The 132,337-nt window shown below is 32.0% G+C and overlaps 1 protein-coding gene across 1 annotated transcript; it reads right to left on the reverse strand.

Moving 5' to 3' along the window:
- Positions 1 to 44,506: 44,506 nt before the first annotated feature.
- On the reverse strand, positions 44,507 to 118,786 carry LOC145277026 (uncharacterized). The gene is made up of 7 exons (XM_080128629.1): positions 118,572 to 118,786; positions 73,945 to 74,018; positions 72,252 to 72,383; positions 67,945 to 68,029; positions 59,302 to 59,407; positions 52,171 to 52,291; positions 44,507 to 46,689 (listed from the first exon to the last, which is right to left on the reverse strand). Exons 1-7 carry the CDS (start codon positions 118,600 to 118,602, stop codon positions 45,574 to 45,576), a joined length of 1,665 nt encoding a protein of 554 aa, XP_079984755.1. The 5' UTR covers positions 118,603 to 118,786; the 3' UTR covers positions 44,507 to 45,573.
- Between the last annotated feature and the right edge of the window lie 13,551 nt (positions 118,787 to 132,337).

Below are 132,337 nucleotides of genomic sequence, written 5' to 3' on the forward strand. Positions count from 1 at the left end.
TTATTTCATATAAAACTATGCACTTTCATTTGCAGGTTGATTATTATTTCATATAAAACTATGCACTTTCATTTGCAGGTTGATTATTATTTCATATAAAACTATGCACTTTCATTTGCAGGTTGATTATTATTTCATATAAAACTATGCACTTTCATTTGCAGGTTAATTATTATTTCATATAAAACTATGCACTTTCATTTGCAGGTTGATTATTATTTCATATAAAACTATGCACTTTCATTTGCAGGTTGATTATTATTTCATATAAAACTATGAACTTTCATTTGCAGGTTGATTATAATTTCATATAAAACTATGCACTTTCATTTGCAGGTTGATTATTATTTCATATAAAACTATGCACTTTCATTTGCAGGTTGATTATTATTTCATATAAAACTATGCACTTTCATTTGCAGGTTAATTATTATTTCATATAAAACTATGCACTTTCATTTGCAGGTTGATTATTATTTCATATAAAACTATGCACTTTCATTTGCAGGTTGATTATTATTTCATATAAAACTATGCACTTTCATTTGCAGGTTGATTATTATTTCATATAAAACTATGCACTTTCATTTGCAGGTTGATTATTATTTCATATAAAACTATGCACTTTCATTTGCAGGTTGATTATTATTTCATATAAAACTATGCACTTTCATTTGCAGGTTGATTATTATTTCATATAGAACTATGCACTTTCATTTGCAGGTTGATTATTATTTCATATAAAACTAGGCACTTTCATTTGCAGGTTGATTATTATTTCATATAAAACTATGCACTTTCATTTGCAGGTTGATTATTATTTCATATTAAACTATGCACTTTCATTTGCAGGTTAATTATTATTTCATATAAAACTAGGCACTTTCATGTGCAGGTTAATTATTTTTTCATATAAAACTATGCACTTTCATTTGCAGGTTGATTATTATTTCATATAAAACTATGCACTTTCATTTGCAGGTTGATTATTATTTCATATAAAACTATGCACTTTCATTTGCAGGTTGATTATTATTTCATATAAAACTATGCACTTTCATTTGCAGGTTGATTATTATTTCATATAAAACTATGCACTTTCATTTGCAGGTTGATTATTATTTCATATAAAACTATGCACTTTCATTTGCAGGTTGATTATTATTTCATATAAAACTATGCACTTTCATTTGCAGGTTAATTATTATTTCATATAAAACGAGGCACTTTCATTTGCAGGTTAATTATTATTTCATATAAAACTATGCACTTTCATTTGCAGGTTAATTATTATTTCATATAAAACTATGCACTTTCATTTGCAGGTTGATTATTATTTCATATAAAACTAGGCACTTTCATTTGCAGGTTGATTATTATTTCATATAAAACTATGCACTTTCATTTGCAGGTTAATTATTATTTCATATAAAACTAGGCACTTTCATTTGCAGGTTAATTATTATTTCATATAAAACTAGGCACTTTCATTTGCAGGTTAATTATTATTTCATATAAAACTATGCACTTTCATTTGCAGGTTGATTATTATTTCATATAAAACTAGGCACTTTCATTTGCAGGTTGATTATTATTTAATATAAAAATAGGCACTTTCATTAGCAGGTTAATTATAATTTCATATAAAACTATGCAGTTTCATTTGCAGGTTGATTATTATTTCATATAAAACTATGCACTTTCATTTGCAGGTTGATTATTATTTCATATAAAACTATGCACTTTCATTTGCAGGTTAATTATTATTTCATATAAAACTATGCACTTTCATTTGAAGGTTAATTATTATTTCATATAAAACTATGCACTTTCATTTGCAGGTTGATTATTATTTCATATAAAACTAGGCACTTTCATTTGCAGGTTGATTATTATTTCATATAAAACTATGCACTTTCATTTGCAGGTTGATTTTTATTTCATATAAAACTAGGCACTTTCAATTGCAGGTTAATTATTATTTCATATAAAACTATGCACTTTCATTTGCAGGTTGATTATTGTTTCATATAAAACTATGCACTTTCATTTGCAGGTTGATTATTATTTCATATAAAACTATGCACTTTCATTTGCAGGTTAATTATTATTTCATATAAAACTAGGCACTTTCATTTGCAGGTTAATTATTATTTCATATAAAACTATGCACTTTCATTTGCAGGTTGATTATTATTTCATATAAAACTAGGCACTTTCATTTGCAGGTTGATTATTATTTCATATAAAACTATGCACGTTCATTTGCAGGTTAATTATTATTTCATATAAAACTATGCACTTTCATTTGCAGGTTGATTATTATTTCATATAAAACTATGCACTTTCATTTGCAGGTTATTATTTCATATAAAACTATGCACTTTCATTTGCAGGTTGATTATTATTTCATATAAAACTATGCACTTTCATTTGCAGGTTAATTATTATTTCATATAAAACTATGCACTTTCATTTGCAGATTGATTATTATTTCATATTAAACTAGGCACTTTCATTTGCAGGTTAATTATTATTTCATATAAAACTATGCACTTTCATTTACAGGTTGATTATTATTTCATATAAAACTATGCACTTTCATTTGCAGGTTGATTATTATTTCATATAAAACTATGCACTTTCATTTGCAGGTTGATTATTATTTCATATAAAACTATGCACTTTCATTTGCAGGTTGATTATTATTTCATAATAAACTAGGCACTTTCATTTGCAGGTTGATTATTATTTGATATAAAACTATGCACTTTCATTTGCAGGTTGATTATTATTTCATATAAAACTATGCACTTTCATTTGCAGGTTAATTATTTTTTCATATAAAACTATGCACTTTCATTTGCAGGTTGATTATTATTTCATATACAACTATGCACTTTCATTTGCAGGTTGATTATTATTTCATATAAAACTATGCACTTTCATTTGCAGGTTGATTATTATTTCATATAAAACTATGCACTTTCATTTGCAGGTTGATTATAATTTCATATAAAACTATGCACTTTCATTTGCAGGTTGATTATTATTTCATATAAAACTAAGCACTTTCATTTGCAGGTTAATTATTATTTCATATAAAACTATGCACTTTCATTTGCAGGTTGATTATTATTTCATATAAAACTATGCACTTTCATTTGCAGGTTGATTGTTATTTCATATAAAACTATGCACTTTCATTTGCAGGTTAATTATTTTTTCATATAAAACTATGCACTTTCATTTGCAGGTTGATTATTATTTCATATAAAACTATGCACTTTCATTTGTAGGTTGATTGTTATTTCATATAAAACTATGCACTTTCATTTGCAGGTTAATTATTTTTTCATATAAAACTATGCACTTTCATTTGCAGGTTGATTATTATTTCATATAAAACTATGCACTTTCATTTGCAGGTTGATTGTTATTTCATATAAAACTATGCACTTTCATTTGCAGGTTAATTATTTTTTCATATAAAACTATGCACTTTCATTTGCAGGTTGATTATTATTTCATATACAACTATGCACTTTCATTTGCAGGTTGATTATTATTTCATATAAAACTAAGCACTTTCATTTGCAGGTTAATTATTATTTCATATAAAACTATGCACTTTCATTTGCAGGTTGATTATTATTTCATATAAAACTAAGCACTTTCATTTGCAGGTTAATTATTATTTCATATAAAACTATGCACTTTCATTTGCAGGTTGATTATTATTTCATATAAAACTAAGCACTTTCATTTGCAGGTTAATTATTATTTCATATAAAACTATGCACTTTCATTTGCAGGTTGATTATTATTTCATATAAAACTATGCACTTTCATTTGCAGGTTGATTGTTATTTCATATAAAACTATGCACTTTCATTTGCAGGTTGATTATTATTTCATATAAAACTATGCACTTTCATTTGCAGGTTGATTATTATTTCATATAAAACTATGCACTTTCATTTGCAGGTTGATTATTATTTCATATAAAACTATTCACTTTCATTTGCAGGTTAATTATTATTTCATATAAAACTAGGCACTTTCATTTGCAGGTTGATTAATATTTCATATAAAACTATGCACTTTCATTTACAGGTTGATTATTATTTCATATAAAACTATGCACTTTCATTTGCAGGTTGATTATTATTTCATATAAAACTATGCACTTTCATTTGCAGGTTGATTATTATTTCATATAAAACTATGCACTTTCATTTGCAGGTTGATTATTATTTCATATAAAACTAGGCACTTTCATTTGCAGGTTAATTCTTATTTCATATAAAACTATGCACTTTCATTTAAAGGTTGATTATTATTTCATATAAAACTATGCACTTTCATTTGCAGGTTGATTATTATTTCATATAAAACTATGCACTGTCATTTGCAGGTTGTTTATTATTTCATATAAAACTATGCACTTTCATTTGCAGGTTGATTATTATTTCATATAAAACTATGCACTTTCATTTGCAGGTTGATTATTATTTCATATAAAACTATGCACTTTCATTTGCAGGTGAATTATTATTTCATATAAAACTAGGCACTTTCATTTGCAGGTTGATTATTATTTCATATAAAACTATGCACTTTCATTTGCAGGTTGATTATTATTTCATATAAAACTAGGCACTTTCATTTGCAGGTTAATTATTATTTCATATAAAACTATGCACTTTCATTTGCAGGTTGATTATTATTTCATAAAAAACTATGCACTTTCATTTGCAGGTTGATTATTATTTCATATAAAACTAGGCACTTTCATTTGCAGGTTAATTATTATTTCATATAAAACTATGCACTTTCATTTGCAGGTTGATTATTATTTCATATAAAACTATGCACTTCCATTTGCAGGTTGATTATTATTTCATATAAAACTATGCACTTTCATTTGCAGGTTAATTATTATTTCATATAAAACTAGGCACTTTCATTTGCAGGTTGATTATTATTTCATATAAAACTATGCACTTTCATCTGCAGGTTTATAATTATTTCATATAAAACTATGCACTTTCATTTGCAGGTTGATTATTATTTCATATAAAACTAGGCACTTTCATTTGCAGGTTAATTATTATTTCATATAAAACTATGCACTTTCATTTGCAGGTTGATTATTGTTTCATATAAAACTATGCACTTTCATTTGCAGGTTGATTATTATTTCATATAAAACTATGCACTTTCATTTGCAGGTTGATTATTATTTCATATAAAACTATGCACTTTCATTTGCAGGTTGATTATTATTTCATATAAAACTATGCACTTTCATTTGCAGGTTGATTATTATTTCATATAAAACTATGCACTTTCATTTGCAGGTTGATTATTATTTCATATAAAACTATGCACTTTCATTTGCAGGTTGATTATTATTTCATATAAAACTAGGCACTTTCATTTGCAGGTTGATTATTATTTCATATAAAACTATGCACTTTCATTTGCAGGTTGATTATTATTTCATATAAAACTATGCACTTTCATTTGCAGGTTGATTATTATTTCATATAAAACTATGCACTTTCATTTGCAGGTTGATTATTATTTCATATAAAACTATGCACTTTCATTTGCAGGTTGATTATTATTTCATATAAAACTATGCACTTTCATTTGCAGGTTGATTATTATTTCATATAAAACTATGCACTTTCATTTGCAGGTTGATTATTATTTCATATAAAACTATGCACTTTCATTTGCAGGTTGATTATTATTTCATATAAAACAATGCACTTTCATTTGCAGGTTGATTATTATTTCATATAAAACTATGCACTTTCATTTGCAGGTTGATTATTATTTCATATAAAACTATGCACTTTCATTTGCAGGTTGATTATTATTTCATATAAAACTATGCACTTTCATTTGCAGGTTGATTATTATTTCATATAAAACTAGGCACTTTCATTTGCAGGTTAATTCTTATTTCATATAAAACTATGCACTTTCATTTGCAGGTTGATTATTATTTCATATAAAACTATGCACTTTCATTTGCAGGTTTATAATTATTTCATATAAAACTATGCACTTTCATTTGCAGGTTGTTTATTATTTCATATAAAACTATGCACTTTCATTTGCAGGTTAATTATTATTTAATATAAAACTATGCACTTTCATTTGCAGGTTGATTATTATTTCATATAAAACTATGCACTTTCATCTGCAGGTTTATAATTATTTCATATAAAACTATGCACTTTCATTTGCAGGTTGATTATTATTTCATATAAAACTAGGCACTTTCATTTGCAGGTTAATTATTATTTCATATAAAACTATGCACTTTCATTTGCAGGTTGATTATTGTTTCATATAAAACTATGCACTTTCATTTGCAGGTTGATTATTATTTCATATAAAACTATGCACTTTCATTTGCAGGTTGATTATTATTTCATATAAAACTATGCACTTTCATTTGCAGGTTGATTATTATTTCATATAAAACTATGCACTTTCATTTGCAGGTTGATTATTATTTCATATAAAACTAGGCACTTTCATTTGCAGGTTAATTCTTATTTTATATAAAACTATGCACTTTCATTTGCAGGTTGATTATTATTTCATATAAAACTATGCACTTTCATTTGCAGGTTGATTATTATTTCATATAAAACTATGCACTTTCATTTGCAGGTTGTTTATTATTTCATATAAAACTATGCACTTTCATTTGCAGGTTGATTATTATTTCATATAAAACTATGCACTTTCATTTGCAGGTTGATTATTATTTCATATAAAACTATGCACTTTCATTTGCAGGTTAATTATTATTTCATATAAAACTAGGCACTTTCATTTGCAGGTTGATTATTATTTCATATAAAACTATGCACTTTCATTTGCAGGTTGATTATTATTTCATATAAAACTATGCACTTTCATTTGCAGGTTGATTATTATTTCATATAAAACTAGGCACTTTCATTTGCAGGTTAATTATTATTTGATATAAAACTATGCACTTTTATTTGCAGGTTGATTATTATTTCATATTAAACTATGCACGTTCATTTGCAGGTTGATTATTATTTCATATAAAACTATGCACTTTCATTTGCAGGTTGATTATTATTTCATATAAAACTATGCACTTTCATTTGCAGGTTGATTATTATTTCATATAAAACTATGCACTTTCATTTGCAGGTTAATTATTATTTCATATAAAACTATGCACTTTCATTTGCAGGTTGATTATTATTTCATATAAAACTATGCACTTTCATTTGCAGGTTGATTATTATTTCATATAAAACTAGGCACTTTCATTTGCAGGTTAATTATTATTTCATATAAAACTATGCACTTTCATTTGCAGGTTGATTATTATTTCATATAAAACTATGCACTTTCATTTGCAGGTTGATTATTATTTCATATAAAACTATGCACTTTCATTTGCAGGTTGATTATTATTTCATATAAAACTATGCACTTTCATTTGCAGGTTGATTATTATTTCATATAAAACTATGCACTTTCATTTGCAGGTTGATTATTATTTCATATAAAACTATGCACTTTCATTTGCAGGTTGATTATTATTTCATATAAAACTATGCACTTTCATTTGCAGGTTGATTATTATTTCATATAAAACTATGCACTTTCATTTGCAGGTTGATTATTATTTCATATAAAACTAGGCACTTTAATTTGCAGGTTGATTATTATTTCATATAAAACTATGCACTTTCATTTGCAGGTTGATTATTATTTCATATAAAACTAGGCACTTTCATTTGCAGGTTGATTATTATTTCATATAAAACTATGCACTTTCATTTGCAGGTTGATTATTATTTCATATAAAACTATGCACTTTCATTTGCAGGTTGATTATTATTTCATATAAAACTATGCACTTTCATTTGCAGGTTGATTATTATTTCATATAAAACTAGGCACTTTCATTTGCAGGTTGATTATTATTTCATATAAAACTATGCACTTTCATTTGCAGGTTGATTATTATTTCATATAAAACTATGCACTTTCATTTGCAGGTTGATTATTATTTCATATAAAACTATGCACTTTCATTTGCAGGTTGATTATTATTTCATATAAAACTATGCACTTTCATTTGCAGGTTGATTATTATTTCATATAAAACTATGCACTTTCATTTGCAGGTTAATTATTATTATTTCATATAAAACTATGCACTTTCATTTGCAGGTTGATTATTATTTCATATAAAACTATGCACTTTAATTTGCAGGTTGATTATTATTTCATATAAAACTATGCACTTTCATTTGCAGGTTGATTATTATTTCATATAAAACTAGGCACTTTCATTTGCAGGTTAATACTTATTTCATATAAAAGTATGCACTTTCATTTGCAGGTTGATTATTATTTCATATAAAACTATGCACTTTCATTTGCAGGTTGATTATTATTTCATATAAAACTATGCACTGTCATTTGCAGGTTGATTATTATTTCATATAAAACTATGCACTTTCATTTGCAGGTTGATTATTATTTCATATAAAACTATGCACTTTCATTTGCAGGTTGATTATTATTTCATATAAAACTATGCACTGTCATTTGCAGGTTGATTATTATTTCATATAAAACTATGCACTGTCATTTGCAGGTTGATTATTATTTCATATAAAACTATGCACTGTCATTTGCAGGTTGATTATTATTTCATATAAAACTATGCACTTTCATTTGCAGGTTGATTATTATTTCATATAAAACTATGCACTGTCATTTGCAGGTTGATTATTATTTCATATAAAACTATGCACTTTCATTTGCAGGTTGATTATTATTTCATATAAAACTATGCACTTTCATTTGCAGGTTGATTATTAGTTCATATAAAACTATACACTTTCATTTGCAGGTTGATTATTATTTCATATAAAACTAGGCACTTTCATTTGCAGGTTGATTATTATTTCATATAAAACTATGCACTTTCATTTGCAGGTTAATTATTATTTCATATAAAACTATGCACTTTCATTTGCAGGTTGATTATTATTTCATATAAAACTATGCACTTTAATTTGCAGGTTTATTATTATTTCATATAAAACTATGCACTTTCATTTGCAGGTTAATTATTATTTCATATAAAACTATGCACTTTCATTTGCAGGTTAATTATTATTTCATATAAAACTATGCACTTTCATTTGCAGGTTGATTATTATTTCATATAAAGCTATGCACTTTCATTTGCAGGTTGATTAATGTTTCATATAAAACTATGCACTTTCATTTGCAGGTTAATTATTATTTCATATAAAACTATGCACTTTCATTTGCAGGTTAATTGTTATTTCATATAAAACTATGCACTTTCATTTGCAGGTTGATTATTATTTCATATAAAACTATGCACTTTCATTTGCAGGTTGATTATTATTTCATATAAAACTATGCACTTTCATTTGCAGGTTGATTATTATTTCGTATAAAACTATGCACTTTCATTTGCAGGTTAATTATTATTTCATATAAAACTATGCACTTTCATTTGCACGTTGATTATTATTTCATATAAAACTATGCACTTTCATTTGCACGTTGATTATTATTTCATATAAAACTAGGCACTTTCATTTGCAGGTTAATTATTATTTCATATAAAACTAGGCACTTTCATTTGCAGGTTAATTATTATTTCATATAAAACTATGCATTTCATTTGCAGGTTGATTATTATTTCATATAAAACTAGGCACTTTCATTTGCAGGTTGAATATTATTTCATATAAAACTAGGCACTGTCATTTGCAGGTTAATTATTATTTCATATAAAACTATGCACTTTCATTTGCAGGTTGATTATTATTTCATATAAAACTATGCACTTTCATTTGCACGTTAATTAATATTTCATATAAAACTATGCACTTTCATTTGCAGGTTGATTATTATTTCATATAAAACTATGCACTTTCATTTGCAGGTTAATTATTATTTCATATAAAACTATGCACTTTCATTTGCAGGTTGATTATTATTTCATATAAAACTATGCACTTTTATTTGCAGGTTAATTATTATTTCATATAAAACTATGCACTTTCATTTGCAGGTTGATTATTATTTCATATAAAACTATGCACTTTCATTTGCAGGTTGATTATTATTTCATATAAAACTATGCACTTTCATTTGCAGGTTTATTATTATTTCATATAAAACTATGCACTTTCATTTGCAGGTTGATTATTATTTCATATAAAACTATGCATTTTCATTTGCAGGTTAATTATTATTTCATATAAAACTATGCACTTTCATTTGCAGGTTGATTTTTATTTCATATAAAACTATGCACTTTCATTTGCAGGTTAATTATTATTTCATATAAAACTATTCACTTTCATTTGCAGGTGCATTATTATTTCATATAAAACTATGCACTTTCATTTGCAGGTTGATTATTATTTCATATAAAACTATGCACTTTCATTTGCAGGTTGATTGTTATTTCATATAAAACTATGCACTTTCATTTGCAGGTTAATTATTATTTCATATAAAACTATGCACTTTCATTTGCAGGTTACATATTATGTCATATAAAACTATGCACTTTCATTTGCAGGTTAATTATTATTTCATATAAAACTATGCACTTTCATTTGCAGGTTAATTATTATTTCATATAAAACTATGCACTTTCATTTGCTGGTTAATTATTATTTCATATAAAACTAGGCACTTTCATTTGCAGGTTGATTATTATTTCATATAAAACTATGCACTTTCATTTGCAGGTTGATTATTATTTCATATAAAACTATGCACTTTCATTTGCAGGTTGATTATTATTTCATATAAAACTATGCACTTTCATTTGCAGGTTGATTATTATTTCATATAAAACTAGGCACTTTCATTTGCAGGTTAATTATTATTTCATATAAAACTATGCACTTTCATTTGCAGGTTGATTATTATTTCATATAAAACTATGCACTTTCATTTGCAGGTTAATTATTATTTCATATAAAACTATGCACTTTCATTTGCAGGTTGATTATTATTTCATATAAAACTATGCACTTTCATTTGCAGGTTGATTATTATTTCATATAAAACTATGCACTTTCATTTGCAGGTTGATTATTATTTCATATAAAACTAGGCACTTTCATTTGCAGGTTAATTATTATTTCATATAAAACTATGCACTTTCATTTGCAGGTTGATTATTATTTCATATAAAACTCGGCACTTTTATTTGCAGGTTGATTATTATTTCATATAAAACTATGCACTTTCATTTGCAGGTTAATTATTATTTCATATAAAACTATGCACTTTCATTTGCAGGTTGATTATTATTTCATATAAAACTATGCACTTTCATTTGCAGGTTGATTATTATTTCATATAAAACTATGCACTTTCATTTGCAGGTTAATTATTATTTCATATAAAACTATGCACTTTCATTTGCAGGTTGATTATTATTTCATATAAAACTATGCACTTTCATTTGCAGGTTGATTATTATTTCATATAAAACTATGCACTTTCATTTGCAGGTTGATTATTATTTCATATAAAACTAGGCACTTTCATTTGCAGGTTGATTATTATTTCATATAAAACTCGGCACTTTTATTTGCAGGTTGATTATTATTTCATATAAAACTATGCACTTTCATTTGCAGGTTAATTATTTTTATTTCATATAAAACTAGGCACTTTCATTTGCAGGTTAATTATTATTATTTCATATAAAACTATGCACTTTCATTTGCAGGTTGATTATTATTTCATATAAAACTATGCACTTTCATTTGCAGGTTGATTATTATTTCATATAAAACTATGCACTTTCATTTGCAGGTTGATTATTATTTCATATAAAACTATGCACTTTCATTTGCAGGTTGATTATTATTTCATATAAAACTAGGCACTTTCATTTGCAGGTTGATTATTATTTCATATAAAACTCGGCACTTTTATTTGCAGGTTGATTATTATTTCATATAAAACTATGCACTTTCATTTGCAGGTTAATTATTTTTATTTCATATAAAACTAGGCACTTTCATTTGCAGGTTAATTATTATTATTTCATATAAAACTATGCACTTTCATTTGCAGGTGCATTATTATTTAATATAAAACTATGCACTTTCATTTGCAGGTGCATTATTATTTCATATAAAACTATGCACTTTCATTTGCAGGTTGATTATTATTTCATATAAAACTATGCACTTTCATTTGCAGGTGCATTATTATTTCATATAAAACTATGCACTTTCATTTGCAGGTAAATTATTATTTCATATAAAAGTATGCACTTTCATTTGCAGGTGCATTATTATTTCATATAAAACTATGCACTTTCATTTGCAGGTTAATTATTATTATTTCATATAAAACTATGCACTTTCATTTGCAGGTTAATTATTATTTCATATAAAACTATGCACTTTCATTTGCAGGTGCATTATTATTTCATATAAATATGCACTTTCATTTGCAGGTGCATTATTATTTCATATAAAATTAAGCACTTTCATTTGCAGGTGCATTATGTTTTCATATAAAACTATGCACTCTCATTTGCAGGTTAATTATTATTTCATATAAAACTATGCACTTTCATTTGCAGGTTAATTATTATTTCATATATAACTATGCACTTTCATTTGCAGGTGCATTATTATTTAATATAAAACTATACACTTTCACTTGCAGGTGCATTATTATTTTATATAAAACTATGCACTTTCATTTGCAGGTTAATTATTATTTCATATAAAACTATGCACTTTCATTTGCAGGTGCATTATTATTTCATATAAAACTATGCACTTTCATTTGCAGGTTGATTATTATTTCATATAAAACTATGCACTTTCATTTGCAGGTTGATTATTATTTCATATAAAACTATGCACTTTCATTTGCAGGTGCATTATTATTTCATATAAAACTATGCACTTTCGTTTGCAGGTGCATTATTATTTCATATAAAACTATGCACTTTCATTTGCAGGTGAATTATTATTTCATATAAAACTATGCACTTTCATTTGCAGGTGTATTATTATTTCATATAAAACTATGCACTTTCATTTGCAGGTTAATTATTATTTCATAGAAAACTATGAACTTTCATTTGCAGGTTAATTATTATTTCATATAAAACTATGCACTTTCATTTGCAGGTTAATTATTATTTCATATAAAACTATGCACTTTCATTTGCAGGTTGATTATTATTTCATATAAAACTATGCACTTTCATTTGCAGGTTAATTATTATTTCATATAAAACTATGCACTTTCATTTGCATGTTGATTATTATTTCATATAAAACTATGCACTTTCATTTGCAGGTTGATTATTATTTCATATAAAACTAGGCACTTTCATTTGCAGGTTAATTATTATTTCATATAAAACTATGCACTTTCATTTGCAGGTTAATTATTATTTCATATAAAACTATGCACTTTCATTTGCAGGTTAATTATTATTTCATATAAAACTATGCACTTTCATTTGCATGTTGATTATTATTTCATATAAAACTATGCACTTTCATTTGCAGGTTGATTATTATTTCATATAAAACTAGGCACTTTCATTTGCAGGTTGATTATTATTTCATATAAAACTATGCACTTTCATTTGCAGGTTGATTATTATTTCATATAAAACTAGGCACTTTCATTTGCAGGTTAATTATTATTTCATATAAAACTATGCACTTTCATTTGCAGGTTAATTATTATTTCATATAAAACTATGCACTTTCATTTGCATGTTGATTATTATTTCATATAAAACTATGCACTTTCATTTGCAGGTTGATTATTATTTCATATAAAACTATGCACTTTCATTTGCAGGTTAATTATTATTTCATATAAAACTATGCACTTTCATTTGCAGGTTGATTATTATTTCATATAAAACTATGCACTTTCATTTGCAGGTTGATTATTATTTCATATAAAACTATGCACTTTCATTTGCAGGTTGATTATTATTTCATATAAAACTAGGCACTTTCATTTGCAGGTTGATTATTATTTCATATAAAACTATGCACTTTCATTTGCAGGTGCATTATTATTTCATATAAAACTATGCACTTTCATTTGCATGTTGATTATTATTTCATATAAAACTATGCACTTTCATTTGCAGGTTGATTATTATTTCATATAAAACTATGCACTTTCATTTGCAGGTTAATTATTATTTCATATAAAACTATGCACTTTCATTTGCATGTTGATTATTATTTCATATAAAACTATGCACTTTCATTTGCAGGTTGATTATTATTTCATATAAAACTATGCACTTTCATTTGCAGGTGCATTATTATTTCATATAAAACTATGCACTTTCATTTGCAGGTTGATTATTATTTCATATAAAACTATGCACTTTCATTTGCAGGTTAATTATTATTTCATATAAAACTATGCACTTTCATTTGCATGTTGATTATTATTTCATATAAAACTATGCACTTTCATTTGCAGGTTGATTATTATTTCATATAAAACTATGCACTTTCATTTGCAGGTGCATTATTATTTCATATAAAACTATGCACTTTCATTTGCATGTTGATTATTATTTCATATAAAACTATGCACTTTCATTTGCAGGTTGATTATTATTTCATATAAAACTATGCACTTTCATTTGCAGGTGCATTATTATTTCATATAAAACTAGGCACTTTCATTTGCAGGTTGATTATTATTTCATATAAAACTATGCACTTTCATTTGCAGGTGCATTATTATTTCATATAAAACTATGCACTTTCATTTGCATGTTGATTATTATTTCATATAAAACTATGCACTTTCATTTGCAGGTTGATTATTATTTCATATAAAACTAGGCACTTTCATTTGCAGGTTGATTATTATTTCATATAAAACTATGCACTTTCATTTGCAGGTTAATTATTATTTCATATAAAACTATGCACTTTCATTTGCAGGTTGATTATTATTTCATATAAAACTAGGCACTTTCATTTGCAGGTTAATTATTATTTCATATAAAACTATGCACTTTCATTTGCAGGTTAATTATTATTTCATATAAAACTATGCACTTTCATTTGCATGTTGATTATTATTTCATATAAAACTATGCACTTTCATTTGCAGGTTGATTATTATTTCATATAAAACTATGCACTTTCATTTGCAGGTTAATTATTATTTCATATAAAACTATGCACTTTCATTGCAGGTTGATTATTATTTCATATAAAACTATGCACTTTCATTTGCAGGTTAATTATTATTTCATATAAAACTATGCACTTTCATTTGCAGGTTAATTATTATTTCATATAAAACTAGGCACTTTCATTTGCAGGTTGATTATTATTTCATATAAAACTAGGCACTTTCATTTGCAGGTTGATTATTATTTCATATAAAACTAGGCACTTTCATTTGCAGGTTAATTATTATTTCATATAAAACTAGGCACTTTCATTTGCAGGTTAATTATTATTTCATATAAAACTATGCACTTTCATTTGCAGGTTGATTATTATTTCATATAAAACTATGCACTTTCATTTGCAGGTTGATTATTATTTCATATAAAACTAGGCACTTTCATTTGCAGGTTAATTATTATTTCATATAAAACTAGGCACTTTCATTTGCAGGTTAATTATTATTTCATATAAAACTAGGCACTTTCATTTGCAGGTTGATTATTATTTCATATAAAACTATGCACTTTCATTTGCAGGTTGATTATTATTTCATATAAAACTATGCACTTTCATTTGCAGGTTAATTATTATTTCATATAAAACTATGCACTTTCATTTGCAGGTTGATTATTATTTCATATAAAACTATGCACTTTCATTTGCAGGTTGATTATTATTTCATATAAAACTAGGCACTTTCATTTGCAGGTTAATTATTATTTCATATAAAACTATGCACTTTCATTTGCAGGTTGATTATTATTTCATATAAAACTATGCATTTCATTTGCAGGTTGATTATTATTTCATATTAAACTATGCACTTTCATTTGCAGGTTGATTATTATTTCATATAAAACTATGCACTTTCATTTGCAGGTTAATTATTATTTCATATAAAACTATGCACTTTCATTTGCAGGTTGATTATTATTTCATATAAAACTATGCACTTTCATTTGCAGGTGGATTATTATTTCATATAAAACTATGCACTTTCATTTGCAGGTTGATTATTATTTCATATAAAACTAGTCACTGTCATTTGCAGGTTAATTATTATTTCATATAAAACTATGCACTTTCATTTGCAGGTTGATTATTATTTCATATACAACTATGCACTTTCATTTGCAGGTTGATTTTTATTTCATATAAAACTATGCACTTTCATTTGCAGGTTGATTATTATTTCATATAAAACTAGGCACTTTCATTTGCAGGTTAATTATTATTTCATATAAAACTATGCACTTTCATTTGCAGATTGATTATTATTTCATATAAAACTATGCACTTTTATTTGCAGGTTAATTATTATTTCATATAAAACTATGCACTTTCATTTGCAGGTTGATTATTATTTCATATTAAACTATGCACTTTCATTTGCAGGTTAATTATTATTTCATATAAAACTATGCACTTTCATTTGCAGGTTAATTATTATTTCATATAAAACTATGCACTTTCATTTGCAGGTTGATTATTATTTCATATAAAACTATGCACTTTCATTTGCAGGTTAATTATTATTTCATATAAAACTATGCACTTTCATTTGCAGGTTGATTATTATTTCATATAAAACTATGCACTTTCATTTGCAGGTTAATTATTATTTCATATAAAACTATTCACTTTCATTTGCAGGTGCATTATTATTTCATATAAAACTATGCACTTTCATTTGCAGGTTGATTATTATTTCATATAAAACTATGCACTTTCATTTGCAGGTTGATTATTATTTCATATAAAACTAGGCACTTTCATTTGCAGGTTGATTATTATTTCATATAAAACTAGGCACTTTCATTTGCAGGTGCATTATTATTTCATATAAAACTATGCACTTTCATTTGCAGGTTGATTATTATTTCATATAAAACTATGCACTTTCATTTGCAGGTTGATTATTATTTCATATAAAACTATGCACTTTCATTTGCAGGTTAATTATTATTTCATATAAAACTATGCACTTTCATTTGCAGGTTAATTATTATGTCATATAAAACTATGCACTTTCATTTGCAGGTTAATTATTATTTCATATAAAACTATGCACTTTCATTTGCAGGTTAATTATTATTTCATATAAAACTATGCACTTTCATTTACTGGTTAATTATTATTTCATATAAAACTAGGCACTTTCATTTGCAGGTTGATTATTATTTCATATAAAACTATGCACTTTCATTTGCAGGTTGATTATTATTTCATATAAAACTATGCACTTTCATTTGCAGGTTAATTATTATTTCATATAAAACTATGCACTTTCATTTGCAGGTTGATTATTATTTCATATAAAACTATGCACTTTCATTTGCAGGTTGATTATTATTTCATATAAAACTAGGCACTTTCATTTGCAGGTTGATTATTATTTCATATAAAACTATGCACTTTCATTTGCAGTTTAATTATTATTTCATATAAAACTATGCACTTTCATTTGCAGGTTGATTATTATTTCATATAAAACTATGCACTTTCATTTGCAGGTTGATTATTATTTCATATAAAACTAGGCACTTTCATTTGCAGGTTAATTATTATTTCATATAAAACTATGCACTTTCATTTGCAGGTTAATTATTATTTCATATAAAACTATGCACTTTCATCTGCAGGTTAATTATTATTTCATATAAAACTATGCACTTTCATTTGCAGGTTAATTGTTATTTCATATAAAACTATGCACTTTCATTTGCAGGTTGATTATTATTTCATATAAAACTATGCACTTTCATTTGCAGGTTGATTATTATTTCATATAAAACTAGGCACTTTCATTTGCAGGTTGATTATTATTTCATATAAAACTAGGCACTTTTATTTGCAGGTTAATTATTATTTCATATAAAACTATGCACTTTCATTTGCAGGTTAATTATTTTTATTTCATATAACACTAGGCACTTTCATTTGCAGGTTAATTATTATTATTTCATATAAAACTATGCACTTTCATTTGCAGGTGCATTATTATTTCATATAACACTATGCACTTTCATTTGCAGGTGCATTATTATTTCATATAAAACTATGCACTTTCATTTGCAGGTTGATTATTATTTCATATAAAACTATGCACTTTCATTTGCAGGTGCATTATTATTTCATATAAAACTAGGCACTTTCATTTGCAGGTAAATTATTATTTCATATAAAACTATGCACTTTCATTTGCAGGTGCATTATTATTTCATATAAAACTATGCACTTTCATTTGCAGGTTAATTATTATTATTTCATATAAAACTATGCACTTTCATTTGCAGGTTAATTATTATTTCATATAAAACTATGCACTTTCATTTGCAGGTGCATTATTATTTCATATAAATATGCACTTTCATTTGCAGGTGCATTATTATTTCATATAAAACTACGCACTTTCATTTGCAGGTGCATTATGTTTTCATATAAAACTATGCACTCTCATTTGCAGGTTAATTATTATTTCATATAAAACTATGCACTTTCATTTGCAGGTTAATTATTATTTCATATATAACTATGCACTTTCATTTGCAGGTGCATTATTATTTCATATAAAACTATACACTTTCACTTGCAGGTGCATTATTATTTTATATAAAACTATGCACTTTCATTTGCAGGTTAATTATTATTTCATATAAAACTATGCACTTTCATTTGCAGGTTAATTATTATTTCATATAAAACTATGCACTTTCATTTGCAGGTGCATTATTATTTCATATAAAACTATGCACTTTCATTTGCAGGTTAATTATTGTTTCATATAAAACTATGCACTTTCATTTGCAGGTGAATTATTATTTCATATAAAACTATGCACTTTCATTTGCAGGTGCATTATTACTTCGTATAAAACTATGCACTTTTATTTGCAGGTGCATTATTATTTCATATAAAACTATGAACTTTCATTTGCAGGTGCATTATTATTTCATATAAAACTATGCACTTTCATTTGCAGGTGAATTATTATTTCATATAAAACTATGCACTTTCATTTGCAGGTTAATTATTATTTCATATAAAACTATGCACTTTCATTTGCAGGTGCATTATTATTTCATATAAAACTATGCACTTTCATTTGCAGGTTGATTATTATTTCATATAAAACTATGCACTTTCATTTGCAGGTTGATTATTATTTCATATAAAACTATGCACTTTCATTTGCAGGTGCATTATTATTTCATATAAAACTATGCACTTTCATTTGCAGGTGCATTATTATTTCATATAAAACTATGCACTTTCATTTGCAGGTGAATTATTATTTCATATAAAACTATGCACTTTCATTTGCAGGTGTATTATTATTTCATATAAAACTATGCACTTTCATTTGCAGGTTAATTATTATTTCATATAAAACTATGCACTTTCATTTGCAGGTTAATTATTATTTCATATAAAACTATGCACTTTCATTTGCAGGTGCATTATTATTTTCATGTTGCATTTGCAAAACGCAATTTCAAAAGTAATCATTGGTCTTTAGCTAAATTAATATTTTCCAAACTTTTAATGAATTCTTCAAAAATGGCTAAAAATGTCGATTTAATTATGTACAGGGTGTACCAAAAGTTTAAAATGTTTCTCGAAGCATAAGAGGTAGACTTCAAAGTTGTGTAAATCAAGAAGGAAAACAGTTTAAGCACTTGCGTTGATAAATAACATGTAATTTTTTATGAATATACTTGTCTTATTACATATAGTTGTACGTATACGTGATCTCTAAATAAATGTTTTTTTTTTTACTTATTTACTTTTGGCTCGTTCTGTATATATATATATATATATATATATATATATATATATATATATATATATATATATATATATATATATGTGTGTGTGTGTGTGTGTGTGTGTGTGTGTGTATGTATATATATATATATATATATATATATATATATATATATATATATATATATATATATATATATATATATATATTGTGATACATTTATTAAAATGTACAATAAATTATTTTATTGAATTTTAGCCGAGAGGAGATATATTTTCAGTATATTTTATTCACTGTATCATTTTTGCGCCAAAAGGATCCAATTCACGTCTGCTCGGTCACATATTGTAAACAAAACAAAAAAAGGGGAGGAGGAGGCCTGCGAGCAGGAGGAGGAGGGAGAGACAGAGATACTGTGAACGAAGAGTGGAAAAGGAAAGAGAAAAGAAAGATAGAGAGAAATAAACCGTATATATAGAGAGAAACTGTGTAGAGAAAGAGAGAGATTGATCGTATAGAGAGAGAGAGAAAGGGGCCTGAAAAAAGTTGTCAACAGGCAGTGGAGCTTCGCGTTTCAAAGCGACAAGACGTAAGTCAGCGAAGGTCGGGTTGGCGAAGCGGGCGAAAGGCGACGACGACGTGGTAGCGGCGTCGCGGAGGTAAATATCAACGACACCAGCCGATGATCAGCGGTCAAAGTTAGAATATTGACTGAACAAAAGAATGAACCCAGCGAAGAAAGGAATCATGGAGCAGGAAACTTTTACTATAAATCAAGGGCTTCGATGAGCTTCAGAAGCAATACTTAAAGCAATTAACACGCACGTGCGTAATGAATATAAATAATCCGAAGGACAAAAATATGAAAATTAACCTGCGCGCGTAATCAAATATAACAAATTTATAGGAAAGAAATATATATAAAAAAGAGACAAAAGAAAGGTCGTATTTCAAAGAATATTAAGTGAGTTTTCCAATCAAAACTTTCATTTCTCCAACATCTCTCTCTTACCCTAGAACCTGTATCTAATTGAGCAGATGATTTCTTGTTTTATGTAAACATTGACTGTTAATATATATTTTCTCTCGGTAGAATTTGAATCATTAAATCATTTCATTTAGTTAGGCATATTTAATTTTCTTGAATTGAATTGAATTTTATTTTATTTTATATAAATAAAAGTTTGTTAATTTTTCGACGATACTTGTCCTCGTTATTTCTTATGTGATTTCGTTGTCCAGTACATTTCATTTTATTGTTGTCTTCGGGACGGTTGTCCCATTCCCATAACAACGCATTATCAAGGAAACTGGGAACTTTATTTTTTTTATATATTTCGTTACGTCACCCATCTCTACCGTCCCCAGTAGGACTGGGATACGTCATAACAATATACATATAGTAGCGTCCAAAACTAAAGGACAAAATTTTAAAACCTAATATTTGTTAGAAATAACAACTGTGAAAAGCTGAAATTTTGACAATTGGTCGTCGTTATCATCCATAATATACTAAAATTTGAATCGTTTGCAAAGGATAAAAAAAAGAATTATAGCAATTAATTATTTATCTTCAAAATAGGAATGTCCAAAAGTAAGGGAACAAAATTGAGAAAAACAATGTAAACAATATGCTATATTCAAATTTTTTGATTTCTTCTAAAGAATAAGTCTTACTTAGTCATTTGTAAACGTTGCATCAGCCGGCACCATGGCGAAACGCCAAAAACTTTAATTGATAAAAAAAATATTGAGAAAGTAAAAACTGAAAAACGTATTACGTTCAAACTTATGTGTATCTATGTTTTCGAACGTGTTATAGAGGAGGAGGGTATCGTAAATGCTAAAATGTGCAATGGATTAAAGCGGTAATAAATTTAAGTGAGGATATAGAGCTATAGACAGTAATCCATATTAAAATAAGGTTGAGGAGAAAATAATCAGGAAAGTAAAGTTAAGGGTTATGGTTCAGGGAATAATGAAATATAAGAGAACAATAAGTATATCTATTTCTTTGTGTGTGTGTGTGTGTGTGTGTGTGTGTGTGTGTGTGTGTGTGTGTGTGTGTGTGTGTGTGTGTGTGTGTGTTAAAATGTATTGAACTAAAAAAGGGCAAAATTACTGGATTCTGTATTATATAATCCGAAAAAGATTGATATGCCGTAAGATAAAACAACCAAACCAAATCGCTCACTCATGCACATTGATTTCCTCACAATTCTATATAATTCTTACTCTCTTCATCATATTTTATATAATCAGCTAATTTTGGGCTCACATATCTTCTTTCCTTCCTTTTTTTCTCGCGTGATTTGCTTTTCTCTTTTTCCTATACTTCCTTTGTCCTCTCGTTTAGCAAATCTTTCACGTCATCGTCGTCCCCAACTCATTTCCTAACCTTAAACAATCATAATTTCTTCTCTTGCTTGTCTTCTTCAAGCAGTACAAAAATTGATTTCACAACCAGAAATACATTTTCCTGCTAAAGTACAAGTGCATCGTATACTTCCGATCGAAATCTTAGTAATACAATTATAATTTCTTTTTCTCTTCTTTCTTTCTTTCTTCTTCTTCTTCTTTCTTTTCTCCTTCTTGTTTCTTTTTTCTTTTTTTTCTTTCTTATTCTTCTTTCTTTTCTCCTTCTTTCTTTTTTCTTCTTTTTCTTCTTTCTTTCTTCTCCTTCTTTCTTTTTTCTTCTCCTTCTTTCTTCTTTCTTCTCCTTCTTCTTTCTTTTTTTTTTCTTCTTCTCCTTCTTTCTTTTTTCTTTTTTTTTTTCTTCTTCTTTTCCTTTCTTCTGTTTCCGTTCGTTCTATGACGTAAATATCATAAAAACATTAAACTACTTTTCGGATTTTTCGGATTAAAGTAATCATGACCAAATTCTTTCTCTCTCTGTTTCTCTCTCTCTCTCTCTCTCTCTCTCTCTCTCTTTTCTTCTTGAAGTTAATGAGTTCTTATTCTTCTGATGTGTCAAGAAGGGAAATATTCAAAAATTGGCATGATAATTATATGATTATTTCTGTGCTACGAAACAGGTGCTGTCCAGAATTGAACATTTCAACAGTCTGAAAGAAATAAACGGTAAGATGAACAATATTTTGGAATTCGGAATATAGACTTTTTGTCATGTATTTGCATATACTCTGTAGTTATAGTTAACATTTATCGAGCTTTATAAATAAAGGGATTGACATAAATAAAAGGGGAAATATAATTAGATAAGCATATTTTCCCCATATATACATAAATATATATGTGTGTGTGTGTGTGTGTGTGTGTGTGTGTGTGTGTGTGTGTGTGTGTGTGTGTGTGTGTGTGTACAAGGCTGTATGTCTTACCTCTCCATAAAATTTAAATCTGTAATAACCTATCATCTATAGCATCTTTAATATAAATCTAACCTGTCTGTTTAAATGTATGTATGTATGTATGTATGTATGTATGTATGCCTAAAATTTTCGACAGAGGCAACGGATTTTCACAAGATTGGTATCGTTTTGAAGCTCGATTCTTCGGACGACAAATATGGAAAAATTGGCTAAAAACATTACTTCCTTCACACCAACTGGGCACTTTTCTTCAAGGAGGAGTCGCTTTTTTCGCCGATATTTTCGAAAGTCTTTTCGATTGACAAGCCTTTAAAAATTTGTCACTTCTGGTTTAGCAATTGGCTCAACAGCAAAGACGTTACGTTTTTTTGTATTTTATCTATTTATTTATTTTTTTCACGTTCTTTTCTTCCTTTGCGGTACGAGATCGAGCTTGCCTGTATACTACCACTTTTTTTTTTTTTTTTTGCTCAACACACACCTCTAAACACCCGGGCAACACCGGGCACCCATGCTAGTTATATATATTCCTCAAAATTACAGATCTTCTTGTTACGTGCTACGTTTAGCTGTTTCACTCCCGATAAGGTCGCCGAAACGGTGGGCAAACGTTGAATTTTTATGTCTTTCATATTTCTATTTTTAATTAATTACTTTATTATAAAAATATAATTTTGTGGGGACTGAGTTTTCGAAAATCTTTTTTATGAATAAGTATTCTGCGCGAAGAAAGATATCAAATAAGAATAGAAATAAAACAACCAGTTCAACTTTGTTTCGATCGAAGCTCATAGACCAGAATCGTTGCCTTTACTCTGGACACCATTACAAATATCCCCCTCCCTACTCCCATAATACTCAGCAATTTCACATTTTATCACCACAAAGTATCAAATTCTGAACCAATCAAACCGTTTACTACATGATTTGATACTCAAGCAATTCTATAACTAATCAATAAAATTGTGGGTTCTTTCAGTGCAGAAAAGTTTTCTATTCGAAAATCGAAAATGTTATTTGGATGAGAGATTTGAAAGAAAGAAATCAGTGGAAGAATAAAAATCGAACTTACCATCAAATACTTTACAAGATTAACAGACGATATATAAGTTGTTCGAATTTGTTTTTTTACTTACTAGTTGACATTTGGTAAAATATTATCAAGAATAATCCGCGCTATATTTTCGTGTGCGTGCTATTTGCAATCTTCACAATCGTAGGTTGAATGTCGAAACATTGATAACATGACCGCCAAAAGGTCAAGCCACTTGGGCAATGCAAAATGCGACTTCTGGATACATGAAATGAAATACGTTTTAATAGTTTTTGACGCAAAAGACGCAATAAAGTCGTTTTCGTATTTCACAATTAGTTATAAACTTGCAGGGTAACCTGACATCGCCCAGGATTGAATGGTTGTCAACCAATGTTTCACGCTCCCATATTTTATTGTCATCAAAATCGATGAAATCGTCCATTTTTCAATCAAATAGATTGATAACCTGCTCTAATTGGGAATGCATCGCGGTGCGCCGGGAGGAAGCTTCACATGCTTCTCGCAGTGACTTAGTTCACAATATATTGTAGTCTACATTGCACTGTAGAGAAGTTACAGTTGATTTTATAAAATTATTTCTTATATAGAACGGCTTTAATTGAAGTTTAAAATGCAATAGTCAAGTATTATGCTTCAATGCTTCAATTTTGCTCTAAACAAACATTCATTTTGAGCACGCCTGGTCATAAAATACGCTTAAATATGATATTTTAATTTGTCCAGATTTCGTATATATTATTATAGAGTCGTGATTTTAAAAGTAAAAAAAAGTAGTTGGGTGCCATCAGCTAGAATCGAAATCAAAAGCAAAACTTTAGCATTCAAAGCTGGTGACGTTACCACTGTACTAACGTGACACACATATGAACTGATTAAAAATAAACTAAGACGAATGTACAAAATGTATAACGATTTTTTTCAATTTTTACTTCTTTTTGACTCCTTAAAAACTATTTTAACTGACTAAAGACCCATAAAAACAGTCCATAAAATATCCAATCATTTGAGGCCCCTACCACCGATCTGCGACTTTTAGTTGCGGAAGAGATAGAGTTTGAAATTATGGAGACAGACCTAGTGAGTTTTATAAATTAGATTTCTTTGAATACTTTACTGATAACTTTGCGTCTTCACATGAGAAGACTACTACGTTCTGCTGATGCTGATCGTGACTGGATTAATTCTTTATCTGGAAAATCTCCCCTAACTCGATTATGCTTTTATTTTTTTTATTTATTTATTTTTTTTATTTTTTTATTTATTTTTTTTTTTTTTTTTGCTTGAAATAACTACATTTTTCTATTACGCAAATGGCTCTACACTCAAGGCTTTATATTTAAAAAAAAATATTAATAACAAAGAAACGGAGGAAACTTAATTTTACTTCTAAATGGAGAAATACAAAAGTCTTCTTTTTTTTCACTTATCGCACTTACATTACGATGAAAACTGAGAGGTGACTGTGGTCAAGTGCTTAGCGACACAGACTGACGACCTGGGTTCCCTAGTTCGAATGCCGTTCGTTCCAGAAAGATCACTTTGATTTAAGACTAGCCTGGGTGCCCGACGTTGCCCGGGTATGTTGAGCACAAAAAAAAGTGGTAGTAGGTAGCTAGGCTCGAACCCGTACCGCGACGGAGGAAAAGAACGTGAAAAAAAACGTGACATCTTTGCTATTGCGCCCATCACCAAACTGGAAGTGACATAGATTGATTAGCCTTAATTTAAACCTGAAAGAGAAGATCACTTTCGAAAATATCGGCGAAAAAAGCGACCCCCTCCCCGTGAAAAAAAAAGTGCCCAGTTGAGAGTGAAGGAATTAATGTTTTAGCCAATTTTTCCATATTTGTCGTTCGAAGGGCCGAGCTTCAAAACGATACCAATCTCGTGAAAATCCGTCGCTTCTGTCGAAAGTTTTAAGCAGACGTATAAACATACATACATACATACCTTTAAACAGACAGGTGGAGTTTGCAATCATCTCGTGATTCCTCCCATAAATACTCGATATCTTTCTAGAAAAATTCTTGGCTAGAAAATTATCGGGGAAACCAATGCCAACAAAAGAATCTTTGAATTCATATGATATGATGATGACTGCCAAAACTGTTTAATTTAATGTTTTTTAAATCAATAATACAACACAGAACTTTGAAATATTCAGTATATGATAAGGATGAACGATCAAAGTATAATCATTGAAATGATTGATTTGCATTTATATTTTCATAGTATTTTTATAGAAAATTAATATTTTATATTATTAATTTCTTAATTTATTGTTCTGTTTAACCTACCTACTAGCAGGCCACCCGGCGTTACCCGGTCGTAAAATACACATAAATATTATATTTTAATTAATGCAGAATTCTTATTTATTATAAACAGAAATAGCGTTCGTATTAAAAGTAACGTTAAATTCCTTTTGAAAAATATGAAATAGAAAACAGAAAGAACTGAGACATGTGCATGCAATTATTAAGTTTTTTTTTCTAACCAGTTCACTTCTTGTAAGTAAAAAAAAAATTAAATACTTGAGCTGAGATGCAAACCAAAACCTAAAGATAGTGAACCAAGTACGATAACCATTACGCCAGCTTGGCACGATTTTAAAAAGTGTTTTCAAACCTACTTATTTTAACATAATGTGAATGATTTGTGCATGCGCAGTCGTCAAACAGTCGACAAACAGATAAAAATCTGATGACCTGTAAGTACCAATTTTCAAATTTTGACTCCTTAGCAGCCATTTTATCTGGATGAGCACTGATTAAAAAGGTTTCCACGTGTCTCAATACCCTATATACCAAACTAAGTCTGTAGATTAAAAATTCGTTGAGTATATAGTAGTGAGAATGTGCGTGTGTCAAAAATATACTCACACGCACATTCTCACTTTCATAGATATATAGATGTGCAATAGTTTTGTCGATATTAGCAGTAATTAATTAAAATGGTTTAATCAAGAAATTGATAATTATAGAAAAACTATTCTTAACATCGCCCGCAAGAATTTTTATTGTCTTATCGACCAGCATAAGCAAGAAAGGGAAAAGGAGGAAGAGAGTAGCTAATTTGCAAGCAAGTTACTGAATAGTTGTTTTTGTTTTTCACTGGCTGGCTATGTGTTTTCCCTCCTCTCTCTCTCTCTCTCTCTCTCTCTCTCTCTCTCTCTCTCTCTCTCTCCCTCTCTCTCTCTCTCTCTCTCTCTGGTTAACAATCTTGTATTATAGTTTCTACTGTCTGATGTTCCTATTTACTTGCCTCCACACGAGGGCAGAGTTAGACACAATGTTGGTTTTTAGTATGGGGAAAATGTAGCTTCCCAAAAAGGAGCACACTGGATAGAAAAAAAAATTAAAATTGTTTCAATCATGAAGAATCTCTCCTCCACTGATCGAAGACAGAAAAGGTGAAATGTATCATCAGAACAGATACTACACTGCGATCTTGGCCCGGTTGCTGGGCTGTAGAGAACAGATACATGCTTTGATCTGATCCAAAAGACCAAGAAACTATTATAAAATATTTTTATAAATAAGCACTTTAAATTAATTTTGTAAAAATGCTTTAATCTATTGCATTATCTTTTAATGGGGGGGTCATTCTGTTGTCATAAGATTTAACTCCCAGGAATTAACTCCTTCTTTTGCTAAGTGGGTAGAAGTAATCCTCCTTGGTATTTAACCCTCTTTCAAAGAGGGATTAATGTAGTATAAGTTCTCTTGTCATAAGACCATCTTCTCGGATACTGCCTGCTCTTTTTTGTGTGTGGAAGTGTAATATTTGTTGTTTCTTCTAATTTTATGGGAAAGATCCTCCCAGGTTTTAGCTCCTCTATTTTGGAGAGGGGTAGGTAATTGTGCATAAAGGGAGAGCCTAACTTTCAAACACACCGGAAGCTGGCACCTGCGTCTCTCAATTGAGGTATTGAGGCACAAAATGGATACAATTTTCAAATATATTTTGTTTATTTTTTTCTTCCCCTTATAATAAAAATATAAAAATATGTAAACTTTTTTTATCAATTAATTTGTTTTATTTTTTAATCTCATACCTGTTCAACTAACAATGTTTATTTAAGTTGATATGTTATATATTTTGTCGACTATTTTGATATTTTTAAAAATATCTTTATCTACAGAAAAATGAGAAAAAAAGCTATGAATGTTACATTTTTTAACAGTTTTAGCAGTTTCAAAAAGGTTAATGTGCAACAGAAAATAGTTTAGCAGTTTCAAAAAGGTTAATGTGCAACAGAAAATAGTTTAACAGTTTCAAAAAGGTTAATGTGCAACAGAAAATAGTTTAGCAGTTTCAAAAAGGTTAATGTGCAACAGAAAATAGTTTAGCAGTTTCAAAAAGGTTAATGTGCAACAGAAAATAGTTTAGCAGTTTCAAAAAGGTTAATGTGCAACAGAAAATAGTTTAGCAGTTTCAAAAAGGTTAATGTGCAACAGAAAATAGTTTAGCAGTTTCAAAAAGGTTAATGTGCAACAGAAAATAGTTTAGCAGTTTCAAAAAGGTTAATGTGCAACAGAAAATAGTTTAGCAGTTTCAAAAAGGTTAATGTGCAACAGAAAATAGTTTAGCAGTTTCAAAAAGGTTAATGTGCAACAGAAAATAGTTTAGCAGTTTCAAAAAGGTTAATGTGCAACAGAAAATAGTTTAGCAGTTTCAAAAAGGTTAATGTGCAACAGAAAATAGTTTAGCAGTTTCAAAAAGGTTAATGTGCAACAGAAAATAGTTTAGCAGTTTCAAAAAGGTTAATGTGCAACAGAAAATAGTTTAGCAGTTTCAAAAAGGTTAATGTGCAACAGAAAATAGTTTAGCAGTTTCAAAAAGGTTAATGTGCAACAGAAAATAGTTTAGCAGTTTCAAAAAGGTTAATGTGCAACAGAAAATAGTTTAGCAGTTTCAAAAAGGTTAATGTGCAACAGAAAATAGTTTAGCAGTTTCAAAAAGGTTAATGTGCAACAGAAAATAGTTTAGCAGTTTCAAAAAGGTTAATGTGCAACAGAAAATAGTTTAGCAGTTTCAAAAAGGTTAATGTGCAACAGAAAATAGTTTAGCAGTTTCAAAAAGGTTAATGTGCAACAGAAAATAGTTTAGCAGTTTCAAAAAGGTTAATGTGCAACAGAAAATAGTTTAGCAGTTTCAAAAAGGTTAATGTGCAACAGAAAATAGTTTAGCAGTTTCAAAAAGGTTAATGTGCAACAGAAAATAGTTTAGCAGTTTCAAAAAGGTTAATGTGCAACAGAAAATAGTTTAGCAGTTTCAAAAAGGTTAATGTGCAACAGAAAATAGTTTAGCAGTTTCAAAAAGGTTAATGTGCAACAGAAAATAGTTTAGCAGTTTCAAAAAGGTTAATGTGCAACAGAAAATAGTTTAGCAGTTTCAAAAAGGTTAATGTGCAACAGAAAATAGTTTAGCAGTTTCAAAAAGGTTAATGTGCAACAGAAAATAGTTTAGCAGTTTCAAAAAGGTTAATGTGCAACAGAAAATAGTTTAGCAGTTTCAAAAAGGTTAATGTGCAACAGAAAATAGTTTAGCAGTTTCAAAAAGGTTAATGTGCAACAGAAAATAGTTTAGCAGTTTCAAAAAGGTTAATGTGCAACAGAAAATAGTTTAGCAGTTTCAAAAAGGTTAATGTGCAACAGAAAATAGTTTAGCAGTTTCAAAAAGGTTAATGTGCAACAGAAAATAGTTTAGCAGTTTCAAAAAGGTTAATGTGCAACAGAAAATAGTTTAGCAGTTTCAAAAAGGTTAATGTGCAACAGAAAATAGTTTAGCAGTTTCAAAAAGGTTAATGTGCAACAGAAAATAGTTTAACAGTTTTAAAATGTGAATATTTCGCATAGGTTAAAAAGACGTTAAATTCAAACAACATAATAAGTACGAATTCAGTAGATGATATAAACAAAGTATATTTAAATAAAGTACATTTAGATAAAGTACATTTTTTTAAAAGATAATTATATTTGAAAAGAAAAAAAAGAAAAAAACGTAAATATGTTTGAAAAAATATATTAACAAAAAGCAAAAGTATGGTATCCGTTAAACATAGTTATTTAAAAAATTGATAAAAAAAAAAGTTTACGCATTACCATATATTTTAATTATAAGGGGGGGAACAAAAATAAGCATAAAATATATTTGAAAATTGTACCTATTTTGTATCCATTTTGTGCTTCCATACCTCAATTGGCAGACGCGGGTGCCAGCTTCCGGTGTGTTAGAAAGTTAGGCTCTCCCTTTATGCACAATTACCGAGGGGTACTATAGTATATGTTCTGTTGTTCTAATAACATCCTACCATGGCATAATATCCTCCTTTGAGGGTCCTTGTATGTAGTTCCTGTATCATGACATCATCCCAGCCAAGCAAAATATGTGATCTGATTGAACATATATTTGCTAGTAAAGATAAAGTCAAGTCGTATTACTTTTACAATACGTACAAGCAACACAAAAATTAAAGCAAGTTACAATCCATATTAAGATGAGCAAAGTCGCATAAAATATAAAACGTTAGCTTTAATACTGAAATATGTTCTTTAAACCTAAATAAAATTATTTAACATTAAAAATATAATGTCTACTTGCCATTGTTTTTAGTATGAATATTTGGATAATATAAATAACTTTTATCTGTTTTATTACCACGATTATTATTTTAATTAACACTATTCTTGTGGGAACATTCTGTTATGCTTGCAGTTTATGATAATCTCGTTTCTTTGATTTATTGATTTATTAAATTACTTATTATTGATTTATTAAATTACTTCGATTCTTAATTATCTCTAATTTTTAACTTTCATTAATAAGTAATCAATAAACTAAATAAACGCCTATACACATACATACGGGTCTGTTTATTCTCTTCATCGTCGCTCTTTCTCTTTGCCGCATTTCATGAGTGGTCGTCATCATATCATCTGTTTAACTAAACTTCTAAAGGGAAACGTTTGCTGAGTTTTCTTCAATGTTTTATTTGGAGAGAATAGACGTAAGGAGAGAAAAACTAATGTTCTGTTAATAAGTGCTTACTTCTTAATTTTAACTAACTTAAAAGTGCGTGATATAAACGGATAGGCCTTAGATTATTCTATATTATGGCCGTATCTCATTTGTATGGCCTCCCAAAGAGAAATGATCTGAAAACCGTTTGTTCTCGCTTGAAAACGTGACGTCTTTCATGATATCTTCATATCGTTTAACTGTTTTGTCTACACCGTTTGACCTTCCATAGTCCTTGCATTACTCCAGCACTGAATGATTCAACACGAGTTACACTCTTTGATTTATCAAACGATGAACATCTTTTTTTATTTTATTAAATAATTTCATGTTAATTGTAAAAGAAAAAATATACTGATGAAATTTTCTTAAATATTTCATCAGATAGACTCAACAAATGACATAGGTTGGAACGATAAAATTGTCGCTCTACAAAATACATGATTTCATTTTTGTTTGACGAAAACCTGTTTTCTTTTTTTGTTGTCACCGATTATTTATTCTACCCTGGAAACAATTGTTGGGGATTTGGCAGAGAAGCCAATAAATGAAAAATGGTCAAAAATTCAAATATGTTACAAGTAAATGTTACTAAGGGTAAAAGAAGTTACTCTTCTACCTACCTGAATAAGTTTTGTGTGTTTTAATGCTTTATTCGATTCAAAAAACAAGTAGTGGCGAGTTGTTTGACAAGTAATCCACCAAATTCGTGTCACGGTGAAAGTTTATGGGTGGATTTTTATCAGTATTTTGTTTACAGAACTAGAGAATCACTTAGTTCGTAATGAACATGTGTCTGCTAGTTTCACAGTTAAATGTGTTTGTATCTACAAATTACTATTTCTTATTATTTAGTATTTTATTATGTTTTCTATTATTTTTATTGTTTTCTAGTGTTTTATGTTTTCTAGTATTTTATGTTTTCTATTATTTTTATTGTTTTCTAGTGTTTTATGTTTTCTATTATTTTTATTGTTTTCTAGTATTTTATGTTTTCTATTATTTTTATTGTTTTCTATTATTTTTATTGTTTTCTAGTATTTTATGTTTTCTATTATTTTTTATTGTTTTCTAGTATTTTATGGTTTCTAGTATTTTTATTGTTTTCTAGTATTTTATGTTTTCTAGTATTTTATATTGTTTTCTATTATTTTTATTGTTTTCTATTATTTTTATTGTTTTCTAGTATTTTATGTTTTCTATTATTTTTATTGTTTTCTAGTATTTTATGTTTTCTATTATTTTTATTGTTTTCTAGTATTTTATGTTTTCTATTATTTTTATTGTTTTCTAGTATTTTATGTTTTCTATTATTTTTATTGTTTTCTAGTATTTTATGTTTTCTATTATTTTTATTGTTTTCTAGTATTTTATGTTTTCTATTATTTTTATTGTTTTCTAGTATTTTATGTTTTCTATTATTTTTATTGTTTTCTAGTATTTTGTTTTCTATTATTTTTATTGTTTTCTAGTGTTTTATGTTTTCTATTATTTTTATTGTTTTCTAGTATTTTATGTTTTCTATTATTTTTATTGTTTTCTAGTATTTTATGTTTTCTATTATTTTTATTGTTTTCTAGTATTTTATGTTTTCTAGTATTTTTATTGTTTTCTAGTATTTTATGTTTTCTATTATTTTTATTGTTTTCTAGTATTTTATGTTTTCTATTATTTTTATTGTTTTCTAGTATTTTATGTTTTCTATTATTTTTATTGTTTTCTAGTATTTTATGTTTTCTATTATTTTTATTGTTTTCTAGTATTTTATGTTTTCTAGTATTTTATATTGTTTTCTATTATTTTTTATTGTTTTCTAGTATTTTATATTGTTTTCTAGTATTTTTATTGTTTTCTAGTATTTTTATTGTTTTCTAGTATTTTATATTGTTTTCTATTATTTTATATTGTTTTCTATTATTTTTATTGTTTTCTATTATTTTTATTGTTTTCTAGTATTTTATATTGTTTTCTATTATTTTTATTCTTTTCTAGTATTTTTATTGTTTTCTAGTATTTTATATTGTTTTTTATTGTTTTCTATTACTTTTATAAATTTTGCATGTAATATATTCATATATATATATATATATATATATATATATATATATATACATACACATACACACACATCTTCGTTTTCAATAACCCAAATTGTTCAATCAATATTTCTGATAAGCACTGAGTGACAAGATAAGTCCTTCTTAATGGGGTTGTAGAGGACAATTTATTTGATTGATATCCGCTATGACACGAGGACTTAATTTACCTCCATTATCTGTGTTGATTTGAGCGTGCATGCCTCAATAAGTATCCTCGTTTTATTTCTACCTTCTCTAAATCTCTGGAGAATCTCCTCTGCTTCATTCCTGTAGTTCGTATCACTTAATCTGGTACAGGCAGACCCAAAATAAAAAAAGTTGCCAATCCATAGTCCTTGCATTACTCCAGCACTGAATGATTCAACACGAGTTACACTCTTTGATTTATCATACAACGATGAACATCTTTTTTTATTTTACTAAATAATTTCATGTTAATTGTAAAAGAAAAAATATACTGATGAAATTTTCTTAAACATTACCTCAGATAGACTCAAAAATGTCCTCGTAAATACATGTTATACGGGGTGAAACGATAATATTGTCACCTTGGAAAATACATGATTTCATTTTTGTTTGATGAAAACCAGTTTTTTGTTTTTGTTACAGACCGTCTAATAACACAGCCACAATATAAAAAATAATCATCTGCACAACTATAGACTCTTCCTCTATCAAGTGTTCATTTAAGGTCGTTTCTATAAAAACTTTTGATATTTAGAACTTTTCTTATTTTTAGAAATCATTTCCTAAAAATAAATCCTTTTTTTTTTATCCAATATATGAGGTTAAAAGCTAGCATATTAAAGTTATGTTAACACAATAAAACTTTCTCAAATTTGGACTTATCTTAAGTAGGATAGCCCCTGAAGGGAATGTGGTATTGTGGTGACATTTTTAGTTAAGAGTAGGATAGACAATTTTAAGTATTTTAGACAAGGATGACCAATGACACAAATTATCACTTAATGGCGTTGTGCCTAATTTCTTCTTTATGTTCATTATGTACTTTTTATATTTTGTACAAATAAACATTTCAAAGTTTTTTGTTTTGTTTTTTTTTTTTTTGTTTTTACATTTTCACCCCCAAACAAGGCACATTGCCACTTTGGTGTAGGGGGCTACTATCAGGGGAAACATCTACTGGGATACTATGTAGGGATTAGGGCAGCGAGATGTTGGTTCACGTTGCACTTGAACTTATGCATGTCAGTACAGTTGGGGAAGCAGTGACCTGGAATGGAATTCCAAAGTCTAGCAGTTCTGGGGAAGAAACTACTGGAGTAGAAAGATCTTTTACATCTAGGGATCTCTACAGTGTGGGGGTGGGATTTTGCAGCTTGTCGGGTCTGTCGAGGGTGTTCACGTCGTGGGGGCACAAGTGCTTGCAGTTCTTCAGAGCATTCACCATTATAATACTTGTAGAACAGGCAGAGGGATGCAACGTTTCGACGATGGGACAGAGGCTGAAGTTTAGATGCCAGTTTAGGGCCTATCAGATTTTCGACTCTCTTTTGAACCCTGTCAAGGAGCGAGAGACTAGTAGCCGATGCACCGGCCCAAATATGACAGCAATACTCCATACATGGGCGAATAGTGGCCTTATAGAGGTACAGGATACTTTCGGGTGTTAGAAGTTTTCTAGCACGGTAAAGAGAGCCCACCTTCCTTGCAGCGGCCCTGGCAATGCCCTCGATGTAATTGTTCCAACTCATGTTTCCTGTGAACGTTAGGCCAAGGAGCTTGAGAGACGTACTCTCAGATAAAGAGTCTTTGGCCATTGCTATAGGTGGTAAAGAAGGTTTCTTGTAATTATTGAATGAAACCAGTTTTGTCTTGGGGCATTGAACGTTACCATCCATTTTTGTCCCCATTCCACTACTGATTGGAGGTCATCCTCTAGTGTTTCTGCCATTACTTTAGATATATGTTCATTTGTTTTCCTGTCGTGCCTGCTATAGAGTGTGGTGTCATCAGCATATATACCCATCTCAGAGGCAATTTTGTCGGGGAGGTCATTTATGAATATCAGGAACAGCAGAGGTCCAAGGATAGATCCCTGGGGCACTCCCGCATTTATATCATATTGTTTAGATGTACGACCGTCGAGGACAACCTGGATTTTTCTCTTATCTAAGAAGGATTTAATTATGTTAAGTATTCTACCAGTGATACCGTAAGATCTAATCTTCCTGAGGAGACCCTCATGCCATACCCTGTCAAAGTCTTAGATATATCTAGAGCTACCTTTCTGCCCACTCCCGCTTTGTCCAGTGAATGGTATATGCGTTCAGAGATTACAGTGAGGATGTCTGCCGTGGAACGGGCTTGTCTAAATCCATATTGATGGTCGGTCAGAAGTTTAGCATCTGTAAGGTGCTGGACTAGAGCATGGTTAATTAAGGTCTCAAATATTTTGGCAAAAAGTGGGAGGAGGCTAATAGGGCGATAATTTAATGGATCAGTTCTTTCGCCAGAATTCTTGAATACTGGTACCACAGAAGCAGTTTTCCAACAGCTCGGAAAGCAAGAAAAAAAAAACGATCAGCTAACAATTTGATTATGTCAGTATTTTGGGTTTTTTTTTAGCATAATCACTGAACAAAATTTGTAAAAAAGAAAGGACAGTAAATTTGTAGACAAATCAATTTCCTTTCACATGTTAAAATTTTATGGATTTATCATGAATTCATATGGATCTTTCCAACAATCTGCCACTGATAAGTATTTACATCCAATAAAATTTGATCTACCCAAATTTTTTTTTTTTTTTTTTTTTTTTTTGGTACTTTTGTTTCAAACTAGATTTCTGTGATGTTGGTTTGGACTGGACTGAGAGCTGATGTAAACTGCCAGAACATGCCAAGCACCAATCAAATTAAAAAAACGCTAGACAACAAAAAAAATAACATTTAACAATATTTTTATAATTAAAATTACAAAATAAATGGAAAAACAATAAAAATAATATAATATAATAACCTGCCATAAGTTTCATGAATAATTTTGTTTTAATTTTTTTTTTTTTTTTTGATAAATAGAAACAGGGTTTTTAGGGTTAGGATTGAACTGATTAAATTTTTTTTCTTTCAATTTATCAAAAATCATCTGCTTTGATTTTTATTGGCTAACCTCCTGTTATTGCCTTTTTATTGGCTGATTAAATTTATAAGCATTCAGCATATTCTGTCGGTTTACATCAGTGTGAAATCCAACGCACAAAGTGCAGGAGTACCTTTTTTTCTTAACCCTAAAGTTTTTTTGTTTTTTTTACCAGATATTTTTGTATGAACTTTTAAGACATTGCTTAAATATCAGACACTGAATAAGTTTATTTATGAACAAATTGTAGATAATTTTTTGGCTATACTGTAGAAAATATTTTTTCAGTATTAGAAAAAAGATAAAATTAATTTACATTTATTTTCATTTTAAAGAAGCAAACATTTCTTCATAAATATTATTAGCTATTTTCAAATGAAGGAGAAGCAAGATTATAATGCCTAAATTTGAATATATAGTTTTGGAAAGAAATATTTTTTTATATATTTAGTTAACTAAACATTAGGAAAATGGGTTTGTTTTATTTAGTTTTGTTGTACAAATTATTTAACAAAAAATTATTGTTCAAATTATTTAACAAAAGATTATTGTACAAATTATTTAACAAAAAAATATCTAAATTACAGAAAAAAATTACAGAAATGTAGAATAAACAACATACTCTTCAGGTTTAATTATAATTAAAATGAGAAAAATAGTCTGTTTTCAATTATATAATCTTTCGTTTCTTTCATTGGGAAGGATTTCATTTCTACACAAAATTTTTAACAAAACCAACATCCATCACATTTTTGAAAATATGTTTATTCACTAAAGAAAGAAAATAAAATAAAATAAAAAAAATATTAAAAAAGGTTAGTATTTGTTCTGATATGACAATTTATCTTCACTGTCCTCTGTCAGTGAAGAAAGAAATCCTCCTAGACTGAGGCAATATTTATTTTATTCCAATTTACTGTTTTCGAAAGCTGGATTCTCCACATCAAAAGCCAATGTATCTAATTCTATCATTGTGGGGAGACAAGTAACTAGAATCACAAGTAATTAATAACTTTAAAAATATCGATAGACTTCTTATAAGAGGATCAGAATTTTGAGCTGGAGTGCACATTCCTGAAAAAGAGTTACAGATTATAAATTTACTGAAATTTATTTCAATTAATATCACGTTATTTACAAGTTCTCCTCTCAATCAATCGATACAAACCTTTGACTCCACATTAAAAACTAAATTGTATAAAAATTTAAAAGATTACATTTTGAAAAAAAAAAAAAAAAAGCAACATAATATGATGTTATGAGGTAAACGCAAAAGTGGCATAGGGTTTCTCATTTAACATCAAACAATTTTCAATCTTCCTGCCAAGGTTAAATCAAATAATATATATTCAGGTCATCAGCATCTCACGAATGTTGGGCGGCACGTGACATGTTTGAAGGTACATCTGGATCATTTCGTGTGGGACAGATACATAGGCATTTGCCAAATCAAGCCATATGACAACAAGATCTTTCTTTTCTACTTTGGCTTTCTGAATTGCATCCCAGATCATAGTGGCATACTCTAAACATCTGGGAGCTCTTAGAATACCTCCTTTTTGCACAGACACATCGAAGCAGTCATTTTTCTGAAGGTAACTGGTCAGCCTAGCAGCCATTATTGAGAAGAATATTTTTTCCTCAACATTGAGCAAGGAGATGGGTCTAAACTGGTTGAGTTGGAGTCTTGTTCTTTTGGAATGTAAACACCATCTGCCTTATTCCAGTGGACGCTGATCTTGTTCTTCCAGGCCGATCTCAGAAGTGAATGGAGCCAGGTTAGAATCTTTGAGCATTTCTTGTGAAGGACGTATGGTATTCAGTTTAGCTCTGGTGATAATTTGGCTCTTGCTTTCTTGACTACCTTTATAACTTCTTTTCTGGTGGAGGGGAGGGGGCTTATCATTGAATGTTTTTTTTTTTTTTGTTTTCCTGGTTTCCTCTGACCAGGAATGTTATTGACGGTTTGGTTTTTGGGTCTGTGTATGTTTCTCCGAGGTTCTGCTCTAGTGCTCCTTTAGCTACAATCAGGGTTCCTGATTTTAGTTGCTCAAATAATGACCTGGCAAACTGGAAAGGCCCTTGAAAGAACTTTTTGCATGTCTTTTTTTCCATTTGTTCCTCTTTTTCCTGTCAGCTTTTGCTTTACTGAGGGCACTGTGTTTGGCTTTCAGGTCTCGCCATAGTGTTTGCATGCCTTATTATTCAGTATCTGGGGCATTTTTCATTTGCTTACGAAGATTCTTCTTTTGGATCCTAGTCTCTTCCATCAAGCATCTGGATTTCTGAGGAGGCTTTTTCTCTTTGGTCTTGAGTATCGCTACGGCGTCTTTGCAGGTTGTATAAACGATGTCTCCATACATTTCTAACTTTTGGTCAAGCAAACAGAAAGTTTAATAATGAAAATAATAAATAAAAAATAAAGGTAAAAATCCTTTTTGCGCAGGGGTGTATTGATAAAAAATTTAAATTAAAATAATTTGCGTTGATTTGAAGAAATTGAAAATCTTCCAAATTTTAAAGTTAATTATTAAAAAAATAACTTGTAATATAAAACAAAGATTGGAAAAAAAGATTTTTAATTTAAAAAACCAAACGAAGACAAAACAAAACCAATAAAGACAAAAAGCAAATGCAAACAAAAAACAAAATAAGACAAAAAAATGGAAACAAAATAAAATAAGATTTAAAAATAAGACAAAACAAATGTAGAAAAAAAAAACAAATGAAAACAAAAAATACAAATGAAAACAAGGTACTCCTGCAGTATTTTACCCACCGATTTCACGATCTTAGCCGAGCGTTGATCGACATCCGTCGGAAAATGCCGGAACATGGTGAGCGGTACGATACTCTATCAGCCAATCAGGGCGCTTCAAACGAACGCGCAGCAGACGAATAATTTTCATTGAAATTACACACATAGCGTTTCATTTCAGTTATTTTATTGTTCAAAGTAAAAATACACAGCCTTTCATTTCAGCTATGTAATTTAGCGATATCAAATCGCGGAAGGCTACCCGGTTTGGAAGGAGCTTCTTTCCACATCCTCTGAAAACCCTTTGCTCCCTACTTTGCCTCTACAGTCAGTAGAAAATCTTCCAGTCGGAACTAAAGATAAACAGTAATTGTTGTCCCCCCCCCCTACAAACATTACTGAAAAAAAAAAACAAAAAAAAACATTGTTGTTACTGTTTAATAACGTTTTGTTAAAAACAAAAAAAAAAAAAACATTGAAGTGTTTATTACTGTTGCTTACCCCCCCCCCAAAAAAAAAAAGCTATCGGAAAACAAAATGAACCAAAAAAAAAAGAAACATTGTTGTTACTGTTTAATAACGTTTTGTTAAAAACAAAAAAAACATTGAAGTGTTTATTACTGTTGCTTACCCCCCCCCCCCAAAAAAAAAGCTATTGGAAAACAAAATGAACCAAAAAAAAAAATATTCAACAAAATAAATTTATTTTACTTTAAAAACACTTACGGTAAGTGTTTGTGATTTATTTTATCCAAATTTTTTGTATTAATTTTATCCATTTTGTTGTGTGTGTGTAATATCTTTTCCTTGTAATGTTGTTGCTATTCACATACTTTTAGCGTTCTTCTTGCACCGTAGCTCCGAATTCTCGGCTTTCGTCGGCGTTAAGATCATGAAATCGGTGGGTAAAATACTGCAGGAGTACCGAAAACAAAAAACAAATGAAAACAAAAACAAAAAACAAAAACAAATGTAGAAAAAAAAACAAAAATGAAAACAAAAAACAAAAATGAAAACAAAAAACACAAATGAAAACAAAAAACACAAATGAAAACAAAAAATACAAATGAAAACAAAAAATACAAATGAAAACAAAAAATACAAATGAAAACAAAAAATACAAATGAAAACAAGAAAAACAAATGAAAACAAAAAAAAACAAATGAAAACAAAAAAACAAATGAAAACAAAAAACACAAATGAAAACAAAAAACACAAATAAAAACAAAAAACAAATGAAAACAAAAAAACACAAATAAAAACAAAAAACAAATGAAAACAAAAAAAACACAAATGAAAACAAAAAACAAATGAAAACAAAAAAAACAAAAATGAAAACAAAAAACACAAATGAAAACAAAAAATACAAATGAAAACAAAAAACACAAATGAAAACAAAAAACACAAATGAAAACAAAAAACACAAATGAAAACAAAAAACACAAATGAAAACAAAAAACACAAATGAAAACAAAAAACAAAAATGAAAACAAAAAACAAAAATGAAAACAAAAAACAAAAATGAAAACAAAAACAAAAAACACAAATGAAAACAAAAAACACAAATGAAAACAAAAAATACAAATGAAAACAAAAAATACAAATGAAAACAAAAAATACAAATGAAAACAAAAAATACAAATGAAAACAAAAAATACAAATGAAAACAAAAAATACAAATGAAAACAAAAAAACAAATGAAAACAAAAAAACAAATGAAAACAAAAACAAATAAAAACAAAAAACACAAATGAAAACAAAAAACACAAATGAAAACAAAAAACAAATGAAAACAAAAAAACACAAATGAAAACAAAAAAAAAACAAATGAAAACAAAAACAAATAAGAAAATAAACATGAATTCATCAGTAAACGAAAAGTAACCATAAATATAATTTGAAATTCTGGGCAAGTTTTAAAACCACCTGTGAAGACGTTTTATACATAATGAAATCTTTCACGTCACATTCAATATCACAGCCATAGATGTACCTACCCAGCATTGCACGAAAGTTTTTTTTGTTGCAACTACATTTTCCACTTTCATCTTTTCTCTTAAAAAAGAAGAATTAGGGAGGAGAAAAGGGCATCACTCACTAGATTTCGCAATCAGTTCTGTACCTTTTTAAGGCAGAAAGAGTGCTCTGAGCAGCACCTTCCCATATGTCACTACAGTACTCCATATTAGAACAAGTTTGGCTTTTAGACAAGTAGACGGTTGAGTCAAAACCGAAATAATCTCTTGAACATTAAAGTGACCCAACCATTTTTTATTATTACTCTAAAATCTTACAAGTTAGCTTTAAATTCTGCTAAGATCATAGCCTTTGATATACCAGGCTGAAACAAAAGTTTTCAAAGCATCTACTCAATTATATTTGAAATATATGTCAAAATTAAGTTGATTTTCTTTTAGGGTTTGCCAGTTTTATCTTAATTGCAACTCTTATTCGGGCCAGCATATTTACTGCAAACAAACAGCAAATTTGTTTGGAGGAATTTCAAAAATGATGACCACAAATGAAGCAGCACAATTATAGTGATGGCGTAGTGAGTGAAAGAACATGCACAGCAGGGTCTACAGCTTGCAGGACGAATCAAGAGGGTTGAACCTTGATGAATAGAATATCACTGTTGATGCAAATCCCACAGATGTAATTTGAGAACTAACCACAGACCTTAATGTGAGTTATACTCAAGACTTGGTACACAAAATGGCTTTAGCACGATTTCTCTCTTGAGAATTCTAAACCTCACCTTGCACAAATCCTTGCAGAATAATATCCTTAGGAAAATATGTATCACCCACCATTATATCTGAACCTCACACCAACAGATTATCATCTTTTTAGAAGTTTGAAAAAAAATTTTTTTTTTTTTTTAAAATCGACTCTTATCCAAATTGCACTTATATTAAAAAACGAAAATAAAAATTATATATGATGTACATACCCATGAAAAACTAATATTACATTCCAAAAATCAAGTAGTTTTATTTTTAAAAAAAGAAAATCAAACTATATGAGCATCCAAGGAATGCCCGTCTTGCTCTCCATTTTGAAAAAAAAAAACATCTCAAAAAACAAGGCAAGTAACTGAACAATAATTTATCCTTGTAATGCCAACAAATTCCCATTAATCACTTAAAATGATTTTCCTTATAAAAATAAAATTACTTGATCAATTTATGTGATTTTTGGAAAATAATATTTTAGTTTCATCATAGCTACATGCATCAAATAGATTTTTATTTATTTTTGCTTCTTTTTAATATAGGGAATTCTGGAGATGTGAAAATTCATCTGAATGCATTTACTTAAAGTTGACATTTTCTTTTGCACTTCAAAAACTTAGAAATTTTACAAAGGTTATCAACAAGTGGAAAACTGCAAAAGAAAAGAATAGTGACTACATTCAAGATTAGATACATTTGATACTTTTTTTTTCATAGTTTTATTAAACCTTAAAATAGATAAAAAATTTTGTCCAAACTGGATACACACAAGGATTTAAAGTCAACCAAATATTTGAACCATGTAATTTAATAAATATCTTTATCAAAGAAGACCTTGCAATACAAAACTCATAAATTTATATACATATATATATATATATATATATATATATATATATATATATATATATGCACCTTAACAATTTGTACAGAGTTCAACAGATTGTAAATACACTTACTTCACTCAATGTTACTTTTTGACCCACTTGAAACATTAAAGTTTTAACATATATATAGTTTTTTAAAAAGATTTTATAATTTTATTTTAATCTCAAAATGATAACTCAGCATTCAATTATACTGCCCTCCTCCCTCCTTTTCAACTTAGAAAAAAATAATACATTTACAAGCAATTTATGGACTTCTCTTAATTAGTACATTTATTTTTTTTTTTACGGACTATTATCCTCATCTTCATAGTTGTTGTTTTACGTTTCGACCAACTCATCCTCTGGGCTTCTTCATGTGGTTAACCACGACAGAGTAGGAATGCCGAGTCTTGTAACTTATCCCCAGTAATTACTGGCTGAAACATGGTGAAACAATAACAATCATAAGGATGAGAATAACAGTCCACAACAAAAAAAAATGAATGCACAAATTATGAAGCCTCATCTGAAAGGATTCCAAAAATAAAAAATAATCACTTTTCTCAAGTTTTACTGTTCAAATCACTATCAATTAGTTTTTTGTTTGCTTATTATATTAAACATTTAAGGATTAAGTAAGTTTCAAGAACCCCCAAAAATAAGCAAAATGAACAAGATAACTTCGGATTTAGACCAGTTTCTTCTGATTGCCATAGGCATATTATAAGTAAGTTATCAAATGAGAATTTAGAACGCTTAAAGTGTACACAACCTGAAAAATAGAATAATCGATTTTGACAAGTAGGATTTATTTGTTTATTAAAATACTTTTAAAAATATGAACCAAAAATTAAATATTAACTATCCCCTCCCCGTTTTTCTCAAAATAAATCTTTTCCTATATTAAAAATCAGCTTTGTGACAAAAACAAAATAACTGACGTTTATTATTCTTTTATTTATAGTGTTCACAGGTCAAATGGAAGAAACTGATGTAGCCTCAAAAGTCATCATTTTAATTTTATTTTTATAGGGGTCCTTGAAATCTAAATGATTCCATTTAAGATTGGTTCACATTTACTTTTACTGCAGCAAAGTTAGGTACGGAAAAGTAAAGACTTTATTTTCAGCCAAAATGAATTTACATAAACAATTTAAATGAGAATTAAAAGGCAAAACTCTTAATGATAACCATAAGAGGCCTGACAACAATGCAGCTAGGATCCACAACTGGGAGGTGAACATGAGGAACTAAAATTATTATTACAAGAAAAATTATAAAAAAAAAAAAAAAAAAAAAAAAAAAACATTACAGAGAAATGTTTTAGCAAGAAACTTTTTAGTAATTAGCAACTGTACCTGACATCTTTTGAAAATTAACTTATTTGCATAAATGCAAATATTCAGACAGAACTAAAACAAAAATATAGCCTCTTCTACGAGAAAAAAAAATGTAGAAAGATCACTTTACGATAAATTAGATTTTAGATATTACAGAAATGAGTTTATTCGTGTTTTACAGATTAAAAGCATAGAAAATATAATTATATTGGAAAATCTGAAAAGAAGTTGAATAATGTACAAAATCATCTACAGAAAAAAAACTTGGAAAATACTTTAAAAATAACAATGAATTTAAGAGACAGAATAATTTTGATAATCTTTGCAAATTTTCTTGTCAATCTCATCACATAAATAGTATATCACTTTAGTTTCACAAATCATTTCATTGTAAATGATCAAACCAATCCCAAGTCATAATAGTGCCTAGTTGCATCACATACAGGCCTGTTATAAGAATTAGCTTGTATGGCATGAATCATTAAGTGAATCATTTCTTTTTTTTCTTTTTTTTTTTCTACTATAAGTGCAAAAATAAGTCCTTCGCAATTTGCTCGGCTTTCTTTCTCTTTCATCTTTGGTTCAAAAATATTTAAACCACCTTTTTTTTTCTCTTTCCATTCATACACATTCATATTAGTTCCATTTTAAGTTTCATATACATTTCCAGTTTTTCTTCTGATTTGTATCATTTTTTTTAATTCAGTTTTTTTTTTACAAGATGAAAAAAAGAACTCTATAAACAAAAACATACTTGGACTTGCTCAACGTAGCATTAAATATATCTTTGTTTTGTTTCTTAACTTTACTTTTGCTCTATATCCGATCCCAAAGATGTGATGCATCTTATATACAGTTCCAAAATACTTTGAAAAATATATCTGACATAGCATGCAGAAAAGAGTTTAGAAATTAAAACTAAAAAAAAAAAAAAATAGATGGAAGGAAAAATTAAGGAAGGCAAAAAAAAAATATAGCTACATTATGTTTAGATAGGATTTTTTAAATTTTAAATTTCAAATACATGGATATTGGGGTAGAGGTGGAGAGGTCAGTGCATAAAAGAGAAATGATCAGTCAAATTCCTTACGAGGGTATATACAAAGGGTTATCATACGTGTACATGTTGGGGTACGCATAGTGTCCATGTATGTGTTTAGAAGTTATTACTTGTTGATCAGATACCTTTTGCAAATGAGATCCCTAATGCGGGTAATCGGGATATGGAAGGCTGTCCGAACTGATATATAAACGCCGTAGACACAGCAGTAAGATGGCTACTCCAAGTATAACCATGAGCATAAAACTTGGCGTGCTCCTAGAGTGACCAGCTCTTGCAGAGGGAGGAGTGGCTGTCGGTTGCGTAGCTGCTGTGGGTCGATCAGAAGTTGCACTGGTCATCGACGGACCGGTCGATCTGTGCCGCAAACCAGATTCATTAGTAGTATTTGTCTCAGCCGAAGAATTGGCTGTTTCGCTCGACTTTTGGCTTTCTTCTGCACTCATCGTTTTTGTTGTATCCGAGATATCTGAAGAAGACGTGGAAGCTTCAGAGCTTTTAACGCTAGCAGATGTAGTCGAAGGAGCTTTAGAGTGCTTACTTATAGCACCATTTGCACTGTTTCGGTTCGGGTCCTGAGAATTGCTTGTGGTCGTGGTTGTAGTGCTAGTGGATGGTGTGGAGGGAGAAGTGGAAGTCTTTGTGCTGGAACTTGTGGAGGGGCTCTTGTTACTAGAGCTGCTAATTTGAGAAGAAGATGAAGAAGCTGTTGTGGTAACTGGGTTTGAACTAGCAACCAAAGTTGGGTTTGAAGAGGCAGGCACTGTTGGAGGAGCAGGGGCTGGCATGAAAGGAAAGGGAAATGATGGCGCCATTGCATTAGTTGCATTTGGTTGGTTTTCAGCGTTTCCTGCTGCGGGGAAGGTGAAGCCAGCAGGAAACATAGGAGGCAGAAAGGGATTGTGAAAAGGCGGCATCATTACATTGCACGGCATGCCGTTTGAATCCTTACTCAAAGGAGGATACGGAAATCTGTAAGGGAACGGAAATTGTCCAGCCATCGGAGAAAGAAACGGTGGCATCGGGGGGAACATATTAGGCATTCCTCCAGGATGCATTGCAGATGGGAACATCATCTGAGGCAGGGTGGTGGTGGGGGTGGCGCCAGCTGAGGCAGAAGTTGTAATCGGTGCTGTTGCTGCACTTTGGCTACTGCTGTTGGTTACACTTGGTGGGGAACTACTACTTGGTGGAGAAGACGAAGGTGTTGTTGATGTTGTAGAGTTTGCCTTTCCTTTCGATTTATCTCCTTTCTCGCCCTGCAACAGAAATGGAAAGAAAAAATTATTGTCCAGAATTTCCATTATATTAAAAAAACAAAAATACAGAAAAATTTTTATGATGCATGTACCTAGGACTGAACAAAAGGAACATATTCCAAAAATCATGTAAATTAATCAAGTAGTTTGATTTTTATAAAAAAAATCATTTTTAAATGATTTTAAATGACTAATTGAAAATCATAAGCATTACAAGGTTGATTTTGCAAGTTTGAGTTATTGTTGAATTATCTCCCATTGCTTCTTCAAGATGCCAGTGCAAGATAGTCCCTTCTTGCTTACTAATAAAATTTGATTAATTTAGAAGACTTTTTGGATTTTTTCTTTTTTTTATGAAAGCCACTCAAGGGTAAGGATTAATAATGTGTATGGTGGTCACCAAGGTAACAGCATAATAATTGGTGGTAAATGTGACGGCTCAACGAGAACCTGTTTACATTGGACTTGAAGATCACCATGTTGTAGTCAGCTGGAAAGCAGGACAGTACAATAGAGTTCTACAGCCAGTTTTTAGGAAAGAAGTTTTGTTCATGAAATTTTCGTTTAGATTTTGGCACAGAGAGTGTGGGAAATTGTAGTTAATGGAGTATTTTTGTGAAAGTTTGGGTTAGGGGAACCATAGAGTCATGCTCAGATAAGCACTTGCCATAAAAGTGACAATAGAGCACCAACAGGTTTGCAATGTCTCTTCTGTGCGTAAAAGATTGCAGGGAAGAGAAAAGGTTTTGAAGCCAGTTTTGAACTCTGTCAAGGCAGGATAGGATACTCTGAACAGTTCCTACCCAGACGTGGAAACAGTACTCCATTTTCGGACATATTTGCCTCTTATACAGGTAGAGGATTGCGACAGGACTCGGATGCCTTCCAGAGCAGTAGAATAATGCAACTATTTTTCCAGACAGAAGAGTTAATGGAAGTCTTCCATTTCAGGTCAATAGTGAATGTCAAGCCTAGAAGCTTGTCAAACCAGGAAGTTTCTTTGAGACAAGAACCATTCATAGCAATTGGGGTCAAGCTTGAATACATTAAAATTAACCATCTATCTTTTGCCCCATTGCACCATGTATTCAAGGTTGGAGAAGAGAGACTCAGATCTTGGTAATTGTTGGCCTTTGAAGTGTTGCCATAGATTATACTGTCGTCTGCGTATATGTCGTTGAATGAACTTAGAATGTGTTTTGGGAGATCATTGATGAAGATAACAAAGAAGAGTTGAGCCTAGAATGCATCCTTGAGGCATGCCAACCTTGAAACTGTGAACTTCGGACTTTCGCTCATCAACGACTACTTGTATAAACCCATTGGAGAGAAAAGATCTGATGGTTGAGAAGACATTTCAGATATTCCATAGCTGAATATCTTGTAAAGTAGATCTTTGTGAAACCCTATCAAATACCTTTGATATGCCCAAAGCCATTGCTCTAGAGAGGAATCACCCATCAATAGATTTACTGATCCAATTTGAAATTACAGTTAGTACATTAGTTGTAGATCTTACAGGACAGAAACCATATTTCTTGTAACTGAGTAGGTTGTTTTTGCTGAGGTGGTTGACAATTACTCTATTTAACACAGAGTGAAGCAACTTACGACACACAGAAGACTAATTGATCTGTACTGAGATGCAGAAGACCGATCTCCAGTATTTTTAAATATTGGGCAGACTAACAAGGTTTTTTAACAGGTTGGGAAACATTTCTCCTTTAGGCACCGATTGAACAGCTTTGAAAGAATGGGTGTTAGTTCCAGTTGCAGCTTTCTGAGTGCTATGACTGAAATATTGTCAGGACCAGTTACTTTGCTGGTCTCAAGGTTTTTGATGAGTGTGGTAACATTATGAACAGATATGTGGATGTTGTTCAGATTATTTTCGGTCTTGGGAGAAAATTTGGGAGGTAGGTGGCCCTGATCGCATAGGGTTGAGTTTGATGCAAAGTTCTTGCTAAGAGTTTTGCTTTATCGGATACTAACAAAATCACGTCAAACCTATTGATGATAGCAAGGATAGAGAACTTACATCTGTTCAGGACTTTATTTGTTTTTTGCCAAAACTCATGGGAGCCAAACTTCTGTTCTACTTTGGACTTGATGAACTGAGCATATGACTATCATTTTTTCTATAATCCTTTTGCAGTGATTTCTGGCAGTTCTAAAGGCAACTTTCGTCTCAAAATATTTATTACATTTGAAGCAATTGAAGTAATGGTCTCTATATGCAATACTAGCAGCACGTTCATGGGTGTATCATGGCTGGCTGTTCAGTTTCTGTTACAATTTCTTCAAGGTATGCAGGTGTCTATATCAATGGTTAACCAATCAGTTAATCAGTATGACATTTTCGTTGTTATATCAACATACATCATACAGACCTTTTTTTTTTTTTTTTTTAAATATTGGGGAATTCTGGACAAGAAATCATTATTTTATAATATGTGCACATCCATATGTAACAAATGACAAATTTTTTCAGGAGTAAAGACTGTTGTTAGAAAAGAAAATGAACAATGTCTTTTTAGGCAGACGTTAAAGATAGAATTTTTCTTCATCTGGCAAAAATAAAGAGTAAAAATAGAAATTATTTTTCCCTCATTAGAAAAGCATTAAGTTTTTTTTTGTTTTTTTTACATAGGCATCACCACATTATCAAGGCCAAGAGGCCACTCAAGGATAAGGGTTAAAGAGTGTACAGTAGAAATTGGACAATATAGTAATCATTAGTAATGAAAATTTGATAAATTTGATAACTTATATGGAACGGCTCATCAAGAACTTATTTACGTTAGACTTGAACACAACCATATTGTAGTCAGCCGGAAAGCAGGAAAACCGAAGACAATTCCACAGGCGTGCAGTTCTAAGAAAGAAGCTTTGTTCATGGAATCTACGTTTAGGTTTAGGCACAGATAAAGAGTGGGGGGAAGCATTAAGTTTTTTTTTATATAAAAGTCTGTTTCCGTTCTTAAAATCAATTTTTTAAACTAATTCATACATGCTATCAAAAAGATTATAGAAAATTTCAATAGTATCTTCGCATGTTTTTAAAAGATTATTATATAATACTAGCAGGGTTACATGGCGTTGCCCAGTTAGAGATATGGGATAGCAGCATAATATAACATAATTGATAATTTATTTTATTAGCAACCTTCATGTTGACAGCTAGTTATTTCACCCACTGAACTATTCAAATACCCTTAAATTAACGCTTATAAACTAATTTCATTGTGTAACATGTTAGAAAAGTATCATTAGTTCATCTAAAGAACAAATAGAGACGCAGAACTATACATTTCATTATATTCACATGTAAATTATACATGTGAATACACTTATATTTAAGGGACACTTCCTAGTACATTTTCCTTTGTAGGGATAGACATGCACATAGACAGGGGGGTTCTCCTTTTATATATTAGCATTGGGACGATTAATTAGAATCAGGAATTGAAAAAAAATCGAAACTTTTTAGCATATTGGAATTGGTATCTGAAAATTTTGTGACGATTTCCAATGCCAAAAATGATTCTTTTGTCCTTTTTTTTGATTGAATTTTGTTTAAAACAAAATCTAACAATGCTAGTAGTAATGTTAAAATAATAAATATTTATTGATTTTAAACTAACAGTAAAACTAAAATGTATTTTTACGTTTGAGAAAATATTGGCACATTCAACATGTGGTTTTACAGTAAATTTGACTGGGGAAGACAATAGATGTGGTCTTGAATCTGTATATTACCCTCTATTTGATGAATATCTGTGTATTAACTCTGTGACCCATGCAGTAGAACTCCCTTAAAACTTTCAAATATGTTGACTCGATTTTTCTTAGGAGTGTTATTTTAAAATTAGACTTTACAAATTGTTAAGTCAAATTTTAAAATAACATTTGTAAGAAAAATTGTCTTCCTCAGTCAAATTTTTACATGAAATAAATTTCATAAAAATAGGATATATTTGAAACTGACTTTTAACCTATTTCTGACCAGGTTTTTATTCATCCAGTTTTTTTTTTTTTTGTTAAATTCATTCCTTTCACTTCCTGCCATATTTTCCTTTGCTTACCTCTACCAACCCTGTTAGTTCAACTGTTCCACATTTAACTCAAGAACTCTCATCCATTCTTCAATATGGTTAAACAAAAATCTCCTATACTATCCAAATTTTTCCCTGAATTTATCAGATCTAAGCCCGTCTTCAATATTTACATTATACATCCTACATATCATTCTCATTTGATTTTTCAACATGCAACACATGTCCTCAACCTTCACTGAAAGGTTAAAAACCAGCAGCGCATATTTTCTTGCTTGAATTCAAACTCCATCATAATACTTTCCAAATAGTCACAAATAAAAGTGATTTCAGAAATTCCGTGATGATGAGAGCCTGGCAGAAAATGGTCATCTCCTATATATAGTGCAGCATTCATGCTGAATGGGTTGATCTAGCTTTCTCTGAAAGAGGAAGTTTCAGCACTTGTGTATCAAATGGATATCTACAAAAAAAATTTTTTTTTTAATTTTAAGCAAAAAAAAACAAAAAAAAACACCAAACTATTTTTACAAACAAAAACAGTTATTCTCAATCTGCCATTTTCTAATTAGAAGGGATGGAAGTTAACAGAAACAAGGGAGATAAGTCAGTTTGTCATACAGAATAGAAAAATTCTTTTTAGCATTTTACAAAACTTTAAGAAAAGAAAATCACATGCACCAAAGTAATAACAATTTATATAAACAATGAAATAACATGTTAAAAACCATATATACATATTGGTTGTTCAAGAATTATTTTGTCAAATTGATAGGCTACAATTATTTTCCTTACAATAAAACTGCATTATTCGATAAATTTTATTTTTACTTATTATTTTTCCACTTAATTGTTTTTTACAATTTTTATAATTTTTACTAATTTCAACATGACACGTAAGTGCATACTCATGTTTTTACTTAAAATGCATATTTTGATTTTTTTTTTTGGATGAAATTCACTTAATAGTGAACAGGCACCAAAGTTTCTATTGAATATTTAATTTACAAATCCTCAGTTGCATATTAGACATCTGAGTCAGGTGAGATAATTTTGACAACATTAGTTTTTAAAGGTTTTCGGGGGTTTTTGTTTATTTTGCAGAGAAGTGTTGCTGTCCTTCCATATATAGCAACTCTTACTCTCAGTCACCCATCTGGCACTGACGAGAATCAATGTTTCTTAACTTTGGTGATCTAACTTGGTTATAATGCCATTTTTCCATATATATGTTCTATTGACAATGAGCACCTCAAAAAAAAGGACAAGAGAAACATCAAAGGCAATCGATGTCAGTATTTCAACTATCTGAAGCAAATTGGTCAGACGGCACAAGTTTAATAAATAAATGCTTGTTTCTAAAATTGGTCATGATTTTCTGAATCATTTAACCGAAATGGATGCAGGTTTTGTTTTTGTTACTGACCTGAAAATTGATCTGCGATGCAAGCTCTTTTGCTTCTTGGCTCGTTTCTTTGGAAGCATCAGTTAACGGTTTAAGAATTTCACTAACATTTCCGCAGATGGCACATTTCCAGCTTAGCGATCTGGCAAAGAGAGAAAGTCATTTCATACATTTTCTTGTTTTGAATTTTAATAAAAAAAGAAATAATAAAGACAGGCCCCCAAAAATTTTTTAAATAAAAACAAAAAAGCATTCTGGGCAACTTTACCTCAGCAAAATCTCTCAAAATCATCTCAACATTTAAGCATCAAAATTGGTATTCTTAATTGTATTGCACGTGAGATTTCAAAGGATCTTGACGCGAAATTTGGTACAATTCCATCCAATAGTTTTGAACCAATGTTTACTGTTATTACATAGTAACGGTATCATTTGGATCCACCGCCACCCCCACTAATAGATGAAGGATTTTTCATGACAAATTTTGTTGAAATTTGGCCAATGGTTGTGAAAATATACGTCACTACTACTACTAACAATAAAAATATTTTTTATAGCTTGAAAATAATTGTGTAAAGTTCCACAAAATTTCGTATGAAGCATGTTTGACATGAAAGGTGTACCAAAGGAGTCCAAATTATATTTCTGCTACTATCAACATATTAGTAGTAGTAGTAGTAGTAGTAGTAGAAATTTGATTGAATTTTACATAATTCTTTTGAATCCATAAAAAATGTTTCTTTTCATTATTAGCTGTAATAGTATAATATCAGAAAGTTAGCTCATTTCCTCGAATAGTGTTGAAGCCCATTTGTTTGTTTTTGATAATAATAATAGTAGCATTATTCGCCAATAACTTTGCAGCTAACTCTACCCTCTCCTACAACAGACAACCCCCTATCCAACATACAAATATCTGTGCACGAGGTCGCCAAGCTAATCAAGAACCTTGATTCCAGTAAAGCAACTGGTCCTGACAGCATTCCAATTATAGTGCTGAAAAAGCTTCAACCAGAACTTGCCCCCATACTTACAAAACTGTTTAAGCGTCGCCTTAAGGAGAAGTGCTTTCCAACACCCTGGAAAACCTCGTCAGTATGCCCTGTATTTAAGAATTCAGGTGATAAATCATCCCCATCTCAGTACGGACCAATAAGTCTCTTGTGTGTTATGAGTAAGTTACTGGAATCCATATTAAATAAAGAAGTAGTCAACCACCTCAGCAGGAATAACCTTCTTAGTGACATGCAATATGGTTTCCGTTCTGCTAGATCTACAGCTGATGTGCTAACAGTTATATCCCATAGGATTAGTGAATCTCTCGACAAAGGCTTCCTTTCTAGGGGAATTGCTCTTGACATATCAAAGGCCTTCGATAAGGTTTGGTATAACGGCCTACTTCACAAGATTTCCAGCTACAGTATAACTGGAAATATTTTCTAAATAATTAAATCATTTCTCTCTGATAGGTTCATAAGAGTAGTGGTTGATGGGCAGAAATCTGAGGCCCACAGTATTAATGCTGGAGTCTCCCAGGGGTCCATCCTGGGCCCAACTCTCTTCCTGATCTACATCAATGATCTCCCAAAACACATACTAAATTCATTCGTTGACATCTATACTGATGACACGACCATCTACGGCAACACATCAAAGGCTGTAAATGACAAAACTCTCTGATTCCCTCTCCTCTGATCTTGAGCACGTTGTTCAGTGGGGGAAGAGATGGCTGGTTACTTTTAATGCATCTAAAACCAAGCTCCTAACTTTACATCATCAACGCTTTGTTCCTCATCTAACATCAATTGAAGTTGATGACTCTCGTCTTGGGAAGGCTTCATGTTTTGACAAGCTCCTGGGTTTGACCTTTACTCCTGATCTGAAATGGAACACGTATATAAAGTCTGTTGCCCGGGCTGCTGGGAAAATGGTAGGAGCCTTCTATCGCTCCAGAAGATATCTCACTACTGATGCAATTCTCTATCTCTATAAAAGCCAAGTACGTCCAAAGATGGAGTACTGCTGCTGGAGCTTCAAAAAACAGCCTATCCTGCCTTGACAAAGTACAAAATAGACTTTGTGGCTTATTGGGGGATGCTCTCTTCTCTTCCCTGCAACCTCTCTCCCACAGAAGAGACGCTGTGAGCTTGTCTTTGTTTTATCGTTATTTCCATAGCAAGTGCTCGTCAGAGCTCCAATCTCTGGTCCCCCCCTCGCCAATCCTTCATGATAAACACCCGTCTAGCTAAAACCACTGTCAGTAATTTCCCCTACTCTTTATCTGTGCCTAAATCGAAACGTAGATTCCATGAACATAGCTTTTTTCTGAGAAGTGCACGCCTGTGGAATTCTCTTCCGTTTGCCTGTTTCCCACCTGACTACAACTTGGGCGTCTTCAAGTCCAACATAAACAATTTCCTGATTCGCCCCCTTAAGTAAGACACTTTATCAAATCTCCAATACCAACTATTACTACAATATTATCCCATTGATTATTGTACACAATATAACCCTTATCCCCGAGTGGCTTACAGGCCTTGATAAGTGGTGATCCCCATATAAAAAAAAAATTTAAAAAAAAAAAAATTAACATTTTTCTTCTATAATAATATACCTGACTTCTTATGGATGCTTCATGCCAAATATAGAGTAACTTTTTTTAAAGTAGTTTTGGAGCTTATAAGTTACTGACAGCCAAAAAATCGTGGTCAATTATATGTATGCCAAATGCATTCGCCATAGGTCGGCTTACTCTAAAGGAGGAAGTTTCATGGGAATATGAAGTTCAGAAACAGTCCCCAGTTGCATGTATATCCCAGTAAGAGGAAATGATGACATTAGGTTTTTGCAGTTATTGTAAAGAGATGTAGACGTCCTCCTTCATACAGTGCCTAATATTCCCAAATAGTGACCTATGTGGTCGTTACCAGGCTCAGTGTGGTTTAACTTCTATGATCTAACGTGATCTCCACATAAGAACCAATATCTGTTCATCTTGTGTGTTGTTCTCAATGTATAACTGAGGATGCTTCACAAAGGATTTGGAATCAATTAGAACAGTATATGAAAATAAACCATAAACAGGATAGATTTTAAATAAAAATAAGTTGCTGACAAAATTTTAGATAAACTATATGTCATGTAAAGTCTTGAGTAATAAGGGTTGCTAAGGTCTTTTGCTCCTCTTATGAAGTCCAAAAGCAGCTTTTTGTTTTTTTTGTTATATGGTAGTCACCACTTATCAAAGCCCAGAAGCCACTCAGGGATAAGGGTTATTGCGTGTACAGTAATCAATGGGATAATATCGTAGTAATCGTTAGTAATGAAGATATCCAAGTTGTAGTCAGGTGGGAAACAGGCAAACGGAAGAAAGTTCCACAGGCGTGCACTTCTTTTTTTTTTTTTTTTTTTACACAGTGATCACCACTTATCAAGGCCCGGAAGCTTTGTTCATGGAATCTACGTTTTGATTTAGGCACAGATAAAGAATGGGGAAAATTATTGACAGTGGTTTCAGCTAAACAGGTGTTTTTCGTGAAAGACTGGCGAGGGGGGACCAGGGATTGGAGCTCAAACGAGCACTTGCCATGGAAATAACGATAAAACAAAAACAGGCTCACAACATCTCTTCTGTGGGAGAGAGATTGTAGGGAAGACAAAAGGGCATCCCTCACTCGGCCACGAAGTCTGTTTTGTATTCTGTCAAGGCAGGATAGGCTGTTTTTAGCAGCTCCTGCCCAGATGTGGCAGCAGTACACCATCCTTGGACATACTTGGCTTTTATATAGATAGAGAATTGCATCAGCAGTGAGATATCTTCTGGAACAGTAGAAGGATCCTACCATTTTTCCAGCGACCTTGGCAACAAACTTTATGTACGTGTTCCATTTCAGGTCAGGAGTAAAGGTCAATCCCAGAAGCTTATCAAAACATGGAGTCTGAGAGCCAATCATTTTTCTTTAATTACATTTTCACCCCAAACAAGGCACATTGCCACTTTGTTGTAGGGGGCTACTATCAGGAACATAGGCATCAGGGGTACTGTGTAGGGAGTTGGGCAGCAAGATGTCAGTTCACATTGCACTTGAACTTCTGCATGTCAGTACAGTTGGGGAAGCAGGGACCCGGAAGGGAATTCCAAAGTCTAGCTGTCCTGGGGAAGAAACAACTGGAGTAGAAGGCTTTCTTACATCTAGGGATCTCTACTGTGAATGGGTGGGATTTAGCTGCTTGTCGGGTTTGTCGGGGGTATTCAGGTCAAGGGGGCACAAGTGCTTGCAGTTCGTCAGAGCATTCACTGTAGAACAGGCAGAGGGATGCAACATTTTTTGGGACAGAGGCTAAAGTTTAGATGACAGTTCAGAACCTATCAGATTGGCGACTCTCTTTTGAACCTTGTCTAGGAGCGAGAGACAAGTGGCAGATGCACCAGCCCAAATATGACAACAATACTACATAGATGGTCGAATGGTGGCCTTATATAGGTATACGATACTTTCAGGCATTAATAGCTTTCTAGCATGTTTCCTGAGAGCGTTAGGCCGAGGAGTTTAAAGGATGTACTTTCAGATAAAGAGTCATTGGCCATTGCTATTATTGGTAGAGAAGGTTTCTTGTAATTATTGAAGGAAATGAGTTTAGTCTTGGCAGCATTGAATGTGACCATCCATTTATGTCCCCATTCCACTACAGATCGAAGGTCATCCTCTAGTTTTTCTGCCATTTCTTTAGATATGTGTTCAGTTGTTTTCCTGTTGTGTCTGTTATAGAGCGTGGTGTTGTCAGCATATATACCCATCTCACAGACAATTTTGTCAGGGAGGTCATTTATGAATATTAGGAATAACAGAGGTCCAAGGATAGACCCCCTGAGGCACTCCCGCATTTATATCATATTGTTTAGATGTACAACCATCGAGGACAACCTGAATTTTTCTCTTATCTAAGAAGGATTTAATTATGTCATGTATTCTTCCAGTGATACCATATGATCTGATTTTCCTGAGAAGACCTTCATGCCATACGCCATTAAAAGCCTTAGACATATCCAGAGCTACCGCTCTACCCTCAATTTCAATTGGTGCCAGATAGGAATCAGAGCGTTGATGAGGTAAAGATAGGAGATTGGTTTTAGATGCATTAAAAGTAACCAGCTACCTCTTCCCCCACTGTACCACGCACTCAAAATCAGAGGAGAGAGAATCAGAGAGAACTTTATCATTTATGGCCTTTGATGTGTTGCTATAGATGGTCGTGTCATCAGCATAGATGTCAACGAATGATTTAAGGAATATTAAGGAATTGGAGCTTCAATTTAGTTAAGTAAATAAAATCTATATTATCGAAATCTTCAAATTTATGAAGAAAATTTTTATCTCTTATCCTAAGACAGGCAGTATATTAAAACAGTAATTATTCGTTGCTATCATCATTATTTCTCTTTAACTATATTCTTAATTCAACCCTTAAAAAAAAAAAAAAATAAAAAAAATAAAACACTTCTAGTATCAAAATATTATCACTATATAAATTAAATTCTGTTAAATATTCCATCTGATAGCATCAGCATCGGTTTTCGTATTTAAAGTGTTATGAGTGTCCCAGACTTCGGAATGAGCAAAACAAGACAACATCTCTTGCCTGCACTCCATGTGATTTGAGCCATAAGTCATGTTGCCAGCAGTCAAGTCACTTCTTACACATTCAAGCCAAGTTTTGCTTGGTCTTCCACATACGCTTGTGCCTGGAGTATTGATGAATGTTTTCAAGTTGACACAGGAGATAGCACGCAGTACATGGCCAAACCACCTGAAATGCTCAGTGCATAAGGTATTCAAAAGAAATGCTCAGTGCATAAGGTATTCAAAATCTCATTAATACCAAGTTTCTGATAGAGTATGGCTGAAGGGATTCTATCCTTTAGCTTTGTGTTGCAAATCCATCTGAACATAACGCAGTTATTACGCTAGAGCTGTTTCAAGTCCGACATGTTTGAGACCCATGTCTGAGTAACATGCAAGAGAGCAGAACAAACACGGCCAAAAAAAAAAAAAAAAAATCTTGCCACAAGTTCTGAAAAGATAAATGTGTCTATATGTAGGAATAAGCAGCAGCGTCCTGAACTTTCCTCAATCAACAAAACAGCAGTCAGTAATAACAGCTAGATTTGAACTTTTCCAATAACCACAAGATTGTCTGCATACAGGAGTTCACAAGAGGCATTTAGACAAAACTCTCTCAACATGCCTCCAAAACCATGATAAAGAGAAGTGCGCTGAAAAACAGAGCCTTGGAAGATCTAAATGCCAACTCCAAACTTCTCATTGTAGTTGCCGTTGACATGAACATGACTACGAACATTTGCATACAATACAGATATCTCATTTCTCCATACTAAGGCTCCTCATTGCCCACCACAGCATTTTCCTAAGAACACAGTCAAATGCCTCGAGATCAAGGAATACATAGCTTCCAAAACTTCCATCTTAATTCACTTTTAGATGAAAGAATTTGTACATATTTTTAAGACAAAGACAATATACACAAAGGACATGAAAGTTCCGTCCTTGTGCAGTATAAGATTTCAAATAAATTCATTTTAGGTAAAAATTAAAAAACACGATCACATACTAATGTGTCATCTCAAGATTAGTAAAAAATTCCAAAAGTTACGATAAATGATAAGAGTAGAAAAATAATTACAAGTAAAAATAAAATGTATTGAATTGATGAACAGTTTTTTACAATCCAGGGGAGGTAACTGCAGTCTACGAATTCAATGAAATAATTGTAATCTGCCATTTCAAAATAGGAAATGGCAGACCGTTAATATTTATTTCTTTTGTAATACTTCTAGCAGATCTTCTACTGGACCATTTTTCATTAGTTTTGGAAGTTTTACTAATTTCGACATGACACGTAGATATGTAATCATGTTTTCACTTAAAATGCATTTATTTGAAATAACATCATATTACACAAGCACCAAAAATTCTGGCACATTTGATACGTGACAAATGAAAATTCTATTTCAAACTTAAACAGCCAACAGACGTAACCCCTTATAGAAATGGATGAATGCAAGAAAAATAAATTTTTTTAAAAGTTATTAATCATTCAATAGAAACAACAAATAAAACTGACGATCCAAACCTTTTGGATAAAACCTTTCTTTCATCAGCTGAGTAATCCAGAGATCCAATGGCACCAGCCCCATGAGTTGGCATGAAGCCAATAATCGCTAAAAGAGTAGTTCGAACTAAAAGAAAAATTTCAAAAATGTACAAAAGATAGATATAAGGTTTTCTTTTTATTGTTCCAGAAATTATGCAAACATTAAATATGAATATTAAATTGACATAACCAAAATAATAAAACAAAGACTAAATCTACCAATGATTGTTTTTTCATAAAGTTTGGATTAATCAGATTGCTGTTCTCATTTTGAACATTATTCTCACAATGTTTTCACTGATGTAATTTCCAACTTTCTTCAGGTTTTTCTTATCAAACTTGAGAATTTATCTGTCAAACTCAGAAATCTGCATAAAATTCAAAACAGAAACCTTTATTTAATCCACCGGGATAGCATGCTTTCATTTCGTCAGCCATGACCAGGTAGAAGTCATAAGTAATTCACAATTATATTACTAGTATCGCCCATAATTGAAGATTAAACGTTGATGCTCCAAAATAAAGTCACTTACAACTGAAACTCAGTACTTTATCCGTTGTGCCACAGGTTTTTGCAGACAATTCTACTATGAATTTTGGAATTCTTGCTTTTAGTTGTACAATCTTATTATTTATAACCATACTTATTACTACTTATTACTACTTATTACTACTTATTACTATACATTATAAATTAAATAAAGGATTCTGTTCAAAATTTTACACAGGTTCATGACCTTCTTCAGGAGTATCTTGTTGAATTCAAGAGTCATTTTGTCAAATTTGGGAATTTGTATGGAGTTTTGAATGAAACCTTTTATTTAATCCATAGGGTTAGCATGCTCTCATTCTATTAGTCAGGGTTTCCATCATCCCTGTCCTCTGATCCCCGTCTGGCATAAACTGAAATGAATAGCTCTCATTTTGGGGAGGTTCTGTGTTTTAACAAGCTTCTAGGTCTGACCATTACTCCTGATCTGAAATGGAACACTTACATCAATTCTGTTGCCAACATCACTAGAAAATTGGTGGGATCATTCTACCACTTCAGTAGATATCTCACTGCCGATGCAATCCTCTACCTATTTAAGAGTCAAGTACGTCCAATGATGGAGTACTGTTGTCAAATTTGGGTAGGAGCTGCTAGAAGCACCCTATCTTGCCTTGGCAGAGTTCAAGGCCGACTAATAAGGGATACCTTTTTTCTCTTCCCTACAACATCTTTTCCATACAAGAGACATTGCTAACCTGTCTCTGCTCTATCATTATTTTCATGGCAAGTGCTCGTCTGAGCTGAAATCTATGCCCTGCCTTGCTAAACCTACATGAAAAACACTCGTCTAGCTGAAACCGTTATCAATAATTTTCCTCATTCTTTATCTGTGCCTTTCATGAACAAAGTTTCTTTCTTAGAACTGCCTGCCTGTGGAACTGTTTGCTTGCTTTCCAGCTGACTACAATACGGTAGTCTTCAAGTCCAATGTAAACAAGTTCTTGAGTTTAAGTAAACCAATTTACCAAATTTCCACTACTAACGATTACTACACTATTGTGCCAATGATTACCGTACACTCATTAACCCTTATCCTTGAGTGGCCTCTGTGCTTTGATAAGGTGACTTCCTTTAAAAAAAAAATTTTTTTAAATGTCTTTTTAGTATCACATGCACTGGGGATTGAACGTTACTTCATCCATTTTGCCACAGGCCTTTGCAGACAATTCTAGTAAGAATTTTGGCAGCCTTAAACCTTATCTTGCTTTTAAATGTACAATTGTAATACTTATCACTATATATCTTTACTTATTATTACAGATAAATAAATTGAATGATTCCGTTTGAAATTCTGTGCAGATTTCAGAGATCAACAGAAAGATTTCAGAGTTCCACTAGACACCCCTGAAGGTCTGAAGTTACATGAGCCGAAACGTTGCGAGAATAACACCCAAGATGAGAACAGTAGTCAGAATAATTCAAATTATCAATCAGCATCTAAAAAATTCAGAAACAGAAAAGCAATAGTTTTGGAACAAATAACCAAATCTAAATAAAAATAGCATTGATGTGGAATATTTCACAAATTAAATCGATTTTTTTTTTTTTTTTTTATACAGTGATCACCACTTATCAAGGCCCGGAAGCCACTCAGGGATAAGGGTTATTGCAAGTACATTACGTTAGTGTGGAGATTTGATGAAGTGTTTACTTAAGGGGGCGGTTCATTAAGAATTTGTTAACGTTGGACTTGAACACATCCAAGTTGTAGTCTGGTGGGAAGCAGGCAGATTTGGAAACAATGGTTGTATGAGAACTTTACATGAATATTTGTACAGATAATTTGATTTACATATCTATCCTATCTATATAATAAGCCATTTCATGTTTCAATGTACGTTATCTTTCACAGTTTTTTGTTTTTTTACATGAGATTGTTCGATGGTGATTAATTTGATGTCGCTAAGGTAAAAAAATTTCAACTTTACTCCTTTTTGAAATGAACTGTTTCAAACACAAATTTAGTCTCCCATCGACTAACTAAAACAGTACAATTTTCAAACATTTATAGAAAATTCCTATTTCACTCACATAAATTCTTTTCAGTTGAGAACAAGACACATTAGAGTCGCATTTTGTCTTTTTCTCACAATGAAATGTTTACTTATTCCCCTAAGCAGCAGCAGTTTAGTTTTTTTTCCTTCCTTTCTCCTGACTGATAATAAACTCATGCAAACGAAGCAACATCCAAAAATGAAAGACTCATATCAAATAAAATTCTGTCTTTTTATGCTGCCCAAGAGCGCCTAAATTCGCATACTTTAATTATTTTTGTATCGAAAATGGTTCTCAGTTTGAGTGTCACACGTCAACCATGGCCAGTTATTACTATGACTCTTTACCATTGCCACAAAAAAGTGACATTCATTTCATTTATTTAAAGAATATTTAGTTTGATTATTTTATCGATTACTACAAAAAATATTTGTTTTTAAAAAGAATTGCTATAAATTAACAAATAAAGAGGAATCAAATTTTATTTATTCAAAAAATATTTTACTAACAATGGCAATTATTTTTTTGATTTCCCAGAATAGCCAACGAAATAAAAAAGGTGAACAAATTAATATACAACAAATAACTGTTACAAAAGTCAAACTAAGTTACTCTTCTAACTACCAGAATAAGTTTATTTGCATTTTAATTTATTTTAAAGTGAGTTTTTACTTACAGATGCAGGTAGTGTAAAGCTTGTAGAGTTTGAATGAAAAACCAAATGGTGATCTCATTTGAGTTATTATAGTCAAGTTTCAATAATCGCTCAAAAAAAAAATTTTTAATTAAACAAAATATGGATAGAAGCGCATCCAATAAATGTCACCAATCATGTGAAAATGTAATGTTTTATTTAAATTTTTAAAATTTTCTTTGACTTTGAAAACGCAAATCTTATAAAACGAATAGATAATAAATCTACACACTCTTTAATTGAAACACCTTCAATTTCCACTCAACCAATAAAAAAAAGGAAAGACTTCTATTGTATCATGTCTGGTTTAAGACAACTGAGTTTTCATTTTTTTTTCCAATTCTGTGGGTAGTTCGCTCTACTCGCCAGGCAATCTTTTTTGTTTTGGATAGCAGGTTGTATATTATAGCATCAAGTGATAATTTTTTGCGCATTTGCTCAAGCGCTTTTGATCTGTGATCTCGATCCTTGTCAGGAGTGGTTGTTGTTGTTGTTGTTGTCCTAACAGACAACTTAGACAATTAAAATAAAATTAAAAAGAAAAACAAATAGGTGAATAGAAAAAATTAACACATTTACTATAAATACACTTGACTAATCCTCAACAACAATTACAACAACAACCATCCTGAAGATGATCGGAATCATCAATCGAAAGTGCTTGAGCAAATGGTAAAAAAACCTATCATTTGGATAGAGCGAATCAGACATAGAATCAGAAAAAATGAAAACTCAGTCATGTTCAACCAGATATGTTTAGATAACGACTTGCTGGCAGATATATATATATATGGTCAGGGTTGTGAATTCTGTGATAGAAGCGTTGATTGAATTTTAAAATAAAATATGCATGAAATATGTTTGAAAGCAAAATTACAATGCAATATTATGAAAAATAAACAAATTTATTCCTTTAAAATTAATATTTCAAAGTTATACTCTTTCCTTAGAATTTTATACATTTTTCTTTCTTTTTTTGTTTTTAACTTTCTTGCCACGATATTAAGTTGAAGAAGAAAAAAATCAGTAAGTAAAAAGTTTGTGTGTTGTTGGTCTGCAGTGTTATTACAAAATGTCAAAAGAATACATTGGCAATATCAAAGTCAGGGTTGTGAATTCTGTTATAGAAGCATATATTGAAATTTAAAATAAAATATGTACGAAAGTATGTTTGAAAGCCAAATTACAATGCAATATTATGAAAAATAAACAAATATTTGTTTAAAATTAATATTTTGGAGACAGACTCCATCCTCAGAATATTATACATTTTTTTATTTTTATTTTTTGCCATGAGGTTTAGTTGAAGAAAAAAAATCAGTTAGTGAAAAGTCTGCATGTTGTCTGTTTGCGGAACATATCTGAGTATATACAGGGTGACCCAAAAAAAAAAGAAGCTAAATGGAGGCCATCTAGAACATATGCTGTAGAACAGAGAAAAAAAAGGCCAAAGACCCTAGTGTTTCGATGTGATGTTTTGAATATAATAAACTAGTTATGACCAAAGTTTCATTTCATTCGGACAAAACACGAAGAAACGGGGTCTAATTAGAGTTGGGGCCCGTTTTTTGGGGGGTCACCCTGTATATATATATATATATATATATATACACACACACTCAGGTATATTCCGAAATTACATAAATATAGATATATTATAGTCCTTTTACATATGCAATCCTGAAATAACCTTCCTTCTTGTCATAGACAATTTTTAGTTATTCACTCCTGAAACCCACTTAATAGGCAAAATGTCAAGCATTTTGGTCTTCCTTTTTCCATTTTTAATTCATATTAGAAAGCTCACTTAGTATTGTCAGGTAACAAAAGAACTTTGTACTTTTCAACTATGTATAACCATTTTTATAATACTCTGTAATTTTCAAGATTTTAATCTCTCTTAAACTCCTGCTACTAATCCTCTCCACTTATCTCTTTTCTCATTCTTTCTTACCTCATTATCCAAAAGATTCAATTTGAAATGCAAGATTATCAGTTTTAGTGTATATTTCACATGCAATATGGAAGGGAATGCTTATATATATATATATATATATTAAATGAATTCAATACACTTAACTTAGAATAAGACATCTGGATTAAATTAAAACTCGCCCAATATAGATATTACAACATATAACTAGATCAAATGCGAGCGGGTGAATGTGTGCATGCATGTGTATGGATGAGCTTGTCGTTGTGCGACTGGACGTACGCAGTCTAACCACCAATTAATCACCCAAAGTTATCGCCCTTAGATTAGTTATTTAAGTAGTCTCCCCTTATGAAATTAAATTTAAATCAGTTGTTAAATAGTTTCTTCAACGAGAACACAGAAAAAAAATACTAAACAATAATTATTTTAAAAATATAAATCAATCAGAAATACACATAAATAAATACTTAAATAAACAATGCTCAATTTATGAAAATCCCACACTAAAAAAATTATATAAATATATTGAAATTGAATAAAATAAAATATTTAAATGTTTCAGGTCATTTTTTTGCGAGACTGTTAGTGCTTACATAGGCGCGTTTGATTTAAAATTGAACACATATCTGATGAAGAAATCTATCTCGAAATATTATACATTCAGACCTTGATACAGGTAATCACGATGAAAATATAAATAAAATGTGTGTATGCAATGTATAAATATATATTTTCAGTTTGTGTCTTTCTCTTACACCTCTGCATTGTACTGCTTTCTACAAATTACATTTAATTACATACTAAACAATGCTTCAAACTACATTAACTTCATATATATATATATATATATATATATATATATCCCACTTTTAAGTTGAGCTTTAGTAAGTGAACAAACCGTTACATGAGAAATATTTCTTCATGACACAATCAGGCACTCTCTGCAGTAAATAATGCAAATGTAAAACATATCAAGTATTATAATTTATCCTACTTTGCACAAAGCCAGCAGTTAGATTTTGAATCTCAGCATGAAACAATCAATATATGTACCAAAACTGAAAAGAAGTGATTGATATATATATACAGTGATGATCATATTTATTGGCACAGTAAAATAAAAGTTAAATTTTGTCTAATAAATTCTAAAAAAGGGATTAAATTAAAGAAAATAACAAAGTATATTATGTATTTTTAACTGGCCTTTCCGATGCAGCAATCGGATTTTAGAAAAAATAAATAACAAAGGAACAACAAACATAATTGCAAAAAACCCTTGTTCAAAATTATTGGCACGATTTATTTAATAATCAATTGTATAGCCTTTGGCCTTGATTACCTTCCTCAGTCGCTTTTCATAGTTTACAACCAAGTTGTTGCACTCTTCAGTAGTAATTTTAGCCCACTCTTCCTGACAATAATCCTCCAATTGAATAAGATTCTTAGGCTTCCTTTGCATTACCCTCAATTTTAATGTTCTCCATAAATTTTCAATTGGATTAAGGTCTGGGCTTTGTGATGGCCACTCCAAAACATTAATATGATTGTCCTCAAGCCATTTCTTAGTCAGTTTAGCCGAATGCTTTGGGTCATTATCTTGCATGAACCACCAACGACGACCAAGTGAGAGCTCTTTAGCAGAGTCTTTCAGGTTTTCATCCAATATTTTAACATAATCTTCCTTTTTTATGCTACCTGTGACCTTAACAAGTCGCCCTGGTCCAGAGGCAGCAAAGGATCCCCAAAACATCAAACTGCCTCCACCGTGCTTCACTGTAGGTATGGTGTTCTTAGGCAGGAAAGCTTCGCCAGATTTTCTGTAAATACAAGACACTTTATTATGGCCAAATAACTCTATTTTCGTTTCGTCAGTCCATAGAACACGTTTCCAGAATGCAACATCTTTATCAATATGACGTTTTGCAAAGGCTAGCCTTGCTTTCAGGTGCATAGGCTTCAATAAGGGAGTCTTTCTCGGACGACATGCTTTTAAACCAGCTCTCTTCAAAACTCTACCAACTGTATGTCGAGATACATTCACTCCAGAGGTGCTCTGTTCATCAACAATCTCCCCAACAGAGATCCTTGGGTTTTGTTTTACTTGTCGAACAATTTTCCGTTCATCTCTTGGGGAAAGAATCCTTTTTCTCCCTCTACCCTCTAAACTCATAACGTCGCCTTGCGATTTGAACTTGTTTATTATGGCTCTAACAGTGGATTTGGGAAGGTTTAGCTTCTTTGAAATCTTATCATAGCCCTCCCCATTGGTATGGCATGCTACAACAAGCTTCCTGACGTCTTCGCTGTGTTCCTTAGTTTTAACCATGGCGATTGAAAATTATAATTTAGTCACTTATAATAGTTTAAATAAATCGCTATCTAAAAATTATCTGAAAAAAATTATTCACTGAATTAGCGTTAAACAAGCATAATATGGCTATAAAAAAGTTCAGAAAGCACGTAAACCGGAAATTGATTGATATTATACTGATACGAAAAGAAAAACAAAGCCGTGCCAATAATTTTGAACAAGGGTTTTTTGCAATTATGTTTGTTGTTCCTTTGTTATTTATTTTTTCTAAAATCCGATTGCTGCATCGGAAAGGCCAGTTAAAAATACATAATATACTTTGTTATTTTCTTTAATTTAATCCCTTTTTTAGAATTTATTAGACAAAATTTAACTTTTATTTTACCGTGCCAATAAATATGATCATCACTGTATATATATATATATATATATATATATATATATATATATATATATATATATATATATTTATACACACATACACACAAAAACTATTTTAGAGTCTAAACTTGTTTTTGATTAAGACTCTAAATATGAAATCTTGAAAATATGATTTTAATCTAAAATCTAATCTGTTGACATAAGACGTTATTCAGATACATTTTTAATTCCATCATTTTTTTTGTTGAGGCTATAAACACTACAATGAGTATTTTTTTTTTATTTGTTCTTGCAGACTTTGTATATCTATTTCCGTTTTTATATTTTTTCTTCTCAGAATTTTTCTATATAATAAACTTACTTTAGAACCATGTCTCTGAGAAATGGTTTAGTGGCTTTCTGCTATTCAATGAAACATATGCAAGACATACCATAAGGAAACTTCAGAAGTTTGCATAGAAAATATAAAAAAATGATTTACGAGTGTGAATCGATTCCATCTCTGGCATTTGAAATGAGTGATGGTATATGTGCATTTTAATTGAGCTTACAATTTGAAATATCATTTATAAAATAGATACTTCAATAGTATATACTTTTTTAGAATATTAATATATATATATATATATATATATATATATATACACACACACACACACAAAAAAAATCATACCAATAAAATAAAAATAAAATGAAACTAAATATTTTCAGCAGGACAAAAAAATATAACTGTTCCAAAAGAGAAAACTTACTTGACCAAGATGGCTGCCAGGACTCTGGATGATGACCAGATATACTCAAACAAATTTTCTTGTTCACCTCAAATCGTCCATTTGGCTAAGGTTAAAACAAGAACAATATTTTATCAATATTCAATATTTTCAAAGTCTCCCCTTTCCTCCTATAATTTTCAGAAGAGAAAAATGCATATTTATAATTAGACATTTCAAAGAATGATCAATTTATTTAACTAAACTACATAGTATTGCTAACATATAAAAATATATGATGAATAAATCTAGCAATTAATATAAAAATAAATTCAAATGAATCAACATATGATTTTTGGTCAGCTCGATTCTGTTGCTGTCATTAGTTTTCCCATTTTAACCTATATAACCTTTGACCTTCTTCAAGTGTATATTGTTGAACTTGAGAATCTTTAAAGCTAAACATGTATCAGCGGTGTAATGGTTAAAGGTGTTGATTGATAGTCTTCTAGAAATTGAAGTGATACTAACTACAAAGGTCAGAACAATATATCATCCAAAACTTTGTGAAAATAACATCCAAGATGATAATAGTAGTCTTAATATAAATCAATTCTCAACTTAAAATCTGAAACAATGTCATTGCGTTATCAAAAAAAAATTGTTTCTTTTTTTGTTCTTTTTTCTTTTTTTGTTACATAAAATTCTTGTTCTATAGTTTTGGGGATATTTCTCATACATTCTGGTACTTATGCAAATAAGGACCACGTTATCACTGATATATTGTAGACACGTTATGCAAATCGCCAGGTGTCGAATGAAAACATTGTTTTTTACTAAAAATAATGACTAATATTCAAAACGATAGCAAACAGTTAAAAATTAAAAAACATAATTATAAGTGAAAACAGTCCATGTATGATAATTTCAATACAAAAAAAAAGGTACTTGTACAGTTTACAAACAGTACAAACAGAGTATTATTAAGAAAGCCATTCTTAACATAAGGGTTTTGTTGTTTTTACTATTCTGTACTTTCACTTAATTTAATAAACAAAAGATATACCATTTGCTAATGTTTTTTTTATCATTATGAGAGTACAATTACAAATAATTGGAAGTTTCTATTTATAAAAAGGGGTGATAAGAATTGACCAATCAAATGGAACCATGCTCTGTTAGCAACCAATCAGAAACCGGAATCACTCCATAAAATATAGTGAATCTTAAAATTCCCGCACATAATTTATTACCTTCACATGGGCAGGGAACTCTGCTCTTTGCCTCAAGACTTATTCAGATTGGCTATCTACCAGAAACTATTCTTCATCTTCATTTGCCAGATTTATAATTCAAACATGGATTGATACTGCCATTTTGTTTGAAAAACATTTCTATTCTAAAACTAAAATGGCTTATAACTCAAAAGCTACATCTGCAGTCTAAGCAAACTAGTAAAACCCTGACTGACCAGGTAGCTGTAGATAGACCGTACACGTGGCAACAAGATTCAGTGCCCTTTCATGCCTGTTGGGATATACAGCATAATCATGTTGACATAATGGTTCTCATTAGATCACTAAAGTTAAGCAACGTTGAGCTTGATCAATACCAGGCGTTGTGCGTAGGAGGATGTTGACACCTCCCTGCAAGAACTGCAACAATTTAACGTTGTCATCTCGTCTGACAGAGATATACATGCGACTTAGGACTGTTTGTGAATTTAATATTCCCTTGATACTTCCTCCTTTGGAGGAAGTCAGTTCAACCCACCTAGAGTGAATGCTGTTGACATACACACCAATTAGAATATCCAGTCCTGGTTGTCAGAATTTCATATTTACCAAATAGCTAACCCCCCAGCTCGCCTGACTGCAAACCCTTTGAATTCTTTGTGTGCAACGTGGTGGAATGAGGTCTCATCAGATCCAACTGCAACACATAGAACGAACTAAAGGCTGGGATCACTAGAGGCTTTCCGGATCTACGTCTGGAGACAGTGATGAAAACCTGTGGCTAGTTTCAAGACCGCTTTGAGACTGTCATCAAAGCCAATGAGGAGTTGATCAAGTTAAACTGAAGAAATCATTAAGACAACCTCATCCAAGTTTGATTAATCTTTTTTCTTTTTTTTTTTTTTTTTTCAGAGCATCAACCTTTTTCAGGTTATTTAATGCCAAGTCTGGTGTTTTTATGCTTCAAATTCTTTATATCTTCAAATATTTGGTTTGATAGTTTTGTAGAGAAAAATTGCTGTTTTTGTCTTTATAGAATATGATAGAGTTTTACAAAGGAAAAAGAAAAAACAATAACATCAGTGTTTGGTGCATTTTAGGTCAGGAAATCAATATCTTCAGATAGCCTGATTTGGTAGCACCAAAAATGAATCCATGTTTAATTTCTTCAACCAGCATGTAGGAAAGGTCAGGAAGGAATTGTGAACAAATATAATCTGCATCCTGTATATTAAATTGCCTTGAATAGAACTCAGATCAGAAATAACTAACAAAGATTAAAAAATTAAGCTTTATGTTTGGAGAAATTGAAGACTAAAGTAAAATACATACAAGTACAGGATTATGAGACAATGGTAAAAGATGACATTTTATTTAGAAATGAGCCGAAGAACAAATTATCATGTAGCTCTGAAAATAATAGTTAATGTCTGGATTAAAAATATAATGAAGAATAAAATAGCTTATGTAAAAATCGTCTGAATTGTTTAATTGTAATTATGTAAAGCGCTCTCCAGCGATCCCCAATTCGGGATCTCCCATCTTAGGTCAGCAGAGGTGGCCTCTGAACCTGTTGAAACTGCAATGGCCGATGATCGTCTTCTCCATAGCGCTTTAACAAAATTCTCAGCATCACAGGCTTCATGTTGATTTCCGCTGAAAATCAATTAGCTTCGCATGCAAGCCAAAAAGGGAGACAAACTCAGAGAGGTTCTAGTCTAAGACGATATTTTGATCTTTTCACAGAGGCCTGAAGAGCAATTTGTACATTTGACGGAAGTATTTGAGAGGTTATGCCAACATCAATTGAGAATAAAATTGCCCAAGTGTCAGTTTCATAAGAAAGAGAAAAAGTATTTGGGATTTGTAATTAATGAGTCGGGAATAAGACCTGATATAGACAAAGTGGAGGTTATCAGGTCTCTGCCTGAGCCGAAGACGGTGCAACAAGTGCGAGGGTTCATTAGGATGATCGGCTATTATTGCCGGTTTATACCTGCGTTTAGTCGATTGGCTGCTCCCATAATAGCGTTAATGAAAAAGCATGCCCATTATAATTGGATCCCAGAATGTCAGAATTAACGATTCAGTCAGACAAAATAATGAGAATCTATCGTTAGACCACCTAGAGCAGTTCTGTCCAACCTGGCAAAGTAAGCTTTGTTTCTCATCATGTTTGTATGCAATACAAGCATTTTTGTTTTGTTTTTGGTATGTAGTGAAAATGGCTTTGGATTGTTTATACAAACAGAAATATTATGCCGAAAGCAAATCAATTTGAAAATACATTTTTATGATTTTATTATGCTTGATACAGTTGAATGCCATTAGACATGGTATCATTCCTTTCATAGCTCAAAACTGGGAGATGCTGATTTTACAAAACAATGCAAGATCCTTATAAATGATAAAAATTTTAATCAAGATTAAATTTTTCCAACTGAAACTTTTCAAGTAATAATGAAGACTGCATCAAAAAGGGAAAAGATCTGCTCTTGTCCAATATGCCACTCATATTGAAAAACAAAATGTGTCTGATGTACATGTCCATGACTGAACAAAAATATCACATTCCAAAAATCACATAAAAATAAAACTGTGATCAATTTAACTAATAAAGTCAAATTTTATGAGCAAGTGAAAAGAATCTGTTCTACATAACCATAGTGAAGAAAAAAAGAGAGATAACTCAATAATTCAAACTTGTCAGATTAGCCTTGTAAAGCCTACAATTTCACATCCATTGCTTCAAATTGTTTTAAAATGATTTTCTTCATAAAACTACTTGATCAATTAACGTTTTATATCTGGAATATGATCTTTTCGTTCCGCCACAGGTGTGTACATCATTACGAATCTTCTACATTTTTTTTTTTTTAATATACGAAAATTCTGGACCACCACCACCAAAAGAAAAATCAAATGAAACTAATTTAAAAGATTTTGTAGAGAACTGCTGTGGCCAATCTAGTGGTAAACTCTTGTTTTTTGGGGTTTTTTTTTGTCTGGCTTAATTGTAATAATTAAAATTAATTAAACCCTCCAACATGACTTTACAAAATCCATTTTTCATCAGGGCAAACTCAAAGAAAGAAATAGAGATTGTCTGCTTACCGTAAGTATGATAATGCTTGGCGGTTTCATCGGATAATCTGGCGGAAGCACAATCCGGCCATGAAACACACCTCCATCAAACTCAGTATCACCAGGTCCACGGATTGTAAAATGCCATTCAAATAAATTGTCCTAGAAGAAATAATATAAAAAAAAACATTCATAAAAATTTAAGAATTTTTTTTATCTATTTAAATTGTATTGGCTTCTTATTTCTTACTTCCATTTATACAGAGTGCAACATAACACCATTCTTATCCTTTTTTAATGCCCAATTGTATATGGTGGGTGATGATTAATACTACTTTTTCTTTACTTTTAATGAATGAGTATTAGAGTAGATTGAAAATTAATACGATGCATTAAAGTAGTTAAAGAAAAATGTCCAAGAAATAGAATTAAGTCGTTATGCCGCATCTTATACACTGAATTTCTTAAAATATGCACATGAGTCCATTCAATGCAAGGAGTACCTTCTTACGTAACAAAATCCGTTGATGCGATCATATTTTTTTAAAGTTTATTTTTAAACTAACCAACTAATTTATGCATAAACCGGACATAAATAGTGATCACTCCTCATCTGAAAAATGAGACAAAAATTACATGATATTCCTTCAAAATGTAGCTTTATGACAGAAGAGAGATGGACCCAACTAAAAAAAGTTATTGCCTTCAACAGTATGACTGCAACAACCATCAAGTCAACTGAACAACAAACATAAACCGAATGCTTCCATTTACACAACTCAACAGTCGATGTGATCCAACATGGTACCAAACTCAGCATGGTCCTGAACAATGCCATCTATATGACTCAACACGATGCAAACAATTCCATCAATACAACAAGACATAACCAGAGCAAGCTCAGCAGTTACTTGCTGAATTCATGCTCATCACAAGAAAAAAAAAAAAAATAGCAACAATATTTGGCTCTTATTCAGGTTAATGCACAAGTGAAATATGGCAGTTAAAAATTAAATAAACAGAAAAGTTATGAATATATTTACTTATCTGTCAAAAGTGTAGGTGTACAGTAAAAAAAAAATAAAAATCACAGAATATCAAATAGAAGTTTATAAAATAAAATTTACTATTAAGTTTACAAACTTTGAACCTGTTTCCCACTTGACTACAACCTGGATGTCTTCAAGTCCAACATAAACAAATTCCTGATGAACCGCCCCTTAAATAAGACACTTTATCAAATCTCAACACTAACGTACTGTACACACAATAACTCTTATCCCCGAGTGGTTTCCAGGCCTTGATAAATGATGACCACCTTGTCAAAAAAAAAAACAAACACATGGAGTCTTCTCACTAGAAAAGGGGAGATAATCTTCTACAACACTGGCTTAAAGACACAATGGCATCGCTTCAACATAGAATCGGACACATTCGAAAAAACTGATTTTTTTAAATTTTTGTTTTTTAATATTAGGGGAATTCTGAGCACGAACCATTTGTTTTATTACTTTACACTATTGTATTTGTGATTTCAATAAAATAATTCAGTGATAAAATAATTTTATGTGTTATAGTTGTAGTGATCACACAACAATTTTCTTGATATAGAAAGATGAAGCCAATAAATATCATGCTAAATGGTTTGATTTGAACATTGCTTTTTGGGTACTAAAAATCATCAAACTCTAAACGAAAGAAACTCATAAAAGAGAAGACTTACATCCAAAGGTTGGGCATAAAACAGCTCGGTTGGATCCTTCAGTTCCTGAGCTTCCTTCATAAGCCGCTTCACAGCTGAAAATGAAAAAAGAAATTTTGATTAAAAAGTTGGAAAAAATGATATAAAAAATAAATTCCACTTTTGTCAGCAAAAATTAAAAGTTTTAATGATTTCTTATATGAAAATTGTAGTTAAAAAACTGACATATTTAAATAAGAATATTTGATCCTTGTCCAGAATATATATTAAAAAGAAAAGAAAACCTGCAGCATGATGAAATAAAAGTATCAGATTCCAAAAATTATGTAAATTGATTAAGTAGTTTTATTTTTAACTAAAAAAAATCAAATTTTATTAGTAAAAGAGAAAAATGACTGTTTCGTATCACCATCTTCAAAATATTTTAAAGAAATAACTCAATAATAATTCAAACTCGCAAGACTTTTGCTATATTGTCTACGAATTCCAATTAATCACTTAAAAATGATTTTCTTTATAAAAATAAAATTACTTAATTTATATGATTTTTCAGAATATGATATTTTCTTTCATCATGGGTACAATTTTTCTTTATTGTTATTTAATTTTTGTTTTTTTAATATGGGGGAATTCTGGACAAGAACCAAATATTTAAAATAAATTAGAAAGATTTTCAGATAGAGACAGGTAAATCCTAGGTTATCTCCCCTACAATAGCTCATACTACGTGAATAATAATTAACAACATTTGTACTATTTAAATATTTCTGAAAAGGTGAAATATTTCTTAGTTTGAGGGACATTTTTCAGTTCTAGGAAAGAAAAAGCTTGATTTTTCAAGATCACCAATACTTACTTCATTTAATTAACCAGTTATCCAAACGTTTTGTTCAATTTTGAACAAAAAGCTAATGATTATTGTTGGACTGATGAATTGGAATCAGGAATTCGTTTCACTTATGTATAAAACCAGAAGCATTAGTTATTGGACCACTATCTCCCTCCTTCATAACTAGGACTATGACAACAGCATATTCTTTTCCTTGTTTGGATTTTCAGGTATATATCCATTGATATCTTATATGCTTTTATGTAGAGTGATGTGGTTCTCGGTTGATTAATTGTGTCTGTGTCGGATATATACTCAAGAGTCAAAATAATGAAAAGAATATGCTGTTGTCATTATTCATAGGCAATGCATATGAATGTCATGAAAACTAAAAGGCAATATAAAGATGTGAGCATGAACTCAGGAAAATTCAGCTCGTATTGTCTTTTATTATGCAGGTTTTGTTTTCAAGTTTATACTTATGACCTTGAAGGACCTTTTAAACAAAATAAAATGCTCTTTATGTGAAGACTATCTGATTTATAAGGAGATTTTGCTTCCAAAAATTCTCGTAATATAGACGCTACCTGACATATAACAAGTTTTTTCAGGAATACCTACTTTTAAGTTGGGATATATGAATCATTAAATTAAAATAAGGCATTTTGCTTTTAAACATTTTTTTCCTTTTTTCAGGTCAACTTTTAAAGAAATAATTCAACATTTTTAACAGAAATCATGAACTTACGATATTTGAATAAAAAAATTAAGCATGTCACAAGAATCTATCTATCTACTACTATAAAGAAAAAAGAACGGTGTGTGTGTGAGTTCGTTCCCTATGGACCCCTAAATTGTTAAGCTGATCTTTTTTTTTTTTTTTTTAATTTCACACAAAGGTATTTGATGTGGCTGAGAGTGTTCTTACATAGGTTTTGTATTGGAATCCATCTGATAAGTATCAAAATTCGATAATCAAAAAAATCTGATTAAAGAAGGTAATCAGATTTTGACCAAAGTTAACACTTTTATACAACCTAACAGTGCAAGAATATTTGAGAAGTTTTATCACCACACAAACACAGAGCCCCCAATCTTTAAAATCAATTAAGACAGGAGCAGATTCCAAATGAACGTTTCCTTTTAGAGCACAATCCAACCATAATACTTGACTTTTGTACATTTAACTTGAATTCAAATGATTATGTAAAAATAATTTCATAAAACCAACAGTTGGTTATTTGATAAGACATAGACGCATTCGAAATGAATGTTTCTGTTTAAAGCACAACTGAACCATAATACTTGACTTTTGCATTTTAAACTTTAAGTGAAGTCATTATTTACAGATAATTTTATAAAATCAACAATAGATTCTCTACAGTGCAATGTTGACTACAATGTATTATGGACTAAGTCACTGTGGGGAGGCATGTAAAACTTCCTGCCAGTACACTGTGTAGGTGGGGGGGGGGGGCTTACTAGAACATGCAATCAATCAATTTGATTTAAAAAAAAAAAAAAAAAAAAATGGGTGATTTCACCTATTTTGATAACAATAAAAGTATGGGAGAGTTGAGCCGCATTCAATTCCAGACAACGTTGAATCTCCCTAGTAGTTATACATATATATTAACTAAAATATACTTAGTTATTAAGATTATTTAAGAAATGTATGATAATTTCAATAAAAAGCTGGGCAATGTTGGCAGCTGGTTTGGCTGCCTCATACCCAAAGTTATAATCTTCAAAAGGAAGAAATTTAAAAATAAAAAAAAGTTTAGTATTCCCCTCTTATGTTTTCTTTTATTTTGAAAAAGGATACAAATTGTCAAAAAGCAATTTGGCTCAAGTCAGTTATCAGCCACAATTGAAACTGATTTGGACAGTTTTTTTGTTTTTTTGTTTTTTAATATATAAAAAGGTTAAAGTCTACCGAGATAAACAGTTTGCTAAGGTCCTATTAATAGATTCTTTCACACAACATTATATTTTTCTCAAAGTTTAAAATTCAAACTATTTATTGAAATGTAAATTGGAAAAACAGGTTATAAGAAACTATTTAAAAAAAAATATTAAATTTATTTCATTAATGAGATTTCTAAATAGAGACAGGTTTATTTTTTCATTATTCTTTATACTGGACATTTATTGGAAAAAATTTTTTTAAATATTAAACATGACACACAATGAGATTTGTTTTTTCTTACACAAATAGATTTATATAAATATTATCTAATATGTCCGGGTTATGGAGGAAGTGACTTTCTTTCCCCATTTATCAAAAAGCCAGCACTCAAAGATATACAAAAAACATAGGTCATACCACAGTCTGGTAGATCTTGAACTTGAGAAACCGATATATACTAGACATTTTGATTCCATTAAAAACGAACAAAAGTTGTATCCCGTTAACTTAGAATGAATAGCTCATTTTTGCATTAAATACTAATCTCTATTATTCTCTAATTGTGCATCAAACAAATACTATGATACTTAGTTTGTTGCACCTTATCATAACAAAGATCCATACAAAATTTAAATCAGATCAGCCCAGTAGTTTCTTAAAAAAAAAAAAAGTGGAATGAACAAACAGACAGAAATATACTAGATATGCGTGTGTGGTTTTTGTATTTTTTCATTAAAAGCTAAAATGAGGTTATTGATAAAAAAAAAAAAAAAAAGAGGAAACACTCAACAAGATAATGAATGATATAATATCTACTAAACCAACTTTAACCTTTTGACTGCATTTTTCAGATAAATATTTGGAAATTTCAAAATATTATATTTTGGATTTGGTAATTTTTGAAAAAAATATCTTTTGTGATGTCATCCATTTTCACATATTTCTTTTGTTTTTTTCTTCATCTGCTCTTTCACTTTTGTATATTCCTCTCCCACCAATCTTTTCGCTCTTTTCTTCTTTAATTATTTGTAACATTCGCCTCATCCCACTATCATCATCATCCCTCCTTTATTTATATCATTCACTTGTCATCAATTTTCTAAGTGTGCATCGTGACAGACAAGCACAATCCAAGTTTTTGAACTATACTAGACCGCCTATGACCTGTTGGGTCAGTACCCTGGAAAATCTCATCAGTATGCCCTGTATTTAAGAATTCAGGTGATCGCTCATCCCCCTCTCAGTATAGGCCAATAAGTCTCCTGTGCGTCATGAGTAAGTTGCTAGAATCTGTGTTAAATACAGAAGTAATCAAACATCTCAACAAAAATAACCTTCTTAGTGACACTCAATATGGTTTCCGCTCTGCTAGATCTACAGCAGATGTCCTTACAGTTATATCGCATAGGATTAGCAAATCTCTCGATGGTGACAATCTTTCTAGGGCAATTGCTCTTGACATATCTAAAGCCTTTGATAGGGTATGGCATAAAGGTTTACTTCATAAGATAGCTAGCTATGGTATAGCTGGAAAAGTCTTCTCAATTATTAAATCATTTCTTTCTGATAGGTTCATAAGAGTAGTAGTTGAGGGGCAAAAATCAGAAGCTCACAGTATTAATGCCGGTGTCCCTCAGGGATCCATCCTGAGCCCAACTCTTTTCCTGATCTACATTAATGATCTTCCAAATCATATCCTTACATCATTTGTAGACATTTATGCTGACGACACTACCATTTATGGTACCACATCTAAGACAGTAAACGACCAAGTTCTCTCCAATTCTCTCTCTTCTGATCTTGAGCACGTAGTACAATGGGGAAAGGAGTGGCTGGTTACTTTTAATCCATCTAAAACCAAGCTTCTCTCTTTACATCATCAACATTCTAATCCACATTTGTCATCAATTGAAATGAATGGCTCTCGTCTTCAGGAGGCCTCAAGTTTTGACAAGCTTCTGGGCTTGACCATTACTCCTGATCTTAAATGGAACACATATATCAAATCTGTTGCCAAGGCCGCTGGAAAAATGGTGGGATCTTTCTATCGATCCAGTAGATATCTCACTGCTGATGCTATTCTTTATCTATATAAGAGCCAGGTACGTCCAAGGATGGAATACTGTTGTCACATCTGGGCAGGAGCTGCTAGAAAGGACTTGTCCTGCCTTGATAGAGTTCAAAATAGACTTTGTAGCCTCGTAGGAGATGTCCTTTTCTTTTCGCTGCAACCTCTATCTCACAGAAGAGATGTTGCGAGTTTGTCTCTGATGTATCGTTATTTTCATGGAAAGTGTTCAACTGAGCTTCAATCTATGGTCCCCCCTCGCCAAACTTTCACAAGAAACACTCGTCTAGCTGTAAACACTATCAATAATTTCCCCCTCTCTTTATCTGTGCCTAAACCTAAACGTAGATTCCATGAACAAAGCTTCTTTCTAAGAACTGCACGCCTGTGGAATTGTCTTCCGTTTTCCTGCTTTCCGGCTGACTACAATATGGTTGTGTTCAAGTCTAAAGTAAATAAGTTCTTGATGAGCCGTTCCATATAAGTTATTAAATTTACCAAATTTTCATTACTAATGATTACTATATTGACCAATTTCTACTGTACACTCTTTAACCCTTATCCTTGAGTGGCCTCTTGGCCTTGATAATGTGGTGATGCCTTTGTAAAAAAAAAAAAAAATAAAAAAAAATAATAATAATTTCTTAACTTTGATATTGATTGGCAAAGTAGTAGAAACCAACAGTTGTGGTTGCTGCTGATTTCACACATATGTCTACAGCTTTTACCAACTACCATTCATTTTTTTATTTTTTATGACATCATCTATTTTGAAATCTTTTTCTATTGTATAAAAGGACAGTTGTCTGTATGTATGTACAACTAAAAGTTGGAAACTACAAAACAAAGACCCACGAAATTGGTATAGTCTTGATCAGCATTGCTGAGGATGAATAATATTAAAAATTTAAAAAAAAAGTTATTCATTCTTTGGGGGTTAACTGGACCTGCTAGTAAATACAGGGTGGGGCAGAGCAACTTGCTTATTAATTAATAATTGATATTCCAAATAAGCAAGTTGCTCTACTCCATTCTGTGTAATATACAAGACTCCAAAACTTGGCCTTTTAACTAGGAACAAAGTGTAGTATCTGTTCTGATACTACACTTCATTTTTTATGTCCTCAGTGAAGAAAAAAAATTTCTAAATTGAGATCATTTTTAATTTTTTTCAAACTGACTCATTTAGGAAAGCTAGACTTTCCCCACACTAAAAACAGACTTTGTGTCTAACTTAGCCCTCATGTAAAGTCAAATAATAGGAACTCTTATAATTGCAAAATACTTCTACTTTATTTTAAAGTCTTCTAATATTCAGACTGATTGTTGATTCTTCGAAGATTAAAATATCTGACTTTAACTCTTAACATTCTTACAAGTCTCCCTCAAACTCTGCAAACCTGATTTTTATCTTTTTTTTTTTTTTTGTTTTTTGGGGTTTTTTTTTCAAGATCTTAATGTTTTCTATAAGCTTATAACTTCAATTATTTAAACTGTATTTTGAGTTTGTTTTTGACCGATTTTAAGCATCCAACTGCTTTCAAAACAGAGATATTAACAGATTTTTAAGAGTAATGCAATGTTTTTGGAAAAAAAAATAAAAAAACAGCACAAGTATTAATCAGCTAAGTGAGTTACAGAGAAAAAGTAGTCAAACTGGCCCATTTATTGGTACCTCATTTATTGGTACCTCATTTATAACCAAGTATACCATCTTTAGGGTCCCTTATGATTCACTGCAAAGTGGCCATCAAGGTCACATAACCAGTTATCAAGCTATCGTAAATAATTTGATGTATTCAGGATAGATCTTTTATCAGTAGACAAAAAAACAGAAGTATTTATGATAATCTTTTCCACAAGTGAAAAAGTTTAACTGCAATATATAATATTAAAGAAACAATAGACAACATTAGTCTCGAGTGTTGTCAGACAATTTTTGGAAAATATCTGTAAACATGTGCTGCATATGTTTATGTTTTTGTGCTGGTGCATACGAATGGCAGACATTGCAGCGATAGATGCTTGGCTAAAATGATGGGGCACAGAGAACTGAAAATGTTCCTGGCCAGAGTTCATATATAGAGATATTTTATTTGTTTAAAAAAAATAAGTACCACATTGAATGGGAACGCCATGTTGGGATTGACTTTTGTGAAGACTCTATGGATGAATTTTAGGTCTTATTTTTGATGGATGTCGCTAGTGGTCGATCTCTGGGTATTCAAATGACAATCATACTCACAAAGGCCCAGCATCAGTAGATTACAGGAAATGGAAAGGGGAGACATTAGGAAGAGGAGAATGAAGAGGAGTAATAGTAAGTGGAAGTTGGGGTTGACCATTTGACTGAAGCAGTTAATTTTTCTGAGAGCTGCCGAGCAGTTGAGCCACTGCCTCTCTGGGCAGGTTGTGTTCTCTGTCTTAGCTAAAGAACTTTGTCAATGAAACTTGTGTGCTTCAGTCTGGTCAAGCAAAACTCATTCTGCAAGTTTGCCATTCAACGTCAGAATAGCAAGTACCACTTGTAATATCTAAAATATAAACATTATTATTTGTTTATAAACTGGGTTTGTGATTTTTGTTTTGGAGAGAGAATTTCTTTATTGCAGAGCTGATTGGATCAGACAACAACCTTGAATCAATACAAAGGATAGATCATAGTCAGTGCAGTGAATGCACAAGACCATGTCGGTACATCTAAGGAGAAATGTTTAATTATATGAAGGGAGTGGGGGAACTAAATTTCCAAGCTAACGTACACCCTTTTGAAAATCTGAGTGGCAATTTAATTACAGATATAAAACTCCAATTAAAAAATATTCTCAAACAATTCTAAAGAGTAGAACGTAGACCTTGCATTTACTTTCGACAGCTACATAACTCTAGCCTCCCTTATTTAGTCCTCACATTTCACAATCAATGTTTCTGACAAAAAAATTTACTGTTTTGTAGGCTTGAAGCACTTATTGTTGCCTAGTTTTGTTTTGTTTTTGTTTTTAACTCCTTACATCAAGTGGCTTTATACTTTGTCTGGGGCGATTTCTCTAAAAAAAAAAAACATTGAATTGATTTTAATCAGAATTTTATAAGGATGCTTGACATAAGGATAATTAGCAAAAGATATATCTTGATTTTAATTTATTTTGAGGTTTAAAGGAGGCATAAAATTGGATATAATCCATCCATTCATTTAAAAATTCATTTTTTCCTAACTTGGATTAATTATGAATCATAGATATTAAACACTGAGAAATTTTTCTTGAGGAAGTTATTAAGCCCCATATGGTGAGAGTGGAAGTTAAGCTTTAAATTGTAAAGATTGGTTTTAGAATAAGAATTTAATTTGGATCATAATTAAAATTCAAACTTTAGATAAAAAGTTTAGTAGCATATACATATATATATCTTCATTTGGTATAATGGTAAGAGTGTTCACTAATGGGTTGGTGGAGTCATATGGTACTTGATGTCTCCTTGCTAAACATCATTATAAGGGGAGGATCAAGGAAAAGTGGAGTACTTCAGGGAATTGAGTAGCACCCCCCTCTACACCTTAGTATAGCAACTAATGAAAAGAGTATTCAGGTTGCTCTCGACCATAGTCAACTACTTAGCCTTATATCTTTGTAGGGGCACATAAAAGTGGTCCAAAATGGTTCTGTCCACTGAATTAATTTTATTAATTGAGAATTTTGTTGAAACCCAAGATCAAGAAATTCTTCCCTGCACATATTCATAGTATGCCAGCAAGCAAAATCCCACTCCTACACAGTAGAGATCTTAGTTGTAAGAAAGCCATTACTCCTGATCTTAAATGGAACACGTACATCAAATCTGTTGCCAAGGCCGCTGGAAAAATGGTGGGATCTTTCTATCGATCCAGTAGATATCTCACTGCTGATGCTATTCTCTATCTATATAAAAGCCAGGTACGTCCAAGGATGGAATACTGTTGCCACATCTGGGCAGGAGCTGCTAGAAAGGACTTGTCCTGCCTTGATAGAGTTCAAAATAGACTTCGTAGCCTCATAGGAGATGTCCTTTTCTCTTCCTTGCAACCTCTATCTCACAGAAGAGATGTTGCGAGCTTGTCTCTGATGTATCGTTATTTTCATGGAAAGTGTTCGACTGAGCTTCAATCTATGGTCCCCCCCTCGCAAAACTTTCACAAGAACCACTCGTCTAGCTGTAAACACTATCAATAATTTCCCCCACTCTTTATCTGTCCCTAAACCTAAACGTAGATTCCATGAACAAAGCTTTTTTATTAGAACTGCACGCCTGTGGAATTGTCTTCCGTTTTCCTGCTTTCCGGCTGACTACAATATGGTTGTCTTCAAGTCTAACGTAAATAATTTCTTGATGAGCCGTTCCATATAAGTTATCAAATTTAACAAATTTTCATTACTAATGATTATTATATTGTCCAATTTCTACTGTACACTCTTTAACCCTTATCCTTGAGTGGCCTCTTGGCCTTGATAATGTGTTCATACCTATGAAAAAAAAAAAAAAAAAGAAAAAGTCCAATGTGAACAAGTTTTAATTGAATCATCCCCCTAAGTAATCCAAGTTACAAAATTCCCACTGTTTACTATGCTAAAATCACAATGACTAATGTATACCTATTAACCCTTATCCTTGAGTGGCCTCTGGGCCTTGATAAGTGATGACACCCATGTAAAAAAAAAAAAAAAAAAAAAAAGCCCTCTGGGTTCCTGCTTTCCCAACTGTACTGATATGCAGAAGTTCAAGTGTAATGTGAACGGACATCTTGCTGCTTAACTCCCTACATAGTATCCTTTAAACTCATGTCTCCGATAGTAGCCTCCTACATCAAAGTGGCACTGTGGGTGAAAATGGGGTGAAAATGGAATTTAAAAAAAAAGATTGAATATAAATCAAAATGAGAAATGAGAATTTTTACACTAAAAGAACACCTGGTTCTTTTTGTAGGTAGCAATAATGTCTATTTAAACAAACAAAAAAAATAGTCGATGGTTACAGATGTGTGTTGGGTCTTGAGGGACTATTTTGTTGAACACTTTCTGTGAGACAACCATCTGCTGACTTTGTAACATTTAAAAATCTCGCATGAGAAAAATCAATAAGTTTTATTTGGAAAGGGAAGCTCAATTGTTAGGTGAAAATCTATAAATTTCGTTAGAAAAAGAAAATTGCTTCAACTGACCAAATGATTTAAAAATAATTATCAAAAGAAATAGCCTGGGGGGGGGAGTAGAAATGGCAAAATCCAAATAATTAAACAAGAAATAGGATAGTAAAAATAATCATACCAAATAATAATGTTTGAGGGAAAAAAAATGAATAAATTAAGGTTCGACAGATGAATTTATCTTTGACAACTGAGTATTTTTATTTACTAGCCAAATAGAAAAGTTACTAGTCATATGCTTTTTGGAAGATGACATCTTCATTCCATGACAAGTACGTACATTTTCTGTATTGTTTTTGAATATGTGTAATTCCTAAACATGTGCTAAATTTTATGTTGAGACTTGAAGGTATAAATATTTGAATTTCTTCAGATGTTTTTTTTAAATATCCTTTGTTTAAAAAAAAAATGTATATTGTTCTATTAAATCTTTTAGTGTCTGAATAATTTAACTTTGCTCGTTTTATTAAAAAAAAAAAAAAACATTGAAAAGATATTTTTCATCCAGTAATGAGATTTGGAAGATTGCCATTGAAAGAAATAAAAATCGCCAAAAGAAAAGTGTTTTATTACTTCTAGTCGCGACTTGGAAAAAAAAAAAATCACTCGCAAATGCAACCGTATCACACGCAACATAAAGTCCCGTAAATAGTTGGAGTTTTTTGTTGTTTTTTAAGAAAGGCAGGCCTGTGGGGGGCACAAGGTATGTACAAGTTGCATCTCCATAAAAACACAATTTCACAAATACTTATAGATGTACGCTTTTTGGACTGATATGCGAATAGGTATGTCATGCACACAAACATTCATCAATATGCACTGGTTATTTTCCCTTGTCGTGGTTTCTGATTTGTCTGACAGGTGGTGTCTCTACTTCCTGTTTCGCATTTTCTATCCATTTCCATTCTCTATCTTTCTCTTTCATCCGAATCATCGATGTAGACAGACGCACAATTCTGTTTACCTCAACAGGCGATACTTTCGTTTTAAGATGAAGCAAAGGTACATTCTTTCTCAAGGTAAGATGCCACAAGTCTACAACTACATTAACGAATTTGTGTGAACACTAGATACACACACATTCACAATGAATTTATCAAAATGTTTCTTTTTCATACACACACAACGAATATACAAACATAAGTTAAAAAGCATGCTTATGCATGTACACCCACACACACTTTTTTACCTTGTTCATTTAATAAAATATATTCTAATTCTATATATTGTAAGTCAGCATTTTGGTTGTATTATTCCGAGGTCAGAGTCGTGTTATTCCTCTACATGCTAATTATCTGAAGCCAAGTTGCAGAGCCTGTATCAGAGGTTTTGAAAGGGGTCATAATCTATATATAAAAGTGAAAGTGTCTGTGTGTGTGTACATTTTCCAACGCAATAACTCTGTCAATTTTTAGTCTACAGATTTGGGAAAATCTTTGTAATCCGTTTTCAGCCAGAAATTTGGCTGTTAAGGGGTCAAAGTTCAACGATTTGACCTTTGAGAACTCTACCAAACTCCTCTGACAATTTTAGGTCTAAACACTTGAAATTTTAGATATAGGTTCCTTGGACATGGATCTAACTTAATAACTTGATTTTAGCCTAAACAATAAATGTTAAGGGGTCATAATATGGGGTCAAAATAAAAAAAAATTACCATTTTGTTTTTTGTTTTTTGGGAGGTTTTTTTGCTCAACATACACCTCCAAACACCCGGGCAACGCCAGGCTGAAATGCTAGTTATGCATAAATTCAAAGTTGGACTTTTTAATCACCAAAGAAACAACAAACATAGAAGTTTTTAAAGTAAAGAATTGGAGTCAGATAATTTGGAATTTTAGGAATCAGACCTTATACTTTCCAGCTCTACATTAAGTGGTCCGAAGAAAAGATACATTTATAAGGTATTTCAAGAAATACCATAAAAAAGTGATAAAACAGCTGTGACATGTCTGGCAAATGTTTATGTATATAAAGTAAACATAAAACTTTTTCAAAAGATAAAAGATGTTTATTGCTTGCAAAGGTGTACACATTGCATTACGCTGCATGTTTAGTGGTGCATGCAAATGGCAGCCATTGCAGGTGATGTTTGGATAAAGACATTATCACATTATTGACACACTGGTCCTCATTAGATCATAAAAGTTAAGCAACATTGAGCCTGGTCAGAACCAGATGTGTAATCATTTGGGAATACCAGGTGTTGTATATAAGAGGATGTCAACACCTCCCTACAACAACTTCCCTGACCGGGATATGCATGTGACTAGAGACCACTCGTGAACTTAATATTCCTATGAAATTTTCTCTTACAGGGGAAGTCAGTTCAACCCATTTAGGATGAATGCTGCTGGCAGAGGAGAAATAGGGTAGAGAGGCACAAAAGAAATTGCAAATATCTGATGGTGAGTTAAGTCACACAAAAATTGCCTTTTCTTTGGAATAAAATAAAAGCTTCATTAAACGGTTGTTTCATTTTACGGCATATCAACCCTTTTCAGTTATTCAATGCCAAAACCTGTTATTTTGGAAAAGATTTTTATATCTTCAAATATTTATTCTTGGTGCTTGGTTTGGTTATTTGGTGGACGAAAAATTGTTTTTACTTTGGACTTTGCAGAACATGATTGACTCTTGCAAATAGAAAGGAAAAAAAAACAACATCAATGCTTGGTGCATTTTAGGTCAGGAAGCCAATATCTTCAGACAGCCTGATCTGATAACACACCATCTCATTAAACGAGATAACATGCTGAGACTAACCTACTTAAGAAAAGTAATGTTCCTAGATTGCCTCCAGATAAACCTTTTTGAGTACACACTGTCTAGTAATGATCTCTAGTGGATATCTCGAGTAGTCAATTACTGGGTGGTTGAATGGTGACCATTGAGAAAGATCAGAATCTAAGATTTCCAGTCAAAGTACATATATATATATATATATATATATATATATATATATATATATATATATATATATATATATCAGCACTCCAAGGTCAGTTTTTGATGCTTGTTAACAGAGGGTTTATTGTATCAGATTGGAATTGTGTTTTTATTATTTTCCTTGGCCAGGATAAAAAATCTCATTTTACAAGTCTGCTATTCAACAAAAGAGTACCATTTGTAATTTTAAAAAACAAATGAATAAACATATGTAAATTGTTTATAAATTGAATTTGAATAAGAATCCTTTGTTGCAGCACTGATAGAGTTGAATTGCAACTGCGCACATGTATAACAAGATGGATGATCATGGCCAGAGCAGTAAACGCAGACATACATGTTCATAAAGACAACTTTAATACCTACTAGACACTATCCTCGAGTGTCCAACATCTTTCAGTACAGTGGTTTGTCAAGATAACCTGAAATGAGGATACTTTTCCATATCAAAAAAAAACTTGACTAAATATTCACAATCATATAATATTTGCCGCCCAAATAAGATCTCAATAAGGCTAACCCACACTGGCTTTTAGGAGGAATGGTGCAACTTCTTCAAGTAACAGTATGAAGCTGGATACTCCACTAGACTAAGTGAATTCTTCTTGTCCTGGAATCCAATAAAAACAAGAGATTACAAGAAAGATATAACATATTTAAATGGTCAGGAAAATAATGTTCTCAACTTCTTTACTAACTTAGTATTTGCAAGGTAAGAGAGACCTTTAATGTAATATTTGAATATCTATATATCTTATATAGAGATCAAGTATTAGCCCCATAAAGAGATAGGGGGTGGGGCTTGATTTCTGGGAACTTTGACTGAAGTAACATAAAAAAAAAAACATTGGTCATTTACAATCTAAAATCACTATTTATTTTTCAAGATCAGGTTTATAATTTCATACAATCCATATTTCATTACAGTTTATTGTTAACTTTTTCTTTTTTTTTTACAAAGGAGTCACCAAAGCCCAGAGGCCACTCGAAGATAAGGATTAATGAATGTACCGTGGTTCATGGGACAGTGACATAGTAATTGTTAGTAGTGGAAATTTGGTAAATTGGATTACTTAAGGGGAACAACTCATCAAGAACTTGTTTACGTTGGACTTGAAGATTACCATATTACAATTGGCCGGAAAGCAGGCAAATGGAAGAGAGTTCCACAGATGTGCAGTTCTAAAAACAAAGCTTTATTCATGGAATCTATGTTTAGGTTTAGGCACAGATAAAGAGTGGGAGAAATTATTGATAGTATTTTCAACTAGACGAGTGTTTCTCATGAAAGTTTGGATAGGGGGGACTATAGATTGGAGCTCAAACAAGCATTTGCCATGAAAATAATGATAAAGCAGAGACAGGCTTGCAACGTCTCTTCTGTGAGAAAGATGTTGCAGGGAAGAGGAAACGGAACCCTCCCACACCCTACAAAGTTTATTTTGAACTCTGTTCAGGCAGGATAAGATCTTTCTAGCAGCTCCTGCCTAGATGTGGCAACAGTACTTCATCCTTGGATGTACCTGGCTCTTATATAGGTAGAGAATTGCATCAGCAGTGAGATATCTACTACATCGATAGAAGGATCCCACTATTTTCCCAGTGACCTTGGCATCAGATCTGATGTACGTGTTCATTTCATATCAGGAGTAATGGTCAAGCCCAGGACCTTGTCAAAACATGGAGCCTCCAAGACGAGAGCCATTCATTTCAATTGATGCCAGATGGGGATCAGAGCATTGATGATGTAAAGATAGGTGCTTGGTTTTAGATGCATTAAAAGTAACCAGACACCGCTTTCCCCATTGTACCACATGCTCAGAATCAGAGAGAACTGAATATTAATTGTGTGATTATTTCTTGCAAAGGAAAGAATATTAATTAACACTATTTACAAGAGTGAACATATTTTGGTCAGGAATTAAAATGTTTTATGAGCATTCGAGAAGTTTGGTCTTAAAAGATGTGATACATTTATGAAAATGTATAATAAATTATTTTATCGATTTTTAGCCGAGAGAAGATATATTTTCACTATATTTTATTTACTGTATCATTTTTGCGCCAAAAAACTCCATTCTTGTCTACTCGTTCACATTTTGTAAACAAAACAGAAAAAAAGGGGAGGAGGAGGCCTGCGAGCAAGAGGAGAAGGAAGAGACAGAGACATTGTGGACGAAGGGTGGAAGAGGAAAGAGAAAAGAAAGCTCATAGATGAGAAAGAGAAGAGAGAGAAAGGAGAGAGAAAAGATAGAGAGAAATAAACTGTACATAGAGATAAACTGTATATAGAAAGAGAGAGGTAGATCATATATAGAGAAAGGGGACTGGAAAAAGTTGTCAACAGGCAGTGGAGCTCCGTGCTTCAATGCGACAAGACGTAAGTCAACGAAGGTTGGGGTGGTGAAGCCAGCAAAAGGCGACGGCTGCGTGGTAGCGGCGTCACGGAGGTAAATATCAATGACACAAGTCGATGTCGGCGGCGACGGTAAAAATCTGTTTTGATCAGCGGTCAAAGTTAGAATATTGACTGAAGAAAAGAATGAACCCAGCAAAGGAAAGATCAAAGGAGCAGCGAAATATTTATTATAAATCAAGGGCTTCGATTAACTTCAGAAACAAATACTTGGAGCAATTAACACGCACGCACGCGTAATGAAACGTAAACAATCTGAAGGACAGGAGTACGAAAACTAACCTGCGCGCGCGTAATCAAATATAAACAATTTATAGGAAAGAAATATATATAAAAAACAAGAGATGAAAAAAAGGACATATTTCAAAGGACATTCAGTGAGTTTTCCAACCAAAACTTTGATTTCTCCAACATCTTTCTCTTACCCTAGAACCTGTATCTAATTGAGCAGACGATTTCTTGTCTTTTATGTGAACATTGACTGTTGATATAATTTTTCTCTCGGTAGAATTTGAATCATTAAATCATTTCATTTAGTTAGGCATATGTAATTTTCTTTTATTGAATTGAATTTTATTTTATTTTATATAAATAAAAGTTTGTTAATTTTTCGACAATACTTGTCTTCGTTATTTCTTATGTGATTTCGTTGTCCAGTACATTTCATTTTAGTGTTGTCTTCGGGACGGTTGTCCCATTCCCATAACAACGCATTATCAAGGAACCTGGGAAACTTATTTTTTTTATATAATTCGTTACGTCACCCATCTCTACCGTCCCCCAGGATACGTCCTGGGATACGTCGTAACAATGTTAAAAGTAACAAGTCACTTTCTTCCACAATGCACGACATGCTGCAGATCAAAAAATGCCAGCAAATGATCTCATATGCTGTTTTGGAAGATTGTTAACGAATATCAGGAAAAGTGTTGATCTCAAAATAGATTCATGAGGTATGCTGGCATCAATTTTATATTCTCTGCCGATTAACAACTACTTTTATACATGATGAGAAGGGATTTGATGGTTCTGAAGACATGCCCAAATATTCCAAAGTTTGTGGAGCAACCCTTTGTGCCAGACTATTTGATATCTTCGATATGTTAAAACAGCCTCAAGAGAGTCGCTGATCCTCTGTGATATTACAGTTAATACATCAGTAGTTGACCTTGCCGGAAGAAATTTGTATTGCTTGTCACTAAGTAGATTGCTTTTGCTGAGATGGTTGATAATTGCTGGATATATCACCGATTCAATCAACTAACTCAGAAAGCAAAGGGCAGATTATCAGTATTTTTAAAAACTGAGTAGATCAACATGGTTTTTCAAGTAGATGTGAAGAGTTTCTATTAAGCAAGAAATCTATAATCTTTTTAAAATAGGAGCAAGTTCCAGTCACAGCTTCTTTAGTACAATGACTGTTGTCCAGACCAATTGACTTGATTGGGTTGAGGTCCCTAATGAATTTGGTAACGTCTCAGATCAAGATATATATTAAATGGAAGATGAAGAAGAACAGTATTTTTTTTTTTTTTTTTTTAACCTTTTTTAATACTTTTTAATACTTTTTTAATCCCATTTTCTTCACTTTCAGATCGTTTTATTTTTATCTATTTTGGCTTTTGGGTGCAGCAAGTTTACACTTGTTGCCTGAGGAGCCCCTGCTAGGGAATACCGATGGGGATGCTCAGGCAATTTTACTAGGCCAGAGTGCATCTTCTTTAGAGGCGTTCACTGGACATCCCCATTTCCGATCTCGTATCACATCTTGCAGCAAGTCAATATCTACCTTAAGACAATTCACAAGAATAAGATGGCCATTAAAAATAATAAATTAAAAAATTTAATTCCATAGGATATATCAACATCAGCATGGCTTGACTTCGGCAACGATCAAATTTTAACTACTGAGCTATGAAGCCTTACCTGAAAATATGTACAGTCTTTATTGCTTAAATGTAAAGTTAATTTTTGCTATTACATTTTATTAATAATATAACTAATATACATGTATAAATAAAATAAATGTATTCTATATGATATTTCAACTCATACAAATGTATGAGCTGATTTGATGGATGATATTATGACATCATCCACTATACACAGTTATTCTTATCTGTTTTTGTGATGTCATCCATTGTGCATGGTGATTCTCACCTGGTTTAATGGATGACATCACAAAACAATGACATTAGTATACAACTTGCAAGATCCACATTTTTAGTCATGTTTCCGACAGATGACCAGCCGTTTAAATCCACAAATAACAAGAATAAATGACGTAGTTTATAATTTGTTTAAATTATGCTAATTTGGTTTATTTTACCTATAAAAACGGGTTTCTACTTTCTGTCTAACATTTGCTGGTGCATGATGTAATAGAGTGCACATATGAAATCATAAAACTTAGAAAGAGAAAAATACACAAGAGATTCCCACAAGCTGTGACATGAACCAAAGATAAATAAACCTGATTGAATGTTATTTGCTAAGAAAGAGCATGGCAGAAATGGATTTGAAAAATCAATTCAGAAAATATAATAATCAATAAATAACAATAGCAAAACATTTTCATTGTATGTAGGAGATATGTGGAACGTGTTCCTATATTTAAATTTTTTATTTTTAATCTGGGTTTCTTCACAACCGAAATTACTATGAATAATTGATAAGTTATTCGCTTAAAAATGTATATTCATTTCACAGTAAAATAGGCTTAGGTATTTTTTCTCAAACAACTCATTCTGTGCAAAAATCAATGCTGAAAATAAGTGGCCATCAGGCTTTCAGAATCGAAGATTTTGGAAGGAGTCAGAACCTAACAAGTAGCAAACTCCCACCCCTACACTGTAGAGATCCCTAGATGTCGTAAAGCATAATCGAATAGCTTTTTTTCCTTCAAACTGCTGCACTTTGGAATTCCCTCCTGGACCCCTGCTTCCTCAACTGTACTGACATACAAAAATTCAAGTGTAATGTAAACAAACATCTCGCTGTCCAACTCACTAAATAGTATCCCTGCAAATCTAGTCCCAAATAGTAGCCTCCTCATGACTAAGTGACTGTGCCTTGTTTGAGGTGAACTGACAGTAAATGACTTATACGAATGTCAAGAATCAGATTTTTGAATCTCTGAAAAATAATAGACAGTCTGAATATAAAAAAAAAGACTTTAAAATAAATAGTTGGAGTCAAAGAATTTGAAATTCTAGGAGTCAGAGTCAGTCCATCTGGCTCCACACCTCTGATGATATTGTTGTCTCCCTTTATATTAAGATAAAAAGGTTATGTTCTTTGTGTTAAGTTCTTAGAGTGATCTCCCTTGTTCATTTTTGTGGATTATTGACAAAGATGGAGATTTTGATAAAGAGTGTATTTATTAGTTATATGAATGATAAACTAACAGATATTACTGTAATAAAAACATTTAAATTAAACATGCCTTTTTTCTTTTAACATAGGACTCACCACTTATCAAGGCTCGAAGGCCACTTGAGGGTAAGGGTTAATGAGTGCATTGAAGTCACTGAGACAACAATGTATTAACAGTTAGTGGTAGAAATGAATTATTTTCGGGGGGGGGGGGGAGTTCAACAAGAACGTTTACATTGGACTTGAATATGACCAGATTATAGTCATCTGGAAAGCAGGCCGGAAAACAAAGTTCTGCAAACAACAGTTCTAGGAAATAAACTTTGTTCATGGGATCTGTTAAGACTTGGGCACAGATAGAAAGTGGAGGAAACTGTTAGGGGTAGATAACTCTAATTAGTCAACGCTTCAAATTATGTTTGTCTGGACGTCAACAAAAGATCCAAAATTTACCAAAGTAACCAAGGAAATTACTCTGAAAGATAAATCCCATGTGCACTAAGCATTAGTGCGTGTCAAAGTTCCAGTTAAGATTAAATAATTTATTTACAAAAGAAATTAATCTGCATACGTAAAACATTCATTTACAGCATAAATAAATATGTGAAGATAAAGAATTTAAAGAAAAATAACTGAATTCAGCATTAAATAACCCAAGTGTTTATATGCTATAAAACAAAACAATCAAAAACTTTAATAGTCATAAATTTTTAGGATATCTGTAAATTTTCATACAAATAGCAATACCCATCAATCATGAAATGCTTTGGATAATTAGAAATTTCAAGGTAGTTCTAAAATAGTCATATTATAAAAAACCAAAGCACTTTTAGTTGTCTAAATTGTTCAGAAATAAATATCCTTTCACAAGTATTTAAAAATAATAATCTACAAAATATATTTGAAGAGTTTGGAGCAAATAAAAGTGATGAAAATCTTAACGCTATTTAACAGCCATTTTAGCGATCTTTTTTTATAAACTCTCCATTTTTTTTTTTTTTTAAGTTTGTTCTCACTTTTTTGAGGAATTTTGCTTTGAGGAATTACTTTAAATGCCATTAAGATATTTTCAGCCATTTCAATTTTTTCATGTGTATTGCTAATACAAATGGGTATTTCTTTTTTTTCCGTTGTTAAATTCTTGCTAAATTAGTAAATGTGTTTGCAGCTTCAGCATTTATGGGTTTTTCTAATTTTTTAAATTACATCATTGTGGAAACAAGAAAACGAGTGTACATAATTTATTTTAATTGCTCATTTCTTATTTGTGAAGTTTTTCTCATGTATTTTTAAAATAAAAACTTTTGAAGTTTGTTTTTATGGTCATTTTATGTTTATACTATTAAAAATTACAAAAGTTTTGAAAATTTTATCTAGTAAAAATAATAAAATATCAAAATAGTGTTCTGTTGTACTAATGTACTCTCATTTAGAAAACTCACTATGTCTGTCTCCATATTTTCAAACTCTATCTCCTCCGAAACTAAAAGTCACAAAGCAGTGCTAGGTGCCTTAAATGATTGGATTTTTTTTATGGACCATTCTTTTATGGGTCCTTAGCCGGTTAAAATAGTGTTTAAGGGATCAAAATGGGGTCGAAATTGAAAAAATCGTTATACATTTTGTACATTCATCTTAATTTATTCTTAATCAGTTCATATGTGTGTCACGTTGGCACAGTGGTAACGTCACCAGCTTTGAATGCTGCAGTTTTGCTTCCGGTTTCAATTTAATGAGATGGAAAGATTCTCAGACAAAAGATGAGGACAAAAATTAATAATATGATTAAGTTTGATTTCTTATGGAATGGTTTATGACAAATATTTGTTGACACAGGGTTTGGAGACAACTATGGTGTAATCTGCAAGGGGAACATTATTGTGGTAATGCGTTCCACAGATGAGAAGCTTTTGTAAAGAAACTCTGTCCGTGGAAATTCCACAAAGTTGTACAGACTTGGAATTTTTGTTTATTAATAAAATTTCTACCAAACCAGAAAAAAAAATTCCTTTTTTCATGTGGGTTAGACACAGGGAGAAAGAAAGGAAACTTTCTAGAATTTCTTTTCATCTTTTTAATTATTCAGCAACATTATAAATCCATACACTAGCAAGTAGTTTGGGTTCTACCTATTTCAGAAAAAAACAAGTGAAGCATGCATGGTCTCCGTAAGTGCACAATGAATGAGGCAAAAAAACAAAATGACTACGTTCAGCATTTGCTTCCCCCCCCCCACCCCGGGGACATCAAATCCTGGTGAAAATGAACAAACGGTGCAGTTTTAAGCCTTAACATATGTCAATTTCAGTCTTGCACCATGCAAAAAAAGAAATGACTAAGGCCATCATTTGCACCACCACCACCACCCCCATTTAGCCCCAAAAGTCCCCAAGGTCTTAACATATTTCACTTTGAGTTCAGCACCATGCAAAATTGCTAAATAGACATACGCAGAAAATGTTGGACAAATATGGCCTAATAGTCCCAAAAATAGAGAGTTTTTATTAGCCCTAAAAGAGCCCCTGGGGCACACCCAAGAATTATCGCGAAGTATGGACCAATAAAAATTATTGAGTAATCAGTTAGTTACAACTTTTCAGAAAGTTTTATAAAAATCCAAAGCATCAATCTTTTTAATAAGCACAAAAGTGTCAATTTTAGCCATTTTAACCTGAAAGGCACCCCTAGTGTTTTCTCGGAAATTTCATTCTGTTACTTTTTTACTTATATCATGTTTAATGTTTGTGCAAAAAATTTTTTAAATTCTAAGGCGTAGTTATTGAGAAAAGTGCGAATGGACGAACGGACAAGGGTGAATTTACGGGCTCACCCTCCTTTTGTCGGGGGACCAAAAAAACAATTTTATTATCATGTTTTGTAGGAATCTTTTAAATTAAACTATTGTTGAATAGCAAAAATAGTTTCATTAGTTGCACAACTTTACGCAGTAAAACTTGTGAATTTCACTTGAAGGTTGCATGTTAAATCGGACATAAATTTATCAAGATGGTGCCTTGCTTATTTTGTACTCTTACAGATGTGACAAGATGACAATCACAAACGATAAAAGAGAAAAAAAAGAGGCATCAATAAATATTTAATAAAATTCAATGGCAACAAAAAGAAATCAATGAAACCCATCAAATAGATTGCAATAAATCAAACCATTCAAAAGATGATTAATTAGAATTGAACAGCTGAGATAACTGAGAAACTGTGATACAAACAGAAAATTAAAATACTTTTTAGTAATTTTATAAATTTATTAAAATTGTTTGAATCTTTTCTTCCAATCAAATCAAATAAAATGTTTCTAAAGTATTATAGCTGTACAGACTTGAATTTATTATCTGTTTTTAATGGGATGAAAAAATATTTAATTTAAATAAATATTTGATTAATAGAAACTAAAAAATTCAATGTGCAATTATTAAAGTTACACTGATCTAACAAATACACATATGAGAAGTTGTCATATGATTTTATTAACATAAATAATAGAGGATTTTCTTAAATGATTATCAAGGTTTAAACATAAAAAACTAAAACCTGTTTTAAATAAAAAATCCAACACTGACTTTGTGTCTGGTTGACGTATTCTTATCTTCAGTCCTTGGAGATTTACTCTCACAAACTTTACCATCTCTCTTAAAAGAGGTTAGTTTATTGCTGATCGCCAGATGCACTCCTACTGGAGAATGCCATAGGGTTGATCAGGTATGTTTTGCAGGCTAGAGTGTGCTTATCTTAGTCCACTGACTTCTCAAAACTATGGCTGACCGTGTGTTTAACCTCCTAATCAGAGGTACTATTTTTTTTTGGGGGGGGGGTTAAATTAAAAATTTTAAATAAAGATTCCTTAGTTCAATTTTACTAATTTGAAAAATTAGATCTCAGGAAGTGACCAGACTAGAGCTGTGGACTAGATGGCAACAGAATGTCCCCACTCTTACTGACATGGGAATCTCCCATTCTGAAACTCTCCCTCTCAGTTCAGAAACACCCTGGTTCCAATGGAAAACACTCAACTGCCTCAGAACAAGAACAAAGCGATCAAACTTTGCAATAAAAAAAAAATTTTTTTAAAAAAGGCCTAACTATTTACAAATATGGAGAGGAGCACTATATGATGCAACACTGCCTTATCTGTCCTCTACTGACCAATCAGTGCAGCTTGAAAGATGTTGCAGAAAACAACCATAATGCAAAGGATGTTCAATCTTTTAAGTCTTATAATAATGTTCAAATTCAAACAACAAAATGAGGAAATGTTCACATCTGTTAGAGTACAAGTTATGTGTTTTGTTTTCAATTATTTCTTGCTCTTGTTCGAAAAGCATCTTCACCAGGTTTTTTTTCTTTGCTATTTTTTTTTTTTATTTAAGCAATTTTTTATTAACTATCTCTAGGATAATAACCACAACTATGACGTCTACAATTAAAAAATATCAAACTACATATTTTAAAGTCTTTCAAAAGTCAATAATGATTACAGTGCTTCAAAAGATAAAATTTAATAACCATTACTTTCATGACAATAAAAAAATAGTAATTTTTTTTTTTTTTTTTTTTATTACATTTTCACCCCAAACAAGGCACATTTCCACTTTGGTGTAGGGGGCTACTATCAGGGGCAACAACTACTGGGGTACTATGTAGGGATTTGGGCAGCAAGATGTTGGTTCACGTTGCACTTGAACTTCTGCACGTCAGTACAGTTGGGGAAGCAGGGACCTGGAATGGAATTCCAAAGTCTAGCGGTTACTGGAGTAGAAAGATCTTTTACATCTAGGGATCTCTATAGTGTGGGGGTGGGATTTTGCAACCTGTCGGGTCTGTCGAGGGTGTTCACGTCGTGGGGGCACAGGTGTTTGCAGTTCACCAGAGCATTCACCATTAAAATACTTGTAGAACAAGCAGAGGGATGCAACGTTTCGTCAATGGAACAGAGGCTGAAGCTTAGATGCCAGTTCAAGGCCTATCAGATTTGCGACTCTCTTTTGAACCTTGTCAAGGAGCGAGAGACTAGTAGCCAATGCACCAGCCCAAATATGACAGCAATACTCCATACATGGGCGAATGGTTGCCTTATAGAGGTACAGGATACTTTCGGGTGTTAGTAGTTTTCTAGCACGGTAGAGAGAGCCCACCTTCCTTGCAGCGGCTCTGGCAATGCCCTCGATGTAATTGTTCCAACTCATGTTTCCTGTGAACGTTAGACCAAGGAGCTTGAAAGGCGTACTCTCAGATAAAGAGTCGTTGGCCACTGCTATAGGTGGTAAAGAAGGTTTCTTGTAATTATTGAATGAAACTAGTTTAGTCTTGGCGGCATTGAACGTGACCATCCATTTTTGTCCCCATTTCATATTTGTTTTCCTGTCGTGCCTGTTATAGAGTGTGGTGTCATCAGCATATATACCCATCTCAGAGAAATATTGTTGGGGAGGTCATTTATAAATATCAGGAACAGTAGAGGTCCAAGGATAGACCCCTGGAGCACTCCCGCATTTATATCATATTGTTTAGATGTACGACCGTCGAGAACAACCTGGATTTTTCTCTTATCTAAGAAGGATTTAATTATGTTAAGTATTCTACCAGTGATACCGGATGATCTAATCTTCCTGAGGAGACCCTCATGCCATACCCTGTCAAAAGCCTTAGATATATCTAGAGCTACCGCTCTGCTCTCCCCCGCTTTGTCCAGTGAATGGTATATACGTTCAGAGATTACAGTTAGGATGTCTGCTGTGGAACGGGCTTGTCCAAATCCATATTGTTGGTCAGTCAGAAGCTTAGCATCTGTAAAGTGATAGACTAGAGCATGGTTAGAGGGGGGGGTGTAGCCATAAGAAATAAGTTATTGAGAAACAGCATAAAGAGATGAAAGTTGGGATGGCCGTGCTGTCCGCTGTGCTTAATTTTTATACATGAAATTTGATAGTCATTTTTAAGTCATGTTGGAGTTGGTTATTAGATAGCTTAACAAATTACTAACCAAGTGATTGTGGTTTATTTTTTATATCAATGTTTGAAACATTTAAATTATACTTGTACACATTTAATTTTTTTTCTCCTTCAATGTATTACCTTTCTAGAAAGATATTTCCTTTATTTTTACATTTATTTTGTCAATCACAATTTCTGTATTAATAATAATGAATGACTACGTGACACTTCAAGGGTTGAAAGGTATTGGAGAAGCATTTAAACTGTCAAATAGGAAGTAATTTTTTAATAAATCCAAAGACAGAATTTATTTACTAATAGAGTTATAGTTATACTAGCAGGTTGCTCGACATTGTCCGGGCATAAAATATGCATAAATATTATATTTTAATTCATATAGAAACTGAGATATATGAATGCAAGAATTATGTTTTTTTCTAAACAGTTCACTTCTTGTAAGTAAAAAAAAAGAATACTCAAGCTGAGATCAAAATCAAAACCTAAAGACAGTCCTGGATATGACCTTAAACTATATCCGATGGTGAGGCCCCAGCTTGCAGGCCTTAGGGAGTGTGGAGCCACCCTTTAATTGCCATTGCTCCCAGGTCCACTCTGACTCGGAGTGGTAGTTAGTACCTGTTAGGGTCCCAATTACAGTTTAAATAGAATACGACTTAAAAAACAAATATACTATATTAAAAAATCGTTCTTCAAAATCACCAGATTCGGCATTAAATAACCTGAAATGGGTTGATATGCCGTAAAACAAAACACCCAACCAATCAAAACCTAAAGACAGCGAGTTAAGTATGATAACCATTAGCTCAACTGAACACGGCCTCCAAGAGGTGTTTTCAAACCTTCTTATTCTTAAGATTAAGAAACTGTCTTTTTTATGATCATGCACGCACATTCATGAAACAGTTGAAAACAGGCAAAAAATCCAATCACTCCCACATACCAATTTTTCAATTTTAACCCCTTAGCAGCCCTTTTTTCCGGATGAAAATGGATTAAAAAATTTCAACATGTCTGAATGCCCTATATACAAAATTTCAAGTCTGTAGATCAAAAGTTGATTGAGTATATAGGTTAAGAAGTGTCCTCACACACACAAACATTCTCACTTTTTATATATATATATATATATATATATATATATATATATATATATATATATATATATATAGATAGATAGATAGATAGATAGATAGATAGATAACAAGTTGGCTCGATTTAACAAGCAACTCTCAGGCGATACCAGATAGGAGATCAGCTGAAAAAAGTCCAATTCCTGAATAGTTTTAAAAACTTCTGATCATTTTTAATTAATCACTAAAATAATCTCAATTGTATTAGCAACTAGCAAAGCTATGCAGTGTTGTTCGGGTAACAACGATAAGAACATGGAAGAGTTGAAAAGTAGTTATTTCTCTTTCTCATCCTACACATTCTCAGTCATATAAATTTTTAAATACACCTTATACCATCGACTGCCCATCTCTCTCTAATTTATGCACAACATAGGCAACTAGTTCAATATAATAGAAAAAAGAAAACTTATCAGCAGCCAACTGCTTGATCTAATTCCAATTAGCTTTTCTTTTTAATATTTACCAATAAAAAGAGTTTTTGTTGTTTTAATTTATACACAGTTTCTTTTCAATACAATAGATGTGACTCAGGTAAAAAAAAAGTAGGTTCTAGATTATTCAATAAATATTGAAAATAAAACAGATGTTATCGAAAATATAACATTGATAAAAGCTTTAATCTTATCTAAAAAGGTGGGGAGGGTTGTTTAATCAGCTGATCAGACTGCAGCTATACAAACTGAAAAGGAGGAAATGTTAACCTGAATTTATATATATATATATATATATATATATATATATATATATAGTAGCAGGCTGCCTGGCGTTGCCCGGTCATAAGACATGCTTAAATGCGATATTTTAATTCATGCAGATTATGTATTTATTATTATAGAGACAATTCTCTATCGATTACTATATCGAACCTAATATATAGTAGCGAGATCAAAACTATTCACCTGTTATCCCGTTTTTTAAAAGATGGAATCACCCAATCATTGAAGACAAGATGAAAACAAGCAAGTTCACAGAGTTTTATAAGTACATAGATTAAGTTCAGGTGTATTACTAACATTGTAAAGCTATATAATTTTATTTTATATATATATATATATATATATATATATTAGCAAAAGTACCCGTCGTTGACTGGGTTCAAAAACAGCCTACAGAAAATGGACTCTGATTTATGAAACTATGATAGGTTATGAAAAGGAAAGGTTGTAAAGAGATAGCTTTGAATTCGGGGGTATCAAAACCAAAGCAAAATATGATGAAAGTAAAAATAAAATAGATAAACCCCATAATTTATTATACCATACCTGTTCACACTGAAACACTCATCACAATATTCTGGGGATCTATATTAAAAAACCTTGTTAAACTTTGTGACATATTTCCATTCTTGGAGGTCAGGTGCGAATGAACACCCCATAATTTTATTATACCATATTTCTTCAAACTGAAACATAATTATCAAAGTATACTTACGCAGATAGATATGAAAAGTCTTTATTAAAGTTTGTGCCTATTTCCATTCTATGGCGGCCAGGCGCGAACGCAGACCCTACAATTTTATTATACCATCCCTATTTAAGTTAAAACATACTTATCAAAGTATTCTTATGTACATCTATATCAAAAACACTTGTAAACGTTTTTTTTTTTATTTTTTATTTCCATACTTTGTGGACCAGGCGCGAACGCAGACCCCACAATTTTAATGAACCACTGTTCTGCCAGATCAAACATACCCATTCCTGTGTCTCGATACATCTTCTATCATTATTTGTAATCAGTTTTTTAAAACAGTCAACCATATAGGAGCCTATTCGTGACCAGACACACACAGACATTCAGCTTTATATTATAGATTTATATATAAAAGTGAAAGTGTCTGTTTCCCCACGCAATAACTCTGTCAATTCTAAGTCTACAGACTCGAAATTTGATATACAGGGTAATAAGATTTTGAAAAATCTTTGTAATCCGTTTTCAGGCAGAAATTTGCCTGTTAAGGGGTCAAAGTTCAACGAGTTGACCTCTGAGAACTCTACCAAACTCCTCAGAGAATTTTGGGTATAAACAAGTGAAATTTTAGATTTACGTTCCTTGGACATAGATCTAACTTAATAACTTGATTTTAGCCCCAAACAATAAATGTTAAGGGGTCATAATAGGGGTCAAAGTTAAAAAAAGTTTGTACCTCTGAGGTCTCTACCAAATTACTCAGACAATTTCTGGTCTAAACATTTGAAATTTGACATAGGGTAATCAGAGATAGGGCAAGCTTTTTAATTGGTTTGAGTCGAAAATTTGAGCTACCAGTATATAAATGTATGCATGTTTGCATAAAACTTTCGACAGAGGCGACAGATTTTCACAAGATCAGTATCGTTTTGAAGCTCGACCCTTCAGATGACAAATACCGAAAAATTGGCTAAAACATTAATTTCTTTACCCTCAACTGGGCACTTTTCCACAGGGAGGGGTTGCTTTTTTCACCAATATTTTCGAAAGTTATCCCCTCTTTTCGATTGTCAAGCCTTAATTTAAACCTACGTCCCGTTTTTTCCCCCTGTTCTTTTCCTCTTTCACAGCACGGGTTCGAGCCTGCCTTCCTACTACCACTTTTTTTTTTTTTTTTGCTCAACATACCTCCAAACACTCGGGCAACGCCAGGCTGAAATGCTAGTATATATATATATATATATATATATATATATATATATATATATATTAGAGATGGGACGATTCCAATATTTTTTCGATTCTGAGAGAATTACCGATTCCGATTCTTTATAAATCTCTAAATATTTAACTGTAAAGTTGTTATATTTTTATGATTACCATAAAAACACATGTAAAATGTGCAGATGCTTTCTCAAATGTAAAGATGAGGGATGCTCCATCGATTTTAGTTTTACTAATAGTTTAAAATCAATAGATATTATTTTCGTATTAATATCAGCAGTAGAAAGAATTTTCTTTACAGTGTTACGGGTGCGGTGGCTAATCACAACGCCGTAACACAGTATTTGCTATCGTAAGCAAGAGTAGGGAAAAAGGTTTTGAGGGAGAGTTATAAAAATACAAGAGGCAGATATTTTATATAAAAATAGGGAATTTATTAAAGACACAAAACATACCAAAACAAGATAGGCTGACAGAAATATTTATGCAAGTAGTATTTAAACAGGACAAAAGGGGATGAACACAATATTAAAATATGAGGGAAAAAGGGTAACAAGAGGAAGGTAATTATAGTGGGGAAAACTAGGCACAGCAATAATCTATTCTCGGAACTTAATACATAATATGATATTCAATACGTTTGGTCAAATGATAAACAAAAATACTTTACCCTCCGTCGTATTAATAGGGATGACCAAGTTGGGTAGTAGGTGGATTCTGATAGTGGGTTGAGGTTAAAGTTCTTACGACGCCTTTGAACAAATCCGCCGGGGAGAAAGGCTGCCTGTGGAAGCTACTAGCTCACTCTTTCTCACTCCCGTTAAGCTGTTACTCCCAGCCTTTTATATTCATAAGGGAGTGTATATCTCTTAGACCTCTTTTTCTTTCATTTCTTTTCTTCTTCTTCCTAACCTTTCCTAATTCTATTTTTAGGGATGGGGACAACCTGAATGACCCTAGGTTCTGTACCCAGTCCATTCAAGGTCAAAATTAATACTACGTCTCTTGTTACAACAGAAAATTAAAAAAGCCAATTAAAAGAATCGTTTTTGGCATCAGAAAATAGGCACACATTTTTCTGAGACCGATACTCAAAAAAGTTCTGATTTTTTTTATTCCCAATTCCGATTTATCATCCCAACACAAATAAATATATATATATATATATATATATATATACTGCTTGTCCAGAAATACTTCTGTTCTAAGAAGTTATTGTAGAAAATAAAGAAAAGACAAGTCATTTACAGAAAGCTTTGTTTTGTCTATTACATCCTCTTGAACTTTTTTGAAGAACTATGATATATATATACATATATTGTTAAAATATTTAGTTTCATTTTTTTTTCTTTCTGTATGAAAAGAAACAACCATAAAATGGTTGAAACCAATTTTTAAGCACTGCAATGTCATTCTCTGTGTTTGTTTTTACAATAACAGAATTTGTCTATGAATTTTCATACTTCATATTTGGTTGAAAAAGATAACAGGAGTTGGTGAAAATTTCCAATCCAAGAAAAAAAAAGTAAATAAAACATATATTTAGCAGTATATATACATTTAGCAGTATATATACTTCCCATAAAAGGGTTCAATCAAACTAGAAGGATTTAATACAAAACAAACAGTTGCAGCGATCTGTAAGTGACTTTTTTTGTTATTTATTTCCTACAATGCACAATAAAGTGTTTAGTCATAGATTCTAAAAGAGCTAATAAAGTATTTTATTTAAAATCTATACATTAAAGTGTCTGTTGGATGTACCCAGGTTTCATTGAACATGTTATATTAGATCTGGCTGATAAAACCTTTCTGTCAACATTAAGTAGGTAAAGACACTGAGAAAAAAAAAATTTGTTTTTGCTTACTGAAGAGTTGATCTGTTTATACCAGCTGGTTTTTATCCGGATACACCCAGCAGACACTAATGTATAATTTTTAAATAAAATACAAGGGCGAGAGAGAGAAAAAGAGATAAATAGCTGAATTTAAACTGCTGCAAAAGGCAAAAGGCAAAATGCTGTCGTGCAGATATTGAGTCAGTGCTTTTAAAAAAAAAAAAGCATGCCAAAGGCAATTATTCACATTAAGAACACTTCTGCCATTACTAACCAGGGAAGAGACTTTTAAACATGTATACACAATGTGATGATGTTTAGATGTGAAGCCTAGCGAGTGAGGTTGAGGACACGCGTTGCATGAATAGAAATGATATGTGTATGATACATTGTAGTGCACATCATAGACAGACTTCCGGTACCATATGCAGCTTTAGTTACAATAGAATAAGAATTGGATCATCTACAAGGAGTAATCCAACCTACAAATTACTCATCCTGGGCAGCACCTACTGTCATTGTGAAAAAGGCTAACGGCAAAGTAAACCTATGTGTGGACTTCAGCACAGGACTAAATGACAGACTGGTGACACATCAGTATCCACCCACCATACTGAAAGATCTTTTCTCAAAACTCAACAGTGAAACTTGTTTTGCAAAACTGTACCTCACAGATGCATATCTACAAATGGAAGTTGCAGATTCCAAAAATCTTCTCACTATTAACACCCACAAGGGATTATTTCAATCTAACCGCCTTCCATTTGGAATCAGCGATATTCCAACAAATTATAGACACAATGCTCGCAGGATTGCCAGGAGTTTCCGCCTACACTGATGATATCGTTACAGACACATCCCAAGAGGAACTTCTGCATCGTCTTACTTCCGTGCTGGATTGAATTCAACAATATGGATTTCACTTAAGGCCAGATAAATGAAAATTCTTCCAAACTTCTGTGAAATACCTTGGATTCATATTTGGAAAAAAAAATGGTTGAAAACAAGATCCGAACAATATTCAGGCAATAAAGCACATGGCAACTCCTTTCTGGGTCTTGTAAGTCATTATGGTTCTTTCTTACCCAGACTGCACAAGTTATGGGGGCCACTGGTCAAGCACATGCAAAGAATAAGTTGATAATTCAAAACACTTCTTAGCTCTGATCTATTGCTGTAACATTACAATTCATCATTAGACATTATTATTGTGGCGATGTTTCAGACTATGGAATTAGAGCAGTAATATCTCATATTTTTCCTGATGAAAGAGAAAAAGCCATTGCACATACATCAAAGTTGTTGAAGCCTACTGAATGAAAGTATAGTCAAATTGAGAAAGAAGCCCTAGCAATTATCTACGCGGTAAAGAAGTTTCACAAAATGTTATATGGCTGTCATTTTACTCTGATCACAGATTACAAACCCTTAATAAGAATTTTTTGTTCTAAGAAAGGAATTCCAGTTTATACAGCAAACCACTTACAAAGACAGACAAGTATACTTTTAGATTAGGTCCAACCAGGCAGCAAAATTGGCAGATGCGTTATCCAGACTCATCTCTTCTCATAAAAAAGTAGTGGAAGACAATCATTGCTGCTACATATGTGAAACTTGAACTTGTCTCTGCACTTGTTTCCACGGTGAAATAGCTATCTGTCACTTCAGAGATGATCCAGGAGGCTACAGTCACAGATCCATTATTACAGAAAGTTTGACATTTTCATCTCACAAGCTGGCCAAAATCATGTGCTGACCAGCAACTTCAATCATTTTGCAAGAGATCTTCTTTATCCGAGACCAATGGAACACTTCTATTTGGAGAACGTGTTGTCGTCCCATTCAAACTCCAGAATAAAGTCCCCAAGCAATTCCATTATGGACATCAGGAAATTAATTGGATGAAAGCCTTGGCATATGGTTATGTGTATTGGCCAAACATGGACTGGCAATTAAAGAAACTTGTAAAAAGTTGTGCCAAATGTCAACTGGTGGCGAAGTCTCCTCGGAAAACAACATTGCATGCATGGCCTACCCCAGAAATCCCTTGGTCACAACTACATGTGGACTCTTCAGGACCAATTAATGGACAACATTACTTAATATTGGTTGATGCTTACAGTAAGTGGCCAGAAGTCTTCAAGATAAACTATACTACATCAAATGAAACTGTAAACAAGAAATTTTCAGCAGGTTAGGCATTCCTGAATTCTTAGTTTCTGATAATGGTACTGCATTTACCTAAGCAGAATTTTCTGATTTCTGTAAACAAAACAGTATTCAGCATCTCAAATCTCCACCTTTCCACCTGCAATCAAACTGCCAAGCCAAACACTTTGTTGAAACATTTAAGAGAGTACACTTGAAGTTAAAAAGGGAAGGAACTACTCAAGAGATCATAGAAATATTTCTAAGCAGCTACAGAGCTACCCCAAATCTATATTGCCCAAATGGAAAGTCTCCTGCTGAAGCACTGATGAACAGAAAAATACATTTATCAATGGATGCTATTCGTCCATTACCAAATCTTCCCAAGAGAAACCAATTCAATCGCCATCATAGAGCAAGGTCACATAAATTTGTAACCAGGACAACCTGTATTGCAAAATACTACTGCAATGGTAAAGGAAAATGGACATAAGGTCACATCATACATCGTTTTTGTAATGTAATCTATGATGTAGATGTACAATCATCTATTTGGGTCGGACACGCAAATCAACTTTGTCACTCATATCTTCCAGAGAGACAATCAAATAACACAATCATTCCATTAAATATTTTACTGAACAAATTTGAATTACCTCAAAGTGTTCAAGCAACATGCAGTAAACAAAGCAAGTCAACAAAGGTGCAAACCAACTTTAACTCTACAAATAGACACGCATCATATTTGAAAGGGGAGGTGTTATAGCAATAAAAGGGAGAATAACTCTAAATGAAGAAAGTAAAAGTTATCGCCCCCTTATAGATATTTAAAAACACTAGAGAGTTCTGGGGGAGAGAAAAGCAACATGGCAGACATCACTTGACATTCAATAGCGTCTGTAATTAATTTAATTTTTCTGTCATGAATAAATTGTGTTTAAAAATACAATGAGCTTGTCTGATTGTTATTAGAATAACCAAATGATTCTGACATCCCATTTCTCTGAACAGAACAAAAAGAATAAACAAATCTGCTTTAAAAAAAATAAATAAATGAGTGCTATATTGTTTATTGTGAAATACTTGTTCAAAAAGTTGGATTATTAAATGTTTATGCATAAAAAATTTAAGTCATGTTTATTCTTATCAGGACTTTACATTGCAAGTGAAACAGTCGCATTTGCAAGAGATTTTTCCAAATGCCAAGAAAAAATAATAAAATGCTTATCTTTTTGTGATTGTGTTTTATCACCGACAATCTTCCAAATCTCATTAAGGAGTGAAAAATGTCTTTTCAATCTTTTTTTTTTCTTTTTTAAATAAAACGAGTAAAGTCAAATTATTTCACCAAAAGTTGAATAGAACAATATACTTTTTTTAAATGAAGGTCATTTAATAAAAAACATCTGAAGAAATTCAATGTTTATACCTTCAAGTCTCAATATAAAATTTGCTGCATATTTAGAATTACATTTATTTAAAAAAAATGTTTTTAAATCATTGATGTACGTACTTGTTATGGAACAAAGATGTCATATTCCAAAAATCGTGAGTTTGGCTAGTAACTTTTCTATTTGGCTAGTAAACTAAAATATTTAGTCGTTAAAGGTCAACTCAAAATAAATTTGTCCATAGAGCCCTGTTTAGAATCAGCAATGACATCTTTTGAAGAACAGAATGATCACTATTTTCATAAAAAAATGTTCCTTTGTGCTACATTATCATCTTTTACACCAATTTGAAAAAATAAGATTATCTGAATGTCAAAGAAATAGTGGATTATCTGGTGTCACTGATTACTATGAATAAAAATTTGACCCTTTTCAAAATAAATTAATCTAAAATCGAATATAATGTCATAAATACAATGGTCTTTACCTTGGACATTAAATCCAAGTTGCAGAGTCAGAATTGGACTTGAAGACAATCAAATTGTAATCAGCTGGAAAGCAGGAAAACAGAATACAGTTCCACAGACGTGCAGTTCTAAAAAAGAAGCTTTGTTCATGGAATCTACGTTTAGGTTTAAATGTTGATCGCATATACATGAACTGGGTATATTAGAAAGCTTTTAATCTTCAATTGTGAATAGGAAGTTGTCCTTTTAATCTTACTCCCAGGGCAAAAAAAAATAGCTCAATTTCATAAATATAGAGAAGACTGGCAGGGCTAATTGGCTTCGACAGGTCCATAAAAATTAATTAATTAAAAAAAAAGCAAAAAAAAAAGCAGTTACGGTGTTATGTCTTTAGATTAAAATTTCTATATATGTCCCTCTATCTTTCTCTCTTTCCCTTCCTTCATTAACCTCCTCTCCACAATCTTCTTTTTCCTCCACCCAAACTATTTCAGTTTTGAATCCAGTTCATTCCACAGAAACACTTTCATTAAAACCCACACTTGACCTTGTGTATAACTTCAAAGAAAGTAAAAATAAATATAGAGAAGGTAAATAGTAGATCAAGGTCACACAGAAATCAATTTATTTCTATTGAACAATATTTATTGAAGAAAAGATATTTTGAATAATATTTCACTTTATTTGATCTGCTCTTTCGACCTTTATTCAATGGTTGAATTTTGTATCAGAAAGTAGCCATGATTGTTTTTAGAGGTTTATTGTTGTTGTCTACCTACCTCTAGATTTGAAAAGAACACAAGCATTGTCCTAATAGCTATCAAATCTGTCCCAGAAACATCAAAGATACTAATTAGAAAATCCAACATCAAAACATCTTTAGATAGAGGTGTATCACCCCCACCTGCTCACACAGGTGTGTTAATTGTTGAATGCAATTTGAAAAAGACTAAAGAAAATAAACACAAATTGTTTTAATTCTTTATAAAATAAATACAAAATTTGTTTTCTTAATCAATTACAAACTCTTTCAACCATTTTTATTTTATTTTTTATGTATTAATGAGTCATCACTTATCAAGTCTCAAAGGCCGTTCGAGGATAAGAGTTAACAAGTTTGTTAGGTATGTAGTGGACTGGTGGATATATTATATATATCCCTCAGTCGTACAAAATATGAGAAATGAATTGTCTCGAGAAAGGAAAAATGAATTGAGAAAGAGACGAAGTACGTGTTAAATTGAATTAAACGAACTAGAATTTATTTTGTGAAGAAACAAGTGAAAGAAAAAGGTACAACACATGTTCATGTCCGTGTTCGTCTCTCACTGTTTACTAGTGAGAAGGAGAAAGTCTATTGTTGTAGAGAGAGAAAGAAAGAAAGTCAATCCAGTTTGGTGTGCGTCTCTCGCTGTTAGCTGGTGAGGAGGAAAGTCTATTGTAGAATAGAGAGAGAATGAGAAAAAGTCAATCCAGGCCATGGAGATAGAAAACGTACAAAGTGTACATACTGTCTGTTAGCTCGTACCCCATACATAGTCGCAGGGGATGTGACGCGCGCGAGTGTGCGCCTCCCTTTCGGGAGGCGGCTGGTTAGCCGAACCTCTCAGCTCGAGAGCTGGTTCGAAAAAAAGGCTGGAAACAGTTTGTCTCTTGCTTTTATAAGTGTTTCCGGTGGTCTTTTGCACATGTGTGGATTTCCTTTGAAAAGGAAGTGACGCTGTCCATGTGTGCATACATGTATGCACGTTAGCGTGTGTGTGTATACACGTGAATATATGTACGTGTGTGGAAGTGCGCATGTATGTTTGTGTGCGCGTATGTATATGACAAGTAATATAGCTTGAGATGTTAACGTATGTTTTTGTGTGAGACTAGAAAAGGCTCCCATAGGTATGTAACAGCGCAGGAACAAACAAAGGAAAGAAATAAAAATCCGACTCCGCATTTTCTTAAAGTGCAAATGAAATGCATTTATTCATGATTACTCCAAAACAATGCATTTCATTATATTTCCAAAGTCTTTTCACAAAAACGTGTGCTTTTTAAAAATCTATGACACTGCCACCTCACACTGGCTCCATCCAGCACTTTCTCATCCTTCGATTTACACGTCCATCTTCCCTGAAACACAACTTCCTTCTCTCTCGACTACATGGTGTATTTTTCTCTTCTCTTCTTGTGACACAAGCTCACAGACAGTTGTTAATTTGCATATGTGCTTTAATAGCTGCTACTAATATTTTAGCAAACTAGCTATCCTACAGCTGCTGCTGATTTTCTCAAACGCACTTGTACGTGCTCTGTTACAGGTGGATGGTGAGAAAACACCTTGAGAATTGGTGATGATTGAAACTGGGCAAAATTTGATTAAGAGGATGGCTTAACAATAATTTATTAGCACTGGACTTTAAAATGACCATGTTGTAGTCAGTTGAGAGAAACACCCCTGTGGTATTGTGTTCTACAAATGGGTAGTTCTTGGAAAGAAACTTTGCTCATGGAAATTCTGATTAGATTTAGCTACACAGAGGAAAAAAGTAAAATTATTCATGGTGGTTGAAGCTAGACAAGTTTTCGTTGTTAACGTTTTATGAGGGGAGGGGACATAGATCAGATTTCATTCAAGCACCTACAACAAAAATAATGATAGAGTTTAGAGAGATGAAATCTTTCTTTCGTGAGAAAGAAGGTGTAAGGGAGAGAAGAGGACAGTCTCCACTAGATTTTGAAATCAATTTTGTCAGGAAAGGATGTTAAGCAGCAACTCAGATGTAGCAACAGTACTCTATCTTACAATATGTGGGCTGAAGGTTAGCCTTAGAAGCTTATTCAAGTGGTGGTAATGGGGGGGGGGCTTCCTTTAGGAAAGAGTCATTCATTTCAATCAGAGCGATGTGAAGATCCAAGTGTTAATGATAAAAGGACAAAAGCTTGGTTTTAGACATTAAAAGTAACCAAGCACATTTGTCTCCAATTGCATGACCTGCTCCAGGTGGGAAAAGAGAAAAATTACAAAGATCTTGATCATTAATACTCTTCAAAGTGTTGTCATAGACAGATGTGTAATTTGCCTATATGGCGATGAATGATCTTAGAATGTGATTTAAGAGATCATTGATAAAAACTGGGAAGAGATTATTCGTATTATTTAGATTCTTCGGACTACTGTTCTCATCTTGAGTGTCATTTTCACTTGGTAGAAATTTACAGTCTATTTCCATTTTTGTATTATTCCAGGTCTATATCGAATTAATATTACATTTCTGACTCCTCTCCTAAAAAAATTAGGAACATAATATCAGGAACAGTGTTGATCCACAATGGATACCTGACACATGCATCAATTTATCTTAATAACAGTTCAAAAATTAAATGAAACCTGCTATTTAGTGCCTGAGGAAATAAAACTTAGGGATACAGTAAGCTCCCTATCCGCACATTAAGTTTTTCACAAGTTGGTGGAATGCAATTTTGTAATAAAACATTAGATTTTTAAAATGTAATACTGCATGTCAAAATAATAACCTCTTTTTCCAAATTAATCAATACCACATACACACTTTTAAAAAAGTTTTCTTTAATTTAAATTCTTTTGTTTTATACAAACATTTAAAATGGCAGATTTTCAACCTAACTCTTCTGAAATTTCTTTGAATCACCAGCAAACATTTAAGATGTCTAGATGGTGTTTGAACTTTCTGTCTATAAAAAGTAAAAAATAAAAAGGTGAAACTTTATTCATAACAGAACAAGGTTTTGCTTTTTGTTTTTTGTTTTTTTTAAGTTTCTGAATTTTTTTATGAGAATTTATTTGTATTTTTCGAATTAATGTTTTCATCTTGGATATTTATTCTCACAGTGTTTCAACCGATATAACTATCACTCTTCAGGTGTACCTTGTCAAACTCAAGAATCTACACAAACTTTTTAACTGAAGCCTTTATTTGAATATCTTTATTTAAATATTTATATATTGTTCTCATTCTCTCAACCATGATGTGATAAAAGTTTCAAGTAATTTGGAAATAGAAGAAAGTTTTTCTTTTGCAAACATTTCATTCTGTAATTTTTGTTGATTACTCAAAAGAGAGCAATGTTTTTTTGTTTTGTTTTCTTCCTATTATCATATTCGGTCCAATGTCTATTTTATATTAGCAGGCCATCCAGCGTTTCTTGGTGCCATAAAAAAAATCAAATAGATGTTAAACAGCATTACGTTTTTCACAAGAAAAGAATTTATGTGTGAAGTGAAAAAATAGGTTTTTAGAACGCTACTGAAAGCACCAAATAAAATTAAAGATGCCTCAAACTAAATTTCTCCCACCCCACCTCTCTTTGTAGTGAAATAACAATAGTTTGTCTTTCAATTTGAAAAAATGCTGACTCATTTCTTGGTTGTATTGATACATGATAACATTAAAATCATATTTCATTTTTGATATTCAATGATATAAATAACCATTTAAACCCCACCCTCCCCGAATGAACCTTTACTTCTAAATTTGAATTTTTTTTTCAGTGGTTACACCAATTAAAAGAATACATACTTTGTAAGAGTTTGTTGTGTATATTTTAAGTTTTAGCTGGTCATACAAACTGCTCATAAAATAATAGATGGTGACCGGCATTGGATGACTTTAGAAATTTATTCTCAAACTAACCTATCTCTTGCTAGGTCTTTATTTGTCCCTTTATCACATTTTCCTTAGCCTTCCTCTGTGAATTGACTTTGCTATCTCCATTGTTCTATGGTGGACCCAAGAACTTGTATCAAGTTATTGTATGTGACTATACTATCAAAGTCTCCTGTTCTGCGCATATCTCCATATTCAGTCTAACTTATCATACATAAACCTATTTTTAATCGCATGCAAGCCACTGTATAAGTTTGTCCGTAACACTTTTGTGCTTGGCCTTTTTGGTTAAGATCAAAGGTCTGTTGTTAATACATGCTGTTCTTAGCTTTTTAAACTTTTCTTGGCCGTTTGGCCAAGATCAAAGTGTAGTATATGTCTTACTACATGCTGTACTTATTGTGATATAAAGTGGGGAATCACTTTTCTGTATTAATTTAATGTAAAATGATCACCCTCTTTACAACCAGTCAGTCTCAAAAGTCATTCTCCAGATCATTCAAGTTGTTTTTGAAGGATTCCAGTTATTTTTTAAGCATTCAAGTCATTCTTAAGGTCATTCAATTCATCCTTAAGTCCATTTAAGTCATTCTAATTCATTTACTTTTTTTTTTTTTTTCAGTCATTTTAGTTTATCTTTAAGAATTTCATGTCAATCCTACATTCACGCATTCATTCATTACACGAGAGCACACAACTAATGGCTATCGGTCTTGTTAAGATTAACATTACACATCCTTTGTATCATTCTCATATCATTTATCCCCAACACTTCAACCCTCGTTGGTCAGTTTTCAATCCCATACATCACCACACTGCATACATATACCTTGATAGACTCTTCTTTTCAGTCAACAGTTATAATCCTCTGCTAGTTAGTTCAGGGAACTTCTGACATTACTTACTCCATTCAATAAGTAATCACACTAGCACCTGCTCCACCCTGTTCTCCAACGATATCACCAAAGTAACAAAACTTCTCAATAGATTTACTATACAAATACACTTTCTCCACATCTGAGCTTTCATCCATCTCTGTTGTCTTGTTATCCCCTCTTAACCTATCAGTAATTCAACTGAACTTCTTGTGTACCCAATGCTTACAAGTATCACAAAAAAATCGAGTTGCATCAGATTCTATTTCCAAAACCTGAGCAAAGAAACTTTCCTTTTTTTTTAGACTTTCTGTAGGCTTCAAAACACTGCAACTACTGATCATCACTTAGGTCTTGGTAACATTCACTTTCAGATTTTTACTTTCTAATTCTTGAACTTAATCTCCGTTAAATTCTTGGAAGTTTCTTCTGCAAAAATATGTGTTTACTTTTCTGAAAGACTAATTTCAATCATTCACCATATCCGTTTGTGATTTTATAAAGGATTTGCATAATCTCTTTTAAGTCTCTTCAAGTGGACGATATAATACAGAGTGCATGGAGACAAGCAAATAAGATAATACACAAGAGCCACAAATGTCAGAGGTTACATCAGTCGAAACATTGTGAAAATAACAATCAAGATTAGAATATTGGTTCGAATAATCGAAATACAAATTTTAGTAATACATAGATAAGAAAAACCTCACAACAGAATATAGCCAGTCTTTTAAATAATCAAAAATAAAATGTTATAATTCAGTTCAATAAATAGAATAAAAAATAAAATGTTGCAACCCAGTTTTACTTGAATACTAAAAAATTATAATTGCACAAAATTTTATTAGGAACTTGTACAGTTTAATGAAGACATTAAAAAATGAAAATATAAAAAAAAAAGGTTATATTGTACGTATCCGTTTTGGACTGAAGATCTCTGAAAAAAATTTCACTTAATTTGATCGAGTAGTTTTTTTTTTTTTTTCATAGCAGAGAAACGTGTTTTTATGACACCGCGTTGAAGGTAGACATCTTGGAATTTTTTAAACATGCCACGGGAAATAACTCAATTTAAAATGCCAACACTCCCTTTACATCTTTAATACTAGATTTCCTTCCTAAAAATCGGACATTTTGCTTGGTATCATAACAATTTGTTTTTTTTGCTGCAAAAAAAAAAAAAAAAAACTACTTGATGAAATTAAGTGAAATTTTTTCAGAGAACTTCATTCTATAATAGATACGTGCAATTTAAACTTTTTGATATTTTCATTTTTTAATGTCTTGATTAAACTGTACAAGTACCTTTTATTAAAAAAGAAAAGCTCTGCAACAAAGTTTACAAAAATTCATCCAGTATTTTTGAAAATAAAATTTGATCAATAAACAATTTCTTGGCAGTATTATGATGACGCTGTTGAATTATGTCCCTTGCTCATTGACCTTAAGTAAGCAGAAAATAGCGAACAAGACACTTCACCGTTAAATGTAGGAATCTGTCTGCTAAAACACTTACACTGTTGAATGATGGGAGGTGTATTAAAAACTTTGTTTTCTTTTAATCAGATGAAATAACACAAGACGTTATTTCGAACGAGATTGAGGTTTAGATGTGAAATTTGGTTTGTGCCATTTCTAGTTCCTACAAAGATTTCTCATCAAACAGATAAGTCAATTTGTATCGGATCAAAATCTCATTAAAGGAAATTACTCCCACATAATACATTTGCAGAAGGCTTTGAAAAGGAATTCAAAGCCTCTGCTATTATCCACCAAGATGAGATCTGTATTGATATTTCCATTTGGAAAACATATTTGGACCTGATTCTAGGTTCAACATGATAATTAAACTGTCATTCTCCAAGATTCGAACTTCTTTCTTCAATCTAGAAGGATTTTTATTTATTTATTTACTTGGGAACTTTACTCAAAGATGATATATTTACCTGTCAAGAACTCAACTGAACTTTTCAGCTTTTTGTGATCGCTTAACTACAAAACCTATAACTTGTGTCAGTTGAAGGAAGAACTACAAAAAGGCCCTTACCAAATCTGGAGGCATGCTTAAACTCACAAATGCCCAAAACTAAATGAAAATTCCATGAGCAGAGGTTCTTCTTTAGAACTGTCCAGCTGTAGAATACAATACCATCTATCTACTTCTCGGTTGATCGTCTCCAAGTGTAATGTGATTAAATTCCTACTGAGTCGACCATTTAGATAATCTTATCCTACCCAAATTTTGTACAGTGACTTCTTGTCTCACCACCCACCTAACACTTATTTATCCTTGAGTGGTCTCCAGGCCTTGATAACTGGTGATCGACTACGTAAAAAAAAATTTTTTTTTAAATAGTATCTCATTCGTTGACTCAAATTTTAAATATAAATATTTTAAGTGTATACAATTCGAAAAGTGCTTAATAATTTGTTATCAATTTCTATGCATTTCTCGTCTCTAGGTGACTTCACTTTTTTTTTTTGCCTAATTTACTATTAATCGAATCTATATATCTATAAAAGTGAACATGTCTGTGTATCTGTGTGTCTGTGTGTACATTTCCCTACGCAATAACTGTCAATTTTAAGTCTACAGACTCGAAATTTGATATACAGGGCACTGAGATTTGGAAAAATTTATGTGATCGGTGTTCAACCAGAAATTTGGCTGTTAAGAGGTCAAAGTTCAACGATTTGACCTTTGAGAACTCTACCAAACTCCTCCGACAATTTTGGGTCTAAACACTTGAAATTGTAGACATAGATCCCTGTCCAAGGAACCTAACTTAATAACTTGATTTGAGCCCAAAACAATAAATGTTAAGGGGTCATAAATAGGGGTCAAAGTTAAAAAAATTGACCGCTTTTTTTTTTTTTTTTGCTCAACATACACCTCCAAACACCCGGGCAACGCCGGGCTGAAATACAAGTACATATATATTTTTGTTTAATCTAGAAAAGTGAACGTGTCTGTGTGTGTACAGTTTCCTATGCAATAACTCTGTCAATTTTCGGTTTACAGACTCGAAATTTGATATACAGGGTACTGTGATTTGGGAAAATCTTTGTAATCCGTGTTCGGCTAGAAATTTGGCTGTTAAGGGGTCAATGTTCAACGTTTTGACCTTTCAGAACTCTACCAAACTCCTCCGACAATTTTGGGTCTAAACACTTGAAATTTTAGATATAGGTTCCTTGAATATGGATCAAACTTAACTTGATTTGAGCCCAAAACAATAAATGTTAAGGGGTCATAATAGGGGTCAAAGTTTAAAAAAAAAAATGACCGCTTTTTTATGCTCAACATACACATCCAAACCCCGGGGTCAAAGTTAAAAAAAAAAAAATGACCGCTTTTTTATGCTCAACATACACATCCAAACCCCAGGCAACGCCGGGCTGAAATGCTAGTATTTAATAAAATAAAAATGGAACAGTGGAAAATGCTAAAACAAACTAAAAAAAAAAAAAAGTACTTGTGCAGTTTAACATTCCCAAGCAAATTTTGAAAGTCATTCTTAACATGGGGGGGGGGCTTTGTTAATACTACAGAACTCCTGCTAAAATAAAAACAATTCACCTGATAATGCTAAACTGCACTAGTGCACTAGTGCGAAAGAAAAAAATATCTAAAAAAAATAAATAATAATAATAATTCAATTATAGGCGTCCATCAAGTTCCGTCTGTGTTTGTTTACAATATCACGTCAGCTGATATTTGGGCTTGACGATGACTGCCCTGGAAAAGTCACTTCTGATTAATGTTGACCAGTTTTAAAATATTGTTATTCTGAAAAACAATCAAGTTACTTTGCATATTTTAAAACTGGTAAACATTAATCGGAGGATAGTCATCGTCAAGCCCAAATATCAGCTGACGTGATAATGTAAACAAACACAGACAGAACTTGACGAACGCCTAATTATAAAATTTAATTTACCATAATTCATTTCATTTGTTTTCAGGTCAGCCATTTTGGTCTTTTTGTTTTTGTTGGGGGGGGGGTAACTTATCTCAATTCTTGCAATTTTGTAAGCTGTTTATTATTAATTTTTTACGACGGGATCCAAAAAATAAACCCTTCACCTTAGAGAAATTTATGGTGGACCAGTTATGTAAAAATAAATTTATTAGCATCTTTTAAATGTTCATTACTTTAATTAAAATTATAGCAAGTGTTAGTCAATACTTCAACTACACCCAGTGACTAAACACTAAGAAGATATTTATATCTTTAGGGTTCAGAGATTTTAACAATTATTTAAATAAACAAATAGAATTTAATGTTTTCAAATTGTTTGTTTTTAATTTGCCAAATAAGTTAATCAAACACAAGCTTTATTGTGAGAAAGAAAAAAGATTTTAAATATTTTTTAAATATATGTCACAGATTCAGCAGACTTTCTTGTTTTGCTTTTTGTCAAATTTCATGTTTTCATTTCTCACATTTCACTGACATAACGAAATCTAGTAAAAAAAAATGATTATGTCATTTATCGTCTTCCATACTTAAAACAACATTAACCTATTTGTTTGTTTATCCTATTTACTAATGGTGATCCGATCCATTAAAAGACAAAAGTTGTAAAACATTACGAACGTACAATCTTTAAATCTAAATAAGTATATATAATACATATTTATATAGATTTATTTTGTTTTCAAAAATAATCATGAACTTGTTTGAAATTCAACTTTTTTTTATATATATTATTAAAAAAATAAAAAAAAAAGCATAGTTTAAACACCCGTAACGCGAATAACAGCTCCTCCTCTTTTCTTTGATAAATACACATAGGCAACTTATATTTAACATTGAAAGCGTTTACCTGGACTTCGCATATTGTACTGATGCTGCATGTTGACGGCTGTACGAAGTGGCACGTCTTTAAAATGGGAAAGTCAAAACGACTCGGCTCATTTACTTGTCACAGTCTACGGTCGCCGTAGATATGACATTACGTGGAGATAAACGTGGACATTAGACGTACGACTACGCAGAAAAAGAGACGATTACACGAAGGGCGAATAGGCCAATCAGATTGATTCTTACAAGCGTAAATAGAAAAATCGACTAATCAAAATAGACGACACATAAATTTGACGGAAGTTGATCTTTGATAATATTTTTGGGTTTGTTAATGTTTTTCTTTCTTTGCTTTTATAATTGTCTAATTCTTTTTCCTTTTTTTTTGTTTATCTGTTATTTTAGATAAGTTTTATTTTATATTTAAATTTAAAATAGATTCTTTAAAATCTAGGTTAGACTTAACGACTCACAGAGTTTTCGAGCTTTCTGATCGGATTATGGTCAAGTATCTGTTCTTACCGGTCTCAGAAGACCATCCTCCCAGGCATTACCATCTCCTTTTGGAGTTGCAGAATATCATATATACTTATTTAATAGAGAGGTGTTCGGCCTTTCGGGATGGTTTAGTATCTGTTTTGATTGGTTTCAGGAGGCCATCCTCTCATGCATTATCTTCTTTTTTTTTGGGGGGGGGGTACATATATTAGCTAATACAAGATTATTCTCGCTGGATCAGAGAGTAATATTGGTTTTAATCTCTGAACGTATATACCGTTCACTGGACAAAGCAGAGGAGGGTAGAGTGATAGCCCTAGATATATCTAAAGCTTTTGACAGGGTATGGCACTGTTGCGGGCCGGTCATTCGGGTGCAATCGACCTAACACCTAACAAGGTAGACACAGGCAAAAGGTAAACAGCAAAAAGGCAAAGAAGAATGACAGACACAGGTTGTTTGGTTAATAGCGAGGGTTTGCCTTTTATTTTTTTACAGGAAGCAAAAAAAAAAAAATCTGGATGCTGGTCGCCTGAAAGGTCACACGCCACTGGAGGCCAAGGTCTGGAGGTCAGGAACAGATACTCCAGACGTAGCGTCGTTCAAGGTTGCTCGCTGGGTCTGGAATGATCAGCTGGACGTCAGGGCGATCCGGAACAGACGGTGGACACTAAGAACTCAGGGGAGGGGGGGGCAGTGTTAAGGAACAGACGGTGGACACTGAGAACTCAGGAGTCAGTGTTAAGGAACGCACAACACCGAGAACGGAGGATCAGTGCCAAGGAACGGACGACACCAAGAATGGAGGGATCAGTGTTAAAGAACGGACAACACTGAAAACGAAGGATCAGTGTTTAGGAACGGACGACACTGAGAACGGTGGATTAGTGTTAAGGAACGGACGGTCAGTAGGGAGCCAGGTGCGAGCAAGGTTGCAGGCTGGAGGAGCGAGGTGCAGGAAAGCTTCAGGAGGAAGCTGAAGGTACCAAGGGCTGGAAAGCTGCAGGAGTGAGCTGGAGGCGCTGGAGACTGCAAGTGAAATTTGCTGCTGGTGAGTTTCAGGAAGCAAGCATTTGTGAAAAAATTTATTAGCCCTGATAAGGGCTGTTTTAACTGCTGCTGAGAACGGCTGCTGTTGCTGCTGCTGGAATCCTTCGGTTCTGGTGGATTCAGACGACGTGACTGATAGTGTCAGTCGTTGCTCCCTGGGCGAGTTTGTATTTATTTGCTTCCCCACTGAGCAAATTAGGCACAAGGCCATTTTTTAATGTGGAGAGATTGGGCAAATAGGGACCAACTCCCCCGGGGAGTAGGGGAACTGGATAGTGACAATTGGTATTAAGGGTTTACCTTACATTTACCAATAATTGATTGCTACAAGAGCAATGGTCTTATATGTGGGGTTTTCTCCACATATGGTCTTTGCTTGAACTTTGGTGGCCAGTCCCGCAGGTGGGGGGGGGGCATTATTTATTTGTTTCCCCACTGGGCATATTAGGCACAAGGCCGATTTTTAGTGTGAGGAGTGAAGGGGAAATGGGGACCAACTCCCCGGGGAGTAGGGAAGCTGGATAGTGACAGTTGGTATGAAGAGTTGCCCCTACATTGACCAAGGTCTTATATGTGGGGTTGGGGTTTCCCACACATATGGTCTTTGCTTGAACTTTGGTGCCCACCCCAGCGGGAGGGGGGGGGGACGAGTTGCATGATATTTATTTGCTCCCCCACCGAGCAAATTAGGCACAAGGCCGATTTTTAAAGTGAGGAGTGAAGGGGAAATGGGGACCAGCTCCCCGGGGAGTAGGGAAGCTGGATAGTGACAATTGGTATGAAAGGTTGTCCCTACATTGACCAATAACTGATTGCTACAAGAGCAATGGTTTTTGAGATTTATGCCCAGCCACCAAAAGGGGGTGGGCGAGTTGCCGGTATTTATTTGCTTCCCCACTGAGCAACTTAGGCACAAGGCCAATTTTTAGTGTGAGGAGTGAAGGGGAAATGAGGACCAGCTCCCCGGGGAGTAGGGAAGCTGGATAGTGCCTGGTAGGGGTTTCCCACAGATATGGTCTTTGCTTAAACTAACATTGCCAAAGCAAGCTGTATTCATTTGGACAGTGTAATGTTAGTGAGGTCGTTCCCAATGAAACAAACAAATGACTCTAATTAATTCTAGAACAAAATTCATGCAATCAAAAATAGATTGCGAGTTTGTTGATTCCATTTAAATTAATTTTGTATAGAGAGTAAAAAGTCAATCGCCTGTTTTATTGGTGTTTTGTTGATATATGTTCATGCGTTTCACTCATGTTTGGCGAATGTTTCACTCGTGTTTGGTGAACGTTTCACTCATGTTTAGGCGAACGTTTCACTCGTGTTTAGCTGGTAAGGGAAGGAGCAGGGGTGAAGAAAGAAAGAAGAATAAACTGGAGGCGGTGATTTTGAAACCGCAACAGCATGATGGTCTTCTCAGGAAAATCAGATCCTATGGCATCACTGGAAGATACATAATAATTCAATCCTCAAATAAGAGAAGAATCCAGGTTGTTCTCGATGGTCGTACATCTAAACAATTGATATAAATGCAGGAGTGCCTCAGGGGTCTATCCTTGGATCCTTAATATTCCTAATATTTATAAATGACCTCCCTGTTAAAATTGTCTCTGGATATATTTGCTGGGTATATTTGCTGACGACATCACGCTCTATAACAAGAACGAGGAGAAAACAAATGAACATATACCTAAAGAAATGGCAGAAACACTAGAGGAAGACCTCCTATCTGTAGTGGAATGTGGACAAAAATGGGCGATCACATTCAATGCTGCCAAGACTAAGCTTAAAACATATACCCCTTAAACTCAACACTATGTTAAAGACCATATACAATTTTATATATCATACTATATATAACAAGCTTCTCCTTTATTTATTTATTTATTTAGAATTCAATAAAGCTTCCCCCAACATTCTATAATTCCTCTTAATCTTTTTCGCCCCTAATGAACCCTACACTAAACGCCACATCTCCTCCGTGTTACCTAGCACCTTCTCTACTCTTCTGATGAGAAGCATTAGGCTTCGAAATGCCCTGGCATAAAGAGTCCCTTCTATCCTCCAAATTTTGCTTGTATTCCATTATTTAATAAATGATCCATTCTATATCTACCAATATATAGTTTTGTGACTTCATTTCGTACTATTGTTGTCCTATTATATATATATATATATATATATATATATATATATATATATATATATATATATATATATATATATATTAGTGTTGGGACGATAAATCGGGAATCAGAAAAATCGGAAGATTTTAATGTAACAGAATCAGCATCAAAAAAAAATCGTGCCTACTTTTTGATACTGCAAACAATTCTCGTAATTCTTTTTTTTTTTTCTACAAAAAAGTTACTAGAGGCCACTCGAGGATAAGGGTTGTACAGTAGTCAATGGGACAATATCGTAGTAATCGTTAAGGGAAATTTGGTAAATTTGATTATTTAAGTCAGCAGCACATTAAGAACTTGTTCAAGTTGGACTTGAAGATGATAATATTGTAGTCAGCTGGAAAGCAGGCAAATTGATGAGAGTTCCACAGGTGTGTAGTTTTAAGAAAAAAAACTTTGTTCATGGAATCTACGTTTAGGTTTAGGTACAGAAAAAGAGTGAGGGAAATTATTAATAGTGGTGTTAGCTTGACAAGTTTTTTTTGTGAAAGTTTAGAGAGGGATGACCATAAATTGAAACTCAGACAAGCACAGGCAGAGGGATGCAACATTTCGTCGATGGGACAGAGGCTGAAGCTTAGATGACAGTTCAGGACCTATCAGGTTGGCAACACTCTTTTGAACCCTATCCAGCAAGGAGAGAGTAGTAACAAATGCACCAGCCCAAATGTGACAAAATTGACTATTGTAAAAAAAAAAGATGAGAACAGTAGTCTGAATGATACAAATTTATCAATCCTCATTTGAAAAATTCAGAAACATAATATCAACCCTTTCGCTAGATGCACGTGTGTGACAAAAAAGAAAAAAAAACAGTTACATGACATCATTTCTTTCAAGTGTGAACATGTCATGCTGACACTGGTTTTATGATTCAACCTAAAAAAACAAATCTGGATGTTTAATCCTTGAGTGGCTTAACCCATGTTAGAGAAATCAACTTTCTTTCCTTCTGAGCATTTCATCACTCAAACACCAATCTCCATCTCCACTCTTATATAAAAGTCACTTTCTGTGTGTATGTGTGTGTGTGTGTGAGAGAGAGAGAGAGTTCCTCACAGGTTCCGAAACGGTTGAGTCTATCTTTTACACCTTTCAGACAAAAGTAATTTATATTATAAATTTACATTACTAATGAGATCAATTTATGATAAAAGAAGAGGTACCATTCAAAATCGCTGCAAATCATTTCTTTGTTTACATATTTTAAAACTAAACATTAATCAGAAATGACTTTTCCAGAGCATTCATCATCAAACCTAAAAATCAGCTGATGTTATATTTCAAACATATATTACACGTGATGTAAATAAATCTGTCTAATAAATTGAAGCAGACGAAATTGCAACAAACACAAACAGGAGCAAATTCACATGGCTGGAGATTTTGAATACACTTTGTTCCTGGCTTGTCCAATCAGAAACCAGCTTTCCGTCATATGATCAGGTTTATAAAAGGTTAAACCGGCAATACGCTCTCTCTATTTCTTCCTAAATCTTGGACTAACAACGACTCCATGTAGAACAGACTTGTTGCCCTCATCTTCTCTCTTGGGACTCAACAAAAGTCATCCAGCCTTCAGACTCAGGGTTCAACAAAGAGGTGAATACTAACAAGTCGACATGGCTATCTCCACACATGGACTTCAATACGGTTTATACATGAACTCACCCTCATCCTACAGTACTGTCTCTAATCTTTCCTGACGTACGTTTCCACTACTACTTTAAACACAAACATACATGAACTCTGTCTCTTTCAACAGACCTGTCTAATCTTTAATCTACATCTCCACACAAGAACACTTTTCAGGAATAACCTATTTCCTTTTTCTTACTAACAAAGATAACCAATAAAGCTCTTTAGAATGAGACTTCTTTTCTTGTCCATCTTATTCTATTCTACATAGTCTTGCATTGAATACAAATCCATTACGGATGCTGCAGAAATATTTACTTGTGCTTTTCTTAAATGTGATAGCCACACACCAGTGTCAGTGCTGTAAGTTTAAGGGATACCTACCCCTAATCTATGCAATTTTATGGAACCCCTACCCTAATGTATAATATGTAGGAGAGCAGAAACAGCAGAGTATTCTTTGGTAATAAACCAATATGTTAATCTTTTTTTAATCACCAAAACTCAGGGAATTAACCATTTTTAACTTTTAACGACGGTTTCAGTAGTTATTCCAAAAATTATATTTCTCTATTTATATAAAGTTAGGTGTGTGTATATGTTTATAAATTTGTATGTAGAGGATTCACTCCTAAACTAATTGATCCATCATTACGAATTTTTGAAGATGCTGCTAGGCGTAAGGGTGGGTAATATGGGCTATATTTTGTTTTACTTAATTTTATGCAAAAAGGTCAAAGAGAGGTGGAAGACTTTTGAATTTTGTGAACATTTAATAATAGGTATGAGTTCGACAAGATATATCAGAAGAAAGTTTGAAGGTTACATTGATCGAAACGTCATGAGAACAGTAATCTGAATAAGATGGTCTATCCTTTCATAGTATACTAGCTGGTCGTACAATACGCTTGTTGCGGACTAGGATATAAATACCCTAACTCGCTACAAAAGAAAATAATGAGACGAATGGAATGATGGAAATGAAAACTCAATTACTGGATAAAATAAACATGTCGTTTATTTTCTGTCAAAAATAAAATGGTTTAGGTGTAACACATGTTCATTCAGGCGTTGACGACTACATGCATGGAAAAGAAAGGGATGAAGTCGAGGACAAGAAATGGCCGTCCCGCATGTAGAAAGGAAAATAGAAAGGGAGTGTTTGCCTCAGCAAAACCATACGTTCATGATAGCAGTCGTCCACGTGGAAAAGTCTTCAAACCAAGAGCTATGGACGCCGAACTTGCCTGGTTGACAAAACCAGGCAAAAGGGAAGAAAGAGGAAGTTGAATGGTGTTGTGGACTTTTATATCGGGGTGAGTCTTCTGACTGCGCATGTCTAGAATTCCTTTCAGGGGAAGTGACGTTTCGCATGTGGGCATACTTGTGCGCGTATGTGTGTGTGTGTGTGTGTATGAGAATGTGTATATGCGTGTGTGTGTGTGTGTATGCCATGCGTACATGTGGGTGTGTATATGTGAGGAAAAACATGTTCAAACACGCTAAAACATGATATTTTAATTTATGCAGATTGCATATGTATTATAGAATCAATCCTCTATTGATTATTATATATTATGAGGAATCATTTGCCCATTGGACTAATTCACAAAAAAAAATTAAAGAAATAATAATGATAATGTCGTTCATCATTCATCTGTTTGTTTACAATATCATGTCAAATAAGTAAAGAAATAAAAAATAATATTGATAATTTCGTTCATTCCAAGACAACGTTTTTTATTATCTTGCAAAAATCTTTTCACACACAGATGTGCTTTTTAAAAGTTTTTCTCTGCCTCATGCTGGCCATTAGCTAGTACTTTCTCACCCTCAACTTTACACATTCATTTTGCCCAATACGCGACTTGCTTCTCTCCTCAACCAAGTGGTATATTTTTCTTTTCTTTTCTTGTGACACAAGCTCATGCACACTTGCTAATTTACATACATGTTTTAATGGTTGTTGCTACTGCTGCTAATATTTTCACTGGCCAGTGATTCTTTGACTGCTGCTGATTTTTTCACATGTGCCTATATGCGTTATGTAACAGTGTTACTCACAACACTAATAATGGCAAATTTTTAACATTTTTACTCAAGTACTTTAAAAAGGATGCAACAACATGTGTGAAAAGCGTTTAAAACCATTTATTCAAGAACCTTAAAAAAAAAGAAACAATGGCGAAATTTCTCAACAACTTCAAAGGCTAAAAAAAGGGAAAAACAGACTTTAGTGACAGACTTGAAAAAGAAATCAGTAAGTTCGATTTTTTCTTAGCTGAAGTGAATTCCCTTCTTTTTAGCTCAAAGAATAAGTCAGTGATTTCATTTTATTCTGACGCTGTGTTAACAAAAAGAATACATTTTGTTTTTCTCTATTGAAAGAATAAAAAGTATCACCATCGAAATTATAAACCTAAAGTCTGACTGTAAAAATCTTTATGCAAAAAACATTTTAGACTTCATGTTAAATTGGTCAAATATCAAATGAATCAGCAACACAAAAAAAATGGAAAAATTCAACAAAAAAATTTGAAAAACTACTACTGCAACAAAAGCAAAAAAAACGAAGAAAGACTATTGCAAGAACAGCAACAAAATGAAGATGAATGGGAAAAAGAACGAATGAAGACTACTGCAACAGTTTAAAGAATTATTATTGCAGTGTTGAGTAGGAGTCAAAATACCAAGAATGAAAATGCTTTTTCACAAAAAATTAATAATTTTACTTATATCTCAAACAAGGATAAAACCTCCACTTCATATTTTAGAAGGTATGAAGATCTATATAGAATAGATTGTGAAAAGTAGGCAGACTCTAAGCAAGTTTGCCTTACCAAACATAACAAGTCTGTGGATTATATTCTATCCTGGAAAACTAGTGACTTGTCTTTTGCTCAGGTTGTGAAACTTCTAATAGAACTTCTCTGTTCCACAAAAGGAGGAAACGTTTGAACTTAACAAAAAAGACAATGACGACTATTTAACATTTGCATCAATCATCAATAAACACTGACGATTTCAAACTTTCTGAATTTAGTGTGAATAGCTTTAAATGCTTAATATTCATGCAAAGACTAGAATCTAAGAAAGGCACATAAATTAGACATAGAATGTTTACACAATTGTAAGGAGAAATAAACTTGATGTTAAAACACTTAGCTGAAAACTGCCAAAGACTTATAAGTACCAAACAAGACTTTAAAAATATTGAATTTCTCTCACAAGGAAGATATGTGAGAAAGCACATTCTAACTCTCCTTTAGAAACAAATAAAAACTCTCCTACAGAATACAATAAAACCAGGAACAATTACCATCTAATCTCTGTTGCCATTGTGGAACCCTTCATTGACTTAGAGATTGTCATACTTATTTAAAACTTGCCTGATTTGTAATAACGTTGAGCATAAGGGTTCACATTGCAAAACGAATAAAGAAAATAAAACTCGAACAAACGAACAGGGCAATACAAATCTAAGAAAGTATGTACAAGTAAAAATCCTGAAAAAAAATTACAATTAAACTCTGTGTCTGATATATCTCTAATCAATTTGCACACATAGAAAAGATTAATAAAACAACCGTGCTAAAAAGTAACAAAATTGCCAGATCGATGAGGGGGGTATGAAAATTAAATTTGTGGGTGAAACTATTGCGAATATTAATTTAAATGGAGTTTCAAAGTGGAATATAACCAATGGTCAGAATCTATGTTAAAAAGAAATCTAAAGAAATTCATGTTTGTGCCGATTTTTCAACCGGTTTAAATATTGGACTCAAGGATTATCATTATCCACTCCCAAGCCCAAAAGAAGTTTTTATGAAATTAAATAAAGGTAAATACTCTTCAAAAATCGACCTTATTAATGCTTGTCACCAAATACCCATGAAAAAAGAAAGTTCCAAATTATGATGTATAAACATGCATCATGGATTGTACAAGTTTGTCAATGTCATGCCAGAAATTTTTCAGTAAGTTATCAACTTTATTTGGACTAGTCATGTAAAACTGCGACACAAAATTTTCTCCAAATTACCTCGATAGAGAAATAGGATGGAATGATGATCATTGTCATAGTCAGGAAACAGGACCAGCACTGGATGTCATTGAAATGTTCTTATGAAGGTACCTTTGCACCTGACAAAGAAGTGTAAAGTTATGTGATAGGAAAAGCCAAGTTTCATTAAACAAAAAAATTTCTTTAAACTGAAAATGATTGTCAATATGTTATATCAACATGAAGTCTCCTCTCCCCGTGTTAAGAATGGCTTTCTTTTTAAATAAACATTCTTAATATGGGAAGAGGTGGAATGCCACATTTTGAATTAATCCTCTGAGAGTCTTTGCCATTTTCCAACTGCTTATGTAATCTGCTAGAAGATGCTGATGCAGAGATGTTGGAGATTGAATCATAAATTAGAAAAGTTAATCTTAATTTTCTTAATTTTCCCAGTGAATGAAAAAAAAAAAAGAAACAAAAAGAAATTGAATAAAGAAAAATATTTGTTTGAACTCCTGCTTTCCTACGACTAACTTCAACTGTAACTTCCACCGTCCATTTTCCCTTTCAGCTATTGAAAACTGAAACCACCTTGTACTTCCAACTCGTCCTTTTCATAACAGTTTCTGTCCTCCTATGCGAATGGATGTCATATATATATATATATATATATATATATATATATATATATATATATATATATATATATATATATTACTGAGCCTTCTACAAACGAACATCTTTTCTTTCTCTTTCCTTTCCTCATTCTGTCACCTAACAGGATAGAGAGAGGCGCACCCATTTGTGTAAGTTACTTTCTTCATGACTTTCACCATGAAATCAATTTTGTTGTTCAATTCCACTACATCCAGATAACTGGATTTATTCACAATATTCCAGCTAACATCATTATTTATCTCATCTAATATGTTGGAACCATCAAGCAGACAAGACAAGATGTTGCGAGGTTGAACGTCGGTAGTAATCGACCCTACAACTAAAAGATGACATAGGCAAGAAAGGGACAAGAAAAAATAACGATGGCAAAAAAGAGATGACAAACGCAGTAGGTACTGTCATGAACGAATATAAATCCATCTAGGTTTATTTTCCAAAAGAAAAGTAAATGGAAGTCGGAGGTCTTAGGCTGAGGGTTGGAGTCCAGCTGGTGTTCGAACTGAAATGGTTACGAGGTCGTCGCCAGTGGCTTCAGGAAAGACGCACTGACTATAAATGCTGGACTGCTGGAAATTGAGTGAGTCGACAGCAAATGGCTGCTGCTGCTGCTACTGGGTTCGGCTGTTGTCGGAGGGAGGTAGCCGAGCCCATTCTGTAGCAGTTCGGCTGCTCCTGATGCTGTGTTGGGTTGAACTGCTGATGGGCCCATTGTTGAAAAGGCCTGCTGTTTTTATACTCATCCGGTGGATGTAGTTGTAGACAAAAATATCTCCCAACATTAATGTCTCGTTTTCGTTTTAAATTTGTGTTTGTTTTTTATATTTTAATGTACAGTAGGGAGTCATCTGTTCGGGGTTTATATTCATGTGTCATATCAAATTGAAGCTGAGAAAGTCGTGAATATATTCTAGTGAGAATTGTACTATTACAGTGCTCCATGGGACAATTATTTGTATTTATATACTGCCGGAGGGGCGTCGGCTGTGATGTTCATGTTTTAAATTGGAATCTCTTTTTGATGAGTGGTTTCTTTTGGTTGAAACCGCAACAAAGAGATTGTAATTCCAAAAATTCAAATTTTTTCTTGATTTAACTAATTTCATGGTGTCATTGAAATTTTTAATCTTCCGACAACTAATTACCCATCGGAAGTTACTGAAGATTGGGTTGTAAATTGAATAAGTACCGCTTATTAATTTCAAATTCAGATGAAAAATATTTTTTTATGCTTATATGGTTAGCTTCATATTTGTGTTTTATTAATCCACTTGTAGGAGTGAACCTAAGTGACCTCAGGCCACATATTACTACCATGAAGAAAAGACATTGTTTCTTTAATATCTCTCTTTCTCTAAAAGAACTCAACTAACCAAAATACCCAAAAATCTATTCCCTTTTCTCTTCTGCTGTTGCTGCTTGCTCACCCACACACAAGTTTTTGTTCAAATTCAACCTTTTTCTATTTCTGCCCACATTATTTGTGGCATAAATAACCGAGATGTATTAAGTTCAAATCCAGTTTGCTGCACAAAACCACTTTCACATATGGGTAATCTTCAAGTGGTCCTTCCAGTCAGTACCTGATGTCTTTCTAGAAAGAATTCTTAAGAGAAAGATATCAGGGAAACGAATGCCAACAAAAATCATCATGAATGATGAACAACAACAACGCGAAAAACAACAGAAAACAACAAAAAAACAACAAACAACAACAAACAAAAAAACAACAACAACAATAAAACAACATAAACAACAACAACAAACAACAACAAACAACAAAAGCAACAAACAACAACAAGAAAAACAACAAACAACAAAAACAACAAAAACAACAGGAAAAAACAACAACAAAATCAACAAAAAACAACAACAGAAAACAACAGCAACAAAAACAACAAATAAACAATAATGATAAAATAACAACAACAAAAATCAAAAACAACAGACAACAACAACAAAAGCAACAAAAAACAACAACAACAAAAACAACAATAACAATGCGACACTTTCATGCAGTCTGGGGAATAATCATATCTAATCTTTGATGAACTTAAGTTAGGGTTCTCTCAGTTTCAATTTCATTCAATCATAAAACAATGATTCATATCACCAGAAACACAAAAAATGTCACTTTGTCTTAACAATTTTTTAAATCTTAGATATCAATCATGTTCATCTAACCTAAATTTGAAGGTTGTTATTGTTGGAGTCATAAATACTTTACTATAGTTTTTTATACATTACTGGGCTCAAGTGTGTATGAGGGGAGAAAGATATAGATAGATAAAGAATATAGATGTAGATAGATAAAGAATGAGAGAGAATGAAAGATGAGGGGTAAAAGTACTGAATCAGTTTCCAAACTACTAAAAAATTGAGCAGTAGAAAATAATCATTTGTTCCTTATGTGTGTGCTTTTATAGATTGGATTTAAGTTAGGTGTTATTGGATTTATGTCATGTGTTATTGAATTTATGTCATGTGTTATTGAATTTATGATATGTGTTATTAGATTTAAGTTATGTGTTATTGAATTTATGTCATGTGTTATTGAATTTATGTCATGTGTTATTGAATTTATGATATGTGTTATTAGATTTAAGTTATGTGTTATTGAATTTATGTTATGTGTTATAGTTTCATTAAAAAAAACTGTTATAATTATTGCTCATGTGATTACACAATTTTATTTATTTAAATACACCATTTTATTCTTGTACAGAGAGGAATGATAAAATTGTCGCCCTAGAAAAGACGACATAATTCCATTTCCGTTTCATGAAAACCGGTTTTCTTTTTTTATTGCAGACCATCTACTAGGTGGCCAGTTGACACAGACAAATTATTAGACTTTACAACCTTTCTCAACCACCTCCTCAAAGGGTAAGAATAGAGGACAGCATATTCCCATGTGACATACACAAGACAATGGATGATGACGTAGTGATGGTAGACAATACATCTGATGCAGATATGGGGGTAGATTACCAAGACCTGATATAAAGCACAAACCAACAAGTCCGATCTGCTGCCATTGTGCACAGAAATCACTTTTTCCATAACTACAAACATAATAGATGCACTGAGACTAAAGCTGCTTTCAGGAACGCCAGCAACCACTGTAAAAGAGTAATAAAAAATGCAAGAGAGCTATATGCCCAGTCTGTTAAATCCAAAGTAGCTGATCAGCGGCTTGGTTCCACCAGTTTTGGCAAATAACAAATAGGATCCTGAACAGAAGTGTGCGTTCTATCCCAACCATTATCAATGGACCAGAGGTTATCTCGTCAGCATCAGACAAGGCCAAACTATTTGCAAAGAACTTTGCAGCTAATTCTACCCTATGCGACGAAGGCCATCAACTCCCCATATTTCCTCCTATAACCCAAAACACGCTAGGAAATATACAAATATCTGTGCATGAAATCGCCAAGCTAATCAAGAACCTTGATTCCAGTAAAGCAACTGGCCCTGACGGCATCCCAATTATAGTGTTAAAAAAGCTTCAACCTGAACTTGCTTCCATACTTACAAAACTGTTTAAGTGTTGCCTTAAGGAGAAGTGCTTTCCAACACACTGGAAAACCTCATCAGTATGCCCTGTATTTCAGAACTCATGTGATAAGTCCTCTCTCTCTTAGTACAGACCTATGTCTCCTGTGTGTCATGGGTAAGTTGCTGGAATCCATACTAAATAGAGAAATAGTCAACCACCTCAGCAGAAATAGTGAC

This window comes from Euprymna scolopes, chromosome 5 (genome assembly GCF_053919585.1).
Source record: "Euprymna scolopes isolate OS-2025 chromosome 5, ASM5391958v1, whole genome shotgun sequence".
Classification (NCBI taxonomy): domain Eukaryota; kingdom Metazoa; phylum Mollusca; class Cephalopoda; order Sepiida; family Sepiolidae; genus Euprymna; species Euprymna scolopes.

Bases quoted from the DNA above. Each gene is read 5' to 3' on its own strand.
- LOC145277026 (XM_080128629.1), bottom strand. From the start codon at position 118,602: ATGCAGCATCAGTACAATATGCGAAGTCCAG. The intron at 72,384-73,944 runs GTAAGTCTTCTC...TATTTCTTCTAG, and splicing joins TTTATGCCCAACCTTTGGAT to GACAATTTATTTGAATGGCA. The intron at 68,030-72,251 runs GTAAGCAGACAA...TTTTAACCTTAG, and splicing joins CAAGCATTATCATACTTACG to CCAAATGGACGATTTGAGGT.